Here is a 144,179-nt window from a genome sequence, read left to right as displayed (position 1 = left end):
CAATCCCTTTTCTCTGATTTAACTAGCCACTTCTTATAAACAAATATAAAACTTTTTTTGTTGTTTGGAAATGTCTGGATAATATTTGCATTCAGTCTTGTGTACCTTTGCACTTTTGGGTTGATGCATGTACCCAGAATCAGATGCACCATGAAATTGCAAAAGCAACTGGTCTCATGTTATTTCCACTCAGGGACTGAAGCAAAAAGTGCCATTCATCTTATCAGGGATACCATTCTCATGACATTTCCAACCTCATTTTTCCACCTCATGGGGTTTGGATAAATCTGACAAGCCTAACTATGAACCTTTTGAGGTTGACTTACCACTGTACAAAAAATGAATTTGAATTTTTATTTCACAAGTAAAGCAACTAAAAGATTTTCTGAAAGGAAAATGCCCTCCCAAAGGTTAATAGCTTTAGTCGAACAACAGAATATTTAAACAGTTCAGTTCTATGATCTTCTCTTTTAAGCGCTGTCAGATTAGGACGCAGAGCACATGTTTCTCTTATGCCGAATGTAGTATTTGCTCTTTCCTGATGATTAATTGTGGGAAAATATAAAATGAAATGAGGCACATATTAATTTCTAAATTCAAATCAACCTGGGAGGAAATCTTGGCCTTGGCAAATCTCATTTTAATGTAGGTTTGTTAAAACAGCACACTCTGAGAGCTGTACTCTAGTTCCTTTATTTTTGGCATTAGGACTGAAATGTTTATAGTGTAACATATCACGCTGCTTATCAAACTCAGCTGCTCTAATATATTCCTAACTCTGGAGATTTCTGTTCTTTAGTTAGCTGGGTTTCGAAAAGTGGATGATAAGGGCTGAATTCTTAAGGCCTAGCGCCTTGGGATTTTATGTGTTTAATTTGCATCTTTTAGGAGGATCTTGAATTTTGGAAAGTTTAACACTTTGAACTTCACTTTAAAAAGAGAGTGCAGTAACAAAAGCAGATTCCAACCCACTATTGAGCGCCTTATTTTTGGCAGGATTTCCACCAGGTACTTTTTACCTACATGTCCACTCACTTTCGCAGCCTGTCACTTACGCGTGGTTATCACCTGCCAATACTGGTGTTGTTGATAAAAAAAAGTCTTCCTCACAATTGGAGGCCAGGTAGTGATGGCTAATAATCTGTCTGTAAATGTCTCTCACATCAGATTACTGAACCTAGTACTGTACCTGAAAGTCATTTATGTTCTCTTCAGTGGGGCGTGGTACCTGCCCCTTGTGGATGGATACTGTGAACCAACACATCTGATTCATTACCTCAGGATTTGTTCACTCTACAAGGAAAAGGCATCAGCTACAGCTATGCAAATAACTTGATTCTTTGCATTGCTGATCACACCAGAAAGTAAAACCAAACACCCCTGTCCCCACCATTTTGTGTTCAACAAAATATTTTGTTTGCTCTGAAATAGAAGGTTTTGTTTTGACTGAGGTTTTGTAGTGCTTAAAAAAAGGAAAATGATGTAAAAGTAGAAGCAAAGTAATTTCAAATAAAAAAGTTTCATTTAAGAACATTTCTAATGAAATGCCTTTTTTAAACGGAAATGATTTGGTGAATTGTATTTGAATTTGCTTGAATCTGCATTTTGATATGAAAAATTGTTTTGACCACAAAATTTAAGTCAGTGGTAGCATCATTTGTGATCATAATTTAAAAATAAGTATTGAGGGAGTTTTAACTTTGCTATTGAGAGTTGCTTCTTTTCCCAGAGCCTACATAAGTTACCACCAGAGCAAGTTCCCAGCGGTTAACTGGATCTATCTATTTTACCAGCATAGTACATTTTTTGTAGGGTAGGGTATATAGTAGGTGGATCTATGCTTTCTTTATAAAATACTTATTGCTTGTGCCTACCTTTGTATGTATATTTTCCTTATGCACTAACCTTAACAGTTCCCTGCAGATGGCTGTGCTACTTATGAGCTTTCACTGAAGAATATCTCAATTTCTAACATCACAACACAGTCCAAGGATGTAGTAATTATCGGTGCGTAAACATAGGAGCAGATAACAGACTATGTGACCTGTCTATCTACAAACAACCAGGCCACACTGAAGGAGCCATCCAAACCTTCAACATCTGGGGGGAAAACGTGGTTATGTGGCCACTGTGATATGTCTTAAAAACGCCCCCCATAAAATATGTTAAATTGCTTGACTCTTTGTTTCCACTCAGAATATGAAATATAAAAGGCATGATGAGCAAGTCAAAAATGGAGAAAAAATATGAAGCTGACCTTGTCAGCTGCAATTACATTTTCCAGAACTAGTAGCTGAAAGATAATATAATTCAATGTCTCTGTTAGCATTCAGCATTGTTAATTCATGGGCAGGTAATTTAGATGAATTCTCGATGAGAAATTGAATTTAAGGTGACTCAGCAGGAAAATCTGTGCAATCTCTTTTTGAATGGAAAATAGTTATGAGTTATCACAGGCATTGTGTTTGATGTAGCAAGCATTTGTATTGTGTGTACTGAGGAAGGACTTGCCAGTTTGACAAATATTACGTTTATTTCAGATAATGATGCACAGTAAATGCAGAGCAATTAAACAGTGAAAGAAATTTCATGACTCAAGCCCAGTGGAAAATCTCTCATTTGGACAGGGGATGGCACAAGTAACATTCTGGGGCAGGGGATCCTGCATCAGTAACCAGCACGGCTTGAAGTGGTGGAAGAAATATTTTGAAATATTTCCCCCCATTTCCTCCTCATGAGAACAGTCTTCATTAACTGAAATATCTTCTGCTGAATGAGCTGGTCTCCATTATGAGACCAACTGTGGCATTTCACCTGTTTCTAACACACAGGGTGACTGATCAGTGCAGAGGGTGACCTTTAAGGATGATGCAGTCTGCACCCCCTGAAGTAGCTGGCTAGGTCTTTGTATGGTGGTGGTAGGGATATGGCCCAGGTCCTCCCTGCCCCCTTTGAGGCATTATGCATTCCTGGAGGCATACTGAGGAAACAGTTTCTGTGCCGTTCTGTAAGGACTACTCCTATGAGTAAGGTTTTGCAGGTTCATACCATATATTTCCCAGCCTACTTAGAGTCTGGGGACAGAATAGACTGGAAACTCTTGCAAAAAAACTAATAGAAAGGCTTCTGATGAGGTGATTTATTCAGACATTTTGGTGAGCCAATGAGGAGCAAGGACTGCTCAGGTCCCTCAGCGGGAGTGGACAGCCTAGCCTGAATCACAGACAAAGGGACTAGTTTTAATTTCAGTTTTGGCTGTTCGAGTTTGGGAGCAGCTGAGAGAGAAGCAGAACAACTCAGGGGAATCTCTGATCAACTCCCACCCCACAAAGGGAGACTTTGAACTGCTGTGGAAAATGGGTGCATGGGTCAGGCAGTTCCATGCTGTGGAAAATGGGTGCATGGGTCAGGCAGCGGCCAGCATCCAGGGAGGCAGAGAACCAACCTGGCACCAGCGTTTATTAGTTTACCGTAATGCTTTTCCTTCCCTACACCCTTTGTTTCCTGTGCCCAGTAAAGTCCCTCTTTGTTATATTGTTGTTTTGGGATGTGGCATTCAATTTGTTAGCATTTTTATTATTGTTTTTCTGGTGTGTTGCATTATATTCATCGTTCGGAGTAGTAGCGTTGCTCATTTTCCAAAGGGACAGCGCCCCTTGTGTTGTGGGCTCAGTGAGGAGTCACCTTAGGTGGAGGCGCCATGCATTGCAACAAAGAACCCAGGACCTAGCCCATGCACCGAGGGGACAGGGAGAAGCCACTCCAGTTAACAAGCACCAGGGAGGAGGCTTGAGGCACACCTCAGGGGAGGTGCTACATGTTAATAAGGACACTGTATTCTTGCAGGACAGCTGGGATTTTAAGAGACCAATACTCATGACATTCTGGAAATCACCCAGATCAGTAAGGGGTTCTGCCACTGTCTGCCCTGTAACTAAGGGTGCCTTTGTGTTTGTGGGCTAGCTACTGATGCCAGGGCTTTAAGCCATAGCAGCACAACATTAAGGCCACATCCTGGCTTCCAGCCGCCTAGTTACACCTTGCAGGCTCCCACGTCACAGGGTCCTAGAGCCCTGGGCTCCAGACTGAGCTGAAACGTCTATATCAGAGTTAAACAGCCCTTTAGCCCGGCCCATGCCAGCCATGGCTGTCTAATTGCAGTGGAGAGATACCCTAAATTCAGTTTGTCCACATTGCTGCAAAGAATAATCTCTGAGATTCATTAAGCCCTAATCAAAATCCTGTTCTCACTGCATTTGGACCCCATTATTTTTCTGGTCAAATACATGCTGCACAAAGCTCTTCTTCCCCCATCCTTCTTCTCCAGTCGAACTGAAATTTGAGAATTAAACTTGGTAATACTTTTTTTTTTATCATAGTGGATAGGAAAAAAAGAAAGATAAAACCAGAAATAAAGTGGCCCCTTTTAGAATACTGAGCTGGCTACTTTAAGGGTCTTCCCCTCTCCCCTAACTTAGAGAGATAAAGTATTCTGCTTTAAGCAACTTAAAATGATGATTTTACTTTCCTGAGCAACATTTTTTAATCCTATTGCCATTTTGCTGACCTGAGCTAAAAAAGGATAGTCATAACTTTAAACTTATTCAGTTTTGCTTTTAACTCTCATTACATTCCTGTAACACAGCCAGGACAGTCAGGTAGGTTTTTTTTTTTAAACAGCTTTTATCCTCTGGGATATTAAATTGAATAGCCAAAGCAGAAGAGAGGGTCTCTCTGATCCCAGCCTCTTGCAGAATTCCCACAGTGCCCCCTACACTTAAGCCCTTTAAATGTCTTACTCCTTCCGAAAGGCTTGTGTTGCTGACAGCAGTGCTTTTGTAGTGTCTACAACTTACTGTGTCTTGGTCTAAGAACCTACAATGTTCCTAGAATGCTTTTAAAGAACTTCTGGGAGACATTTTTGCTCTGTCCATACCCTGTCCTATGAATACTTTTCTCGGACTGCTTATTTGAACAAAGGCTACCTCTTAAGTTCCTATTTCAATACAGTGCCTTGGTAGAATACCCTCTTGTACACATACAGGGAATATTTGTGGAGTAGGCAACATACTCTGATCAGAGAAGCCTGCGTTCTCTCTCTCTCTCTCTCTCTTTCTTTCTTTCTTGGCTTGAATCTTTTTGCCATCACAGGCCATGCAGTTCAGGCAAGGAACAGACATACTTGTCCCAGGTATCTATATGTAGTAGGACCCTAAGGTTTGTAGAAGAATACGTTAAGACAATGTGCCTTCCCTCTGGTGGCATTCCCTGCAGCTTTTAATAAGAGAGTTTAGAGTACATGATGCCACCATCAAAAGGAGAATGAGACAGACAGAAGGGATTTGGAATGAAACTTTTTTGATGCTCACAGGTGGCTCGCTACAATCCAGCGAGCCACTTTTTGAACTTCACAGCTGTGTAAACACCTTTGAATTTCCTATTTGGAAATGAAGTCTAAATAAGACAGCGAAAGGGGCAGTTTGGTACATGGCTGCTATCAGCAATAACAGAATGCACCACTACTGTGAACTGCTTAGGTAAGTAGCTGTTTGCTAGTAGTCATTAAGCCTTGAATCCTGAGAGCTGCCATATCTGCTACTACTGCTCTGAACGGCATTGGTAAGCAGCAGTTTGCCTTGCAGCCCCTGAAGCCTTTATACATAATGCCTGAGCTACTCTGATCTGCATTGCTTTCCCCAGCTGGAAAGTACATTCTGAATGGCAGTGCTTCACTACCAGACATATGCAGAGCAAAGGCAATGTACTACTTGCATTTTCAATAAATGGGACACACGTTGATTCTCTGAGTGATGGAGGGTATTCATAAGCCAACTGCATATTCAAAAGATGAAACCAAATATGTAAGGATTAAATACTTCACTGAAACAGAAATTACAATTATGACACTTTTGTTTTTAATAGGAGTGAACAGGTGGTGCTTTAAATCTAACCAAGATTAACCCATATTCAATAACTTAAGCACTCAGATTGACTCTAACAAACACTAGTTAATTATGCATTCTTGGGAGGATGTACTTTACATTGGGTTTTCAAATTAGAATTTGGATCCAGCTAAAGTTATCTTCCCACTGCAGTTTTAGTATATAATAAAGTAGAGGATCCAGGGTATAAAGAGTATTCAGAGTAACTTCACTTTGAATCCAGCTGTAGTTGTCTACACAGTGTAATTGTCGCATTTTCCAAGAGTGGCAATTAAAATCTATCTACAGTTTCTTTAAAGTGCTTTTCGTGTCAAGACAGAGCATCCTCACTCTGAAGAAATAACAGTAAAGCACTTCATTAAATCTGCAGCTTGTCTCAGGAAAACCAGAAATGCTGGAGCTGCTGCATGTTGTTTTAAATGTAAAGAAACAGGATACATATACTGGTCAATAACCTTAAAGCCTACCTGCTATCTCACTCTGAAGTAAAAAGAAAAAATGGAATTGTCTAAAAGATAGATTGAATGATTAGTTACCATAGCTGTCTGAGCGGTTGTAGTATATACACCTATACTGACTTATGTTTATATTTTTTCTGTTTGCACATGCATTTATGTAAATTGTCATCAGATTTCAATGATGACATACTTTTTAAACACAACTCTGAGTTTTCTTTACTGCATATAACACAATTCAATTATTTAATGCCTGTATTTTTTACATGGTAGTTTCAATTTGTATTTTGGGTAGATTTTTGTTATGGTTTAGCTATAAATATTTTCTTGCACATTTTCCTAATGAAATGCTTCTTGATTTAGCTCATACTCCGTTCTTATTAGTAATTCTGGTAGAATTCAGTGCAAGCAGGTTCTGAAGTGAATAGAAACAGAATTTGACATTTTCCCCCCAGCTGTATTTGTTTTGTTTTAAAAACAACCCCTCTGCTAAATCATCTTGTGATAGCAGAAAATTTTTTATATAGGCTTGTTCCTGAGAAGGTGCCACAGTATAATCGAAGTCCATGCTACCTTCCCTATTGATTTTTACATTTGGAGAAACTTTCACATGCAGCCTTTAATCAAAGGTTGTATTTCTAACTAAGGCCCAGATCATCCCCTCCAGCATGTGAGGAGGGACGAAGGGACGAAATCTGTTCATATATCTCCTAGTAGAGATCCGACAGACTTTAATGCCACAAGGGATCATCTTGACCATCTAGTCTGACTTAGGTTTGCCAACTTTCTAATCGTTGAAAACCGAGCACCCTTGCCCCGCCCTCTGCCTCACCTCTCCTCCTAAGGCCCCACCTCTTCCTCGAGGCCCTGCCCTCACCCACTCTCTCTCCACCCCCCGATCCCAGGACTCACCTGCTGCCTACAGAGCCAGGCTGGGAGGAGCTGAGGCGGAGCCTGCCCACCTGCCCAATTGGGGCACAGCAGGGCCATGGGGGAGGGTCGGTTCCCGTAGTGAGGGGTCAGGGCTCGGGCAATTGGGGCACAGCAGGGCAGAAGGGGGGGGCACACAGGATCCCCTTGGAGCCTGGTCCGGAAGCCAGCCACTGCTCTGTCAGGTATCAGCAACTGAGCACAGAGCAGCTCCCCAGTGCAGCCAACTGGACTTTTACAGACTGGGCGCTGCCAGGTTCCCTTTTCGACTGGACTCTGACCTCCTGCACATCACAGGCCACAGAACCTCACCCACTCACTCCTATAATAGACCCATAATCTCTGGCTGAGTTACTGAAGTCCTCACATCATGATTTAAAAACTTCAAGATACAGAGAATCCACCATTTGCTCTAGTTTAAATCAGCAACAGACCCATGGCCTATGCTTCAGGTTGCCAACTTTCTAATCGCACAGAACCGAACACCCCTTTCCCGCCTCTTCTCCGATGCTCCACCTCCCCGCTCGTTCCATCCCCCCTCTCTCAGTCGCTCACTCTCCCCAACCTTCACTCACTTTCATCAGGCTGGGGCAGGAGGTTGTGGTGCCGGAGGGGGATGAGGGCTCCATCTGGGGATTGGGGTGTGGGGGGGTATGGGCTCTGGGCTGAGGGTGTGTGCTCCTGATGGAGCCAGAAATGAGGGGTTCAGGGTGAGGGAGATGGCTCTGGGCTGGGGAAGAGGGTTGGGGTATGGAGGGGTGCAGGCTTTGGCTGGGGTGTGAGCTCCGGGGTGAGGCTGGAGATGAGAGGCTTGGGGTTCAGGAGGAGGCTCCCAGCTGAGACAGGGGGTTAGGGTGTGGAGTCCCAGGGGCGCTTATCGTGGCTCCCAGGAAGCAGCTGCCAGGTCCCTGCAGCCCATAGGTGCATAGGCGACCAGAGAGGCTCCGCGCACTGCCCTCATGCCCTGCCTCTGTAGCTCCCATTGGTTGTAGTTCCTGGCCAATGGGAGCTCTGGAGGTAGGCCTAGGGGCAGGGGCAGCACGTGGAGCCTCCCTGGTGGCCTACGCACCTAGGGGCTGCAGGGACCTCACGGCTGCTTCTGGGAGCCGCGCAGAGCCAGGGCAGGCTCGGAGCCTACGTTAGCCCCAAACCCCTGCTGCGCTGCTTACTGGACTTTTAATGGCCCATTGGTGGTGCTGACTGGAGCCAACAGGGTCTCTTTTCAAGTGTGTGTTCTGGTCAAAAACCGGACGCCTGGCAACCCTACCTATGCTACAGAGGTAGGTGAAAAACTCCCAGGGTCTCTGCCAATCTGATCCTTCCTATATATAAACTTCTGTTCAATGCAAAAATCTTTTGGAGGTATAGACCAGTTATGCAGCATATATTTATTATAACTCCACTGCCTGGATTGCTAAAGGCATTAGCAACATTGCCGTTCTTCCACTCTTTTTACTATTAGAGGTTGATGGGTCAAAGTATATTTTATCATATCCAGGCAATACCACTGCATAGATGTAGGATGAGAGCATATTTGACCTTCTGAAATTTTAATTCTTAATTTAAAAAGTCTTCCACCTTTGAAGAATTGTGGCCTACCATCATCATGGGAAATCCCAAAGTGAAACGGGCTTCTTGCAAATTGAACACTACCCAGATCAATATTGTCCAGGGTGTTTAAGTTGGCCTGATTGTATATTCAATCTACATTTCTCACTGGTAATCTTGTACCATTGAAGCTTTTGGTGCCCATGTGATAGCTGGCCATGTAGCAGCATTTCTTCGTACACACACTTCAGAACTGGGTGGTTTTCCATTCCATCCAGTTGTGGCCTATGGACCCCATGTGAAAATGGACTGTGTAATCTAAACAAAATGCTTCCACCACCAGCCATGACAACTCTGGTCTATTCTCCTTAGAATAACAATGCTAACAAATTTGGGGAAAGTGAGGTAAAGTATCTTCCACATTACATTAATAGAAAGATACTGCAGTAATGCAGTAGCATTAGGCCCAATCTTGCAAACATTAGAACATGCGCACACCTTTGTGCGCTGGAGACTTCAAGGGGACGACGCATGTGAATAAATTTGGGCATCTGCTTAAGTGTTTACAGGATTGGGTTAAAATGCACAGATTAAGAGTCCCAGTTCTGCAATTAGATCCACTGGGGTGGGCTTCTGTAAGAAATATTTGTTAATATGAATTTATACATAAATTGAATTACCAGCGATGTCACTATGGTGTTTTAAAGCAGAATTGGGTAATAAGGATATCATTGATTGTTTTCATTAGCATCATGGAATAGGCTTGCTTTCATTGCAGAAGAAAGGAAAGGAAAGGAAAAATACAGGATGATCCAAACTGAACTGAGACAAAAATGCTATGGTAGTTGCTACTGATGTAGTCTTATGTTGCTTGAGGCTATTTCTTAGTGGCTGTGATAAAAGTAAAGCAAAGCTTACGCTTTAATTCTCCTTAGGCTTTTTCATTCAGTAGACTACTCTGAGCCTGCACGGTGTGAAATTTACAATTTTTGTTCCAGAAGAGTATTTTGGCATTTTGGGGTTCCCCCCACCCCACACACAATTTCACACTTCACTGATGTTATTTTATTAATATATTTGACTAAGTATATTGCTTTAAAAACAGGCAATAAAAATATTTTCACAGTTTCAATGAGGAAATCATTCTCAGTTGGAGAATGGCTGATTTCACTGGAAGGTGGCCTTTTCTTACTCTAAATATTCACATACCTTCGCAAAATGTTTTGAGAAAACAGGCGCCTGTTCTTAGTGTTGGAGTTATTTATATTTCTAAGTATAGGGAAAGTATCAAGTGCTGTGCCAGGAAGTTGGCCATTGTTAAAATCACTATATTTTAGGTGGCTAAAATTTAACATAAAGGGGTGGACGAGACAGACTTTGCTTGATAATGCAGCATCCTGAGCAATGCATGGATCCAATGGAGATGTGAGAAAGTGGGACGCAGATCCAAGCCTATACCCCGTCCAGTTGCAAACACTCCTGAACTCTAAGACATTCAACATTTTGCTCCAGATTCAGATGTTGTGACTTAATTAAGGGTTTCTGTTAACCAGAAGGATCCCCAGAAACTCATCTGAGAGTTTTATGGAGCATCATAAAAGACAGATATTGTCAATTCAAAAAAAATATTGCCTTATTTGTTCGAAGGAGACAAAATGGTTGCATGGGAAATAGAGGTAAGAGGTTGTGCATTATTTTCATTATGAAGCTCCACAAGGGAGAAAAATTAGAGCAGGAAGTGGGAGGGGGGGGGGGGAGGGATCAACCAGTATAGTAGTGAGATTTCATGAAAGTGAGAGAGAGAACACATGGATGAGCCTGCTTCTCTTCCTGTTATCTTTATCACAGAAGATAATTATTAAGAAATAGAGACATGTCATAAGGTCACAGTGGTAAAGAGGAGTCTAACACCTGATGGAAGTGTAATTATTGTTCCCAGTGCAGTCCAGCTGGGAAAAGAATTGACAGAACACAAGGAGAAGACCAGCAGCTATAACTACCCTTTAAAGCATTATACAACTAATTAGTATGATCAATAGAACCTAGCCAGGAGCTAGAATTGCATTCTGGGTCTTGATATAGGTATTAAAAAAATGGCAGTTGTTTCTAAATATAAAAGTAGAAGAAAGATCCTTCTGGCAGGGCAAGGCTGAGACAATGAAAATGTAAATTGCGCCCTGCAAAACCAGTGACTACTGCCATTCCTAATAGCGAAAGGAAAGAGTAAAGCTGAAATATGACAGGAATTGGAAATTGAAGGGTTAGGGTTACCCTACCGAGCTTTGCAGTTTTCTTCTTCTGAAAATGTTACTGGGAAACTAAACTATATCCCATGCATTACAACTACCTACAAAATGTAGCTCTATTAGTCCCTCTATTAGGGCTTCTTATTGGGCCTGATTCTCTGCTGCCTAGTAACTCCATTGTATGTGCCAGGGTCTGCTATGGGATCTCAGGGGAGGCCTAAGGCCTGCCCTCAGACCAGTGAATAGCACTAGGCCATCTGATAGACACAGAGCTGACAGAAGAGGGCAGAGACATTCACAGAAAGGCAGCAGAGCCATGAGCGGAGTGCTGATGGGCCACAGGACAATGGGAAGTGGGGAGGAGGGAGATGGCCATGTGCAGCAGTGATTTGGGGCCACTGCAGAATGGGCACGAGTTGGGAATGCCCTCAGGAAAGCCTGGATGGCAGGGCACAAGCCACCTATCCTTTGTTCCTGTACTGCACTCTCTCCAGTAGAGGGCAGGATTTGTCCCCATTATTTTTCAAACAGGAGAAATCTGACACTGGCCTTCATTTCATGTTAGGGTTGCCAACTTTCTTATCGCACAAAACTGAACACCCTAGTCCTGCCCCTTCCTTGAGGCCCTGCCCCTCGTTCACTACATTCCTTCTCCTCTGGTGGCTTTCCTCCGGCAGCTCCCACTCAGCAGCACATCAGGGGGGTTAAGGTAGGTTTTCTGCCTGTCCTGACTCCACACTGAACCCTGGAAGTGGCCAGCAGGTCCATCTCCTAGGCAGGGAGGGACCAGGAGGCTCCACGCACTGCTCTTGCCCACAGGCACTGCCCCCTCAGCTACCCTTGGCCGGGAATCACTGCCAAAGGGAGGGCGGAGCCAGTGCTCGAGGTGGGGAGCCATGGGCCTAGGAGCCAGACCTGCTGGCCACTTCTGAGGTGCGGTGCGGTACCAGGACAGGTAGGCACTAGCCTGCGTTAGACCCCCAGCACCGCCAACAGGACTTTTAACGGCCCGGTCGGTGGTGCTGACTAGAGCTGCCAGGGTCGCTTTTCGACTGGGTGTTCTGGTCAAAAACTGTACACCTGGCAACCCTATTACATTTTCCAGCTGTTCTAATATTCCTACATTCTGTGCTAAATCTTGACATTCTTCAATTGTTTGGTCTCTTGGTTACTTACATCTACTACAGCCCTTAAATAACATACATTATAATGGAGAGTTTAGGAATAAGGGGAAATTAACCTTATTTGTATCATCATGAGGAGTGTGATTAGCATGAGTAATCTAGTTGTGTCATTGCCCCTGGACAGGATCATCACAGTTGCATTCCAGGATAGTCTGTTTGAAATCCAATAGGGATGAAGCCTGTCACGGGGGCTTCAGATTTAGACTAGTTACAAGCTGATTCAGAGACAAAATGGGCGAGAGCTGTGAGGGCTTAGAATGAAAACGTATTGTTTGGTTGAGAACGCATAGACAAATGTGCTGAAAGACGAGGTCTGAGATAAAGGCAGTTTCTCGTGCAGTTACAAAGATGTCACCAGTAACTACAGGACGCTTACACTACATAAAACATCTGCTTTTATCAGCGGACAGTCAGCACCCCACCCTCCAAGATTCCTTCCTATTCTAACCATAATGAAACACTGCAGTATCTCAGACACCTGGCCTTGGAGGCTGTGAGCACATGCTGACTTTTTCCCTTAGTGACAAGTGACTGCATGTGCTGTAGCTCACATCTCCCAGTATATCTCAAAAAGCAATTCTAGAACCAGTGCACAAATAATGGGCCAAACCTGGAGGTTCTTACACATGGAAGATTCCCATTCAGATCAAATGAGTTGCAATAAATACAAGATACCTGAATAGATCTGTGTGAAAAATGGATTTTTTTTGATTAACTGGCAATTCCCCCCAAAAGTGCATTTTGAGTTGAATTAAAATGTTTTGTTCAAGCTGGAGCAAGACATTGTTTGCGTATCTAACTTTTCTTTTTAAGGAAAAAAATAGGGGAAATTTGCAAACAAAAAGTCAAAATACTTCATTTAAAATATTTCAGTGTTTTATCTTTTATTGGACCAACTTGTTGGTAAAAAAAAACAAGCTTGCACGCTACACAGAGGTCTTCTTCAGGTCTCGGAAAGAGCGTCAGGGCAAAATGAGGCAGAAAAAGATTGTTTAGCATAAATAGTTAACATATTCTAAGGCACCATTCAAGATGAAGTGGCCCATTAACACTTCTGCAGTCCTAGGTCAAAAAAAATAGGGTTAGTGGGTTACAGATTGTTGTAATAAGCCATGAATCCAGGATCTGTACTAAGATCATGATTTTAGTATATCAAGCAAACTTCTGAATTTAGGCTCCCAGGTTTGTCTTTTGAAAGTGTTGTACATGTGTCCTTTGAGCACAAGAACAGAGGTCAAATATGGTGTAATCATTTTGCGAAAAGTGTTCTCCCAGAAGTGATTTGGTGTTTTTGTCTATCACTTTTTCCTGTGTGAGTTGCTTTGAGAGCATAGTGATTGTCTGGTTTCACGCATATAGTTATTAGGGCATTTAGTGCACTGGATAAGGTACACCACAGGTCACAGATCTTGAAAGGTGTTGTGGGGGATATCAATCACTGTTGCAGTGAAGATGTGCCTGCAGGTTTTGCATCTCTTATGGCAGGGTCTGGTGCCCCTTTGAGTTAGTAGGCCCTGGTTTCTGAGGCGGGTCACTTGACACCTGATTGGGTGTTGATCATTCCTTTGTTGCTACTGAAGAGTTCATCTGTGGGCGTTTCCCAGAGTCACAACATGTTTCTATAACAAATATATAGCTAAATTTTATGCATTCATGTACACTGATGATACACACATTTAAACAGAATGAGATTCATCAAATTAAGACTTTTCAAATGATACCTCCCAAGGCATACTCTGTACGAAACATATCAATCATATTACAGTGGTGAATGTGGGTACAGTGGTGAATATATAGGGTACAGTATATCACAATGGTGATATGTAGGTTTCTTGTATATAGTGGCCTGAATGGTTCCATTGTTGAAGCTGATCTTGGTGTCCAGGAAGCTAATGATAATGCAGGAATGTTCTAGAGAGAATCTGATGTCTGGGTGACGGTTGAAGTTGTGGTGGAAATCTATGCAGGATTACAAATCGATAATTACCTGAGATACAAATCAATGATATTCTCATCCTCTGGACAGACAACCTAAACTCCCTCATGGTAGGTGACTACATGGTTGTCAGTCTCCTTAACTTTATTTATTTTTAGAAAAGTAGGCTATTTTTGGTTTCAGAATCTATCCATCTATTAAAAATACATCTCTGGAAGCACTATAGTAAATCAGCATTTTAACTATCACAGGAAAACCTGTGAAATTAAAATGAAAAAACCCACACTTAAAACTACCACATTAGGTCCATGTTTCAGTTTCTAGTATAAAAGGATACATTAGAGAGCAAATCCTTATTATGCATTAGAGTGAATAGTTCAATAGAAGTACAGTCCTGTACTCAATTTAAGCATGCAAAATAAAATTCAAATAAAATAATAATAATAATTAATAATAATAGCAATAATAGCAGCTTGCATACAGGACCAATTATATCAAACAAAAAAAACTGCTTGAGATTCAGCTGCCAGTTGGCATTTATTAAGTTTTCTTCCTGTAGTAACTGGAGAGAGAGAGAGAGAGAGAGAGAGAGAGAGCAGGAGCGTGCACCAAGAAGAAGAGAGAAAAAAAATTAGAGAAACCTTTTGAGACATATTAATGACCAAAGTTTTTTTTCTCCAGTCTACTCAAAACATCTTGTCTATGGTAAGTACAGTTCATATTAAGTTCATTTTGTAGAGCTCTCAGAACTCTTTCAGTGTATGCTGTTAATTATCAGCCAGAATGAATCACTAAAGTCATAACCTGACTCTTTAATGAGTTTCCCATAAATCTCTTCTTTCATTAGAGGTCAAACTGATAACCACCATGAATGAATATCAACTCTCTATATGGTTGTGTAAAGAATATAATAACTCAAAAAAGTCTCCCCCCCCAAATATTTTAAGTCAATAATTCTAAAAAAATAAACCAACTCCTCTTAAAAAAAGACACAGATTGGGAAGTATTATCCCTACGCAATTTGAGAGTAGTTTGATTAATACAGAATATTAGTGCAGTTTATCTTCAAAGCTATTAGTGATACCAGCAGAGTAAACTAGCATTGTCAGTGAATTCTTAATTTACTGAGCTAGTCTCAAAGTAGTGAACTATAAGTTTGTCTTTCAGTCTATTATTCTGTCAAAAAAAACCCCAGCAAAATAATTACGAAAATGAGATTTTCACCATCTACTATAATTTCTATGGAGTGGAGACCTAATGCTCTAAGCCAAGTTATTAAAAGCTTAAAGATTTATGGCCAAGTGTTTCTATAAGTCCATTATTGGAGACAGTAGTATGGAAAAATTCCATGTGGTGTAGGCAACAATAGAGTGAATCAATATAAACATCCAGGCATTATATGAGGAACTATTCAGTCAAATATCCTTCAGAACTCAAACAGAAAGAAATCCAGCTTTTTTTTTCCTTCCAATCTTCAACAGTTCAATAATTAGAGATAATAGTTTCTCCTCCTCTTTCCCTCCTCCCTTTTTTTGCACACTGCTGGGTAGCTGGAAAAAAATAGACAGAAAAATTGAGAACAATAAAAGTTTAGAAGAGATCCCACCTACATGATCTCATCAGTTGGTATAGATTTATTCTTGAAAAGATAAGACACTATCTGTAGCTATGAGTTATAACCATGTTTCACTACAGTCATAAAAGACTAAAGTTTGGCCTTTCTTATCTTAGTTTGTCTAATTTAGAATGCACTAACTTCTGTACACACAGTTAGGTCACAGCGAAATGGGGTAGGGTGGGAAGCTGGAAAAAAGTCAAGTTTTAAGCTATAAATGCAAATCATACAGTATATAAACAAATTCACAGCATAATTTGGACAAGTTCTGACTTTCAAGGAGAAGTAGAACTTTACAGGTGCAGTTTTAATTTATAACCAGCTGTGATTCAAAAAAATTAACATGAGCATGCAAACTATCTTTGGAAGAACATTGAATGAGTCACAGTTAGAGCTCCATGATTTCCTTCCTTTCAATATCATAGAACTGGAAGGGACCTTGAGAGGTCATCTAGTCCAGTCCTCTGCACTTGTGGCAGGACTAATTATCTAGACAATTCCTGTTTGTCTAACCTACTCTTAAAAATCTCCAATGATGGAGATTCTACAACCTCCCTAGGCAATTTATTCCAGTGCTTAACCATCCTGACAGTTCGGAAGTTTTTCCTAATGTCCAGCCTAAACCTCCCTTCCTGCAATTTTAGCCCATTGCTTCTTGTCCTAGCCCCAGAGTTTAAGAAAAACTATTTTTCTTCCTCCTCCTTGTAACAACCTTTTGCATACTTGAAAACTGTTATGCCCCCTCTCAGTATTCTCTTCTCCAGACTAAGCAAACCCAATTTTTTCCAATCTTCCCTCATAGGTCATGTTTCCTAGACCTTTAATCATTTTTGTTGCACTTCTCTGGACTCTCTCCAATTTGTCCACATCCTTCCTGAAATGTGGCACCCAAAACTGGACACAATCCAGTTGAGGCCAAAACAGAGCAGAAAAATTGCTTTTCGTGTCTTGCTTATGACACTCCTGCTACTACATCCCAGAATGATATTTGCTTTTTTTGCAACAGCATTACACTGTTGACTCATATTTAGCTTGTGGTTCACTATGAAACCCAGATCCCTTTATGCAGTACTTCTTCCTAGCCAGTCAGTTCCCATTTAGTTTGTGTGCGTGCAACTGATTGTTCCTTCCTAAATGGAGTACTTTGCATTTGTCCTTATTGAATTTCATCCTATTTACTTCAGACCATTTCTCCAGATCATTTTGAATTTTAATCCTATCCTCCAAAGCACTTGCAACCCCTCCTAGCTTGGTATCGTTCGCAAACTTTATAAGTGTACTATGAATGCCATTATCTAAATCACTGTTGAAGATATTGAACAGAACCAGACCCAGAACTGATCCCTGCAGGACCCTTCTCGTTATGCCCTTCCAGCATGACTCTGAACCACTGATAACTACTCTCTGGGAATGGTTTTCCAACCAGTTTTGCACCCACCTTATAGTAGCTCCATCTAGGTTGCATTTCCTTTGACCACTAGTTCTCCATCTTTTCTAATGGTGGGAAGCCTATTTCATATGGGCTTGACAGTGTTAATTAAGCCACAATGATAGGATCAGGCCCAGAATCAGATTTCTGTTTTTAAAACATTTTAGAATAGAATCTATGTTGCATTTCCCTAGTTTGTTTATAAGAGGGTCATGCGGGACAGTATCAAAAGCTTTACTAAAAATCAAGATATACCATGTCTACCACTTCCCCCCTATACACAAGGCTTGTTATCCTGTCAAAGAAAGCTATCAGGTTGGTTTGACGTGATTTATTTTTGACAAATCCATGCTGACTGTTATATATCATCTTATCTTCTAGATGTTTGCAAATTGATTGCTTAATTATTTGCTCCATTAGCTTTCTGGGTACAGAAGTTAAGCTGACTGGTCTTTAATTCTCTGGGTTGCCCTTACTTCCCTTTTTATAGATGGGCACTATATTTGCCCTGTTCCAGTCTTCTGGAATCTCTATCTTCCATGACTTCTCAAAGATAATCGCTAATGGCTCAGATATCTCCTCAGTCAGCTCCTTGAGTATTCTAGGATGCATTTAATCAGGCCTTGGAGACTTGAAGGCACCTAATTTGCCTAAGTAATTTTTAACTTCTTCTTTCCCTATTTTAGCCTCTTCTGATCCTACCTCATTTTCACTGGTATTCACTATGGTAGACATCCAATAACCACCAACCTTCTTGGTGAAAACTGAAACAAATGTCATTAAGCACCACTGCCATTTCCACATTGTTATTTTTTTTCCTCCCTCGTTGAGTAACAGGCCTACCCTGTCCTTGGTCTTCCTCTTGCTTCTAATGTATTTGTAGAATGTTTTCTTATTACTTTTTATGTCGCTAGCTAGTTTGATCTCATTTTGTGCCTTAGCCTTTCTAATTTTGTCCCTATACACTTGTGTTATTTGTTTATATTCATCCTTTGTAATTTGACCTAGTTTCCACTTTTTCAGTGCCTGCATAAACGTACTAATTCTCATTTGCAGTATCCTGGTTTCATACATCTTTTAGTCTCTAGTACAGTACATTCCTTAACAGAACACAAAAGTGCTACATGCGAAATGTCAAGGCTAGTGGTTATGCATATACACACTGTTCTATTCTTTACATTTATTTTTTCCTGTTTAAATCTTTACTGAACAGTTTTGCAGAGATAGGAACTTTGAAGATGTTACCTTTGTAGGTTCACCAAAAAACAAAATCCAAACCCAAATCTGAGTTGACAATTTTTATTTTTATTTTTAAATGAGAAGAATGTTTTCTAGTACATAATCCTCACGTGATGTAAAGCTCTGTAGCTCAACTGAAGTCAAACATCCTGATAAAGACAGGATTAAATCACTTAACGATAGCTGTGCCAGTTTACTCTAATTAGGGATCTGGCCTACAATGCTTTGCAAATTCCCAATTGACTTATGGGTAGGCAGAATTTTGTATGGAGAAGTTTGGGGGATGGATTCCTATGTTAGAGATCACTTCGCTCATGCCTAGTTTGCCACGTGCTGTGCCTACACTAAGAAAAAATGGTCATATTTAATATAAGGATCAGAGGTGCTGGCACAATTTGTATAGTGGGGGTGCTGAGAGCCACTGAACCAAACTGTAAACTCTCTATAGAATGGGAATCACTTCAAGCCAAGGGGTTCGGCAGCACCTATGTTAAGGATCCATTTATAAAATAGTTTAATCTCATCCCACAGCCTCAGAGATGGAGGCCTTGTCTGAACTAACAAAAGGAAAGAAAAAACTCTTGGGCCAGTTTAAGAATTTCCCCTCCCTTTTCCTCCCTTCCTTGTGGCACTCAGCTGTTTCATGGACTTGAGGGGGGCTTCTTGGTTTATTGAAGGGTGAAGCTCCTTGGCTTCTGCACACCTGGGAGAAGCGCCGAGGCTCCATTCTGTGCCCAAGAGCAACAGTTTACAACCCCATGGGATTAGCTAAGGACTGTGTTTTGGAGGCTGGCTGGGAGCATCATGCTAGTGCCTTTTGGGGATTCTGAAGGAATTCATCCCTCAATGCCAGACTGGCATGGGCGGGGAGGTTTTTTTTAAACTCCTCCCTCAGCAGCTCAGGGACCCAGTGGGCAGGTTATGTCATAATGTGTTCATGTTGTTGCAGCTTGGTTGTGTCCAGTGGAGATACACATTTAGTGGCGGCAGGGGGTGGGGTGCACGGGTCTGGTGCCCTAATGAACCAGGAGGGTAAGCTGAATGAGCGGGGGAGTCCACTGCATATGCCCCCCACTCTGCCTAGGAGCTAGACCCGCTGGCTGCTTCCAGGGTACAGCACGGTACAGGTAAGGACTAGCCTGCCTTAGCCCCACTGACTGGACTTTTAATGGCCCAGTCAGCAGTGCTGACTGGAACTGCCAGGGTCCCTTTTCAACTGGGCGTTATGGTCGAAAACCAGACACCTGGCAATCCTACTCATAATGTCTGGCACAGTGAGGCCATTCCTTTTCTCCACACTCAGTCTTCAAAAGAAGGGAAGAATGGTGGATCACAGGAACAATGCTAGGGCCAGATTAAATGTGTGGAGTGGGGTGGGAGGGGACCATGCTGAGAGCTGCCTTCCCCCCAGGTGCAGTGGATTCAGAGGGGAAAGTAAGCCCGTAAGGTCTGGTATGGCATACCGACAAGAGTTATTATGCCGTGCCAGACTGGACCAGCTTCTCCGCCGATGATTTAAAGGGCCAAGGGTGTTTGGATCATGCACATGAATGTCTGCATTTGCTTTTCATCTTCTCAGCCTGCTGACCAACATCAAGTCTTTTAAGACCAAAGTAACCTTGGACTGAAGGTTTGTTTGGAGTGTTCTTCATATCTTTAGTAGACATTTCTATTGAAGATCAGTGTAGCTTCAAAGCTTGTTTCTCTCACAACACAAGTTGGTCCAGATATTACCTCACCCACCTTGTCTCTAATTTCAATTGAAAACATTTACATTACATTTTTAAACCTTCCAATGCCAGAGTTTAAGGAAAGAAGGGCTATCTTACAAGAGCAGGCACTACTCACAGTATTTTCTACTGACTTAAAAATATCATGGGAATAGGTAGGTGTTAACCTGAGTACTTCCATTTCTGTTTCCATTGAAGAACTGCTAGCAGCACATAAAAATGTGAAGGAGTAGAGGGAAGACACCCAGCTGATTTAGCTTCAAAATCAGTTAGGTTTGCATCCTGGATAAAGGCTCTAATCAAGCTGTATATATTCCTAGTTAGTGTACCCATCCTTAATTATCTTGAGATAACAGTGCTATTCAATAATACAGGGCTCTCTTGTATTGTGACTAGTACCTCACATTTTTCCAATCAGCCACTAAAATGCTTACTGCTATTGTTGTCCTTCACCGTTTATCCCATATAGTAAATTATGCCAAGTTTAATAAAATTAGCTCAAGGAAATTTAAGTGGCCAGCCCTCTCTTCAGCTTAAGTTCATGGCCCTCAAGCTAATGTCAAAATGTGAGAACAAACATGTTTTGCATCCCTATCTTGTCACTTCTACCTTCAGACTATTAAGCACAGCAATAACACACCTTTCTGATTCTCCTCTTTTCCAAAGACCACATTCCTGGGTGGTGTGCAGCAATGCCGGAGCAGGCATAGCATTTTGAAGGGTCCTGTTGTAGCAGTAAAATCCTGGTCATGCTCTTGGATCCTCTTTCATTGAGAAAGAAGCACCTTAAGGAAGCTGGGAATTCTGTTTGAATACAGGGAATATTCAATTGGAAAACTAGGGTTTTGTGAGACAGTGTAGCTTTGTGGATAGAGCACTAGATTGGACTCTGGAGCCCTTGGTTCTATTTCTGTCTCTGCCACTGACCTGCTGGGTGACCTTGGGTAAATCACTTCACCTCTTTGGGTGTCAATTTCCCCATCTGCAAAGTGGGGATAATGCCACTGACCACCTTTGTAAAGCGCTTTGAGTTCTACTGATGAAGAGTGATGTATATACATGCTAGGTATTATATCTATCTTTGTATGAAGAAAAGTTCTAAGTGGCAACCAGCAGCTAGTATGAGAATTCATACTTCCTACCAACCTTGTGGGAACTGCAGATGTCAAACTTAAAATCCTGGCATGCTTTAAAAAAGCCTACTTTATTGTGATCAGTGATGTACAAACAGAGAAAGACAAAGGACTAGGACCTAGAGTTATTGGCCATTATTAGTTGGAGCCATCAGCATCAGGCCATAATACTTTGCTGAAATTCCTTTGCATTGGTGCAAGTCAGCGTTTCCCAAACTTGGGACACCGCTTGTGTAGGGAAAGCCTTTGGTGGGCCTGGCCAGTTTGTTTACCTGCCACATGTGCTGGTTCAGCCGATCGCAGCTCCCACTGGCTGCGGTTCACAACTACAGGCCAAAAGGGACCTGTTGGAAGTGGCGGCCAGCATGTCCCTCGTCCCGGGCCGCTTCCAGCGGCTCTCATTGGCCTGGAGCAGAGAACTGTGGCCAGTGGGAGCTGCGATTGTTTACCTGCCGTGTGCACAGGTTCGGCCAAACTGGCTAGTCCTGCCAGGGGCTTTCCCTATAAAAGCAGCGAGACAATTTGGGAAACACTGCTGTAAGTGAAAGCAGAAACTGCCACATAGTCTAATATTTTCACGTAAAGTTGCAACCTCAAGTCTGTCTGATTGCCCTCTGCTGTACCTTCCACATATTACAGGCAGACCACAATCCTACACACAATTTGCAAGCATGTCCTCATTAATCCCTGCCTTAGAGTTCTCTCTGCAGATATTCCACATATGTCCTTTCCTTATGCATTTCTGGACTTAGGTTGCTTTTACTTAGTGTTGTTCAATATTGGTTTTAGAATTGCACAGGCCAAGACTTCTAGGAATCTCTTCCAGTTCATTGGTTTATACTCTGAGCATTGAGAATATTTCCTATTCTGGTTTTATGTCCCTTGCTGCATTATTTTACATTTTGTTGCACTAAGATAAAACCTCATTAATCCACCTGTTCCTCTCCATTCACATAGTTTTGATATTTATTACTCTGTATTAACCATCACCCACAGTTATTTTAATCAACAAAATGTCATCAATTTACTGCAGAGTAAAATAAGAACCTGCACATCTTCTCAGTCAGTCAATTAGTTAAAAAAACCCACCAAAAACAAAAAACACAATTTAGGGAAATGTGGAAGTGCTTCCAGAATAGGAAATCCCTAATCTTCCCCCGTGATAGAGGGCTAATTTACAGATGCATGGTTTTCTTTAGATCCCTCATTTAGATCTATTCATATTTTTCAAGGTGAGACAGATGTATCAGGAGAACAACAAACTCAGGCAGTCAGTGCAGAGCTAGTGCTTGAGACACACATGCACACTTCTTCGCACCACTGTACTGCGTTGGCTTCAGCATGGAGATGGGTTTGTCCTGGTCCAACAGCTCTGTTCCCTAACCCGAGCATCCCATACTATTTAGCTTGTCAGAGAAACAGTAAGAATCATCTCTGACTTGTCTCGAGGCCCTACTCAGGGTTGTAAAAGCCCAGTTGAAGACTCCTAAACCCCATAATAGCAATAGCCTTTCACCCTCAGGAAAGTGCTTCTGTATTTTGTTTTATGTGTTTTCAGCTATCAGTTCTGCGACCTCTACAAGAAATGCTCCAAGGTAATCCTTCACCTCTCTCGCTCTCTCCTTCCTCTCACCAGCTGCTCCAAAGCAGCCAACATATTTTGAAGTCCTGGCCCACAGTTGCCAACATGTAAGTGATCTAATGAATGTCATGCCTGTTCACTAACTGTCCAGAAGTGGTTTGCAATAATTTCCAAGTGCCTCAATACAACCAATCCTTTGTTTCCTAGTATGTTTGTGAGCTGCTTGCTGAGAACAGTTGATAAGATGGATCACTCTTAAGTCACCTGGTGCATCTTTCTTTCCAGATTGATTAGACAATTCCTAGAACTAGAGTTCCAATGGTAAGTGCTCATGGAAAAGGAGTTCACAATTCATTGTGTGAATATTTTCCAATAGTTCCATAAACCGCCCTGCAAACATACAGTCACTGGAGTGTTTGTGGAAAATGAACACAAAAGTGGCACAAACATAGCTAAAGTGAATTTGTTTAAAATTCTGACAGCTATCAATATTTTTGCAGTCTTCATTCTGCTCTACCTGCCTAGCAGCTCCTACTCTACTGGAGAAACCAAATATTTCCAAAAGTAGACAGAAAAACATTTAGAATGATGGAAGAGGTTAGAATTTTGTAAGATTGTGTGTATTTCCACTTACACGTTGCCAACTCATGATTTTATTGAAAGGCTTGCTATAATTGGTGTTTTCTTAATGCTGTCGCTTCAGAGGTTCTGCAATTATGTGAAAAACTCAGCTTTCCTTCCTTTTATTTTAAGTAAGTTTCTAGCCCTCATGATTTTAGAGAAAAGCATGAAAAAAGTGTACCTTTTAGTAAAGTTCGAGTTCCTATGAGTTTCAGCCACTCAGGATTTTTAGAGCCCAGACTCAATTTGATCGTATGGGTTGGCAATAATATATGCTTGTACCTGTGCAAAATGCACACAGTGACTTGTAACCTTAGGAAGTGCAGTTGCTACTTTCCAAAGAGGATGTCATCAGCTAGGAATTTGCTTCTTTTCAGAGGATCTTGCTGTGAGAGGTGGGATAGCATGCTGGGTATTCAAAAGGGTTAGCGGGGATTGCAAGCCTAGAAGGAGTAATCCTTGCCATCATTTGCTCCAAACCTGGCTAAAACAAAACATCTGTTTTGTAGTGGTCACTCATCAGCTTCAGGGCTTGTCTACACCAGTTTAGGGCATGCACGCCTGTGAGCATCTCTACGGCATACCAGCTTACCGCACTCTAAGTGCCCATGTGGGCCCTGGTACCATACACTGAAAACCGTAGTGTGCTTTGATATATTACCGATTGAAACAGCAGTACGCCAAAGAGCACTATGGAACTTTTGTCCAAATGGGACATTACTGCAGGGCAAGATGGTGCATTGTAGATTTACACACCAGCTTGCTGCATATTAAGTCTCTATGAAGACAAGCCTTAAGTCAGACAATTTATTTTAAACACTGTCTACCTCCTCTATCAGTAAATTATTCTAGTAGGCTTTCAGAAGCCTTATTGTCTCCTTCACTAACATCTTGTTCTTTATGTACTTAGATAAAAACGAGTAATTTTTTCAAGCCTCAAATGCATTCTTTTCACTTTTTACCTTTGCATTTCTTATCAGTTATTCTCTGAAGGTCAGTTTAGGATTTATCTGCTCCTCAATGGAGCCAGATTTTTTCCATCTTCAATTATTTCTATTCTTCCGATACACTTATCATTGCCCCTTCATGTTTGTTCTTAGCAAACATAACCCAGAGAGCATCTATGACCCTTGGGAATACCTTGTATAGAAGCGTTTTCTTGGGAAGGACATGATAAAAAAATACTCCAGCATGATAAACATCTAAATAGCACTGTTCTCACATAGCATCTTGCAACAAAGAGACTAAAAAACAGAAGAGTCAAAACATTAGCCAAAACCTAGATAAAAAGATAGACTATTGAGCTCATCTTAAGCCAGAAATATAGATTGCAAAATTCAACAATTAAAGGCATCCAATTCAGCAAAGCACTTACACCCAGAGGGTCAATGGGATTTAAGCACGCACTTCTGTGCTTTAATTAACTAGCCATAATGAGTAAGCAGGAGCATTTTCAAGATCTTCTTTGGGTGCTTTGCAAAAGATTTGAGTGTCTAGTGGGGGACTCCAAAAAGCAATGGAATTTGCAAAGCAGAGAAGAGTGGTATTGTTCTTTGACAATTTGCTCAGTTCTAGAAGCCCAAGCTGTCAAGGTCTCAGCCAGGTTTGTCAGCCACAAAAATTTTCCAAAGCCTCATTACTATATGACACCATGCTCTCCAGGCACTGCTCGCTCTGCAGTCCAAGGTTACTCAAGACACTTCAGCAATTCTCTCATTGTTTCCTGTGGCCCAGTGGAAGAAAGCAATGATCTCACAAGCACCTTACTGAAAGAAGAGTCTAAAAAATTAGATGAGGGTGCACCTAGTTGATCATTGCATTATATAAGCATAGTAAAAGCCAGTTTTCCCATTCTGTACTTGAGGGAGTTGCAGTTGTGGAATGGGAAGCAGATTAGGGCAGCTATTTCACACTACAGATCAAATTTGCAAAAGTTTTTGGTAAGCACAACTAACCATTTGGACTCCAATCTAAGGGCTGAAGTGGGAACTGGGCACACAGGTCATTTTCACTCAAGTCACCTGAGTATCTAGTGCTCTGTGGAATTTTCAAAGGCAGCCTTGGGAATTTCTTATATGCTATGGGCTAAGTTTCATGAGGAGTTTCAGATATGTTTGATCATGCGGAAGAAAAATTAAAGGAAATTATGCAAGATGGTTCTTACTTTTCTTTGGCACGAGAAAACAGTGCAGCTGTAAGACAGTTACTGATATACATATGGATAGATGACAGAAATTTTAACATGAATGAAGAACTTATGAAATCAGCCTCATAACATGGAGGAAAGAGTCCAGATATTTTTGGTGGGTTTTGGGAGCCTGTTGCAGATATGGGAGGTTTTGAAAGTTGTCAGCTGTGATTAATGATGGAGCACCTGCTATGCATGGATCAAAGGTGGGGTTTGCAGATTTACAGAAGCACACTAGGGTGGCCTAACACTGCACTGCATTATTCAACAAGAGTTGCTGTGAGGAAAAACTGCTGGACTTTGATCATTTCACGAATGTGATCATGAAAGTTCAACATGATCTGATGTGGCAACAGAGCACTGAGTCATCACAGGTATGTGGCTTTTCTCTAAAGCGGATGAGAGTAGAGAGATTTGGAGCAATATACTGAAGTGTGATGGATGAATCATGGTAAATGCCTGGAGAGATTCTTTGCACTTTGAAAGGAGATGGTTGTCTTTCTGAAAGACACTGATTCCTGACACTAGGGAGTTTCAGAAAAAAAACTGAAAGATTCAGTTGCTTTACAAGAAGGCATTTTTGACTGATACTATTCAACTTCTAAAATGTTTGACTCTGCAATGGCACGGCAGGGAGCAGGCTGCCTTGGACCTTGCTGCTTACCCAGATTCTTAAAAAGTCTGAGCTTGATTTGGAAACACTCACCTGTTGCTTTTGGATTTTGCCCACATGGGTGCTGCAGTTCTGACACAAGTACAAGAAGGCAAGTCAGAATTTCGCAGGTACACCACCAATTTTGAGCATTCTTAAAATAGGTTTATTGAAATTAAACAGCCGCATTTCAAAATTTGACTGCAACTGATCCTTTTTAAATTGAGCTACTTGCAGCTGTTGTCAGTGGCTAGGCTTCTCAACTGCAACTAGAAGTGCGCAAACTGCAGACTGATCCCTTCTTTGTTCCAAAGAAGAATAAAAGGGGCATTCAGTTTTAGAAACTGCTTCCTCAGTCCTGTTCCCCAAATCTGAGAAGGTGGTCTGTGAAATTGTGTGCTGCGTTTGGGAGCATGTACATCTGGGAAAGTAACTTCTCTACAAGGAATCATTCAATGTCAAAAGGAAGGAATCGACTGACAGATGAAAACTCTTCCATCTTATGAAAGTTGGATGCATTAAAGTGGATATAGATGTGCCCATCTTAGTGCACAGGCAGGCTCACCCTTGAGTTTCACACTAACTGTGAAGCAGCGGTGAAAAAAGCATTGAGAGGTTTTGTTTTGTTATTTTCATTTCTTAATCTCCTGCTCTTCTGTGCACTGAAAAAAGGGTCAGTGAAAGATTGATGTTTAAGTTTAAAAAAAAAAAAAAGGTGGTGCTATAAAGGACTTCTATATTTAAGACCACTTTGGATTTACACTGTTACATGATTAATTGTATGTCACAATGTAACAAACATTTCAGCATTATGCAATATGTAGCCTCTTAAAAAAAAGAAGCATGACCTGACAGGTTTTTAGTCGATTTCAAAAGTTGCTCATCCTTGCTGTAGATTATAACCTTTTAGTTAACCCTCTAGGCACACTGAGGCAGTTGACCTGCTAATGCATTGCTTTGTGGTGAGTTTCATATGGCATAGGTTTGTCACATATAGGATGTGTGACCAGCATAGAACAAACAACGTGCATTACGTGGAGAAGCTAAAAGGAATAATCTCTTTTCCAAGTGAGAAAATAGTGGGTGAGGAAAAAATAAATAAATCTGAAGAGTGACCTAGCTCTGATCTACAAAGCAGATTGAAAGCATTCTTCTCTACCAACAGGTCCTCAAGAATTTGTGGGGAGAGGCAGGAAGAGAGGGAAATCTGTATGTGTAAGACTAATAGCTGTTTATTTGCAAAGAGGCTATTAAGTTATTTTCTAACAGCAAAAGCAACATCTAAACACCAGGGGAGTAATTGTTTAATAATTAGGAAATACCTTGAACGTAGATAGCTAAACTCATTTTAATAATGTGTGCATTGAGTCGCATGTGTGTTTTAAACAGAGGCAATTCAAATCAGTTCTTTACTAGTAGAAAAAACTGAACTTAATTTATATGTTCATTAATTGTACAATTAAACAGAATACCAATTTGACTGTAGAATGATAGCTATATGGAACACTGCACCAGAGTAATTAGTTCTACTTCTGTTTCTCATTATGAACATAATTTTTGGTAGTCTCACCCTACCCAATTAGTTTTTGTTTGGTTTTATTGATACATAAATCATTCCAGCATGAAGATTTACTCTTGCAAAATATGGCAGTATCATTTTGCTCTTGCTGAAGATGGGTTATCAGTTGAAGGATATCCAATTACAGGAATTGAATAGCTGAAGATTTTGTAGTTATGCAATTTTCAATAATATTATACCAAATAAGTAGCTAGTGTCAGTTGAGACACCAGAGTCACCACTTATTCCAGTGTCACCAGGAACGGCCAGTCATTCCCCTGGGCTGGATCCATCTTACAGACAGAAAAGACCTCAGGCAGAAAAACATGTGACAGCTGTATGTTTGTGTAGGTGACTGCAGACTCATAAGGAAAGGGAAGGGGCCATACTGGTTTGTTTATGACAGCACAGTCAGCTCTCCAATTTATAGCTTAATAAGAATAAAACATGAAGATACACACAAAGGTGTTTTAGCTTAGGTTACATTGCCTTATAAGTCTGAAGGTACCATGTTATTTTTCAGGTGAATTTGGTGTAAGTGAAAGATGAGCCACCACTGAAGATGGCTAGAACAATTATCTTATTAGTTACTAAAGATTACATTAGCAGGTTGGTAGGCAAGTTTTGTAAGTGATGTTCCATACACCTCAATGAAACTGCAAACCACTAGTTTTAATTGTTCAGCAAACTACATTTTCTTATTTTTCCAAGTCCTTTTGAATATTAAAGTCACATACTGGTATAACATAGCCCTAAATGGTATATTGTAATTGTCATACAACCAGGGGTGGGAAATGAAAGCATTTAGTCTTTTGAAAATTGTGTTCACATTAAAATATATAGAATAGACAAGGCTGGAAGGGATCACTGATCATATGCTCTGATTGCCTATATAACACAGGCAATTTATCCACAGGTGGTGTAATTCAACATAGATCTATTGAAGTCAATTGGAGTCGGACCTGATCCATAGGATTTGCCACAGCAGATAGGACCCTTAGGCCCTCAGTCTAAATCTTCTCACTCTGGATGTGAGCTATTCCAGATGTGTCAAAGAAGGCACCACATTACACCTTAAATTATACAGTTCTGCAGATAAGGAAGGAGGAAACTGGATACGTACTATGATCAGTTCACATGTTAAAGTATTAGACTTTGTTACCCCCTTCTTTGCATTAATATATAATTACAAGTGTTATTGCTAGTTAAAGTTATCCAGAATCTTTTCCCAAAGTTAACACTATAGTTTTGTAAGAGACAATACAGCCTGTGTTCAGACCTAGAGTCATCTGAGGGGTACAAATGGGGAGAAATGTGTCATACTATAAACATTTCAACTATCTGAACAGCAGCTCTGGATCTGAGGAGGTTTGTATGCAAGATTTCAGTGTATAAACAAGGAAAATGCTACAGTCGATCTGAATAAAATAGCCCCTTTATTATAAACTGTTCCCCTGTTCTTAGATGAGTAGGACAAATAAAGTCCCACCCTCCTTTCAGAAAATGTCCATGAAAACAAGGAGTTTGACAAAATTTTGATAGGGGGAAAAAAAAGGTTGATTTCTGGAAAAAAAATCAGACAATCAAATTCAAAATATTTTGATGTGCAAATGCAGCTGTAATGCCCCATGGAGTTTAAAAAAAAAGAAAGATTTTCCAGAAAGTTGTCGTCAGTCCTAAATGGGAGCTCAATTTTCAGAGCTAGAGGCACAAATTTAATACACAAATATGACGCAAGGAATGGCTTGTGAAAAGAGGATAAGCCTGACACAGAACTGCAGGGTGTTCTCTTCCCCCAGGCTTTAGGAAAGTTTTGATCGGGTTCCAGACCTCAGTTTCGATCTGTGGGCCAAGTTAAGAAGTTAGTGTAACTCTTGCTCCATTGCACTCAGTTGGACTTCTAGACTCGTATTCCTTTATGCATGGTTACAGTGTGTGTAAGTTGGTGCAACTTACACATCAAGGAGCCAGAAGGTATCATTTAGAGCGAAGTAGGGCACATACACACCTAATGCAACTTCAGAAGTAAAAGTAACAGAGTAAGCTTAATCTCTAACTCTTCAACAGCCTCTCAACTTCTGCAATGAGAGAAATTTACTCCCTACCTTGTTCCATAATAGCCCAAGTTTAACAATTAGAGCATTCTGCAAGACCCATTAGGTTTGGCAGGTGTTTGGAGAAGGCAGAGATTTGGGGGAGGGGGACAGTTATGGGGTGTGGAGTATTCTTTGGATAAATCAGAATTTTGTGGAAGCTGAGGTGGGGAAGTTCAGGTTTCACAGACTGGTCTGTGTTGAACTGAGAATCAGCATTTCTTTGCTATTGCTTGCTCTAGGATTGTATTTTAAATCACACATCAAGGATGCTTCTTTTGTGTAGTGGTGGATATTGGGTAGGAGGTTTTACTGAAGATATCATGTAAAGTCAGAAGCATATAAAATATTTGATGGTGTCCTTTAATGATTAATCAAGTCTCATTTTTTCCTGCATGACAGTCTTGGTAATGAGTGAAAGAACTACAAGTTATAAAGTGCTAAACACACATTTTCAAGACAGTCCTCTGGGGTCTGATCCGATGTGGTGCCGAGGGCCCTGAACTTCTTTTGCACTGAATGGGAATTGAGGAAGAGGGGTGCAACAGTGGATGGCATCCTTTAAGAATAGGATGGACAGCCTAACTTTTCTGGACTTTGATCCATCTCAAAAGCCTGTATCATCACCAGAATATTTTACATGATATTCCTGTTTGTTCATATATCTGTCTTCAAGAGTGCACAATGGTGGAGGGAACAGTTTATCTAGTCATGTATTCTAATCTTTTATGATGATTGAGGATAACTACCTGGCAGCTCTTGGGAAATACACATTTCATGTTACCTTATTGAGTTCCTGCATCACCCATGATATTCAATGTTCATTTCATCCATATCTTGCACCAGATATCGTTAGCCATTCAGCACTGAAATTCCTGTCACAGCTAACTGATCTTATAACTGGATTGTTGAGGGCCAAAAAAGAGGATTGAAGACTAGAAAGGCTTCTTTGTAAGTACCTTAAAGGTTAAGGCACCTTTAGAGGAAAGTGGAAGTTACCCAGAATGTCATCATGCACAAGTAGGCTTATGCTAAAGAGCTCCTGATGTGACTGACAACAACTAGATCATTTTTATAATTACCACTGTATTTATAGCACGCTAGGCATGATACTTAAGAACATAATTATGGAGCAGACAGTGCATTTTGCTAGAGCCAAACAAATATTATATTAAAGACAGCCCAAAAATGTGGGCAAAAAATAATTTCTCCAGCAGAAAAAACTGCCTAGAGATTCAAACACAGGAGTTTACCTAGAAGTGGAGTTTCAACAACTGTTTAAGATCAATACAAGTGTTTGTATGCTATGGGACAAATTTTAGGTTTACTGGCTACTGCTCCACTAGGGGCTTCAGAAGAGGGTCACTGCACGCGTGGAAGTTCAGAGGAAGGGTGAGGATGAAGGCAGGCACAACACTTGCTGAGTGCACAAAGGAATGGCAACTGCTACACCCTTTAATGTGTGCAGTGTGCACTCCCCTCTAGGCCCCCACCCCAGCCACACGTTAGTGCAGAAAAGTAGAATATTCCGGGCTATATGCAAGCCCTGCCTACCCATTTCCCCTTTGGTAGCACCATGACACACCCATGTCAGAGAGTAAGTATCTGTTTGCTCCCTTCACAGATGTATAGAGCTTAGGAGCAGATATATGCCTAATTGTGATGATTGACTTGGGGGGGGGGGGATGTATTCACTTGAACAACAGACCCCCCCCAAACATATTAACCAGTTAGCCTTACTGTATTTTTTAAATACTTTGTTCCTTTGGGAAAAGAACATATGACAAGGGCTCAAAACTTACAAGTGCATGCAGCATTTAGAGACCCATTTAAAGATGCTCAAGGGAATTAATGGAGAAGTACAGGAGAATGATATTGCTATCACTAGATTTTCACATCATTTATTAAAAAACTATTTCACAAGAACAAAAGGGAAAAGTAGGCTTCTTAAATATGCTAAGATACATACATTGCATTAAAATACAAAATTGCATTAATTGAAATAAAACTGGATTTTGTAGTAACAAATATGGTGTGCACCAAGTTTTCCTTTCTTCACAATTTGGGGGAGACAAGGGGTGGGGGGGATTTTATCAATCAAAAGTGTTTTCCCTCATGTTTCCTAAGCTGTTTTTGCTTGGAAAAACTGGCCAGTTTAGCTCAAATAGCGCACTTAAAATGAGTACTTTTTTTTGAAAACATACCTGGTTTTGTTAAAACAGGTGTACCATTAAAACAAATCCTCTTTTGATTTTATAACCAAATGTAAACGTTGTTTTACAGCGCAGTACTGAGAGGCTAGAAAAAGCTTCCTTTGCAGGTTTGTACAAAAACCTCTCTCCCAGCTAAGACATTACCAACAAACTAGAATATTTTCTCTTTGTTAAAGGCTTCTTCTGAACGTGCGGCTGGAGGAAGGTGCGTAAAAGGACTCTGGCTACTGCATATTACACCACACTGAGCAGAGATGGGCTGACCTAGAATGGGAGAACATTATGGTGAAGGGGAGCAGGCCGTGTTTCCACACTGATCCACCAGAACCAAGACACGCACAAAATTGAGTTTTCTCCAAGCACTCCCTTCCTATTTTTAAGTAAAGAATCGGAGACCTAGAGTAGAACAACTCTTACAAAGTGAAAGAGCCAGCCTTTGTGCCTCACAGCAACTCCTTCCTCATCAAGACAGAGCCAAAGCTTTTCGAGCTATACCCAATTTTAACACTCCTGGGAATAGCATATCAGTAATAGTTAAGAAGTCTCCCTTCATGAGTGCTCTACAACAAGGAGTTCTATTTCATACATAGACAGTTTACTGTCATGGTTCTACCAAGGCAATATGAGGCTATCACACAATTAAAAATAAGTCAAATTATTACTATTTTAAATAAGTTTTAGTGTTATTGCCTAAAGAGGTTTTATTTCACTATAGGGCCACAAGCAACCTAAGTGATTGTACCTTCTCCTGACCAAACTAAAGCTACTGCAAACCACAACATCAGCAATACCTCCTCATTCCTATTTTGTTCATATGTTTGTGTTCTAACCTTGGTACAATCTTATTTCTGCAACCCACCATCACAGGCTAGGTGTTTCTGACTCAGCTCAGATGGCAGAATGGCAAGGGTCAGAGAAAAGGAAATGTAAGAGACCAAGCTAGTAGGGTGACCAGATAGCAAATGTGAAAAATCAGGATAGGGCATGAGGGGGTAATAGGAGCCAATATAAGAAAAGACCCAAAAATCAGGACTGTCCCTATAAAATCAGGACATCTGATCACCCTAAAAGCTAGCCATAGCTACTCTATAGGCTCTACTACTCTAACATGCTCTTCTATCTAGCTTCTTGTATTTCCAAACAACCAACAAAACCCGCCAAAAAAACCCAATACACAAACCTCAGACATTATGGATACGCTCACATTACAGAGAGTAGATAAATAGAATCAAAGTGAATTATGTTTAGCACTCAAAGTTGTTGCTTCATGATTTATTTTCAAAATAGCATATCTGCAAAAAAAATTAAGAGCCACAAGGATCCAATTAGCTCAATGGAAGACTAATTTATGTGGCATGAAGTAGTCACAGAAAGGAAGCTGAAGGTATGTTTAGGAAGGCTAAATTGGTGAAGTCTTGCTGAGTCACAGCTTGAAATCCATCTGAATGACATAGATGTCATTAAACATCATCAACTTAAAACCGCTCAGATGATGAGTAACACCAATATGAACTTCACGGTGCAATAGACGTTCTTAGCCATCTATTCTAAATAGAGCTCAGAGGGGACAGTCTCTACTCCGTATAATGCAAGTTTCCGGCATAGTGAGCACTGTGGTAAATAAGGTATTGCATAGCAGAGAGGTTTTACCCAATGCCCCTAAACATATCCCCAGTGGAACAGCTGATAAAGTGAAAGCCATTGCATTAGCTCACTATAGCTACACCTACACAGCGTAGTCAGAGTCTTAGCTGCACACTTGCATTGATTTTTAAGAGGGAGAGATCAATAACTGTCTGCCACTGAAAACTTCAGATATTTGTTGAAGAATTGGATAGTCATGTTTGTGTTGGCGGAGACATTGCCCAGAGCTCAAAATTACCTGATTAAATAACATCTGCTTTAGTGGTTATTGATAGCTGACAGGTCAGCTCAGGAGCTTGTGTTTACCATGATTAATCTAAACAAGACTAACCCATATTGACCCATCCTTTTGGCACACATTTAAGTGGAGAGAATTTGCCGTTTACAATTTTAAGAGCATTTCCTTAGCTCTAATGAGCTCTGCAGGCTGGCTGAACTTCTAGATGTTTTAAGCAATGCATCTCCCCTACAAAAAGAATCAGGTTTATCGTATGTTAGGAACATTGCAAGGTGAGAATGTCATTTCTAAATTCTGCTCTGCCACAACACTTTCAGAAGGAAAGGCAAATAATACAAAGCTGGGAAACACCAAAACACTTGCGCTGGCAGAACACCCAGTTTTTAAAGTTGGGAATTCAACTACATGTGTAAACTGAAAAAGCAAAGCTCCTACAAAATGCAGCAATCCTGTAATGAGCTCAGCACATTGGTGCTTGATCAACTGCAATGGCTGCTCATTGATTTTTGGGTGGAATTTAAGTTTGTGCTTTTGATCTAAAAATCCTACCTGTGGGCTTGCCTCTTCCATTGCGATGCAGTTGCAGTCAAGGGAGCCACTCGACCTGGAACCCACTCCTTTTAAATGGAAGATACCTGCTGGCTAGGCATTCTCTATGAAAGCCCCTTGACTTTGGAGTTCATTCACTCTACCCTGGCCCAAAATAAGACAGTGTGTTGGCTTTCATTGATTTTTGGGCAGAGGGAAGATGCATGACCATTCATTTTTGGGAAATGGAGTATTTCAGATTTTCAACCTCATTTCTAGCTGGTTACAGTGTGCAGTATCGCCAACCTCAAGCATTCAAAAGTTATGAGTCAGGCTCCTGAAAGTCATTAGATTTTCATGAATAATAAATAATGGGCCCCTTTTACTTGCCTTCTGAGCCTTTGGAGTGCTGTATACTGCCTTCACATATTTAAGACTTTCTTTCCAACCGTGAGGGCTTAAAAAACCACTTCTAAATAATGAAATCAGCGCTTCTCATGTAATTTAATGAGTCCCCTAACTGGAACCCCCACACACAAAAGAAAAACCTCACAAATATTGTGATCAGACTAATGAAAAAGATTAATAAATTAGAAGTACTGCATGAGCCTAAACTGGTTGTACTACCTTTCGCATATCTTGTGTTTTAAAGTTTGTCAAAAAACACCCACAACTTGGAGCAGGCACTTGTATTTACATGAATGTATATGTAAATACAAGTTAGAGCAATTGTACATTTAAGACATCATATTTAGCCATTTGCATATACAATTACTGGATTTGAATGCATGTGTTAGGATAGTAACTATGTAAACAGCTGAGATGAACATTTTCATGAACATTTTGCACATGCAGTTGCATGCCAAGTAGTTTTAAACTGCAGGCTCCATTTCTCAGAATGCTCTACAGAGAGTCAGTTGCTCACTAGAGAGAAAAGTTTTAAGGCAAGATTTAAAGAATGCATGTGGCTGAGTGGCTCAGAGGGAAGCGAGAGGAAAGAGTTCCAATTAGAAGAGGCAGCAGGGATGGTATCAACATTGAAGGAATGATGCGAATAGTAGGAACATGTGAGGCCAAAGAGTGACTAGGACAAACCCATGGAGAGTTTTTCTAAACCAGGAGGACAATTAGAATTGGATTTGGAGATACAAAGTCAGTGAAAAGTCAGAGGATGGGGGGATATGGGCAAGTAATCTAACATCATATGTCTTTAACTCCCTGATATCTAGGGAGCAGGGATTTAGAAAGACCATAAAGAAGACTGAATTGCAGTTGTTGAAGCAAGAAGTGATTAAAGCATGAATAAAGAATGTAGCAAGCCAGGATCAGAGTCAAGACAAATTCTGGCAGGGTTTCCAGTGATGGTGACAGGCAAGTTTACAGATAAGCAAAGTGTGAGAAAAAGAGACAGATTGCATGACTAATTGTTCAACACAAAACATATTTGTCTTATCCTGTTACTCCATATATTTTACATAACGTCTGCTCTATTGATTTCATGGAATTGTATGCTTCCACATATAGAACCAAATCATTAGCTGGATTCAACCTAGAATCCAATTCATGCACAAAAAGGGTGTGTGTTTTCATACCATCTGCCATAAATGCCTATGCAATGATGGCACTGGGGGGGGGCCTGAATCAGCGTTCACGTCGCATTTTCCCCATCAGTACCCGGCCCGAGGCGGGGAAGCTAGTGATCCACTCAGGGGACCAAATTCGGTTGTGGATCCTTGTCATGTGCCACTTGAGGCATGTTGTGCATATGCTACGAAGGATGGCATTTGTGCATGCAAGCAAATATTTGCACATACAGACAGACAAAGCAATTGCATGTGCACAATGACACCACTTCTTGTAAATTTGGTTATTAGGCAGAACATTTTTTACCCCAAGTAGTTGTTACTGACTTTAATCTTTCCATTTAGACTCTTGAGTTGTTTTAACTGTTGGACTATTTGATTCCAACTAGGTATGGGCAAGGCCAGTGGCAGTTTTGTTTTTCTGAAACCTATGGTCATGCTTTTGCTACATAAATTAAAGTTAGGTGTGGTCCAGAGACAGGTATCATTTTTGCCAAGTCCCTGAAGTAGAGGAGACATATGAATAAGTTATTGGGATCAACTTCCAATTCAAACCCTAATAAAAAAACTGACTTCTTTTTTAATGAGTTATCATTTACTATTTGGCAGACCCAGCAGTGCTTCAGGAATCACATCCTGAAAGAAGGATTTCATATTTTCTTATCCACGATGTACTCAGTATACTGAAATAAAACTGGTCAGGGCATTTGACAACATTTCATTTCATCAAAGCCAAAAAAAATACTTCATAGAATTGTATCAGTTTTGACTAAACTTTCAGTAGGAAAGTTTTTTGGGGGGGTCCAGGTCTCTCCTGGGAAGTGTGTGGGGGAGGGGCTTGGACATGGGAGAACAAGTTTCAAGTCCCTGTTCTACATGATTCAAAGCAGAGTCTTCCATCCCAACTTACTCTGAATCAGACAGAACAGACTTGAGAGAACAGAGAGAGCCAGGTCTTCCATAGCCCAGGCTAGTCCCCTAACCACAAGACTGTGATGAGAAGCAGTCTCATGCCTTCAAGCCCCAGGTCCCCAAAAAACTTCCTTGAATCAAAATTTGTTACTAAGAATACATGTACCATTTGTGTCTATTTTTCATTAGTCTCACACGCTCTGTATAATGAGAACTTCACTGTAAGCCAGTGTTCAGATTCAGTAGTCAGGGAAGGAAGAATAGGAGTCCAGAATGTTAGGAGCTCCATTGAAGGATCTGTACAGAAGAAGCCACTTGCAGGATACAAACAAATTGTAATGATCCTGTAGAACCCAGGGATTATGTTCCATATTTTTGAGCATCTACTTGTAATTTATTAGCTATTTACATGTATGCAGATACTATATAGCACTTCTCCAACACCTATTGCTAGTCACATCACATCCCCTTCTTTACTGCCAAAAAAGAAGATGCAAAACTGGAGCAAGTCACCTCAAACTACTGGGTAACTGCCACCCAACAGCTTTTCAGCTTCAGCAAGCCAGGAGAACAGAGGACACAGCCTTCTCCTAGAGCAATTTCCTTTTCTTCAACTTCCACATTCCCTTTATAACTCTCCCCAGGTCAGCCATGTGATAAACAGGAATCTGATAATCCTTTAAATGCCAGACTCATTTTACATGTGTCACAAACACTAATAAAAGACATCTAAGGAATTGGCTTTATTGATATCTATTAATGAAGGATAGGCCATATTTTAAATATAATAAGCATACTTCAAAGTATAGTACCATACTTTTCTAACTTTCTCAGTGATATTCAGCTACAGAAGGCACCTATGATCCTTTGAAATGAATTAATTTAATAACTAGATATTTATATTAAAACATTTGAAATGGGCTGTATCTGTAAAATCTGATTCAACAGTATGCATTTGTAAGACCACCACTTGGCTTTTTTGCCTCTATGCAGCATCTTCTAGGCACAGACAGTAATTCTGGATTGCAGACGTTCTGTTGTGGATTCACCTTGTGCCAATATTGAACTAGCTCTATTTTAGAACCTATAGGGACAAAGGCATTTGCTGATTATTCAAGCGGTTTTGAATATTTCAGCACATTTCTACAGTTGATGTATTTTGGTACAATTTCAAAAGGTTTTAATCACAGAAAGATTAAGGATCTAATGACCTACACTATTGCTGGTCACATTTTCACTTTGGAGTTCCATTGGATTATTTGTTTCACATGCCACTCCTCAGGTCATTGACAAAGGACACGTATCAATAATTTAGGACTCCACTTTTACATCATATGAAAGTCTGCTTGTTCTTGTCTATGCTGGTGCTAAAAACACCAGATGGCCCCAGATCATAGTATTCAGATCACAGCAGAGCTGTACCAAACGCTTCACCTTTCTCACATGTGACATAAGAGAAAAAGAAATAGGAAACCACAGCCAGGAGACAAGTATGTATAGCATAGAGTGAATGCTGCTTTCTGATTAGCATTTAAGAAGGGTATGATTTATTTTTAGAGGGCCCATATCAAATTTCATGGCTAAAACATTTTAATTTGCAATTGGTCAAGACACTCCCTAGCTTTTTAGGCAGGAGTCCTGACTGAGATCAGTGGGGAGCTCTGCCTAAACAGAAGAAACATAATCTGGCCCATGGTAACAATTTTGATCACTGGTTTAGTGCTAGGATGTTTACATAGCAGTTACATCATTATCAAGGGCTTTTACCTAGTCAGCAATTGTTTGTGTTGGAGGTGTCGGGCCAGACCCAGAGCTGATATATGCCAGCCAAGCTCCATTGACTTCCAAGAGAACTGCATTGGTTTATACCAGCTGAGGATCTGGCCCACAGTCTCCTTCCAGAATGACTACCACATACAAAACACCTAAAGAGTCAATCTTCAAGGCTTAAGCCAAACTTTTATCATCATGGTTAGGAGAAAGCTCTCTCAGGGGAAGGTTCCATCTACTGCAGTGCGTTTTGGACTTTCTCCTCAAGCATCTGTTACTAGTTGTCTGATTCAGTCCACTATCCTGTCAGACCAGTAGTCAGTCTAGTATGGCAATCCCTATGAAATCCAAAGGCATATTCTATTGCTTTGTGACAAGAAAGTTAATCCTTTACTATGTGAAGGATAAGGAAGGCCATTTCACCTCTTCTCATGATGCCAAGTCCTTTATTTCTACCAAAGTGCGCTACATTACCCCAAAAAACAAAAACAAAACAAAAAACCCATGCTCATAAAGGTATTTGCATATTAACTGAGAGCAATAATGGTTATGCAATCTGAGCTTATTCATATGTACCTAATGCTGTGCAAGAGCAAAATTTGAGGAGGTAGGATTCAGTAAACCAAAGTGACTGAGAGGCACAATACACAGGTCAAGGCTTCATCAGCCCTGTCTTTGTGCACACATTTATCTGTACACGCTAAGCTCACTTTTGTGCATGCATGTCACGTAAGAGTCCACTTGCCTGTGCAATTTGCATTCACAACCTGCCCCCTTCATGGGGTAAATTTTCCTAGAGTCCAGATTGCTTCTATGCAGGAACAATTTACACCTGGGATTTTGGGTACACAGAGTTAATTACAAGTTTTATTTACATTCTTGTGCTTCTAAATAGTCAGTTCACACTTCAAATCAAATGGAGGCAAAATTAGTCAAACTTTTGTGCACACAATTCAATTGAAAGTGTAAAAATTCAGGCACAAAATGGCTTGGAGTAGGGTCTGCCTCTGCAGCATCCCCTTGTGGTCCCCCATAACACTACTCACCTGGCCTCAGTTTTTCTCTGGATCTTCCGTGGTCAGCAGCTGCCTCCAACATGTTGCTGTGGTAACAGCCTTCTGGCTAAGTCACACCAAAGGGCCACTGTAGGCGGGTGCGGTTGGGGTTGCCCCCTCTCTGGGTGGCTGGGAGCAAGGCCGCCTCACTACACAAGCCCGGTGAGGTGAGGAATTAGCCTGGTGGGGCAGGAAACAGCCAAGGGCTCAGGCCCTCAGGCAGGGGCTGAGCGTAGAGTTCAGTGACTGGCCCGGCGCTGGATAAGGGCAGGCAGCAAGTGCCCGGTCAGGAGCTCCGGCTCTCAAACAGGGGCTGAGCAAATAGTTCCAGAACAAACCCAGGCCCTGGGTCAGGGCAGGGCAGCAACAAACAGTTCAGGGCTCAGTCCCTCAGGCAGGGGCTGAGCACAGGGTTCAATAGCAAGCCCAGGCCCTCAGTCAGGGCGGGGCAGCAAACAAACAGATCAAGAACAAAACCCAGGCTCCTGGTTCTGAGCATTGGGGCAAAGGGGAGACGGCCACCCATGAGTAGGGTGGCAGGGGGGGACGCAGGCCAGCCCACTCCACTGTGTCCCAGCAGGCAACCTGCTGCTGTGTCAGTGGGGATCCTGGCCGGAACACACTGACATCGACTCTGGGTGTGCCACAGCCAGACTCAGGTCGTCTGCCCCCGGGCTACTTCCGACCTCCCGCTCTAGCAGTACCTGCGTCTCGTCGGCATCTTCCACGGCATCAAGCACCATGGGCTTCTCGGGGTACTCAGCAAGCGGTAAGCTGGGCAGCTCCTCTGGGTCCCTTCGCACCGGTAGGCTTACGGACTGCTCTGGCATCTGGTCCACGTCCAGCCTCAACGGGTATGGCCAGTCCTCAGGGTGGTCATAGGTGGCAGGAGTCTCCCCACCAGGCACTAGGACACCAGCATCTGACCTTTCCAGTGGCCAGCCAGCTTCTGAGCCCTGGGATTGGGCTTTTATACTTTCTCTCCTACACCTTGACCTCTGGGGGGCGGGCACAGGCTCCAGTGGCTCCGCCCACTATGGCATCCGGAGGGGCCAGGCCGCCTCACTACAGCCAGCCATTCTAGGGTATCCAAATTCCAAAAAGTGACTATAACAAAGTCAAAAGTCTCTGTTCTTGGCAAGTCTCCCAGGGATTATCAGTCATCATTGAATCAGGGCTTCCTGCCATTGCTTGCCTGTGCCTGGTGGCTCCTTACTGCTGCTGGCTACAGTTGAGACCCCAGACGGGTCTAGTCCCAGCAGAGGAGGGTCTGCTACAGCCCTTGGCTTGCCACAGCCCTTCTAGTTAAGCTCTGTCTTTTAGAGTTCAGAAACTTAAACAACAGTCCAAAGGAAACAAAATAGAACTGTCTTCTGCCTCTCCTAGGCTAATCCTGCATCCCACACTCTGGCAAACTACTGACCCACTGGGCTTTTGGGCTGGGAGCCCAGCTCTTACCCACACCTCTGACACTCAGGGCTTTCTTTCTGGAGTCCTCCCCACAGTCTCCACAGAAGAGATCCTTAGCCCCACTCTATATCCAGAGCATTTATCTACAAGTTGCCTTCTTCCAGGCTTGCCACAGCCTCCTTCTCTGCTATCACCCTCTCTAGAGCTACTTCCCTCTTGCAGCCCTCTAACTAAACTCTCCCTTCCCTTTAGGGAAATCCCCAGCACTGCTTCCAGCTGGGTTTGGTAACTGGCCTAGGCCATCAGATGATTCATTTTTAAAAAGCTGAGCCCAACTCCCCTGAAAGGCCCAGCCAGCTTGTGACAGAGCCTGGCCTTTTGACAAATTGGGTCAATGTAGTGGGGCAATTGACCCCCTCCAGCAGAACAAGGGGTTCAAAGCAGCCCTGGAGAGGCCTGTGGCTGGGATGAAAGGAGTGAGAGCAGCTGGCAGAGTAGCTGACCACAGGTGTGGGCAGCTCAATCAGGACCCAGCTGGTCCTGATAAGAGGGCTGGGGGGCCAGGAGCTGCAGATGTTCTTCTCTAGTCCTGAAGTGGGAAGGACTAGCCACTTGAGAGCAAGGTACTTGGAATGGAGTAGTGCTATGGAAAGGCAAAGGGAGCTGGGGTGCTCCAGCCTGGTAAACCCCTAGGCTACAGGCCTTGGTGAAGGCCTACAAAAGGTACTGGGGCTGCAGAGGGGGAGCCTGGGGATAGGTAAAGGCAGTAGTTCCTGCCCTCTTGCTAATGATGAGTGGTTATTATAGATTGCAGTCTGCCCCAGGGAAAGGGGGCTAGATAATGACTGGCAGTAGCCACTGAGGCAAGGTGGGCTTAGAGGGTTGGGGCTTCCCCTGGAGGGGAGGCCCAGAGTGTGGGGTACTGTGGTGGGGTAGCACCCTGAGGTAAAGAGCCCTGGAGTCTGGGAGGGACACAGGAGGCCAGCAGAAGAAGGGACAGTGGCCAGCAGGGGGTGCTCTGGGGTGGGAAAAGAGTTAATTTCCAGACTGACCAGCAGGTGGTGCTATGGTAGTGAGTTTGTGATCAGCTACAGTCAAATATAGATTTTCATAGGCAAACACAAAGATTAGGGGCACAGTGAAAATTCAGGCCAATAAACTCAGAGGCAAGAGTAATGATACATCACAAGAAGTAGTGTGATCTATAAAAGCAGCAAAGAGTCTTGTGGCACCTTATAGACTAAGAGACGTTTTGGAGCATGAGCTTTCGTGGGTGAATACCCACTTCATCGGATGCATGTCTGCATGCCTCCCCTCCAGTGTGATCTAGTGGCTAGAGCAGTGGACTGGGACACAGGGTATCTGGGTTCTTTTCTTGGCTCTGCCACTGGCCTGCTAGGTAACATTCGGCAAGTCATAACCCCGCTCTGTGCCCCCGTTTCCCCATCTGTAAAATGAGGATAAGAATACTTGCCTCCTTAGTAAAGTGTTTTGAGACCTATAAGCAAAAAGTGCTATATAAGAAGTAGGTATCATCATTACTACTATATCCTAATTCTCAGTCTGATTCGTGCATAGTATTGAGCATGCTCAATTCCCATTGAAGTCAATGGCACTCAGCACTCAAGAAAGGATCAGCACTTACGGTGTTATGACATACATAGAAGTGGGGCCAAGTGAAAAAACCTCAGACTTCAAGGCCAGAAGGGACCATTATGAGCATCTAATCTGACCTCCTGTATAACACAGGCCATAGAACAACCCCTTCCCCCAATTTTTTTCTAGAGAATATATTTTTGGAAAAAACTGTCCAATCTTGATTTAAAAATTCCCAGTGGTGGATTCTCCATCAAGACCCTTGGCAAGTTGTTCCAATAGTTAATTACTCTCACTGTTAAGACATCATCTTCCTCTCCAGGTGCAAACAGATAGCCATCATACCAAACAATCTCGCTGTTAAAAATTTACTCCTTATTTTCAGTCTATATTTGGCTAGCTTCAGCTTCCAGCCATGTTGATTTAATTACCATTTACAAACTCATTTTGATTGTGTTTACCAAGACTTTTTTCCAAGTTGTTTAAAACCTACTCCAGTCCACTCCATTTTACATCAGTTTAATTATAAACCTTTCTGGGGCTGTCGGAGAGTTCTGTTACTAATTCAAAGGCAGAGAGTCCATACTTTTAAAAAGACTATTTTGAAAGGCAGTTAGCCCAAATTCTAATCACTCTTTCTTGGCACAAGTGGTTTCAAATGGTTGTGTCTGAAATTTTACCTTTACCAAAAATCCTCGATATAGGAAATTTCTGTCCATTTTTATGACTGATCATGATCACAGAGTATGTAATGACTCTTTCAGCTGATTGATTCAGGCTTGATTTTTCTTTTTAGTTTTCTCTGTACTGCCACTAGCTTTAGAAACATTTGATCATGATGATGTGTCATTACCTGTCTCAAACAGCTGAGGGTTTGCTGGAATCCTAGCTTCCCATCCTTGCTATCTCAAGACTGCCACTTTAGCAAAATGCCTGTCTGACCTTGTTTCTATTAATTCATTTATTATTCTGTGCCTGGAGCACTAGAAAGAACACTTTTACAACAATGAATAAAAATAATTGTTTAGGGTCCTTGAGATTAATTGTATTTCATCCCAAATATAGGCATCACTCATTGCGGTAAGAGAATTGTACTTCCATGAAGAATCCATGTTGGGACATTTCCACCAGTGTCCCAGACTAATAGTGCAGATATGCACCCTCTAGCAAAAGCTTCCATTAAAGCAATGGGGCATCATTAAGGAGGCTAGCAGCTACTGCAAAGCTATTTTAAAGGTACTTTTACCCTTACACTTTCAATTAATGAGACAACTTTTGAAGCAGAGTTTTATTCAACGTGAGGAAGGGCTGCAGAATTTTGCCCTTCAAGGGCACATGTGCAACTAAAGTGAGTTATAATCTCCCAGATAAAATTTTAACCTAGAGATGTTACTGCTCTCTCATGTGTCCTAATACATTATTTATTCTTTTATCGTTTGAGAAATGGAGTCCCCAAGTTGCCAATCTATTCAAAGAGTGGTGATTTTTTTAAATTCCTATAAATGACTAGAAATCTGTAAATGACTATCGTTCAGGAGCGCTGACTGGGTGCTGATGAACTGGGGTGGGGAAGTTAAGAACACGTGGGGACTTTCCCCAAATCTTTAATTGTACTTTTTTCTAGCTGGTTGCACCTGCAGGAAAAGTTTTAAAGAAAAGCCCACTCTCTGAAATGCTGGATTACAGCAAGGAAAGCAAGTGGAAATACCACAAGCTGGGAAAAGAACCCAGGTCTCCTGATTGGTAGACTTCTGCCCAACCCTCTAGATCATGTGGGAGAACAAAGGAGCCTCCCTGAGCCCTCTGTGCTCTCAACATCAGGGCTAGGAGCAACTGGGGATGCTGCACTAAGGGAAACACAAGAACTGTTCACTCCATATACTTCCATAGTGCAAACCACCTGAGAAGGGACAGGAAGGAGATGGGGCCAAAGCCCCTTTTCTGCCCTTGCCCACAGAGCTGGCAGACATGAAAAGGGGGCAGGTTTTGCCATCCAAAGGCAAAATGATGACGTGTGCCCATTCTCCCAGCTTGCCAGGGATTTTCCATCAGCCTTCCCTCTATTCCTCCTGGAGAAATGCAGCTCCAGACTTCCATCTCTGGACATTATTTTAATAGTACAATCTGCCTGCAAGGCTAATAATGTAAAATTAGGAAAGGAAAAGTGAATCTAATGCTATTCACATCTCTGAACCTTTCCATCGCTTTAAATTAGGACTCTGGTCTTTATTAAATTGACTGTGAAAATATTTGGAAATTTAGCTGCCTGATACTGTCTGTCAGTGTCTGACAGAGGTGAAGGTAAGCCGGTAGGGTCCAGTATGGCGTTTCGGCAAGAGACAGTAGGCTGTGCTGGACCGGACCAACTTCCCCAGGCTGGCGATTTAAATGGCCCGGGGCTCCCCGCAGTGGCCGGAGCCCCTGGCCCTTTAAATCACCTCCCCAGCCCCGCTGCCAGAGCCCTGGGGTAGCAATGACTGGGCTCCGGCGATGATTTAAAGGGTCTGGGGCTCCGGCTGCTGCAGGGAGCTCCCGGCCCTTTAAAGTGCCACCAGAGGCCTGCTGCCGGAGCCCTGGGGTAGCGGCAGCAAGGCTCCATCAGTGATTTAAAAAGCCTGGAGCTCTGCTGAGGTAGTGGTGGCTGGAGCCCCAGGTGCTTTAAATTGCCCCTGAGGCTCACAGCCGCCTCTGCAGCTGGTAGTTCTGGGGGTGATTTATAGGCCCTGGGTATTTAGAGGCCACGCCTCTTCTGGTTGAGGTCATGCCTCTTCTGGTTGAGGCCACACCCCCTGCTCAGGACTCCAGCATACCAGTAAATCCTTTAAATTACTTTCACCCCTGGTGTCTGATCACTATTTTCCAATGTATCATTGCTCTTTTTCTTCAGGATTTCATGCTGTACCAAATTTTAACTTTTACTGGAACTTTTACATTCAAAATGTAAGAAGAGGCACTTCATTTACAGGTTTCTGGGGAATTTTATTTGTAAAACTTATTTTTTCCTCAGGGCTAATCTTACACTTTTTATTGACAAAGAAGGACCAGGAGGTGGTTTTTTGATAGGGGATTCTCGAAACGCAAGAGTGCACTGTATTTTTCATCCCCATAAAGAGAACCCATCTGTGCTTTGCTCAAGTGGACCAATAGGATACTTTGCTATACACTCCAAAGGCTTATCCATTAGTGGCATAGGGACCAATTTTAAGCTTGTTGTCTTATTTTTGCACTCAATGGACTGCAGCCTGTTTATGAACCTGACGGGCCAAAAGAAATAGTGCAAATCCCAGAACAACATCTTCTGGCACTCCAAATGATTAGTTAAAGGAAGATGTTGTGAGACAGATGCAGAAGCTTCATCCCAGATGGCATAGGCATCACTAGCTGTTTGACAGTTTCCCCGTGGAACATAATGAGTACTAGATATCTATTTTTAATATGAAATGGGTCTTAGTGATTCAACATACATGCATCACAACTTTCTTAGCAACAGGTACATTTTAGCATCAGCTCCCCAAATCCCTGTGTTTTTGGTGTGCCAAGCAAAGTTTGGACCACAGCAATTCATATGAGTAATCACCGCCCCCAACATCCACCTGCAGCGAAGCCACTCTTTCGGTTTACCAACCATACCCCCCATTGATAAGCACCTATTTTTGAAAGTCCTGACCCCAGTGCTTCAGCCCATTTGGGAAAAGCTGTGAAGGAGAAGTAATAATTTCCAATAAAGTTAACATGTATGTACAAACTCATCTGCAGACTGCAGGACCCATCTTTACTGTAGAATGAATGTAAGGGTGTCTCAATCCATGTATAAAGAGTGTGGTAGTTTTCATTCCATTCTAAGTTAAATAGGCAAGTACATAGATTTCTTTGGTTAATAAGCCATGACAGTGACATTTGATTTTTTTGTTCTTGTACTCAAGATAAATTCTCTAAATGGAAGAATTGATCTGGATCTCAATTTCCTCTTTGTGCTGTTTCTGCCTTACTTGGGTCCTGTTTGTTACTGCAGAAGCTTTGATGAGCCCAGCAGTGTGGCAAATTAAGTCTCCCAATGCAAGTAAATCAGAAATTCTGGAAGAATCAGATTTTCTACCAATTCCCATCATTAAGTTTGTTTTCCCATTCCAAAGGCAATGCCAGCTGTAGGATATCAGAGGGATCCCTGGCAACAAAAATTACAAAATAAAGAATGAAAAAAACCCATGATATAGGCTAACTACCACCATTAATCTTCCTTTATTAGAAAGAGAAATGAATAGAAGGCAAGACCTAAATTTTATGACTATTACATGGGGCTTTTTATTAGTGAATCTGAAGCACTTTGCGAAAGACATTAATACTCATCCCCCTTTTTACAGATCCTGTTTACAGATAGGTGATGGAATGCTCTTTCCCCAAGAAGCAGACACTTGATTCACAGAAGACCAGTCTTGTCAGACCAAAAAACACAACCCTGAGAAAATATTCTTCTAATGTAGCATCCAAGCAAATAAGTAAGTAGTGTGTTGAAAGATGCTGTGAAGCAACAGAGAAAATATTCATCTATCTCCAGGAGTAAACTAAATGGATATGTTTCAGAGTTAGGGCAATACAATCAAGAAAAAGTCAAGGTGCACCTAGGATATTGTTCCAATGACAGAGCTATTGGTCTAAAGGACAATAACTAGTAGTTCAACCTACATATTTGACCCAAGGAGGAGTCTTTATGCTTTTATAATCTGTTGAACTCCATGTCCTTGGGAGCCTAAATGACTTTAATAAATAATTCTCCACTCACTAAGAATTAGAGAGAAAATACCATTTAATGTTAAAGTTTCTTATAATTTTGCTTGGAGAAATCAGTGAAATCCTTTTACTGGAACTTTGATGACTTAATTAATGACTTCACTGATGTTTTTGATCTTTTACTGATTTATTTGCCTACTTACTGTGTTCCAAAGGACACACAAGAGGGGCCAATGATAAGAGTGTGCTATGGGGTGGGAAGGAATGTTTTTACCAAGCTTCTAAGAGGACTAGAATTAGGGAGTCCTTCTGGGTGCCCTCACAGAACTGGAACTATGTCACTACTCTACCTGCCACCTTCCTTAAAATGCAAAAACGAGTTTGAACCACAAAAGCAAGGCAAGAAATCAGCTTCTGTATAAAAAGGGTCAAAAATGTATATCCCCAGTTCATAAAAAAAATGCAGAACAAGCCATCAGCTCATTTTCTCTTCCCAGACTTTCTTCTGGACAATTTAGGATCTCACACGCCATACCTATTTGTTTTTATGCAACATTGAAATCTATCTGGGGGCCCAACTTCCCTAATGTTGGGGCTGGAGTGTTCCTATTCAGTATTAGACAATCAGGGGGTTCTACTGATGTAAGACTCTGTTCTTTCTCTTGTAAGGAGAGACTGATATGCCTCAGACTGTTAACTTCAAAGACAATCCTTCTATTTCCATCCAGCCTCTGAATTAAGCTCCCCTCCACCCTGCTTCTAGAGCGTCTCTCATAATCAAGAAAAGTGAAGATGTTAAAGCCTTTCTAGACAGACTATACTCCATTGTAGGGGTACATTCTAAACTTTCTACCTGTCCTTTCTTAACATTCTCACCTTTTGTTCATAAATACCCAAGTTTCCAAAATCCAAAACCCAAACTCTACCACGGTGACACGCCCTTCTTTTGCAGGGTCCGCCTACCCCTTTTTGGAAGTTCTAAATAGTATTTTAAGGGAATTTAGTGCTGGTGAAAAAGAACCAGCCCCTCTGACAGCTGGGATTTGTGGGTGAAGACCACCCAAGTGACAAAAGAGCTGCTCCCTGAAGTTAGGGTGGGGGCCTCAGAACCTAGTAATCAACAGATCATGGAGGCACAAAAAATGGAAAACTAGGAATGGGGTGTGTGGTCACAGGGTCAAAATGAGCACTCCAGAGGGGGACTCTTAGTAGAGAACTCCAGACAATGCCCACTGTTCAGAGAAGTCCGAATGGTCAGTGGACACCCACCAGAGGCGCTGATAGCTCTGTAGATTGGTATTCTTCATCTGTTCACTGGGTAGCAGCTGTGAAACATTCCCTGGTAATACACTGCAACAACGGGGACCAAGGTGCTTGCCAAGTTGTGCATATTCCCTATGGCTATTGGGTCCCTACTGAGAGTGTGAACAAAGATGCCCATTACAGCCCGGAGTGTTTGGTTTTTTTTTTCTTTTCAATGCAAATACTAGTCTTTCGGGACCTGGTCTGTGAGGATGGATGACTAGATAGATAGCCATACAGGTTTAGAGCTGTGTTCAGGAATTCTAGTATCTGGAAAATAAATGTCTGTTATTCCACCCTCTGCCTCCCAAATCACAAACATCAGCCCATCCTGGCAGCTGTTCATCGTCCCAGTGCTAGCTGTTCCTCTTGCCAGGAGAAGGGAAGGGAAGGGAAGCCAATGCCTTGTCTGCTGAGTGCCTCAGCCCCAGCTTGGGATAGAGATGTTGCAAGTGTCAAATATTTACTGTAGTTGGCACACCTGAGAATTTCTCAGCTTGCTTTGCCCAACCCCGCTGAGTAGACACTGCCAACTCGCTTCACAAAGGCCAAACTGCCATCAGCCACTAACCACATTAACTCACTCTTAGGAAACTACCACAGAAAGTCTCAATACTCCATTGCCTGTTTCTCCAGCCATCCCACCTACCATCACCCATGCAAATTAACTTGTTGTTAATGACATTTTTCTATGGGGCTGAGTCCTTCAGCCTTAAGTCAAGTTTAAACTTCACTTTACATTCAGGATTGAATATTAAACTAAAGAATAAAGAGGGCCACCTCTAATCATTTCCTTAACCCCCAATTTAGTAAATGTGGCCTTTTCATGTCCTTTCATTCTACTTATTTCTATTAAACAAATGTATCTATTCTCACCTAGACTTGCCAGTGAAACTTCCACCTTTGGCTAAGACAATGTTCCCAGAGCTCAGGAGAACAGTGTTAATAGGTGGCAGAGTGAAAATGATATTTTAATTCCCTTACTCAATTACATTAAATTATGCATGATCGCTATCTACCGCGCACGCTCTCTCTATGCATCCTTTAGATTAGGTAGTTTAAACAGAGAAGGAGTCTGTCTTTCATTTCTAATTTCCTGATAATTAGGAAAACTCCTCATCTCTTCTATAAACCTTTAGAAAGTCAATGCTCTTTTCTGAGATTCTGACTGCAGGCCCCATTTCTGAGCTTGTAGCAATGCTCAGCAGTACATCCAGCCCTGCATCAGTTGTTGTAGTTATTGTTTTGTGTGTTGTTTGTAAAGTGCTGGTTTAGTGCTCCCAGCCTTTCTCCTCAGTAGACAGAGTAGCAACAGTACTTGACAGGAGAAGTAGAAGTATCCTACCTGGGAGCCCCTAAGGTGAAACTACATCCCCTTGCTGGGCCTGCAGTTTGAGGAAGAGCCCATTTTTCCCATTAAAATAGGAGTTTCAAGGGAAAATCTTTGACCATCCCTATTTAAAACCAAGTCAGCTGGTCAAACACTATAATCAAAAGTGGGTCTGTTTTGAAATTATTTTAATAGTAAATAGAAAATGTAAACCCTTTTCGTAGTCAGATTTCTCTCAGCCATAGCTGACCTTCTTTCTCATCATCATCTGCAATATGGGAGCCCCTATAGGCTGCAAGCAGGGGGCAGGATTACCTTTCCACGATGTGTGGGTACAGTGAAATGAGGCCCCATTCTAAAGAGTTTACAGACAATTGCCGGATATAAACAACCAGATGAGGTGAGTATAGGTAACAACGAGAAGAATACAATAAGTATATCAAGCAGTGAGCACAGCTTCTCTGCTATGCATATGGCATATTTTGTCATTATAATTATTATTGTCACATCCAAAACTTCCATGGCACGCTCGCCCCTGCCAGAAGTTGTCACCCTGCTTCTAGCGCACACACAGATTTTTCACTTACTACTTATAGACCAAATTTAGAGATGTGATTTGAGGCAGGCTCAGACCTGATTTTCTCAGCTCAGTATCCAAGGAGGTGATTTAAATCGAGTCCCTACCTTTGGCTTCACCCCAATTGTCTCTGCTCTTCCTGTCTCCTCAGTCCCTAGTGCAGGTATAAGAGGTTAAGAACATCTGAGGGGCTCAGAATCGACTTGTTTTTTCCTCTGCACCTGGGTTTTATTAAACCAAAATTGATCTGATCTCTAAGACACTTTAATGTTCAGAATATTTCATGCAATAGAATAAAAGAATCATGTAAACATCCTTAACACCATTAAATGAGGCCAAAAAAGTGACAAACGTCCATCCACGTAGTATGATTAAAGTCTATCACTTCTGCAGTGCCCTCAGCCAGACATTTTTCTTCTACACTTATTGCTACAACCCTCCATTTGAGAGAAATAAAATAATCTACACCTACACCCACCCTGGGAACATAATCAAATTACACATGTTCTTTCTACTTCAAATTTAATAGAGGACATCATCTGTCTGCCAGAGATGGGACCCAGGCTGGTCAGGAGTATTGGGTTACCTCTATGCACTGGAGTTTTCTGAGGCTGATGGGAAGAATGATTATTTTTCAACTTCCTGCCCATCTTGAATGAGTTACAGAATCAACAACACCAAAAGCCTCCAAGGCAGGAGTGACAAAAGACATGACAATTCCTTCCAGTTCTTCCTCTCGGATACTTCAATAGCCAGGGACAAGAGGGTCAAATGCCTAAAGCCATCCAGGAAAAAATAAAACAAGGTTTGAATACAGGATTAGCCAGATGAGGACCATGTAGATGGGCAGTTACATTTAATCCTTAACTCACTGAAAAGAGTTAAAGAAGAGAGAGAGAAAGTTCTCTGGAGCCTAAACTACAACTCCTTCCTTGGGACAGGGCTGGGGGAGAGGGGAAAAGGCGAAATGTGTTTGCCCAGAAAACAAAGGGAAAGATATAGCAATACTTGTTCATTTCTATCAAGAATGCAGGCAAATATTACACTTGGACAACATGACATTCCATCTGTGTTGTCCTAACCAGCTGCCTGAATTAAAAAAAAAAAAAAAAAGTATGGGATGCACAATATTGAACATGTGCTTCTTACTCTGGCTAGTGGTCCTAGAGAATGAGGATAGTGTTTTATGCTGATCAGCTCACAGAATCACTGAGGACAAGCAGTTATAAAGAGGCTCACGCACACAATATTGGAGCATCCCTAATCCCAAAGAGGCCTTTGTAGAGGTCTTTGTGTTTAGCTGTTCTTACTACTATCCAACGTAAGTCAAAGCAGAAGTTCAGCATCATGCATAACCAAAAGCTTCTGCTCAATCTTAGGTCTGGGAATAGCATTTTTCATGCAGCAGCAAAACTTGGGAGCAGATTGTCTTGAGGGCATTAGCAAGAACTTAATAAGAACAATACTTTGCACTTATATTACACCTGCCATCTGAGTACCACAGAGCACTTTATTAGTTGATTAAGCCTTACTTAGACACTTAGATTTCTTCCTTTGGCTGAGCTCATTTGTCTGTGTATGAATTAGACTAAGCCCCTTGCGGAAGGAAACATCACCCTATTTGTTCATATGTGCAGGGGTTTGGCTCTTCAAGATGCACCGCTGTGTCTCACTTTACCTCCACTGGATATAGTCTTCCTCCTGCTGGAGGGAGGACTTCGTGCTTTGACTCTCCAGCCAAAACAAACATGGCAGTCGCCTTACCAGGGTGAAGAGACATCCCAAACAACAACAAAACAGAAACATCCTTTAACCTCCCCAGGCTACCAAACTTCACCCTCAGTGCTGGGGATCAATAGTCCTTTGCTCTCCACCAACTGCAGACTTCCCTTCTCAATGCAACTTGTGTCCTTGCAAAGCTAATCCATTTTTCATGGTTGCATGGTGCATGGCCTGAGTGATCTCTCACTATTCTGTCCAGTGGCTTCCACACCACCTTCCCCAGGTAGCACTATAGCAGGGCCCAGGCCCTACTTGTGCAAGCAGCTCCTGCCCAGGGGATAAACCACTCAGCTTCATTGTTTCCCAAGCCACATCCTGCAGTAGCGGATCTTTTTAGACCACCTTGGTACAGCCCTGGTAGTTTATTTCCAGGCTTTCTTCTGCACTCTCCTCCTGGATGCCTCTATCAGTTCTCTTTCTGTGGAGAACTACCATTTGTCTCCTTTAGACCCCTGTCATTAAGCACTTCCTATACCAGCTACTTTCACACACACCGCCACGCCCCAGCAGAAAGGACCCTTATATAAGCTTCACCCAGAGTCCCTCCTGTAATCACTTGATCTGAAAGCAAAGCCAGGCATAGGTGGGAGCTACAGCTTGAGCTCTGATTAAATCCTGACTCATGAGAGCACGATACAGATCATGCTAATGACATTTACAATAGTAACATTATGTATAGGGATTAAGACACCTACTAAAATGTTGTACATTATTTAAGATATAAGACCATTGTGATATAGTGCACAGAGTTTAGTAAATAACATATGGAGATATACCTATTTCATAGAACTGGAAGGTCATTGATTCCAGTCCCCTGCCTTCACTAGCAGAACCAAATACTGATTTTGCCCCAGACCCCTAAATGGCCCTTTCAGGGATTGAACTCACAACCCTGAGTTTAGCAGGCCAATGCTCAAACCACTGAGCTATCCCTCCTGGTATAGCATGTCTTCCTGCTGTGTCTGGTCTACAAAGAGGCTAGGTCTCTTGCAGCCCTGCTTAAACAGTGGTTCTTTAACTCTAGCTGTAACCACTCATGCTTTATGGCTTGGAGAGCCATAGTTCAATTCCCGGTGTGTTGGCTAATAGGCCTTTCCCCACAAACACCTCCTTTCCCCTCCTCTCCTTTCCCCATCCCTACTGTAGGCTAGTCTTCTTATAGGAACTTCTTCCCAGCATGCATTTGTGGGCAGGAGATGGACCTTGAAATTTGGAAAAGACATACCACTGCAGCTTTAAAGAGGCCATTTGCAGCTAGTCGTTCCTTGTGTTAGTTCTCACGCTCACAGCCGGTATGAGCTCTTAACTTCTGTTGTGTTTTCTGTTTCTTATTCCTGGGGCAGTGGCATGTTCTTACAAATATCATACCCAAGATAAATCGCAAGGGGGAGTTTCAGTGGGAAGAATGTAATTATCCAAGCTATCACTGAGGCATGGCATGGCAGCTAGTGTCCTTTCCTTTGGAAAAAAAAAAAAAGGTGCTGTGGGAACTTTGCTCACAAGTTATCAGTGTTTTAAGAATAATTCCAAAAATGGGCCCTCCAGCAGTATAGGCCTGCTAATATCATGGCAGGCCATTGGTTCAAAACTGATTTAGAACCTAACAAATTAAAAATATATATTGGAATGACTAACTGACCAAGACAGCACAAAGGCTCAAAACCTGTTCCTTTCCCTGTGCTTCAAAACGTCACAGAAAACTGGAAAAAAAACTTTTGTTTCTCCATAAATGCACATGGACTATGGGCACAGGAGTTTACAGTTTAAAGCTCAGATTTTCACTCCCTGCCAGTCTGAACACCCTTTGAATTTTTCTCAGTTTATTTGCTATCAGAAACACTCCAGAAGCTCAGTGGTTTGGGGTTTCCCCCTTTCCCCCACCTTCTTTCTCTAAGTGTTCAACTTTGAAGATTTTAGCTTCTATTCTTCTACTACACTCCTGGGTATTGGTAATAAGGGTCAGAACCTTCACAGGCGCACTCTTCCCCTGTCAAATACCATGAGAAAGCACTTTCTTTCTTTCTTTCTAGTAGAAGCTCTGTAGTCTAGAAGCCACAAGAGCAAAACACAAGGGGGATCAGGCAGAAGACAGATCAAAACACATGAGGAGATATCTGTGTCAGGATGTGTTTTGAGATGAAGACCAGAATCTTTTTTGTTCTTCTTTCAATCAGATAGATATTTATAGTAGAAGGTGTTCAAGCCTCAAACCAAGCATTGAGCCAACATTCTGAAAATGATGTTTATTGATAAAATTCGTATGGTTTTCAGTGGGGATAAGATTAAGCCCCAACTCCAGACAGGTGAAATTAACATACCCCTGATCAAACTCATCTATCCAGTCTGGCCATTTTGTTTACATCTGCCAGACATTTCAGTTCAGAAGTGCAGCATCCATCTGACCATGTAGACTCCCCAGCCATGGTAAAGAAATGAATCTTCAGCCAAGTTGCCAGTACTTCATCCTTAATCCTACAAAGACCTACACATGTGGTTTCCTAATTGTTACAGCTGATGCTCTGTTAGTCATTAGGGTGCCCATTAACATTAATGGAAATTGGGTGTTCAATGCCCTTGGGTGGCTTTGAAAATCTCAGTCTAATGTTTTTTATGTGTGAGATTGTCATGTGGTTGTGTCAATATAAGTAATGGAATATACAATTAAATCAAAAACGCGACCTTCTAACTACTATCATCTCATGATGCTAATAAAGACTGAGCAGGTACACTCATTTCTTTGTCAACCATATTGTTGGCTGTATTAGAAACCTGCTATTGATGAGATCTATTGTATCTATCACCCGGTAACATTATGCTGAGGCCCTTACTACATGGTGTAATAGAAGTACCCATGAGTCACTTTTGTGTATGTGTACGCGTCTGGAGATCTTTGTTTATCTTGTCCCTTCCTTTCGCCCCCAATCCCGCTTCCCACAGTGAACAGGTTAATCAGTCAAAGAGCTCACAAAACATACAATGAATCAATACTGTGCTTTGTTCTCAGGCTTTCTGGTCTCTGATGTCCTTAGAGGCAGTGTTCCTATACTTCAGGTCACAAATCTCTACCCGCACCTCTCTTTCCTTATCCTTTGTCACTGCTGTCTATCTGATCTTTGCTGCACTTCCTGCCTGAAATTCTTTCAATGCCTTTTACCAGATCCTTTTGCTCTTCTAAAAAAGGGGGAGAGGGGGAGAGCTTGTTCTCTTCTCAGTTCTTATGACTGACAGATTTTTCTAGTTTTCATACTGCCTTCACTCTGCAATATCTTGTTCAGTTTGAAAACTCAGAGTTAAACCAACCAGTCAGAACTTTCCAACATCAGTAAAACTCCAAGACAGAAATAGTATATGAGCATTTTTTTTGTTCTGTAGTTGATGGTCATTTAAACACAAAGCATTTATTTTACAATTACAAAGAAATAAAATGCTATTTTTTTCTTCTAAAATCAAATACTAATTATAGAACATGAAGATACACTAAGTGAGGGCAACATCATGCAAACCCTTACTCCTTTGGGTAGTTCTTACTCACATGAATATTGCCACTGAAGATTTCAAAATCTCATTCAGTTAACATAGACTGGGGGCTTGTCGACATGGGGACACACAGGAAAGTTAACCTCAATTAACTAAAGGTGCGAATTTTAAGTGGATTAGTTAAATCACATTAAATCCCTGTGTGAACAGCCTCATTCAGAATTAAAGTGGCCATAATTCAGTTTGTTAATTCACTTCCAAGTACTTTTTCACAAAACATGCAACTAATCTGTGGAACTCATTGCCATGGGATATTATGGTGGCCAAAAACATAACTGTCACAAAAAAGAACTAGATAAGTTCATGGAGGATAGGCCCATCAATGATTATTAACCAAGATGGTCATGATGCAACCCCATGCTCAGGGTGACTCTAAACCTCTGACTGCCAGAAGCTGAATTTGGAAGACAGGGATCGATCACTCCATAATTGCCCTGTTCTGTACAGTCCGCCTGAAGCTCTGGAATGGGCATGGCCATGGCTATCACTACAGGGCTGCGGGGCCTGGGTCATAAGCGCCGAGTTTTTAATCATCTGGGGGGTGCTCCCCCTGGCTCCGCCTAGGCCCTGCTTCCACGTCACCCCTTCCCTCAAGGCTCCATCCCGCCTCCTTCTGCCCCTGCCCTACTTCTTTCCTGCCCAGTTTTACCCCCTCCCCCAAGCACACTGCACCCTCACTCCTCTCCCCTTTCCCCACAGGGCCTCCTGATGTCACAAAACATCTGATCCATGGCAGGTGGTAGGCACTGAGAGGGAGGAAGAGGCACTGATCAATGGGGCCCACCGGCAGGGAGGAGGCACTGGGGGGAGGGGGAGGCTCTTGCAGGGAGGCTTCTCCTCACCCCCCAGCCCGTCCACCTGCCTGCCGCTCACCTTCCCATTCACTTCCTCATCCCGCTCGCCTGCCTGCCTCCTGTCTCGCCTCCCCACCCGCCTCCTCACGATTTTATCGAAGCCCTGGGCCCCACAAAGCGCGGAGCCTGAGGCAGTCGCCCTAATTCGCAGTACCCAAGGGCCGGCTCTGGGTTTGGGCCACTGTTGGAGACAGGATACTGGTCTGACCCAGTATGGCAGCTCTTACGTTCGTATGTAATCAGAAACACCCCATTATGCAACTAGACAGCAGAAGTAGCCAGCAGAACAAACACGCACCCATGTGCACACCCCCGCTTCAAAATCAAATGCTCATTTTGAATTTGCATTTTTCTTAAATTTCCTTTGGATAATATACTCTGCATTCAGCATGGCATGTGCCAAAATTTTCACAAAGAATGTCAGCCAGGAATTAAAGTCCCAGTCTCCTAGGAATTAAAACTTTGCCATGGCTTTCACACATAATTGTCAGATGGCTGACAGGTTAGAGGAAGAAATCTATCTAGCTATCTATATCACAATGTAATATCTGCTCTGCATGGGTCAAATGTGTAGTGGGAATATATTTTTTTTTCACAAAAAAACAGAAACAAATCTGGCTATCTAAAGCTAGTAGGTGGAGGTCAGAAAAACATCTGCCTTATCCACAGGGTACAGTCTTGTACAGCTTGTTGTTGTTCCAAGAATCAATTGAGCATGTAATAAGATGAGCTCCAATATAGACAAAATGCATGGAACATATTGATTAGAACGTAAGTAAATCTGAACATGGGAGTGAATATGGGGGTTGCTGTACACCGGGCAATTTAGTACCTGTGGCACATACGCCACCAGAATAAACCACAAAGTTTAGTTACAAAACTCCCAACTCAGAATTTGGACTCCCATTTAAAGGACACGATGAATGCAGTCATAGGTGCTGACTTTTCATTTTGCCGGTGGGTGCCCCACACCAGCTCAGCCCCTTCTCCCAAGGCCCTGGCCCCACTCCACGTCTTCCTGTCCCCACTCCGCCCCCTCCCCCTGAGCACCTCCCCACCCCCGCAGCTTGCTCCTTTCTGCCCCCTCCTGCTTTAAGAGCAGTGGGAGGGGGAAGAGTGGAGCCAGTGTCAGTGCAGCCCCACTGAACAAATGATCAGTGGGGCAGCCACTGAAGAGCTGCTGGGAGCGTGAGGCCAGCCGCTGAATATCTGATTGGCAGCTAGTCCCAGGGCCACCAGAGCTGAAAAATAAATCCCATTTTCTATTATTTAAAAAAATATGTTTCCCTTGCTTTGACTGGAAAATGTTTTAAGAAAAAGAAAGACAAAGAGAGACAAAGATTGGGGCTTTTGCTGCAATTTTAAGACCAAAAAAATAAATAAAGGAAACCTTTGAAAAAATGTGGGTTTTTTAAAAACAAAAATGACTTTTTTCCATGAAAAATTTCATTGTTGTAAAAATCCAGTTTTTTTGGAAATTGTAGTTGAAAAAAATTAATCAGTCAGCTATAATGTGAATATTATTCCTGGAGTTTTTCAAAGAAGTCTTAGACATTTTGGGAGTTAGAAGTTCAATTTCTAAGAAATTCTTTAGGAGCTGAGGGCCAGATTTTTAGAGTAATGATGTACAGACATATGGTTAGCCTCTTTTGAAAACTCCACTGAGCGCCTATCTGCATCTTTAGGTACCTAAACACTGTACACAATTTTTGGAGTGCCTAATTTACTTAGGATGTGACTTTCAAAAGAGTCCATGTTTGGTTCTATTCCCTCCAATTGTCCACTGTCCTCTGGATAATACTAACCAACCTTCTTTAATGTCCTAAGAAGAATTTTTAAAACGTTGAATAATTTTTTGTCTTATGAAAAATTCAGTTTAAGCCACTGCTTGTTTTGCTCTTGTTAATGGAGGAGAGGAGATGAAGAGAAATGAGGACAAGTAACTGCGCCTATGGATGTTTGATTTATGTATATGATTACATGGACAGTTAACTTTTTCAGTGCAATTATTTCACTTTCAAAATTATTTACCTCTCAATACAAGAACTAGGGGTCACCAAATGAAATTAATAGGCAGCAGGTTTAAAACAAATAAAAGGAAGTTCTTCTTCACGCAGCGCACAGTCAACTTGTGGAACTCCTTACCCGAGGAGGTTGTGAAGGCTAGGACTATAACAATGCTATTAGCCAGGATGGGTAAGGAATGGTGTCCCTAGCCTCTGTTCGTCAGAGGATGGAGATGGATGGCAGGAGAGAGATCACTTGATCATTGCCTGTTAGGTTCACTCCCTCAGGGGCACCTGGCATTGGCCACTGTCGGTAGACAGATACTGGGCTAGATGGACCTTTGGTCTGACCCGGTACGGCCTTTCTTATGTTCTTAATGTCTTCACGAACTGGTTTTAGCTGAGACTCCTGTTAACCTCGAAAAGGGCGTTATAAGGAAGAACCCATGCCGGCTCATACAATAAATTATTCAGAAGTTACCAGTACAGCATTTTGTCTGACGCAAGAGTTCTGGCAAACAGAGTATGACAGTCTTCACAAGGGTTGTTTAGAAAGTATTTTTTCGAAGAACGATTTACAGAAAAAGATCTGCTTAGTGCCAAATTATTGCAGTAACGCAATGTAATTTTGCTGCAGCGGTGTCACTGGCAAGAACTTTAAAAGAGATATCCTGGAACCATTTTATAATGTTGAGATTAAAGATATGAAAAAATCAAATTATTAATGAATGTGAATCAACAACCTCACCTTTGGCAGGAAATCCTCTAGGTGGCTCTTTTCACAGATAATTCCGATTTATATGATTTATTATTAGTATTGTTATGATAACTGCATTGAAAGTCAATGAGACTTAGGCTTCAAAGTCACTTAGGTTATTTTGAAAACTTTGCCCTACATCCCTCTGTTCTCCTCTGAAACCCACTGCTCTCCAGGGGTGAAATCCTGGCGCCACTGAAGTCAATAGTTGTTCTGCCATTGGCTTCAATAGGCCTGTGTATATCTACCATCACCCACAGGAGGGTAGCATTAACTTTGAGGACTCCTTTGGGGCTTTGCCAAAAGAGACTGAAATGGGCTATGCTGGATTGTGTGCTTTGGGGGCTGAGCTGGTTCCCCACAGGTGTCTTGTGCCACTGCAGCCCACTCCAGCAGATACCCCCTCGGGAGCCTTACACCTTTTCTCTGACAGAAAACCAGCCTACTTTCTCACCGGGGGGAGAGGGGGCAGTTTTAACACCATAGATTAGCAAAAGGTAATGCGACCCTAGAGAAACAATGATTGTTCTTTCTAGGCTGTAGGCCTTGAGTCTGATACCTTTGTCATAATTTAACCTACAGCCATGTCACTGAGATGTTTATAATAACAGGATTGTTCATGTTAATTATTATTAAGGGGTAAGAGAGAGAAGAGGAGAAGTATATTCCAAGCAGAACCTCCTCTAATAGGAAGGGAGAAGAGCAGAAGACTCCTAAAGTCTACTAGCAATTTAGCTGGTGAGGCCTTTGGTATTGTAAACCTTAGCCTGTAAATCCAGAAGAGAACATTATGATTATCAAGTCTGACCTCCTGCGTAACACATGTCATAAACATGTATCCATAAATTCCTGCATTAAGGCCACAACTTCTCTTTATCTTTTACAAAGATATCCAGTCTTTATTTTTAAAAAAAGAGATGGTGAGTCCATTGCACTCCTAGGTAACCTGTTCCAATGGTTACTGATAAAAATGTGTGCCTTATATCTAGTTTGATGGAGTAATTGTGTTGGCTGGTTGAGTATGTGTTTCTTTGCATGCTAACACAAAGAGCTCCCGAAGTATGTTACTCAACCTGTGTTACATGGACCCGAGCTCAGGAATCAGTAAGGGGAACAAGTTCAGGAGTGTGCCTTCTTAATTTTTCCCTTCTCTCTCTGAGCGAGTGAGCCTGAATGTAACACCAACACGAACAGCCAAGGGTGAGCTATCTGTGCCCTTCCTTCCAGCAATAAAAGAACTGGCTTCCTGGTTAAATGAACTTGTGCTTGCTGTTATTTTTCTGGGGATTATACCTGTCCGACCTATCCCCCCACAAAGTCACACAACCATACTAGAGGATAGGCACTATAGCAAACTCTAAAATAGAATGATGGAAATTATATAGGCTTATTGTAATCCGTAACTACTTTTTCCTCAATTGTGCTGTGTTCCTGTATCACGTATATTTGATAAATTCTGTATTGCTGCTTGTGTAAGGCAACAGCAATCTGTTTTACCTCTTAAGAAGACAATGCATTATTTTGCCATCCATGCTCTGTCTCTAGCTGTGTTCAGATGCCCCAAGTTCAGAAAGCAACCATCCAGCAAAAATGTGAATTGCCGAGATTAAAAACTAGTTTTCCTCCAAATGCAGGAGAAGTCCCAGGAAAATGTAGCCAGTCAAAGCAGCCTACGCAGTTGCAGACACCTCCAGCTGTGTGTAGGCAGTCTGCTGTCAGCTCTGTTGTGGGTCAAGCTGGGAGTAGGCATGCTTAACCCAGGTTTGCTGTTAGTCAGTCATTGGAAGATGACTTGCCATCAAATGTGTCATTACCTAGAGTTATGCAAGCTATTAAGGCTCCAGGAGACCATATCAATGCTAAGCGAGTGCCACTTATTTACAAACTGGATGGAAAAATACAAAGTTTCTGTTGCAGAAAAGATTTTTCAGGCAGTGAACGGAACATACCAGGATTTACATGAGAAACTGAGCGCCTAGCAGCTTTCCACTGCCCAGAGGAGAAAGAATGTATTAGATGAATTTTTGGGAAATTACTTAAAAAGTAATAGCAGTCGGCAACTGGGGCCTGATCCAAAGCCTGCTGAAGTCATTGGGAGCCTGTCTCAGGGAGAGTCTGGTCTTTTGGGCCAGAATGTGACTGACCCTTGAGCAGGTGGCCCTACAGGAGAATGGCTCAAGAGTCGCCCAGCTGTCGTCTCTGCTCTCTCTGTGTGCCTCCTAAGGTACCAATGTTTAAGGATGGGGATGAGGTGGTGCTTGGTCCTTCCAGTCTGGGGCAATGTGGCTCTGTACAGTCTCTACACTGGCACAACCTCGCCCTTCTCTTACTACTGACATAGATCCTTCTTTTTATCCTTCCCTCAGCAAATAGCATTGTATCCCTCAGCCCTTTTAGAGCTCTGGTATGAAGGAAAATGAGCCTTGTAAAGAGTATAGAAAGTTCTTTGAAGTTTGTGGTCTTGATCCTCCACAAATGGAAGATTTAACTGGGCATCATGTTGCATGAAAGCATTTTATTAACTCAGGTAGGACATATCTAGGACAAGAGAAAGAGTGTAAGAGAAGGAAGGGAGCAATGAGGAGGACGTTAGAGGAGAGAGAGGGAGCTGGCACTCATTGGCACCAGTCTTGCATTCCATAGGCAAAACACCCACTGAGTTCAACCTAGGGACTGGGATGGTGGCTGCTACACCTCTGTGTCCTGGCACTTCCCAGACCAGGGCAGATCTGGTGCAGATCTAGTGACTCTTCCCTAGTCCTGTGCTCACAGGCTTCTCCCAACATCCCTCTACATGCTGGCTTGGAACTGACTTGCACAGCGTGCAAGGAGTTCAGAGAGAGCCTGGAATATTCAGTGCTCACACACAGAGAGCTGCATTACAGGGTTAGTGGCATGCAAGGTGTGGTGTTTAGATGCTGCTGTAATTCTTAGAACTCGGAGCACTGCCTATTGGGAGTCTGAAAGGACAGGAAACAGGAAGGAGAGGGGAGGAGTTGAGGAGGCAGAGTGAGAGTTACAGAGGGTGCAGCAGCAGCTTGATAAAGAGGTTTCCACTGTAAAAATAAGGTCCCGTTGAAGTTTGTTAGTACCTTGCCTGGTTGATACAACACAAGGACCCACATGAACCCTTGGTAAACGGAGTAGATCCCTCTGCTAGTTACCTGCCTGCCTATTGCATGTGTGCCTGCCTTGCTAATGATCTTTCTGATGATGCCTTGTCATGCCCTTGTTAATGTGTTGATTCTATATCTGCTGAAGCATACGTGATAGCTCAGAACTAGAGGAGAATCATTGCTGGTGTTGAGTTGGTAATACAGGATGTTCTTTAAGTTGGAAAGAGTAGGATTTCACCTTGAGAAGAGTATAGTTTTGTGTTCTTGTGAGTAGTAGATATTTAAATATCTCGCACGTTGCACTAAAGTGTTTGTCATTGCATCTTTTGCCATCTCTTCTCAGGCTATTGAGAAGAGACCAGGCTAAAAATGGGAGTGGTTATATCTCGATGGGCAGTCCGATTTATATTATTTTGAGTAACTATTGATTTCCTATAGGACAGGTCTCCAGTCCCTATTTCAGCAAAGCATTTTAGCACATACTTAAGTCCATTCCTGTTCAGCATGTTAAACCCATGTTTAGGTCCCATTGAAGTATATGGTACTTTTAAGCGTCTTGTTGGGGCTCCATGATGGCTCACAGTGGTGATATTTTATAAACTTGAAAAACTAATAATTAAAAATAATAAATGTGCAAACTAGAAATAAGAGGAACAAGCAGAGAGTATGGTATAAGTAGGTGTGACACATATTTCTCAGGTGCCTGGGAGCTATATGTCAGCAGAAAAGAAAATCCATGAAAAAATGCAAATAATTCAGTATATAATTAAAGGGAACATTCAGACAACTTATTTCACCTCTTTAGATTTGACGCAAATGAGCTTTTAAAATCTATTTAAATTTGTCAACGCCATTAATGGAAAAGTTAACGCCTTGTTAGCAGTCGCCTAATGGTAGTGGATGTTTTCATTTCTTACTCAACCTTGGTACCAAATTCAAGAAATTATGATTTATGGACTGAGACAGGAATCACACAGTAAGCTTTTCTGATCAGAGAATTCCCTGAGCTTACCTCTTAACTCTGCTATGCTGCACAACCAAGGATATTGATGAATAGTTTTATGACTCATTTGGTAAGATCTATGAAGGCAATTACTTCATAAGGTGGCATTTTATCACATTTGCTTTCGACCTGCTGCAGTTGACTCATTGATTGGAGTTAGTCAGGGAAAGCAAATGTTACAGACATAGCACATGAAACTGCTGATATTTATATCTTGATTTTAGACTCAGTTTCTGACAATGTGCTGGTGATTACTTCATGTGTGCTTAATTATTCTGTCATTAGATAAGGTTTTGTAATTCAGTGTGGAGTGGCAGAGTCTCAGTTTAATATTAGCAGATGCTATTTTGCCTTGTTTTTTTACCATGCCTAGTCTGACATTCTGAAATTTTGATTGAAGAAATTGAACTTTTAATCTATGCACATTCATGCACCATTTATTCAGTTTCAAGAATTCAATTCAATTAAAACACGGTGGTGAGGGTGGAAAAAAAAATCTACATTAGCACTTTCCCCACTTTAAAAACAATAGAATTCATTTTTAAATGTATTTTTTAGATTGACTTCAGAGTGATTAGAAAGATGAGCAATTTATACAAAGCAATTTATTCACTTTGAAAATCATGCCTCATTAAGAATGAAATCCAAATAAAATAATACATTGCACATTAAAGAACTTTTTTGATCACGGTAGCTTTGCATTCTTTAAAACAGTAATGTGTAATTGATACAGTGATGCAATGTACTTAAAATACCAGACTTCCAACTCTGCACTGCTCCCCAAATACATCAAGGTCTTCGTAGGTTGGAAGGCTGATCATTACATTTTGAAATAAACTTTAAATATATTGCTTATTATAATTCAGTGATGTCTGGGGGTTTCCAGGCTTCATGTGTCAATTGTGTTTTGCCAACATGCCCAATATACAGTACAGTGATAATGCAGACTGGTTCATCAAAGTGACAGCTATGGTTTCCTCGGGGACAACCTCAATAGGATCATAATTTGAGTTTTTAGTTTATTTGTATCCCACTAAATACTACAGTGATGAGTGCAGGATAGAAATCTATATAGAGTAGAATTTAACCAGCCTGTTCTAAAAATATAATGGATGTGCTTTCCTACTAGACAACGAAATAGGTGGGTTATTTCCTTCCCCGTGCTCTCCATGTGATGGTCCCTATCCTTGGTTGTGTTCCATGTCACACAACTTGTGAGTTGCTTTAGTTTCCTCTGCTTTCCCCAGGGCCATTTTAAAGTGCTGCCATAATTTGTTATTCCTTAATATTCTCCATTGACTTTGACTAAATGGGGTTTTTGTTTTCTGAAGAGAGCAGCTCACCTTTTATCAAGTTCTTCCTTTTCAGCTCATGACCTGGAGTAGCAGAAGCTTGATTTTGACTGTAAGTTTAAACCACTTGAAAAACACTGTGAATCTGACCCTGAATTATTTTCATTCTGGGTCTGATCCAGAACCCACTGAAGTCAATGGGAATCTTTCCACTGATGTCAATGGGCTTCGGATCAGAGCCTCTCTTGGGGTATGTCTACTCTGCATAGTAAATCTGTGTCTATTGGACCTGCGCCTGCAGACCCGGTCATTTCAAACTCGTGCTTGAATGTCCACGCTGCATTGCTACTCAAGCCTCTTTCCCATGCCCACGAGTCCATAGGGTGCTACTAGAAGCAGTTAGAAGATTCCTTACTGCAGCCCATCCCTTCACACCGGACATGTAATCCTAACGTGATTTCATGCATTTGCAAGAAGAGAATGGCTGGTAGGGGCACATTGGAGATGGTATTAGATAATATAGCTTCATAACAAGAGCTAAGTGTGGTACCTAAAGTAAAGACATATGGATAGCAAAAAAGTAGGTACTTATTACTGTTTTACTGTTTTTCATGTTCTCTGTGTATATATATCTTCCTACTGTATTTTCCGCTGCATGCATCCAATGAAGTGGGTTTTAGCCCACGAAAGCTTATGCCCAAATAAATTTGTTAGTCTCTAAGTTGCCACAAGTACTCTTCGTTCTTATTACTGTTATGTTTGGCCTGAGAGCCTCACAAAATGAACTATTTAGGCTTTGAAAGATGAGCTTCCTCCTTTTATTTAATAAATGAATGGATTGCCCAGGGGCATCTTATTTTCTGATACTTGATTTAATGTCCTGTCTCATTTTGCATAAAAATGATACACATTCCTCTGCACCAAGTCCTTATCACAGAAGAAGTCTGTCCCACTGCTCTTAAGGCTTTAATTTATCAGCCTAGATAGGCTCTGATCCTGTGAAGATGTCCATGTGAGCATACCCTTATGGAGTCCCATTGACTTTAAGAGGGCTCAGGGAGAGCAGAAAGGTCTGTCCATGTGGATAGCGTGCTATGTTCAGGGCCTTAGACAGGCAATCTTCATTTAGAAATGGAACCATTCATATTCCCATTGCTTATGCATATTTGATTTGTTCTAATTAAGATGCTGAGTTGTGTATTTCCCCACTTTGTCATAAACATCATCATGTAGCACACGCATGCACAAACACACCCACAAAAGCCAGGGACATCCCAGTTCATTGTAAGTTGGTATTTGATAAAAGAACCAATTTGTCCTTTTCCCCACTAGGTTTAGATCTGAGTTAACAAAAAGCCACAACAGAAGTAGTTGGTCATACATCAAAGACTTTAGATCTAATAGGCCTTTGAACAGGTAGTGTAAACATGTGAGAATGGAGGTTGAAAGCAGTGCTGCTTTTATGAAAAAAGGCTGTCTTTTATTATTCTGGACAGTGTTTAAATTTTAAACTGTTAATAATTGAATACTTTCAATGTGAAGGGCAGGGCGCCCTGAAATGGATTCGCCCCGAGAGAGGGGCCCAAATCTTGGAAAGCATCGGAGTTCCGGTGACGTCCGGTAAGCTCTTGCTGGTCCCTCTGTATCCTATCCCTACCCTCCAGCATATCTATCACTCCTCCCAGTTTAGTGTCATCTGAAAACTTGCTGAGGGTGCAGTCCACACCATCCTCCAGATCATTAATGAAGCTATTGAACAAAAATGGCCCCAGGACCAACCCTTGGGGCACTCCACTTGATACTGGCTGCCAGCTAGACATGGAGCCATTGATCGCTACCCATTGAGCACGATGATCTAGCCAGCTTTCTATCCACCTTATAGTCCATTCATCCAGCCCATACTTCTTTAACTTGTTCCCCACTCCCAGCACAAACCTCATCCCTATTCAGCAACACTTCTCACAAGCAGCTTCACCTGCAGGAGGTGCAAGTCCTATTATGCGTGGAGGCAATAGAGGAAGTTCTTCAAAACTCGAGAGGGAAAGGGTTTTACTCTTGATATTTTCTAATCCTGAAGGCCAAAAGGGGCCTGTAGCCCATCCTGGGCTGCATCACCTCAACAAATATCTCAGATGAAATTCAGTGTTGATAAATGCAAAGTAATGCACATTGGAAAACATAATCCCAACTATACATATAAAATGATGGAGTCTAAATTAGCTGTTACCACTCAAGAAAAAGATCTTGGAGTCATTGTGGAGAGATCTCTGAAAACATCCACTTAATGTGCAGCGGCAGTCAAAAAAACGTTCAGAATGTTGGGAATCAAAGATGGAGATAACTATCACTGTCAGCAGGCAGGATAGTGGGCTAGATAGACCTTTGGTCTGACCCAGTATGGCCATTCTTATGTTTTCTGTATTCATTTGTCCTTACTTAAGCAGCAGATATGCCCAGTGATCTCATATTGTATTATTATTGGTTATATTATATATACTGTCATAGGGCTGAACAATCTCACATGGATAAAATAAAACTCCCTCCCCCCCATGTCCTACTGACCCTTTTGATAAAAATTTAAGGGTCTAAGCCCTTACTTTTCCACTATCAGGAGAAATGTAGTCTAGTAGCTAGAGCAGCAGCCTAGTAGTCAGGATTAGCAGGGGAGTTTCTCTGAGTTTCTCCACTTACTGGGGGCCAGATTCTAATATTCTTACTCAGAATAACCAGTACCTCACTCCACAGATAGACCCATTGGTTTCAGTGAGACTATGCAAGGAGTAAGGTTACTACTTACTTGAGCAAGGGTATCAGAATCTAGCTCTTTGTGACTTTGGACAAGTCACTAAACTTATCTGTGTCTCATTTTCATCATCTTGAAAATGTATAGACAGGAGATGTAAGAGTAAATTCTCTAGATCCAAGCTCTCCTGATGGTCTCACTGTTGGAACTCCACTGACTTACTAGAGTTACTCTAGGTTTACATTGTTGCAACTGAGAGAAAATTTGGCCCTTAATGTTTGATCCTACTCCCAATGAGAGCAACAGTAAAATCCCATTTTGTACCATGGGAGCAGGACTGAACTCTTAATGTTGGTAAGGTGATGTTATTTATTTATTTCTGTTATAACCACACTCAAAATGTGCTAGGCATTGCACGAACATACAGGAAGAAACCGTCCCTATATTTTTTTCCCTTGTGCAACTCTCCACTTCTGGTTTCCAACCATCATGGAAATGCCACGAGAAAGTCTTTTTAGGTGCGGTTTCCAAATGAATTTTGTAGAAAACTAAAGTTTGCATTAATCTGGATAAGAAAACGAACAACTGGGTGTTATCCCACCAGACCTCAACCTTTATGTTTTCCTTTCTCTTTTACTAATGCTACCATCTATTGTCTATTGCATTCTGCAGGGCTCATTTCCATACCACATTACTCTCCAGATTTCATACTGTGGTTTACAGATGATTAGTCACTGAAAAAAGAGTGTTTGAATGGGAGGTGTGAACTAGTTGAGAAAAGCGGTGGGAAGGGGTGGGGAACATAATATTTTAAGTAATTGGAATTATAGACTGGAAATGGGCTCTGTACTTGAAGTTAATTATGCCCTTTGCTCAAAAAAATCTAAATACGTTGTCTGAAATGACAGGGACAATTTGAAAGTTTCATAATATCAGCATCAAATTCTTCTACATTACAATATGCCAAAGTTCCAGGTATTGCTTATTAGAGATACAGGAGAGACTTTTCCAGTGTTCGGTTGGAAGCACAGCTTTACCAAAAATATTTTTAATTAAGACACAGATTTAAGATATTAGATTTAAAATATACAAATGGAGTTTTACCAAACTGTCCCAAAATAGTAATCTCTGGGGAAAATAAACTTTACCAATAGGAAATTAGTGTTGCCATAACAACACTTCAGTTACTACCCACTGTCATATAATCAATTTCAGGGGGAATTGGGCACCTAACAGTTTTCAGATCCTTTGAAATATGAGTCTTTCAACCACGGTCTGGGCACTGGTGCCCCTCCCCGCACTTCTAGGGAGCTTCTGGCATTCCCACCCAGCCTCCCCAAATGCAAGAGTCACATGCCACCTATGGCTGTGGTTCCTGGTACTGATCACCCCTTATTTTTTCTGGTGGGGGCTTGGGCCCTGGAGCATCCCTGGAGTCAGAGCCTATGCTCCAGGCTGAACGGTTCCCTGCATCCACTGTGTTATTTCCAGCAAAGATAGACTGCCAAAGCCTGTTTGCTTTCTCTTCAGAGACAGTTAACAATGTGACTGTCCACAGCTATAGATACCACACAGCTCTTTTGATGTAAACCCATTGTATTCTTCAGGTTAAAACACTACAGAGAAAACATTTAAAACAATTTTTAAAAAGCTACATGAATACGAAGAAACTTCCCAGAGATCACCCCAACTGTAACATGAGTTCTGGCAGGACCAGTCCTTCCACACCCCACCCAAGGGGATTACCTGTGGTTTCAAGTTCATCACAGCTTCAGCTCAGAACAAACACACTCATTGCAGGTCTAGTCCACCCTTTATACAGTCCAAGGCTCTTTCAACCTGGAGGTTTCAGGAGCAGGTAATTAGACAATGGGTTTTCCTCTCCACGGCTTAGCTTCAAAAGGGTGGTTTCAAAGTTGGTCATTTATTACTGTTACCCCCGGGTATTTCTTAGGAAATCCACTTCACAAAGCCTTGGAAGTTCCTAATACCCGCGATTGCATTAGTCAATTCCTAGAGGAGTTGTATACAGTTTCACAATAACATATACACCAAGGGGTTTACTTGTGGTTTCAAGTTCATTCAGTGTTAGTGTTAGTCACAGGGATATGAGACACAGAGAGGCCAAGTGACTTGCCCAGGGTCAGACAGGAAGTCTGTAGCAGAGCAGAGAATTGAACTGTGGTTTCCTAAGTCATAGGCTAGTTCCTGATCCACTGGACCATCCTTCCATAGAAAAACCATATGGTTACAGTAGAACTATTAAACATCAGTTTTTAAAGAGAAGGCAGAATCTGATTTATACACAAATCTAAAGATGTCACATTGGATCAATGGAAGACTATTTTACGGGGGAAAAGAACACAAATGTATTGGTTCCTGGAGTTTTCTCTAGTATACATGGAACTATGATTAAGTGATCACTTCTCCCAATGTCCAAGCAGGGGTTTCTTTCTGTTTAAAATTATTCAATAAACTGATTTGACCAAGAGTTTTACTATATAGTCCAATCAGGACCAATAGTCCTTAATTAGAACAGGTGCCGCTACCATTTTCATTCAGTCTCAGTAACAAACTGCCCAGGCTTCTCTCATGAGATCTGCCTAAAATCAAGAATGGAGATCGCCTTGTTGCCATAGTGAAGTGCTGGGGCTACAATGTTAAATTAACAAAGGGGTTTGCGCACAGAGCCCTGCAGGTTAGCTCACAGAGACAGGGAACTTCCTCCCACACACACACAATATACCTGCACTTTGGAGGACAGAGTCCAGTTTCTTTAGAAGAATGGTGGGAGAGCTGGTTCTGAGGTTGCAGGGAGGAATGCAAGAGGATGGATGCTGGGAAGGGACCTGACTGACTTCCTGATTGCAACATGGGCTGAGGCTTACAAATGCATCAAATCGTGAACGCAAGGCTCAGCCAAGTGTATTTGAGGTTGGGAGTATGTAATTTGGAGAATTCAGCTTTGCATTCCCTGGAGTCTATAGTCTGATGGTGTCTAAAACCAGCTTGGTTTTGTAGAAAAGAACATTGTTTTTAATGTAACCTTCTGCCACCAGATACTGCTGCTGAAAACCTTTCCTCATTGTAATCAATGACAATAACAAAATAACCTTACTAAAAATGCTCATATCCACTCTGCTTCACTTTGGGTATGAAACTCAATTGCCTGGCATAATTTTTTCTTAGCTTAGTTCAACTTTGATTTAAAAACAAACAGCCAGCAGCATTGACTTAGGTTCAGGTAAAAAATGAGGTGAAATCATAACTCACTCTACCCACACTCAACGTTTTCCTCATATTTAGAAGTGTTTACAGCCTCCAGCAGTTAGTGTATTAAGACCTGAAACAAGCTAAATTTGCCTGGTTGCAGGTGGATTTTATGTTCCAGTGTGACCACACTGGGCAAAGTCCTGCTCTTAGTATATTTAGGGGTGCTGGTGGAACGTAGTAGGGAAGGAATAGAGCTGGCTGCCAGCACAGGGCAGAATGGCTCAAGGGGCCTGGAAGGCACACACTGAAGAGGTCTGATTGCTGCTCCAGAGAAGATTAGATTGCACCTCCCTTTAGCACACAATATAATCTCAACAGATGAGAAGTGGTAGGTTTGGTCATGTCCCCAAGCCAATAGACCACATCTTCTCAGGGTCATGTTTGACCAGATTAAGTGGTAGCTGCTCCCTTGTCTAACATGGTGAGTGTTATCATCCCCATTTTACAGATGGGAAACTGAGGCTCAGATCCACATAATTTAAAAAGGAATTGGATCAGGGGGCTGAAGACTTGGTCTGCTGGGCAGGTGCCCTAACCAGCAGGGTACTGAGTCATTCTTGCTCTCTTTCTCTGCCCAGGGGACTTTTCAAGTATTTATATACAGTGGAGTAGCTCTATCAGGAGAGACTGAGGAAGCCACATCAGACTACAGCATAGCTCACCAGTTAGTGCACTCTCCTGAGAGATGGGGTTCCCCATCTCCCCATAACGGAGAGGGTCAATTGAACCTGTGTCTCTCACATCATAGGGGGTGCTCTAGTGCCACTTAGCTAAAAGCTATCACCTAGGCACCATTTCCCCACCCCCACCTTTGTGAAGTAAGGCAGATGCCTAGCTCATTCTTGCAAGAAGCAGCTTAAGCATCTAAGCCACTTGACTCCAGGCCAGGGGTTCTTGTCTGTGGATCACAAGCAAGAGACAGGTACAGCCTGGATTTAGGCAGCTAACTCTGTAAGAGGAGGGGCTCGGGACACACCTCTCTTGTCAGCGTCTCCCATTGGTTACCTTAAGCAGCTCTCTGCCTAACGTGCTGGCTTTTGTGGATCCCATTCTAAGGTGCCTATCTCTCCCCATTTATTGTATATGGGCCCTCGGCACCTAACTCAGGCTCTGTGGATCCCATTGTTGTTCCCGTGATTTTCTGGGTGCGTAAAGGTTAGGCGTTGCGACAGGCAGCATTGCGACACTGGAGTCCCTTTGGGAATCGAGGGCCAAGTCACGCAAGTCTGCGATGGAGCAGGAAATTGGATCCAGGTCTCCCACATCCTGATAGAACACCCTTGTAAAGAAGGGCTCCATTTTATTCCCTGAGTGAACAGCCTCGCTACAATACCTGGCCACATGGCCAGCACATCCTGATACGGTGCTTTGCACTGCGTTTTCATGGATAATTTTATTCCTGTCTTCGGCAATGTGAGTTACTGCATATTCTTTGTTAGGAAGATGGGAACAGGCTGCTTTGTATATCCTTTTTAAAAATGCAGTTTTTCAAACATTTGGTCCCCTTGGTTGAATATATTATGCTCTGTGATTATGGAATTGTAAACATAGGGTCCCCTACATGTAGAGTGGAGTTTAATTGATTAATTACAGATTAGCTTAATTGCCAGCAGCTGGGGACTATAAGAGGCGGTGAAGGGGATTGGGAAAGGGGAGTCATTCATCGCTGAGACAGGATAAGACAAATTAACTTGGTGATGGGGCAGAGAATTGCAAGAAGGAAATGGTAGAGACACCTGGTTGTTGCTGGATTGTATCCAATTACCAGTTCTTCCTTTCCTGCCTTGAGTCTTTTGTTACATGAAAAAGTTTCAATCCTGTTGTGTCTCTTTTGTCTGCGTGGGACTGGCACACAGTTCGGTCCTATTTTATTTGTGTGCTGATAGGATGCAGAGAAGACAGACACTCATTGAAACCTTGGCAAATTGAGTCTTGGAATCTTGCATGGATAGAGGCTTGCTGAAAATGGGTAGGATTGAAAGATGGAGATAACTATCCAAAGGCTTGGCTGTTTCTCTAAACTATATTTCTGGCAAGTGGTCTGCAAATCTTCTGAGAGACAAGTTTCTTTTTGGAGCATAAGCTTTCGTGGGTGAATACCCACTTTGTCAGATGCATGTGGTGGAAATTTCCCACCACATGCATCTGACGAGTGGATATTCACCCACAAAAGCTTATGCTCCAATATGTCTTTTAGTCTGTAAGGTGCCACAGGACTCTTTGTTGCTTTTTACAGAGCCAGACTAACACAGCTACCCCTCTGATACTTTAAGTTTCTTTTTAAATCTCCAGTGTTGGTTCTGGCTGGTTCAGAAATAGTCTTTTTTGTTAGGGTCCTACATGCAGAAAAATGCAGAAATGGAGAAAATAAAATCATTACTAAATTTGTTAGAACCTCCCTCCCTGTCCCGCTGCCAAGAAAAAAAATCTGATTTGGCCCAAGGCTTGTGTGATGCCTCAGTTGACTTAATTTGATCTATCTAGGCTTCTGTATTGATGCCCCCATCTCCTGGGAAGTGGAGTGGAATGGTGTTATGGAGCCCTAGGGCCAGAGGAATCTCAGGGTCTCCTCCACATAGAGGATCCAGCTTCTTTGTTGACAAATTGATCAAAGTATTCTGCAACGTTGGTATTTTTCGTAGGATACTTTTACCTCCTTTGTAGAGCCACAGTTCTTTCTAAAATCGTCCTACCCTACCTTCCACTTCCTCCATCCTCGAGGCCCCAAATAGTGCCTAATTTCCTGCCAATCAAGGAAGAACAATATTTTTTTTTCCCAAAGTTGATCACTACCACTGCTTTATTGACCACACTCTTTACCATCTCAGCATGGTATAACTAAATTGCAACACATATACAAAAAATAATTAAAAAATCTTGTTGTAAAACTAACGATTGGTTTAGCCTGGCACAATAATAGGGTGTTAATAATACTATCCAATTATCATAGAGACAGAAGATGCATGTCTAATTTCAGTTAGAGAACTTATTAATGTGGCACTCTTGGGTCTGACGGCTGTTCTTTATTGGTTGAAATGATAAGAGCCTGAGCTGATGGAAATTGGTGGACCTCCACTGAAGTCAATGGAATATACAAGAGACCTTGTTTCTTCACTATAGAGCTTATTACACATATGGGGCCAAATCCTGAAACGAGTGGAACTATGTTGATTTACACCAGCTGGGTATCTGACCCTGTATGTAGAGCCAATGCACTGACAAGATTTGAACTAAGGAAACCAGGATATTTCAGCAGAGAACACATAATTGGTTATTATAAAGGCACAATGGGGTGTTTCCTCATGACAACAGATCTTTTTCTCTGTTTCCCAACCCATCTGTTTTACATCTACTTTCATCTGAGTGTGCAGCTGATTGTAATTTTTTTTAATAAATACATCCCTAGCCAAAATAAAATTAAGCATGATAGTGTTTAAAATTAAGTATGCATAACCAATTTTTGAAAATAGATTTTAATGAACTCAATCAGTCCATCAGCCAATCCTTTATAAATATGGCATCTTCTGAATTGCCCAGGCTGGGCACCTTTTATATTAAAAACATACTGGAAATTTTAAAATGGCAGAAAACAGATGAACCAGAAAGTAAAAGGGGGCTACATGCCTCATTTTGCTAACCCATCTGCATGGCATAACAATCCTGAAGAATGATGAGAGCTTCTTGCCATAGGATTACAAATGCACCACCTGGGTAATTGTAACCTCAGAGGGCAGTGAGAAGGGGTCAATTCATTAGACTCTCATAGTTTGAAATCCATTTTCAAAATCATTTCATTTGTGACTTGACAGTGATTTGATTGTTTTAATTTAGGTCCCACTGACTTCAATAGGGGAAAGGATAGGAATCCTTTACTTCCTGGAGAATTTTGTCCACATCACAAAACCAGCTCTTCACTTGCAATCATTTCTCAAGAAATGCCTGGAGTGAAAGGAGAATTCCTGACCAGGTGTAAAATGTGGACGCTTGCACTCGCTTGCTTTAGTCAATCTGCCTTGAGCACCACACTCAGCCAAAGTTTTGAAGGGCGGAGAAAAAAGTCTTCAAATATTTTCATAAGAGCAAGAAAGGCGAGAGGTTATTTCATTGGTTGCCAGATAAAGTAACCGAAGATTTGCTCTCACAGCTGTTCTTACATTGGAGCTGGAAACGTTTTAAACCCAATGCTCAGGTGAAAGATGAAAGAAATAACAAAGTGACAAGGGCCAGATTATGCCCTTGTCCCGCCAGTGGTAAAAGAGCATGCTTCATTCTCAGGAATTCTTGCTCTCGGCACCAGCTAGACTGTTACTATTATTTGTATTGTCGTAAAACACACAAAGACCTCCATTGTGTGAGGTGCTGTACAAAACACATGTATAAAGCACAGAGGGAAACACCTCTCACCAAATCCTTGCTCTCTTTTTCTTTCCTCCTGCCCTTTGCCCTTGTGCTGAGAGGTGGGAAGATGCAAAACCAGAGCATAAGGCAACATCTTCTTGTCCTTAGTGGTCACTTGATGTGTCAGTGATGATTATTTATTGGAGCTCCAGAAAAGGAAGGAAAGCAATCCAATACCCAGAGAGAAGAAAGTGAGCCAGTCCCCAGCCAAAAGAAAAGCCATGTAAGTGTGCTTGGTTGCCGACAACTCTTGCAATTGTTCCTGGCAAAATGTGTTTCCAATGCACAATATAAGTTTGTCTGCTGACAAAACCAGCAGCAGATGTAATTTTGCCTTATGTTTGGTTTTTAATAGTGGAAGGCTTGGAATTTACAAAGCTATCCAGTACACTCTTCAAATGGTATCTTTGATTAATTGCTGTCAGCCTGAAGAGGAAAAGGTGGCATTGCATTTCTTTTTTATTTAAACATGAATGTTTATTTTTATTTATTATTTAAACATGAAAATTGGAAATAATAGACCCTGAGCATAGAATTGTCTAAGGATGAGAGGAAAAGAAACTGCTATGTAACTGTAAGTCCTCTGGTCTGATACTTCAGTGGGAAGAAGAGCTCTCTGCTCCTTTGATTTGTGAAAAGGGAAAAGTGCTGCCTCAGAGCTACATTTGCACAGACTACCTACCCACAATTCCTCTAGTGACATTTGTGGACCATAACTGGAAATGAACTTGGATTTTTGGGGGGAACAGTTTCCAGAGTAGGGAAAGTGCTTATTTCTAAGCAGTCTGCAGCAGGATCCTAATTGCTTTTAGTACCTATTTTGGGAGGTTACTGTAGTGAGAAATAATACAGAGAACAGCAGCAGAGATAAGTGGATTCAGCTGAGGTTCCACTTACCAATCTCATTAATAAAGCTAGATCTCTAAACTAAGTTAGGTAATGGTTTTTCCCGGTGAGACTAGGTAAGCAGCTCCCTGGAGACTGGCGACAGACCTCCAGAGAGACACTTGAACAACAGCTATTCATTGATCCAAACTGTGAGTGGGGTTGGTGAATGAGTGAGGTGCTGCATTTAAGGGACTATTATCTATGGGACATTCTCATGGGCAAGTGGGAACAGTTGGATGGGGTGGGTGGGTGTGTAAAGATTTTACTCTTTATTTCTATGTACATTCTGTTGCTGTATTTTTCCAAGTTTGGTGGTGGTCTCTTTGCCCCAGTAAAGATTTCTGTGTTTGTACATAGGCTCAGATTGCTTTTGAGAGGGGAAGTTGTGACTGTTAAGGTCATGCAGGATGGGTGTGTCTAGTGGTCCCAGGTTTATGGGTCAGGGCTTGAGCCAGTTTAGTTATTTGTCAAGGGGGACCCAAGATATATTGAACCCAGCTCTGACTACTGGCATTAACCACATGGTAGAAAGGTTACATAACTAATCCTAATATTAAAACTATGCTGTGGTCAGGTCCATTTCTCTTATCAACGTGTATTTGAAGATATGGCTGGACATGAATGGGGAATGTCTCTTAAGACTAAACTATCATAGATGGCAGAAAGGTTTAGATTCACCTACAGTGTATGTTTTAGAGGGAATTTAGTTAATGGCTCATTGCCTCCATGCGCTTGTTATAGGCCTGGGGCCTTAAAATTCCCCCTGCCCAGCAGATTAGTTTCACTGATTAACATACAAAGACACCACTTTACTACAGTTCAGGAGGAAATTTAAAGCTCCAAGGTTGCAGCTTTACTAACTATTTGTACAAAAAGTCATTCTGCAGGTAAATTAAATGTGGTGCTGAATGCAAAGTATCCTGCCATTTAGTTCTCATATCCCCAGCTCAAGGACAGCAACGGGAAAGTAGATACCATCAGACATCAGTGCATATAACTTGGAGTATCCAAGGACTGTCAGATGAATTACTAATGTATATAATTAATGCACTATGCATCTGCCCACTACGACCACTTGGTATCATTTCTAGAGATAATTATTTGAAGCACTGAAAGGTTTCCTTGTCGCAAAGTGCAATTTCTGGGCAAAAATACATATTTGACTGTTTACAATTGGGAATAAGGCAGTCTAATGGCCTTAATGACTGGCTGGTTATTCCTGTGTCCAGACATTCACTCCACAGGCAATACTTGCTTCACAAACACAGAGCCTCCCACACGCTCTTGTGATTAATCCAATGTATTTGCCTTATTAACCAAGTAAGTGAGACCAAGCACTATTTAATTTTAGAGATCAAAGCAACAGCATGCAGGAGGGTGGGCTTCTCAAATGTAGCTTCACCAACTTTCTCCTCTCTTGCTCTTTCTGTCCCATATTTCTCTATTCTGCTTTCCTTTCACTCTTTTCACACTTCCTTTCTTCTCTTTACTCCACTTCTCTTTCCTTCAGTTCCTATGTGCCCCCCACCCCCCGCCCCACCCAATTCATATTCGCAGTTCTCTCTTCCACCTTCCTTTTTATTTTTCCTCACCTCTCACTGACATTTCCATTGCAACCTTGGACGCCCCTTTGCAGCAAGGCACTTACACACATGTTTATAGTTAAGGATGTTCGTAAGTGCTGTCTGGAATTGGGCCAACATTTTGTTGTATCACTGAAGCCTGGATTCTCTTCTCTCACCTTTCATTTTCAGTTAGGGTCTTTGGATTCATTTTCAATCCCTTACAGATGTCAGATGCTTTCTGGATTCTGTTTAAATGCCATCTTCTCTGCCACTATGCCTGTCACAGAAAGGACTATTTGTGATACAGAAAGTTAGTGCTGGAAGGGGAGTGTCAGCTGGGAAGGTGCAGAGAGCATTTATTCTCTCCAAACAGTGTTTAACAGGAATTTAAATCAGCAGCTGGGAAGGTGCAGAGAGGATGGGAAATTTCTCACCAACCAAAATTGCTTTAGACTGGTCCCCAAGTTAATTCTGGCATGATTTCTGATTTATTTACCAACAGGCTGAGATTACCCATGACTGCCATTCCTGCAGGTGCCAGCTCCAGCCCTGCTGGTTAGACATCTATTCATTTACCTATTTAAAGGTTCAGTTGCTTTAATCTGTCTCTTTTTAGGATATGTTACTCATTGCTAAAGCGGTTACCGCTAATTACACAGAGCACCCGGGACCTGATTTAAAGCCAGTTGAAGTCCATGGAAAGACTTGTACTGATTTCAACAGCCTTTGAATCAGGCCCATAGAACTATTAGCACCACTATTTTCTGCTGCACTTCCTAGACTGAATGAAAGGGTCACAATAATCATCTCATTTTCTTTATTTAAAAATGAGAGAACATCACACACACACACACACAACTTTTTTATCAACTTTGTTCAAACTTTTAACACTCCAGCATGCCACAAACTGACCACGTTTGAAATGAAGACCTCTGTAATTTGTAAACTGTCGGGTTTAATACCAGATCACAGTGTTAATAGGATTTCATTGACTTCTAGCATCAGTGGAAGAAAAGGTGATAGAGTGCCATGAATGAAATGAAGATACAATACTTATTTTACTTCTCCAGAGTCATATAAATTTGATTATTGAATCTCTCCTATTCCAACTCATTGGCCAGTGCGCTTTTTTTGGGGGGGGGGGAAGGGATGGAGAAGGGGAGGAGGATTTCTGGAACTGCTAATAAATTTGCAGAGCTATGAAATCAGCAGATTCTGCAGAGTAGTGAAAACAGATTATACATTTGGGCCCAATTACTGGGAGAATATACTGTACCTTCCCCCACTTTCCAAACCAGTTCCACTCCAGTTTCTGCGTGCTCTTCACTATTTTCTCCCATTTGCAGCTCCATTTGTACAACTATTTTTTGGAATGCTATTAATATATTTAACACAGTAGAATGAGCCAACACAGAGCTCATGCACTTTAAGGAAGAGGCAGTATGTGGGCTGTGCTACACTTGCAAATTAGTTCTTCCACCTCCCCTAAAGAAACAAATTCAAATATGCTTAGGTTTTTAAAGTTATTTGCATAATTGGAATTAAGAACAAGCTCCCACTCTGCTGCATATTAGGAAGCAAGATCAGCGATCTAGGCTCCACATGCCACCTGTCAATTGTCTCTTTGATTTTTAAAGGACAGGTTGTGAATTCAAAAACACTGTCAATTTTTTCTCTCTTGTAAATGGGGAATGGGGGGGAAGAGGATAAAGAAAAATGCCAAGAACACTACCCCTTCCTCCTGAATTAGTTATACGTTTTAGTGCCTGTAGCAAAGCCATAGCTGCATACACACAAACATCACATCAGCCAACTAAACAGCGCACATGGGGAACAACAGAGCACAAAACCGTCCTGCCAAGGTAATAATTCTAAGACACTGGAAATCTGAGAGCTCTCCAGTGGAAAGGAAATGGATAATATCACTTACCAAAGCAGACTTTATGAGAAGGCAGTTTATAGGCTTCAGGGCAAGGAAGACAATTTGACAATGACTGGAATCCCGTTCCAGTTACAATAGCTATCTGCTGAAGTGTTTCCCTTTGCTGCTTCTCTCCTTTTCCCTGCTTTCTCCATTTTGTCCTTTTTCTGTGCCCCTCTTGGCCTGTGTTTGGTAAAACACTTAAATGTAAGGCCAAATTCAGCTCACTCTGCACATGTGAGTAGTGCTACTGGTGTCAGTGAGCCTACTCCTGAGAGTAAACTGAGCAGGATTTGACCTTTCATTGCTCCTAGTAAAAGAGCTTGCTTCTTTAAGACACAATCAATAAATGACATATTGATGTTTGTTAGCTTTCCTTCAGATTATTTAATCTAGGAGTACTTAAATCTTTGACAGTTAATATAAAAAAGTTATTAAAAACTAAGGTATTTGTCACCAAAAATGCAGCCTTCTAACACCTGAGCTAAAGAAAACCATCATTGACTTCATTAAGACTGAAGATAAAGAAAATGCTTAATTAACTGTACTAAGGCTTTCTACTCTGTTATCTTGCTGCTAGTAAGGCCACGTTTACACTTACCTGCTGGGTCGACGCGGCGAGTTCGACTGCTCGTAGTTCGAACTATCGCGTCTGATCTAGACGCGATAGTTCGAACCCCGGAAGCGCTAGTTCGAACTCCGGTACTCCACCGCGGCAGGAGGAGTTGCCGGAGTCGACCTTGGAGCCGCGGAGTTCGCTTCCGCGGCGTCTGGACGGGTAAGTAAGTCGAACTAGGGTAGTTCGAATTCAGCTACGTTATTCACGTAGCTGAATTCGCGTACCCTAGTTCGACCCCCGACCTTAGTGTAGACCAGGGCTAAACAACTTAATAGTTGAGCAGGTCTGAGAAGTCTAGAAAGACTGACTTTATTATGAAGTCTGATAATAGCCAATCAGAGAAAAGATTATGATGATTCACTCTAGTCTGTACTGGTGAGGATTCAAATAGTCATTTTTTTCCCCATCTACCTGTAGGCAGCTCGTGTAGTTTTCAGAAGCTAGGGAACACTAAATAACAGAACTTTTTTTTTTTTTTTTTTTTTTTAACTTAAGGGCAGTTTAATAACTGACAGCACCATGTATAACGATCAGTTTAAAGCACTGGCTACAAAACAGGGAACTGGCAAGTTTGTTTGGCTACTGGCTTAGGAAGAGAGAGGCTTGTGTGGTGTAAGTTCCTCGCGTGGGATCAGACTGTCCGCTGCTGTTTGGCTTTGGTTTCTCTTGCCAACATGTGTTGTGCCAGCCGCTTCTCTCCGCCCAGTGAAGGGAGCAGTCCCATGGGTTCGTTCATTTCACCAATGGGTAGGAGCTGGGCGTGAGTGCTGCTGTTTTTGCCCATAGCCTTTCTCTTTGCAAGAATGATGTCCCACTCAGTTAGCAGCTGTCAATGCAGTGACTAAGGATGCTTGAAATATTCCCAATGAGAGTTGAAAACTCTGAAATCTTGGAGGCCTTCATGTATTCTCTGGATTTTGTAAAATGTTTCCATTTTCATTAGAAGAATATCAACGTTTTACAATATTCCACCCTCAAAATGACATCAGTTGAAAAATTATCAACTTTCACTCAGAAATAAGATCCTGTTCATATTTGTGAGTAGAGCTGGTAAGAAAATGGGCCTTTTTAACCCTACAGAATATTTTAGGTTTTCAGCAAAAAATCAGAAACTGAAATATTTTGGTCAAAACTGAAATATTTTGATTTTTGAAATGCTGCTGCGGTGCTTCGTGGGAGCTAAAGTTCAAGTGCCTCATGGTCTCATTCTGCTCTATAGATTGGGCTTCATGCTCGGACTACATTTCCCATGATGCACTGTCTTCCCCCTTAGTGAGGGGAGGCACTGCATCATGGCAGTTATTTGGCTTCAGTAAATTATGGGAGATAAAGTCTGTCTGGTGAGCTCAGCTCACAGCGGAGAATGGGAGCATGAGACACCCAACCTACAAATACCATGACACATTGTGATGACATTTCAGATTAGAAATATTCTGGTGTTCAGTTAAAATATTTGTTTTCAGGTATTAGCTTTGTCAATGAAAAACTGAGATTTTTCCATAGAAAGCAGACACTTTTTGTGAAAAATCAATACCAAGTTTTGTTGGAAAAGTTTCAGCCAGCTGCACTTGAGTCTACACAAGAAGTAGTGTTAGAAGAGGACATACTTTTGTGGAGATAATTCATGAAGTGGTATAATTGGAACTGGCAGCATATATCCTGAAAATAAATGACTTATTAGCTGATCTCCAGGCACTGCTTTGGTGTTGCTAACTCTTGCAATTTCACCATGAGTTTTGCAAGATGTGCTGTTTTCTTAAAGCCCTAGCTCCTGGAGTCAAGTGATCATGAGAAGCTCAGCTTTCTTTGTAAACAAAGCAAGCTTCCAACCCCAATGATTGTGGAGGAAAGCTTGAAAATGTAAACTCTAAAGGTTCTTAGGCCCTGTTTTTGCAAATAAGTGAATGGATTTTCCATGCAGACACTGGCACCTGACTCCATGAACAGCTTTCAGGATGGAGCTTTTAACATTTGTCTGGCTGTATACTTTCCTTCCCCACATCTACACACCTCACAGCTCATCCTACTATACAGCTGTTTGATCTGCAAAACTTGCTACCTGATCCTTGAGAATAAATTGATTTGTAAGGATGGGATGTGCTATTAGAAAGGTGTCTGCATGTGTATATATAGCTCTGTAGCTCTATTAGAAAAAGCTGAGGACTAATCTGTTAGAAAATACACAACGTGATCCAGAAATGTGTAGTGGATTTTCTTCACTGTCTTGTACTTTATTGACTAAGTTATTTCACCAGCTTTGTGAACATGAGGAACTTAAAAAAAGAAAGAGCCATCAATTTGTCAAGAGGATTTTTCCCAAGTTCTAATAATAATTTCCCATATTTATGAAACTTCCACAAGTGATCTCCAATTCCAGTGAAAGAAAACGTATGTTCCATAATTCATTAAACCCCAAAGGCTTTTTACATACATTACCATTCAAAAACTGTGTTAACACTCAGGGCAAATGACTTTTAGTATAATTAAGGAAATGAATTGTGGCAGCATAACTGCAAGACCTGAATAACCAAATCACTTTCCAATGTTCTGTTTTATTGTTTAGGTGGTTTTAAAACTTGAAGTTTGGAGTGAGGTGTACAAGGCAGTAAAATGAGCATTTCCAGAGTGTTAATCATCTTGTAGTCTGCATCATGTGTTCTTCATGTCAAAGTACTTAGAAATATTCTTATTTTCCACTTGAAATTAAGCTGTTAAGTAACATTGCGGTAGATGCATACAGATATAAGGAAACAGATTAGAGATGGTATATATGAATCTCTCAACCCATGTCTCACTCGGCTTTTCTGCTTGTAAAGTAAAAGAAGGTATAAAGACCATCTACTAGGTAACAAACTTCTGTTTATGAAAATGCATGTATATATTTCATCATGTTAAAATTCCCTAACTCATTGGCTAAGAGAAAAATCTGGAAAACCCTCTGCAGATGTTTTGAAACCACAAGTGATAAAATGGCTGTAGTCAATAGTGAAATTCCGTTATTGCCAATTTATAGCACTATAGCTTAACTGTCCTGTGGGATTGTGATGCTTATGATGCTTAACACTGCTGCCATTGGAAGTAGAACTTTAGTTCAAAGTCTCTAGGAATATTGAAAAACCTTGCGTAGGGAGCCAATATATTCTCTCTCTTCAATGGGCAGTTGGTACTGCAAAGTACCATGTTTCCAAGCATGTACACCTGAGGTATGTCTGCAAAATCTGCACGTACAGAATCTGTATTTAAGCATGTAAATATTTCTATTGCAGTAGCACCCAAAATAGACCAGGTCAAACTGTATTGTAGCCTGCTACTATAATGACAGTAGATAGTACCACCAGGAAGTGCCAATGGCTTCAGATGGGTGAGTGCCTGAGGAGAGGAGTAGAACCCTTGATTGAAGAAATGCCATTGAAAGGTGGAAGAGAGTAATAACAGTGTAACCAATGGCAGCTACAAACTGAAGTGATGGCAACAGAAAACTGCCCTCTGTATTGTTTCCCATGAAACTATTATTGCAGAACATATGCAATGCAATGCAATTCGATCTGTGTGTGATGCTGGATGACAAGACCTCCAGGTCCGATGGGAGGGAAGGCTCTGGCCATTAAGAGAACCAGTTGTGGTTTTGATGATGCTGTACCGAAACCTTAGGAGGTATAGCGCCTGATGTTTGCATCAAGGAAGAGAATGACCTGAACCTTTGTAAACAAATCATCAGACTAGGACCATAGAATGTGAGGAATATGTATGAAGAGAAGTCGTTTTGACCAAAGAATTGGGAAGTGTTAAGATAGATATATGTGGAATCTCAGAGCTGGGATGGAACGGTAAGGGTCACTTCATGATGATGGATGGGTGTGTGGTATATTACTCAGCATCTGAGAAAGTGTGAGAAAATGGGGTTGAATTATCTTATCCAAGAAAACGTCAAAGCGTGTGCTTGGATGTAACCCAATCTGCAACAGGATTATTACAATTCACCTTTGAACGAAGCCAGTTATTGTGTTTATCATACAGGCTTATACTCCTATGACAGTAGCCGATGATCACACAAGTGATGAGTTCTACAAATGGTTTTATTAAATCACCAAGCAAAGACATCACCCTTGTAACTGGTGATATGAATGTGAAAGTTGAAGATGCAAGCTCTCATAAATACTGGGGGGGGAAAATGAGTTTACAAAATGAGAAACAAAGGTGTTTAGTTAAATTCTAATGCTCTAATCACCTAGTCATTATGAAACCATCTTCACACAACGTTGTAAACATTCATATACATGTATATTTGACAGCATAACAAAGAACCAGTTCAACTATGCAATGATATAAGGACACTGGAGATTGACCATCCAGTGTACAAAGACTTTCTGGAGTGCAGACTGAGGGTCAGACTGTCCACTGTTCATTTCAATCATAAAATTAAAATTTACAAAAATAAGACCTTCAGCACCTGGACTTCTCCAAAAGTCCAGCATCTGGACTGCTCACCAAAAATTACATGACTTCTGTCCAGAATGGGTGTGAGGAATGATCATTGGTGAAAGAGGAGGCCAACCCAAATGAACTTTGGAATAAAATGATTATTATCATGCCTGAAGGCAGCCAAAGCTCACATTCCAAAAGGTCAGCATTGGACCACACCACCGTTAATGGAGAATGTGTTTGATCTATCAAAAAAAAATGTAGAATGAAAAAGTGGTTTGGAGACTTAAGAATGTAGGAGAGAAGACAAAGAATTGAGCAGACCGATTCAAAGGCAGACTAGATGAGACAGGAATGAATACATCAGGGCAAAATGCAACGAACTTGAGAATTATCGAGAGTAATAATACAAAAGCCAGATTTCTTACTAAAATTTTTTTTCCCATAACTGAGTATAATAAAAAAATCATTGATGGCAGAGTTCTTACTGAAGGTGATGATATCAAAAGCAGGTTGAGAGATTATTGTGCCAATCTGTATGCCTCATGAGAACCGCTTACAATACTGGACAACATAAAAAGAGAGTATGGAGCTAGAGCCATCAATCTTGCAAGAGGAAGTGGTACATGTTATGAAAATGAAGATTGGGAAAACATCAGGGATACATAATATACATAATATATCCGCAGTATTGCTAAAAGTGATCTGTGTCCACAGTATTGATATCATGAGGACAGTTTGCAATGATGTCTGAATGTTTAGAAATTGGCCAGATGACTGGACAAACAGACTATTTCTGCCCTTACTAGAGAAAGGGGGTATAACAATGTGAAGTAAGTATAGTCCCATCTCCCTGATATTGCACACGAGTAAAGTACTGCTCTACGTAATTCAGGATTGCATGAAACTAATGAGCAGAACTACCACTGCAACAAGCTGGTTTCAGAAAGGCACATGTGATCAAATCACGAATAGCCCATAATATCATTGAAAAATGCAGGGAGTATATTTACTCATTGATTACTCCGGAGCATTTGATCTTGTCTCACATGACTGTCTTTGGAAGATACTAGAGAGACGAGGTGGGTGAGGTAATATATTTTATTGGACCAATTTCTGTTGGTGGGAGAGACAATCTTTCAAACTTACACAGAGCTTTTCTTCCAGAGGATACTGGGAGACATGGGATGAGTTCAGTGAGATACTTTGGAATTGTCAAGTCTATTGTCAACAGACCACGGTGTGAACAGTGTGAACAGCGACTGGTTTTCCCCTGTGCAGGGTGTGATACAAGGGTGGATTCTATCCCCAAGTGTTTTCAAAATGAGCACAGAATTTATTGAGACAAATCCTGGAAGGTTTGGACAAGGTGGAAGAGGCAGGGTATTCCTTTGGTGGACACCTCTTAACCAACCTCAGATATGCTGATGATATAACGCTCATTGCTGCAATCACTGATGCAATGCAACAAATGTTGAGTCTGTAGAAACAGTTAGTGACGACTATGGATTATCCCTTGAATGTGGCAAAAATGAAATGCACGTACATTGACATGATCAATAATAAGATACATTTAACAGTGAAGCTGTAGACACAGTAGACTAATTTAATTAACTGGGATCATACATATCTAATCAAGGAGGCGGTTCTAAAAAAATCTGAAGAAGATTAGGAATGGCTCATTTAACCATGGCCGCCTCCACAGAAGTGTGGAAAAATCGTGACATCTTTAAACATATGAAGGTTCGACTAATGGAGAGTTTAATTTTTTCCATTAAAACTTATGGAGGTGAATCCTGGGAAACTAATGCTGCAGATACGAGGAAAATGTAAGCCTTTGCCATGTGGCACTGGTGAAGACTCTTGCTTATCTGCTGGACAGAAAAGAAGACAGACACATATGTTAGAAATAGTATTAGAAAGACCAAATTCTGCTCAGTAATCAACAGTGCAAATGTATGTACTTTGGTCACAGCAGGTGTAGAGATGGTGGTAATCTTGAGAAGGTTATCATGGAAGGAATGGAGGCAGGTAATTGTAGCAGAGGGATAACCAGCGCAGAGATGGATAGATGGTTTGCACAGATCATTGGGACGTCAACTGCTGTGTGTGCAAAGTTAGCAATTGACCAAGAAGGCTTCTGAAAATTCTGCTATAATGTCACCAGTGTTCAGACATGAATAAATGAACTTGACTTAGCACCCAAAATCTTCTAGACACTTTCCGAACACCAAGGAACATGCACAAATAGCCATTTTATATGTACAATAATATCTTCAGGTGCATATATGGGCATTGCACAGAATTATGAAATACCCCACTAGAGAAAATAGCCCAATTTCTTTTTCTTATTTCATGATGTTCAGCCTCAAATACTTATGGCTGTTATTACAGCTGCTTTCTCTCCTTGAGCCTTGAATGACCACAAAGTAGTAGCTGCTATTTTAGCACACTAGAGGGAGTGCCAGAAATTAACAACCATGCTCAGTAACTGTTTTGAAGCTATCTGGAAGGCTTTATTAAGGGCAGACATTTGTGCATGTAGACATGTGCCCCCCTTAATTAGAAGCTCCTGGTCAATCAACAGTGAGTTCTGTCAGGGGTACAAAACTGGCAACCAGTTTGAGCATCAGACAGATCCAGTCCAGCCTGCAGGGAGAAGATAGAGCTGCCACAGGTAACCCAGGGGTGACTGTGGGTTTGATCTCAAGGCAGTTTCCTGTAATTTTACAGAAGTCAGTGAGATTGAGACTGGGGAAACACCATAAAGAAGCAATCACAGACTGGGCGCCAAATGTCTTCAGGAGGTGTCCTACATCACTGAACCAGAAACAGTGTGTGATCTTAACAGCTACAGTCATTGTCAAGCTTCTTTTTTTTTTTCTTATTTGAAGTTCTGTACATGCTCAGCAGTGTGGCTGCTGAAACAACTGATTATGTACTACCACTGAATGTTGTATTTCATTGTTAATACCCAGGGTGAGCCTACGTGGAAGCAGAAGACCTAGACTATCAGAAGTCCCAATCCCTGTATTGATTTCATAAGGTGTATGTGTGTATACAATGCACACACTGGGTGGGTGTGGCGGGGAGGGGTAGGCCCTATATTATAGTCTTAATTTTAAAGGAAAATAGCAAAATTCTAATTAGTGAGGTTAGTCTAGTTAAAATGGATTGTAACTGCTGTGGTGTAACAGATATATTTTTGAGTGTTTATTTATAAAAAGAAATTTGAAATTAACTGTGTGTGTGTTAACTGTCTTATGGTAAAGATTGTTCCTGGATTCCTAAGGAGAGAAAGAAAGTGAATCCTATTATAGTTTCTAATTTTAATATTTAGAGGATTCCTGTTCAAAATCCAGCTGTAGTTTCTTGCAAGGATAGGAATTCATGGTCTGTGCAAATACTTTGAGGAATTCTGTAGCACAGAATTGGTATGTAAATTGACTTACCTCCCTTCTACATAGATTACACACATATGAATGGTCACAGGTGACTGGCAGAAAAGGGTCATGTGAGAACAGAAACCTCTACATGCACAATCTTATCTGCTTGTCATTGTGGTTATGCTACAAGACAGATGTGTGCTGAAACTAAATTCTTCCATTTTTTAGCTACTACGGTTGTTTTGAAAACCAAATATGAGCTCAGCTTTCTGAAGAACAAAAGCTGTCTTGTATCTGAACCTGTAGTTAGCATCCATTGTATAAGTCTACAATGTATTTGTTAAAGAACTGAACGTTAACATGTATAACAAGTTTGTTTAACCCACTCACTGGTCAGTGTGTCATGTGGAGAACTGGGTGGGAAATGGATTTCCCAGCCTGTGAGAATTTACAAAATTAAAAACAAGTTTCCTGTTCTTCCTTCTCCCCACCCCATTATAGACTTGAGACAATGAAAATTTTATCAGAACAGAAGCTTTCCTGTGAAAAATTTTAATTCTGACAAATTGGTATTTTATGACCTCCATCCACCTCCCAGTTTCACTGAAAAATTCCCTACCAGCTCCAGTTATTTTTCTTTCACAGAGGATGAACCTGCGACAGTTCCCAGCTTGAGATCCTGCCTCTTTAGCTCACGTTGCAGAGCCTCCTTCCTTAAACTCTGCCAGGCATTCATTCAGTCCCTGCTGTGTCAGCCAAGATGGCAGCCACCACTCTTGCAGGGTTTGGGACAATAGGAAATCCTTGTTAAAAAAACCCATCTTCCCTCCTCTTTATTTAACTGAGCACAGCATTGTGCTATTATTCTCTGTTTGATGGCAGAGCTGCACCCTAAACAACAATAACCATTAAAACAATCTTGGTTCACATAGCCTGAAACACCAGCAGAAACATGACCATGTTTTGTTCTGGTTTTTATTTGACATAGGATTGCCTGCAGGTACTGTCACATCCCTCAAAATAAATCCAGGGTTGTGAATCATGTTTATAAATATCCAAACACTGTCTTGGGTTTATCTAACAGGTGTGCCCCACCATATGAGGATGCCTGGTTTGCTGAAGGGGTGGTAAGCTTCAACATGATGCATTTTTGAATTTACAGAATGCTTTGTTAAGCAGGTTGAGGCCTTTAAAAGGTCACAACTTTGATTTAAATGCAAATTGTACATGAATAGCATATGGATTACAAAAGCCAGTGCATTCACCTCTTCTCTAGACCATGGTAACATTCAAATGAGCACCAGATTGTTAATACTGGACTCAAAATATGGACAGAACATTAGCCAGTCACCCATCTATTGAAAGGTCAGCTGGATTTTTTTGGTCAGGTTCCATTTAAGTCATGCAGTTCACACGCAGTAAGTATGTTACTGCTTAGAACTGGGAGAATTATTCGTACTGTAACAATGCAGGGGAAGATAGGCTGCATTTAAGCACCCATCTTTTTAGAATTGGTCACTTTTCCATTAAAAAGGGCATGCTATACAGATAAAAGGAATGCTTTGTCACATTTGCACTATAGCAAATGCTATCATGTTAGAGTATACGACATTACTCACTCAGCTTGTAAACAGAGGGCTGGACTAGATGACTTCTTGAGGTCCCTTCCAGCCCTACATTTCTATGATTCTATGAGCTATAACAGGAGTCAGCAAACTCTGGCACACGGCTTGCCAGGGTAAACACCCTGGTGGGCCAGGCCAATTTGTTTACCTGCCACGTTGACAGGTTCGGCCGACCGCAGCTTCCACTGGCCGCGGTTCGCCGTCCCAGGCCAATGGGGGCTGCGGGAAACGGTGTGGGCCGAGGGATGTGCTGGCCATGGCGTGTGATAATAATATATAGTCTACCCATTTTTTCCATTATTTGATTCAATTTTTAACACACATCCAAAATCTATAAGCAATGTTAGATTGAGGCTGAGAAGCTGCATGCTCATCAAGAAAGGATCAATGAGGTAGATTAAAAACATCTCCTTTCTTGGTCAAAGGATGGTCCTCTTAATTAAAATGATAAAACTAAATAACATCACTAACACTAAAAAAAGAAGAAAAAATTGTAGCCACACAATGGTGAGTGAGTGTGCCACATGACCTGCTATTGCGAATCAACTCTTTCAAAAGGGTGGACTGGCCTAGTCAATGTATTCCCCCATGACTGGAGCACAGCACAAGGAATCCAAAGAGCTGAATTCCTTTCTTGGCTCTGTCACAAGCCTGTAGGAAATTATACAGATTCTGTTTCTAAAAACAACCCATCAGAGAACTATTTCCTCCCGAAATGGAGATTACTCTCTCCTCCCAATGTTCTTTTCACTGAATGGATCCCAAGACAGGCTGTGTGCAGTCTTGCATCAGTAGCAGATTTAAAGTCTGATGTCCTGTGACTCCTGAGAGCTAGAAATGGGATTTTTAGACCTCTAGAAAGGGGAGGTTCCCATCTTTCTAATGAGAGACATAACTCTTGTTTGTAGCCACGTAAAATGCCAAGACATCAGGCTTTAAAACTGTGACTCTTTTATGCATTGAAAAGTTGCTGAAGTAATTGTACAACTTTCCAAGATAATGTTTGGTTTATCAGTTTCTTCTCCTGTGAGACCTGTACAGCTGGATACATAGGGCTGGAATCTCTGCACGGATCCCTTCAAAGCTAAACTGTACTTAAGTTGCTCTATTTGTAACCAGAGGTTACCTATGCAGAATGGATGGTGGGACACACTCCCAAATCATGCAGATCTCAGGGGTGGCCTGTGAGAAAGTTCTGGTCTCTCAATAGCTCAGTCCCTTGATAGCTATCTTCTTCCCAGGCACAATGAGGCTTTTTTGGACCCTCTGTATCAAAGAGACCCATAGCCAGGGTTGCTCTGGGAAGCCCTCTCTGCTATGGAGGGTGGTTCTTGGGAAAGGCAATGTAGCCCCAGGCTGAATTATTGCTTCTGAGTAAATTCTTCAGGGATTAAGGTGGAACATTGTGTATCCTCTTCCCCCAGCACCCATGCTCTCCTCTGCACAGATCCCTGAACCACCAGAGAGCCCTCTACAGTGTAAAATGGAAGAGAGGAATGATACCACGGAGGCAGCCAAGCATCCATCCATGTGGGTGTGTGAACAAGGATCCCACCTCCCCCATAGTAACTAAGGCAACTTGAAGATTCATAACAGGGAGCTAAAAATGACTGAGTATATGGTGATGGGTGGTGGTATAAAAGTTACCTTGCTACTCGTGACCTGAATAAGACATTTGTAGCGTCACCACTCATAAGTAAAGCAGCCATTCCAAATTCACAGTGACAAAACCTTTGTTCCGCTTTACACCATCATGGACTGTCTATAAATTGCAATATCTTCCAAGGAAAATGTTTTCCTTGCTATTACTTTCAGCGGCTGGCTCAGCAGCTTCAAGTTTTCTCTCTCTCTCTCAGGAAACTGAGAGCTGTAGCACAAAAAGAGTTATTCTACCTTTTAAAAAGTCTGCAGCTCATTAAAAGGCCTTAATCTACAAAGCTGAGGGCACTGATGTACTTTCACTTACCTCACGTACCTCAGGTTTTCATCCAATGCGAATGTGATGCCCTGGCTCCCTCCTTCAAACAGAGTAAACTCAGCTCTCTCCTTTATAGCATATCTCTTCCAAATTACCAAAGGGGGTCTGAGGAAGTAGGAAGGGGGGTCTGAGGAAGTGGCACAAAAGAGTAAAGTTACACGCATTCCCATGCCTGAATTTTTTTTTGACATGTCAGGAAATGCAGGTGCATCTGTTAATGCAACCATCCCTTAGCTGGCATTAAGTTTCCTTGCCAGTGCTTATTCAGCAGATCACGCTGGGTCTCGCTGACTTTGGCCGCATCACGGGGTCATATTTTCACATGGATGAACTTCTATTCTCAAAACACTTCTCCGTTGCATTAGTCACAAACTGAATTTTTCCACAGCAAACCTTTGCACCCCTCTCCCTTTCCACCTATTTCCCCTCCCTCCCCACAATAAACATGTTGTTGCCATGGCAAGGAAAATCTCATTCTCTGTTTGTCTGAATCCCCCTGTGGAACAATTACAGTACGTCAGGATATTGCCATGCTGGATGATCTGTTCCATTCTCCTGTCTATTATATGAGAAGGGTCCTTTTCAAACCCCCAGGGCCATAAAGCAATTGTTAGGGTTTGTGCATTTCCCATTCACCGGCTCCTTCTTGGGAAGGGCTGAAGTTGTTCAGTCTGCTCTTGGCATATGGAAACCCAGAATTTAACGCACGTGCCCCATCCTTCAAGCATGCATGTGATGTTTATGAGCACAATGAAGTACTTATTAAAGCGTGATCCTGAGAGCTGCTGAGCACCCGCAGCTCCCGTTGACGTCAGTGAAAGTCTGCACCTCTCAGAATCTGGCCCATTCCATGTGGAATGAGTACTGTCATTGACTCGGTTGAGTAGTGTTGTCAAGGTAAACTCGCTAGCAGTCCTAGGGAAAGCAGTGTAATGCACTGGAAAGACAGAAGCTCTAGTGAGTATCGTTGGCTTAAGTTCTGTTTGAATTGCTTTAGGTCTTTCTCTGTTATGTGCATGGAATGGGTACTTCTTGTTCTAATGTTACTTATGCACACTGAGCAGCTCTAATATGATTCGTTATCATGCCACATTATTATTATTATTATTTATTTATAATGCTGTGGCACCCAGGGGCCCCAATCACAGATCGGAGCCTCATTGTGCAAGATGCTGCGCAAACACATAAGAAATAGATGATCCTTGCCCCCGAAGAATTTGCCATGTAAGCGTAAATTAAAGTCACATCTTAGGCCACGTCTATACTTACCCGCCGGGTCGACGCGGCGAGTTCGACTTCTCGGAGTTCGAACTATCGCGTCTGATCTAGACGCGATAGTTCGAACTCCGGAAGCGCCGCGGTCGACTCCGGTACTCCACCGCGGCAGGAGGAGTTGCCGGAGTCGACCTTGGAGCCGCGGAGTTCGCTTCCGCGGCGTCTGGACGGTAAGTCATTCGAACTAGGGTAGTTCGAATTCAGCTATGTTATTCACGTAGCTGAATTCGCATACCCTAGTTCGAACCAGGGGCTGTGTGTAGACCAGGGCTTAGACTGTAAGATTTTCTAACTAGCTAGTAGGAGGGGAAGGCTGCACTGTGAACATCCAGGAAGCAATGACCTAGGTCAGTGGGGATTAATCTTATTATTTGAGCTAGTTTGGTGAATTCCCCTGCACTAGACATTTGCCTCAACATAAAGAAGATTCAAGAAACCATGCTGTGAGGTTTTTGTGTCAGACCCTAAGTCAAGAAAGCAACTGTGCCCAGTAGCTCCTATGTACGTCACTTGTATACGGAGAGGAGAAGGGACAATATTGTTAGCTATATTTTCTTTTGGTAGTCCAACTTTTTGTTACTCTGATGGAGAAGCAGGACTATTTTAAAGCACAGATGTACTGACCTCTCTTTTCAGGTGTTATCCCATATTGGAACAATGCGTTGCTCCAAAAATTAATAAACGGAATAAATGAATGCTGTTTTAAGGAGCACACAACTTGAATCTGAAATGAACTGTGGATAGCTCTTGTGGTATTGGGAACAGTCCCTTTAAGTGGTTTAGCTTCCAATGCACAGGAAATCTGTGGGAGGTGCATGACAGCAGCCGGTGTTCTGTTAAGCAGGGGCACACAGAATTGTGTCACTGAATAAAGGGCCTGGAGTGATTACTAAACACCAGAACTGTGGGGTTGTTGGTTTGTTGGGGTTTTTTTGTTTTTTTTTGTTTTTTTTTAATGAATATCTTCTGCTCAGTATATGCTGCCCCCATCTCAAACTGTGTGTATGTGTGGTCATTGTGCTCACAGGGAAAAGGATTTTGAAAATGCCATTATATGGTCTATGAATATCCCTCCCTCTTTCGTCTGGTCTCTTCTACTGATACAGTGCCCAGCCTCATAGTCTCGCAGACAAAAAAAAATATATTCAGAATATGCTTATAATGCAGCGATATTCCCAACTAAACATGACTTGCTGCCTTAGCTGAGTCCATCAGAGCAGTTTGAATGTAGTGCTGGCTCAGAAACTTGATTTTGCATTCTGATTACTTGTATCTTTTCTTCTCTCCTTTATGGGGGGAGGGAGGTTGGTGGAGAGAAAGCTCATTCTGCCTAATGGTGGTGGTCAGAATCTCATTGAAGAGGGCCTATTATCAGCATATAGGCAACCTTGAAAGCATTGACATGCTTTTTCACCAGAAATAGTTGTTCTGTCATGCACTATTCACTGCTACACAAAGAACACTTATTTGTTGTTTGACTGCACTGCTCTTTGCTTGCGAACTTCAAAAGGTTGATAAGTAAAGTCTGAATAAGAATTGAAAGGTTTGAATGCTATGAAAAGCCAATTCACACATCTAAATATCTTTGCTGTAGATATGGAGCAGGCAACATTTCAAGATCAGAGTTTTTTGGGGTGAGATTTCAAGTAATTTCTGTGTTTATTTTTAACTATAATTTGATAATTACACTTCAACCCAAGTGAGTTAATGACCATACTTGCAAATTTTTAAAAAGAATTTATTAACTTACCTTTTTCAAATCTCAAGGACTTGTGCTTCTTACTGCTAATTAATGATGATAGCAACTTTGTGGGTATGTAAGTATAGCATATATTTTATCTACACCTGTGTGCATTGTACCTAGAACCAGTTGAATTATTAATCACAAACAATATTCACTGCATATTCAGCCCTTCTGTGCAAATCCTTTACCTAATGATCTTGATTTCTGCTAATGGACTTGTTTGTGTTTGCCAAATAATTTGGAAGAACTATGGTCAGCCTGTGGCTTGCTTAAAAACTCGACACACTTGGCTTATTTGTGCTTTATGATGTGGTCTTAGTCAACTAAAGCTCTACATTTTGAGCTGGAGGTATAATTACCAGCTCAAGCACATGTACCCACACTAGCTCTGATTGAGCTAACAGACCAAAAATAGAGCGTAGCCGCTGTGGTGTGAGCATCAGGAGGGGTTAGCCATTTGATATGCTAGGCATGTACGGGGGGCAGCTGGTCACCTGCACTGCCATAGCTCTGCTCTGTTTTTAGTGTGCTAGCTGGATCAGAGCTAACATGCTTATTCCTCCTCAGGCTGGGAATTACAATCCCAGTTTGAAGCGTCGACACACCCTATGTCAGGTGATTTTTGTCTCTGCCGCCCGAATGGATGAGTTTGAAATTCTTTAAAACTGGAGAATAACCAATGACAAATAATGAATGGCATGCAGCAAACGGGCACTTTCCAGCTGTAATTTTAGAAGAATATTGATTTGTGCTAAAATTTGTGAAGGTTTGGGGATTTTCAGTTAATTTCATGGATATCTCATGCCTGCCCAAATAGTCATGCATAATAAACAACATGATCCATGAACAATATTGAATCAAACTCCGTACTTTTATTCATGAACATAGTCACAAATGTTCTAATATTTGACCAGCTGTAATTGTCCAGGTCTTTTTTTCAGGTCATGCAGCCTGACAGACTTGTGTGAAGATACTCTGGATAAGCATAGGCACCGTCTTGTTTTCACTCAGGCGTCTGAGTTCGGTGACAATAAAATCAGGCAATTCAAGAGGCTTTTCCATAGGACTCAAGGAACAAGCTTTCTGAGCTTAATGGAACAAATTATGCTGTCTGTTTTGGATATCACTTTCTGCTCCATTGGGGCTAGATACAAGATAAATGGTGCTCATAAATAGAGAAACAACCCTTGAGGCAAAAGAGAGAAGTCAGCTCTGCGATCAACTAATCCATATGTAACTGCTTTCCTAGCACTCCATCTCTGCAACAGCTACTCACCAAAGGTTAGAGTTTACAGACAACCGGGGCAGCCTTCCCTCTCTCCTTTACACTACTTGATGCATATTTGAGAAATTCCTGTCATTAACATGATTGAGGATAGTTTCCTAGTTCTTTTAGTGGTATACAGCTCTAGGCATTTTCCAGCCCTTAGTGAACTTCATTGCATGCACCAGCCCCAATCCATTCTATCCCATCCCATTATTTAAGGTTTTTATTGGATTATTTATTGTAACATTGTGGCATTCAGCTGTCTATCAAATAATGATGTGACATGCAAAATAACTTCCTCAATTTCCCCTGTGTGTTCTCTTCCCCTTTCCGGTCTTTCTCTACTAGACCCCAGGAGAGAGGGGTCTGACTAGGATGAGTAGAAGCAAAATAGGAAGTAGTCCGGGCTGAGAGCAGTAAAGTTAGGGAATCTGCAGACCTTGACTGCTTGGTAAAGGGCCCTGGACTGGAACCCAGAGAAGAGGGCAGGCCTTGATTCCTCTACCAACCACTGCAGAGTAGCATCACTAAGGACAATAAATAAGAAGAATGCTAAGATCACTGCAGGAGTGACATAGTCTGGGCAGCGGGTGTGAGGACTGCCTGACACTGCTTGTGGAGAGAGACTTTGAAAGGCTACCCCAGAAGGGGAAACCGCTTATTGACCAGGCTGGATGACTGAGTCACGAAGAGGAAGCTGCTTCTCCTGGAGCGAGAGGGGGACTGCAGACAGAGAGTGACTCAGTGCAACCGCAGGAAAGGGCATCGGCCTGGCTGAGCTAATCCCCAGAACAGCCAGGAGGAGGTGCCACTCAGTGGTGAGTAGAGCACCCCGTCACAGTGCATAGGTAACATTTTCAGCGCTGAGCTCTGATTTTACAAATGCAACCTTATCCTCAAAGAATTTCTCCAGAAGCCAGAGCTGCAGAGTCGGTTTCTTATGTAAATTGCTCCACACCCACATATAAAACTACAAACCCTGACAAAAAGTGATATGATTTTCAATGGTGGCTTAAACTCTACCATATCTACTTTTTTATTTTCCTTCAAAAAGGGGGGTGGGGGATAAGAAAAAAGAAACAGAATGGCTCATGCATAGCGTCAGTAAAAACCCATATGCTCTTCTCCAAGAGTAAATTAATTTACTACAGATAGGACTTATTCAATCATATATTGCTCTCGTTAAATAAAATAAATAAAGAAAACCATTCTGTTGACTGTGGAGATCATTACTGTTTGTCCTCGAGCTATTTAAACACCAAAATTAATATTGTTGTTCTGGTTTCTTTTTGGGATGCCTCTCCAATTTAATTCCTCCCATGTACAAGAAATAGATGAATAGGAACCCAAGATGGTTTAATTTATTTTGACAGCAAACACTTATCTCTAATTTTCTGCAGCATCCTGATAGTCCTCTCACCTTGCAGATCTCATGCGTTTTCCTCTTCCTCCTTAGATTACAGAAGCTAGAAGGCCAATGTTAAGAAAGCCGGCTGCCGATACACGTGCATTCTGAATCAGTATTTTCCTGCCCGAAAACACAGCAAAATGTTAGACCACACATTTTGCTGCATTCCAGTTTTTCTGTGTAACAAGAGTAGCTCACCTACATTTCCAGGAATCACAGGCCAACTGTATGAAAAATAAAGGATACACTTTATTTTTAAGGGACAGCACCCTCACTACTTTAAACAGGGCAGAAAAATATATACTCATGTAAGAGTGTAGGATTGTATAGACCTTTATTTGAAAACATAGGGTGAAATCTTTTCCCACTGAAGTCCACGGGAGTTTTGCCTCTGTCTTCAGTCAGATCAGGACTTTTTATCTGAGCGGATGCTACTTATTGGATATAGGGTGCAGGACATAAGGGACAAATTAAGGGTCCCTAAATGTGGGGCACAACTATAGATAGACCAAAGCTGGAATAATTCTATCCATAGCTGTGGGCCTCAAAACATGTATTCCTACCAATCCTCTCCAAAAATCTCTATTTCTGGCTTGAGCTGTCTGTCATAGGCACCAATCAGGTAGCTTGACACTTAAGAACACGCATTTGTGACCACCATTAATTTTGTGGGTCTCAAAAGACCGTCACAAATTTTGAGTGGTGCATAGTGCCAACAAGAAAGGGAGTCTGGGAGTCAGTCCTTTTGAAAGTGTAGCTTTCAATATTTCTGTCTTAGTTTTTTCATCATAAAATAGAGATGATAATGCTTGTGTAGGCCCCAAGCCTGTTTTTAAAAAAAAATAAAAAATAAAAATCAATGCATATTCTGTACATTTTGGTTTCAATGGAGCTGCTCATGTAAGTAAAGTTTAGGACATATACAAGTGTTTCACAGGACTGGAGCCATACCTACCTAATAGGTATATTGTGAGAATTAAGGATTCTGGCCCGAGTTATAGTGTATCAACCCCATCTGACCAAAGACAGTGAGTACAATTTTCAAAAACACCTAATTAACATAGGCCTCTAAGTTCCACTGACTTTCAACGGGATGTAGGCTCCTAAGTTATGCAAGTCCATGTGAAAATCAGTGGAACTTAGAAGCCTATGTTAATTAGGTGCTTCTGAAAATTGTTCTCAATTCAATTTTTTTTTTCTTTTTGAATTTTTCTTCCAGCTGCCTACAATCACAGCAGTATGGTAGATTGTGAGCCTTGAATGTGTCGGCCATGATTTTTTCCTGTAGTTCAAAATGGCCAACTTTTGAGAAATAAAACAGCTTTTATGGACATAGGAATTTAATGAGAAATCAGTTATGCTCACAGGAAAACTGTGAGCCTTAACATGTCTCTGCATCTTTCATTGCTAGATTATATATTTTTACAGACATGGGTCTGAGGGCTAGAAGTAGCTTGAACATTGAACTATTCATCTAGGAAGACCAAGCTGATTTCTTTTGACTTTTCACTAAGGTGTCACTGAAATATGATTTACTAAGCTGTCACTTTTGTTATTTCTGGCAGGCATTTCAAAACATCCTATAAGGGTCTGAATTAATTTGATAATAATGAGGTCACATCAAACTACATATCCGAACATTTAGATAATGCTACCCAAACACTTTTGGTCATGCAGTCAATTTTTCACTGGATATAATCAGATATTAGCGAGATCACAATGTCAATACATTTTCATGGAAATGGAGATTCACTCTGTAGATCTGCTAGCTTAGAATAATTTTCTTCTCAATGGGATATTGGAGCATGACTTTGATTCCAAAACAAGTAGGAAAATTGAAAGCTATTTTGCTGCTGCTTATTTTTTTTTCTCTTCCTTGTGGAAAAACTGATTAAATTTCTTTCTAACCATTTCTCTCCAGAGGTCTCATTTACTACTAAAAAAATTTAATGTTGGCTTTGAACTGCAGGAAATAGCAACACAAGCAAGATTTTAATGATTACCTGGTTATATTTAACATCCATAAAAAGTCTTGTTTTGGAAGCTCAAAATAATTGAAAATATATTGTTTTTAAATTATGCATGCTGTGTAGAATTGGAGCACAATCAGAATAAATGCTTTCGGTAAAACCAGCTTTCTCTGAAATGGAACTCTTGTATTTCATAGTTATTGAGCACAAATCTTTAAAAATTCATCTCCTTTATACACACACACACACACACACACACACACACCCCTACCTACCTACCTACCTGATTTCTGTATACCCCAAATCCAGATGCTTCAGAAGCCAGCATGATTCATATGAATCCTCTCTGTGGAAAAAACATTTATTTGTCTTGTCTTCTGACAGGATAATAACAAAGAACAAGTTAACTCCATTAATACTATTAAGTGCCCAATTGCTTGGAGGGTTCTTCCTATCCCTGTCCCTGCTATGGGTAAACTGTTTTGTATACACCTCTGGTCTGCACTGCATAGCTACTATGCATCACCTGATTGGGAATGACTTGAAAACAATGCATCAGAGCTTCATTTTATTTAATTTTTGCCTGCCTTGGTTAACTTAAAAGTTAAGTTTTATATCTGTAATTGTGCACGTATACATTGGTGCATGATATTAAACTTCATCACCGGAATATGAGATAGTCCATAATCACGATCTATCCCTTAAAAGATGTTGCATGTAAGGTTTGACTTCATGACACAATGTGGTGAGAATCAAAGCACCCAGAGATGTTCTGACTGCTGGACCACTGAAATGGTTGAATAGCAGTCTGTCCTCTCTCTGTCCTCGTTTATACTAGCCATATTTCAGTAACTGTCTGCAGTGATGATTGATATAAGCAACGAAGACAAGACATGGGCATTTTTACCACTTTTGCTTGAAAAGCTGCAGCTGCTGATCTTTCTTAGGTACGTGAACTCTTTTAAAAAAAATCTTTGGAACATCCAATTGTCACTACTGTGGATTTACTTATATAAAGGCTAAAAATCCAGCCCAGATCTCTGATTTCTATGTCCACTTTTGGATTGCATTCATACAAGTGGGATACCTACCCCAGTAGTTATACATGTTAATACACAGAGTTAAATTCAGTGCAAATCTTGGTCTGATGAGGCAGTGTCAGGACTTTCCATAAATATAGTAGTGTCCAGAGCTTTTGGGTGCCCCTTATAAGTCCCTCTCTATTTCCTGAAGCCAAATTCCTTTATCAATCCTGATACGCCTTGCTAAAGGGTAAGAATGTTCTATTTAAATTTTTTATAAGGGCAAACATAAAAAATTTAAACCAAAATAACAAAATGTGAGTGCGCCTAATGCCATTCCAGCATCAGCTGCTGCTTCTCACCATAAAAATCACTCGGCAAATCCACCTCAGAACAGCTTCTTCCTGCTGACTGGAGAATGGGTTTGTCCAGGCCATTGTACTGGATGATGTCCGAATGAGTGACAGATGTCCCTATTGACTGGGGGCTAAGACTGCTCATGTTTTGTTTATAGGGAGGTCACTCCTAATAGATTCAGTTTGAATTATTTATGTTTGTCTTTATAAAAAAAATTAAATATTTATGCATAAGGTTGACTAGGTTTTAAGAAACTCAAGATTTTTAAACCGACTTTAATTGTCTTATCAAACCCTGCGACAAGTCAACATTCCTTTCACAGAGGGCTGGATCTTGAGTTCACTGAAGTCAATGACAAAGCTCCCATTGACTTCAGTGGTGTGAGATCAGGACCATAGTGTTTTGACTGCATAGATATGTTATATGGACCCTAACCCCTAAAAACTATTCCTGGCAATGCACAGAAAAACAGTGGGAGCCTTAATCCAGATTTGTTATGCAGGCAAAATTCCAACTAAGTAAATAGGAATTTTACCTGTGATGAGAATACAAAGACTAGGCCTTAGATAATGGAATATCAGATCTAAAATCCATTTGTAAGTAGTGTGTACACTGTTTTATTTTTCTATAGACCCACTCTTTTAAAGACCTGGTGCATTAGCTGTTGAAGTGAATGGGAAGTTTCCTATTGACATCACTCAGCATTAGATTGGGCCCTAAATGAATTATTTTAAATTTTACATTTTTACTACTTCAACTCATTAGAAAATTTGACTCTCACTCTGCTCTAGTATATTTTTGAATTCGAAATTATTCCTTTTAGTGTTTCACTAAATCAGATGATATAAATGTATCTGCATGCTACGTTCTATTTCTATCACAGCTATTTGTAATGAAGATAACTGAATCTTCAATTTCCTCTTGGTGGCTAAAAGCACTGGATGCATAACCCACTGGATGCATAACTTCAGAAATGCTCAAGTTGGTTTAATATTTCCTTATTAAACCACACCAATCCCACTTGCTTTCACAAAAAGTTAATGGTTTGGCAAGTCCACAGAGAATACTGAAAATCTAGATGTAAGACTTAACTCAATTCATTCCCACTTTGTTATGCTCAAGAATGTGCAAAATCTGGGGCCATACTCATCCCTAGCATGACTACGTTGTCCTTGATTCTCTTCTCACTTCCTGCAAGTTTACAGCAGTGTAATTCCAGTGACCCCAATCCTCCAGCTCCAGCAATCCAGACCCCTAAAACAGGCAGATCTGGCTCCAGGAGGATCTCTACTAGGGTCACCAGATGTCCCGATTTTATAGGGACAGTCCTGATTTTGGGGTCTTTTTCTTATATAGGCTCCTATTACCCACCCATCCCCGTCCCAGTTTTTCACACTTGCTGTCTGGTCACCCTAATCTCTACAGCATATGAGGAACTATGCATCGCCATAGCAGCTCCTTTCCCACGTCATTCATCCCTACTCACTGGCATAGGGGTCATGGAGCAGGAACAGGGGATGCAGTGGGTTGTCTCTGCAGGACCAGTGGCAAAATTGCCACATGACAGATTGCATCTGAATAGTTATTCTAGCTTTAGATCAGTGTCAGAGGATAATCAAGCCTATTAATGGTGATCTTACATTAGGGATAATCTGGTCTATATTATTCAATGCCGAATAATATTTTTGCAAGCTTTATCTTTATTTATTTTTACAATCGCTTCCATTTTCTTTGCCCACTGGAATAATTCTGGACATCTCAAGTCTGCAATTGTCCAATATTTTGAGGAAATCCCTGGGCACTGGTTTAAAAAATAGATTCAGAATACAGACTAACAAAATATTTTCTTAACTTTGATATTTTTTTCTTGTTGAGGGAGGTGGTTAAGGAAAGAAATACCAGCTTGATCTACAAATCTGCATCTTGAACTCTCAGTGCTTTGTTGGCAATTTTTCAACTCATCTGCTAAACTAGGGGGAAAGAACACAACATAATCGTCTGAGATACAATATGGGAGACACAGCTGGCTAACTCTGTAGTTTGTTCAAAAACTGAATTTTTTATGTAATGTCTTGTGATTATTTTGTCCTTCAGATTGCATAGTTGCTTAGTGGTTTAGTGGGATTGGGAATGAATAGAACTGTACTCTTGGATTGTTCTTAGACTATCCTAAATACTTGGTTTAAGTCAGGAATTTCTATGAAAGGACCAGTTGCCTGCGTATATACATAACTAAAAGTGGCAACACATTTCTTTTTTATTTTTAGTGATTTTAGAAAAGAAAAATAATCTTTTCTGGCCATTAGAGAAGTGTGTTTGTACATTCCACAAGAAGTCACTTTGGAGATCATACAGCAAAACATGCAATTCACCTCACTGCAAGGCATCCAATGTACCATTTAAGCCCCATACGGAGGGCTTAATAGATGTGTATGGCCTTGTACAGATTCTGAACACTGGGGTGAATTTCAACCCATATGATGGAAACAGGATGGGAATTGTTTCATAGCTAGCTGAGGTTTTGCAAACCATTGAACTTTGCCATTGATTTGCTCATCTCCATCAGTGATGTGAAGCAAGTAGACAAAGATGCCACCTCCCTTATATCTGTTTTGATTACTTGTAACAGTGTGTGGTAGTTACATTGGTGCCTTGTTCACTTTCTTTCTTCTATGTTCTGCGTGCCTTTCTTCTTGCATAACTGAAATGAACATCCATTGATTTCTCTAGAATGAATTTATATGATCTTCGGGTGTTTCTTTGTCATTTTGAGATACTTTTATTCATTTACTTCCCGACTTTTCAGTTCTTCCTTGACTGGAATAGATTTGTGAGCATGGCAAGCTATCCCCCATGCTCTCCTATCTTGTAGCAAATACCCTAGGAAAATCACAGTAGGAAAGCTTCCCCCCTCCACTTTGGCAACTGAATTGGGCACCATTATTATGATGATGATTTAAATAGAAGTTTCTCTGTTCTGATATCAAGGAACCTTCCAGAACTCTTCAGGCACAGCTTAACTCAGCACAGATAAAGTCAGGACAAACTGACAAAGACAGTCTATTCCTGAGGAAAGGTAAGTAACTGGCTAACTAATTTATGTGATACCTAAGGGGAAGCTGCAGAAAAGAGAGGAGTAATATGAGCTACTGGGTTTGCCTGCTCTATCATTGATAGAAACGGACAGTGACTTATATACTGTCTGATACAATATATAGTTTTAGCACTGCACTGTTCTGATGCAAATGTAATTTTTTTCCTTATATATGTTTTGTTTTTCCTTGTGCTTTGGGACAACAATCACCTATTAGAACTTTGTATTTGAATGACATCTTCAAAATATTACATGTTCCTCTATGAAAAGAATTGGTAGCAGAGCCCATAGGCATGGGTTTAAAGAGCTGGACATAATTAGTTCACATTTTGGGGCCATATTCTTCTCAATCCAAGTTCCCATTGAATCAGGTCTCTAGAATTCACTAGTTATATTATGTAAGTAAAGGATGTGCTTAGTACCTAACTGAAGTACTGAGGTGGTGGTGTTTATTTGTCCCAAGTGGACAAAGATGCCACTTCTCTTATATCTGTTTCGATTACTGGTAACAGTATGCGATGGTTATATATCGTCGCAACTTCTGGCCAGTTTCCAGTGTGGCTAAGAGAATAAAATGAATGGTTCCCAGAGATAAAAGACCTGGGATTTTGGAGATGGGTCTTGGGCTCATGTGATAGAGTGAGACCTTGTGGCATTCGCAGCCCAATGTTAGCCATTGTGGTCTTCTTGTGCCAAGGTCCCCAGTGTGCTGCACACTCTCTCCCGCTTGGGTGTGTGTGTGTGTGTGTGTGTGTGTGTGTGTGTGTGTGTGTGTGTGTGTGTGTGTGTGCGCGCGTGCATGCGCACACACTAGCACACAGAGAAAGCTCAGTACTGGGGCAGGGGGGGAGGCTGAGGAGAGCCACCCTGCGTTATGGGTTATATGGTAAGGACCCTGTAACCCTGGAGCCAGTTAATGGGTTATATAGTAGTGAGCCCTGTACACCCCACAGTAGAACCAGTTAAATTCCTGGTGTGGGAGAGTCTGGGTGATGGGCAGGTAGCATCCCTCCCCTGTGTTAAAGTATAATAAAAGTGATAGCCTGCCATTTAATTCCATGTGTGTGTCTGTCCTTGCCCCTGTGTCCACATCGTTCTGCATTCTGTTCTGACCCCCCCTACTTATGCAGAGCTACATCTCATAGGTATTTAATTCTGGGTGAAAGGAAACCTTTTTTCCAAAGCTTTTTGCCATCAAAAATATTCAAGTCACTCCATTTGCTAGCTTCTTACTCCTTTCACATTTGCTCATACAAATACTGTCGCTAAAGCAAACACACAGATCAGATTTGCACCTCTCTTTCTTTTTTCTTCATGTTCTCTTAAATTAAATGTGAACTGATGACAAGGGGCAAGCATCTCCTACTCCAGGGTCTTTGAACTAGGGTCATTTCCATTAGACCTAAATGAGACCCTAAAGGAAAATTGAATTCATATCCCAAAACACTACAGTGTTCTGAGTCCTCGCTGAAGCTGGCAGTCTGAGCAGGAAGCAATAAGAGAAATGGTTTAAAAATAATCTACCTTTTTAAAGTTTTCTTTCTCTCCCCTTTTAGATGCAACGTGAGTCTTAACCTGTGGGTTTATTGGAAAAAAATGGTTTGGGATGTGTGTGTGGGGGGGTTGGTTTCATTTTATGTTTGTCAAATCCAACCGAGGGGAAAAAGAAACCTATTAATTGTGTAGGTGTTTCAGAAAATCATTTAAATAAAATGTCCTCTTATGAGCGCTGTGAGCTGGAAGATGAGAGAGCACATGGGGCAGGAGCTCTTCGGCTCAGAAGACTATCTGTCATCTACATGAATAGTTAACTAAAGGCTGCTATAGAATGTTTTTAATGGAATTCTATAAGGGGAACTTGGCTAAAATGCTGTTTGCTAAACTTATTTTGTTACCAAATGTCGACATTTCCCACTTTGGTGCCTCAGTTGGAAAAAAAGGGGGCAGGGGAAAGCATATACAATTATTTGGAAAACTGCGTAGTAATTTGCATGAATATATCAGCATCTTTTGTCTGTACAAATACTTTTCCCGCAGGGCATATGCTGTTTGTCCATGAATTGTTGTTGAAATGTATAGGAAACATTGGATACAATGGGAGGCATTTTACCCTTTCATTGTTCGGAAAAACAAAAGTCTTGTTTAATTAAAAAAAAGGGAGAGAGAGAAAATAGAGCAGGCCAAAAAACAACAACAATCCAATAACATATTCTTACCCTAAACTGGTAACAGGGGCAGAATAAGCAATTGGTTGCTTTGGGATATGCAGAGCAATTCAGAATTAGACCTGGCAAAATAGGAAGGTCAAAGCATAAGCAGACTTGCAAGCTGTATTCCCAATGCATACGTTCTATACATTGCCAATGAATTTTTACTTATATTTACTGAGGGCCTAATCTCCAAAAGCTGTGAGATTTCTAAATTAGTGCTAGAGAAAGGGCCTGGGTTGATAGCACTTTGCTATTTACCCACAAAACAAATGAGGCAAAGGCCATGGCCAGCGTGACGTCCACAGGTTTGGTGGGAATCACTATGCAGGATGCAGGGAGATGCAGACTTTAGTTCTGGACACTGCGCCTCTGCTCAGCAGGGGGCATTATAGCACCCTATGGGAAGATAGAGTACACCTCTGCCTCGATATAACGCTGTCCTCGGGAGCCAAAAAATCTTACTGCGCTATAGGTGAAACCGCGTTATATCAAACTTTATTTGACCCACCAGAGTGTGCAGCCCTGCCCCCCCCGCCCCCAAATGCTGCTTTGCCGCGTTATATCCGAATCCGAGTTATATCGGGTGGCGTTATATCGGGGTAGAGGTGTATTTTCAAGTGTTACCAACTGTCCTAATTGTATCATGGATTGGGTGATAGCGGGTGGCTTACTTAACACCCCAGTTCCTGCAGTCAGATTTTTATGGGGGCCATGCAGTTTTAATTTAAAAAATACTATGGTTACCTCTATACAGCAAAAAAAAACAAAAAAACCCCAAACGCTACAACAGTGAGTCTGAGCCCAGGTCAGTTGAATCAGGCTTGGGCTGCAGGGCAAAAATAGCAGTGTAGATGTTTTGTGCTCTGAGACCTCCTCAAAGGGGTTTCAGAGCCTGGGCACCCGCCTGAGTCTGAACACCTACGCTTCTATTTTTAGCCCCGGAGCCTGAGCCTCACAAGTCCGAGTCAGCTGATCCAGGCTCTGAGACTCACTGCCGTGGGTCTTTTTTGCAGTGTCAACACCCCCTCAGTTTCTAGCCTTCATGGTAACAGAGAAAAGTTGGAAACATGAGCCACTAAACACCCAGAAAACAAATAAAAAGAGAAATAAAATGTGTTATTTTAAAAAAATAATAATCCTATTTTAAGCCAATCTCATGGTTGTTGGGGCCTGGCTAATGGTTTCAGAATGCTCCAGGTTGCTGTTTTACCATTGCTGCTCTCAGATTTTGTGTCAGAGGATGGCAACTTTACATTGCAGGTGGGCCAGTGGAGGCTGCAGCTAGGATCTGCCGAATCAGAATCATGCTTGTTTAATCCATGTGCCTCAGGTTTCAGTGTCCATGGCGAAATGCTCTATTTTATCTTTGCAGTCTTGAGGGTCAGATCCTGGAAATACATATGCTTCCTAGCAGGTCAAATGTGTTGCATTTCTTATCACCTCTATTTTCCTATTTAATGCAAATATCTGTAACTGGGTGTGCTACATTATAACAATGGACACATCTGAACATAGCATCTGTCACACTAGGGCCAACATTTGCAAATCCAACCTAATTCGGGGGAAGGCGGGACAATCCCTCAAGGGAGAGAGAAATCTCTCCACCCATAGAGGAATTAAAGCTGTTTCTGAGAGATCAATGAGCTAGTCCTCTGGTGGCCTCAGATACTTGTCTAATCCTCCCTGGTCTGAAAACTAGACTGGAAGTCTTATGAAAATTAAGTCTTGACTAATTCTGCAGGATTCAGTTTATTCTGTTTTCAGGGGCTGGTAATAGACCTGTCCCAACATGTTTGCTTGGTTGCTGGGAAAGATTCTTGCTTCTGTTCAAAGCTTTCAATGCAGTGGGCTTTCTGCAAAACACCTATGGGTGAAATTCTGGCCCCACTGAATGGGGCCTACTGCTTCTGCATTTCAGGTGGACCAGAAATACTTTCAGAAGTGACTGCCTTTGTCGCAGTGTTTCTACACTTCTGCTTCTATCTATGTGAGATCAAAAAAGTGCAGAAACACACAAATAAATGAGAAGTTTGCTGAACTTTTTTGAATCTCCAAAGAGATAAAATTTGGCTCATATCAGGTTTTGACAGGCAGATTCACACATCCCTACAGAGTGCTAAACAGCAGGATGGCTGGGTTATAGTAAAAATACAGCTGAAAATTGTCTTACTAATGCTACTATAAAGTATAAAATATTCAATTAAAAGAAAAAATAATGAAGACTTTATTAAATAAAAGAGTACTACCACTGCATATTACTAACCCCCAAGGACAAGCGTGACTCTTGTACCAACAATAATGCAGGTTTTGTGCATATATTATGGTTTATATTCTCTTTTCAATTCACATGCATTAGCATTATTAGGCATGGAAAAGAGGATAGATTCATTTACAGTGTTACTCAATATAAGCAACAAGGTTATTTTATATGCATTCACTCTGACACTTTTGAGTCCTTCTGGAATAAAACGATATATTCATGATGCAAGGACTTCAGGGGGAAAATTCTTATAGAATGTCCACAAAAGATCTAAATTATTTCATTTGGAATTTGTATTTACTCAACAAAATTGGGGGATTGTTTTATTTTAATCTTGTTGATAAGTGAACGGTTTGCTGCAATACTTGATATTTAGATGTAGGAACGCAGATACTACAGTGATGAGCGTGGCATAAGAACCTATATAGAATAGAATTCAAATGCTGTGTAGTAACAATTGGTCACATAATATTGTTTTCTTTCTCTGATTGGACAAGCAGATTGGTTACAATCAGAAATAGGGCTTATGGCTTATTGAGCTGCCAGGGTTCTGGCAAGGGGCATTGGGAACCCTTTCCCTATTGTACATCCTGTAGTATCTCATCTTGTATAAAATATACCGAATACCATTTAGAGGTTTGTAACTTCCTGTCATTGCCACAGTCACTGACATAAATTAATGTCATGTGCTCAGTCCTAGTTGTGAGAGACATAGTCCTCTTTGTCGGGGGTGTAGTTAAATACTTATCTTGATCGTTTAATTGCCTATGTGCCCAAAGATCTGGCAAGGGAATTCTAGGAGTCTTATCCCCTTGCTGTGTCAAGCAGTAGTACTTCCCATGTAAAATATGCCACTTCTGCATATGTGCAAGCAAGCTTAAAATTCACTTCCAGCAAAGCTTTGTGTGAGTAGAAATCGATTACTTGTGTTAAGAGCTGGACTCAAGACGCAATTTGCTGTGCATAATCACAACTGTGTAGAACCTAATTTATGAACAATGCTTCATATTCTTAAATCCCAGCATATGTATACAGATATCTCTCTTTTGTGCAGCACTCTCATAACAGCCTAAATGCTACAAGAAGTGAATAGAAGAGGAGGGAAGAACAGTCATAATTCATTTTAAAATGCGTGCCTTTTTTCATTGAAAATGGTGAGGTTTGGCCCACTCTGTATGGATGTGAAGAGAGAATTTAGTCTGTAATAATATAATGATGATGTTAAAAATATCAGGAAATATTTGTAGAGATTATAGAGATCCAAAGCACCATGGATGGAGTGAACACAAAACTGTCTCCATTTCCTGTTTCTATTTCCTGAATATGCATACATGTTCTATGCCCCCTATTGGCCACTCTGAATAGTGGTTCTAAACGTTCACTACTAACACCACAATATCATTTTAAAAATCACCTTTTGTGCTTTATCGCTTTGTCTGGGCATGTAACTGCTGTCAAGTCAATGGGAATTTTGCTTGTGTAATTGCAGGAAGCTCAAATCCAAATTGTTTTTCCATGATAGAAGATTCCTCAAACTGAAATTCTTCCTAATTATTATTAGAAGATAGAAGTGAGATTATTCATAGTTATCTACTTGAAGCAGTGTTAGAGCAGCTAGAGGTTAAGAGGCAGAACAGAATACTCTAATTATGAAGTAAAATTTCTACTTGACTGAAGAGTGAGTAACCAGAGAATTAATTAAAAGTGCTAATAATAATAATTATACACGATAACATTATTTCAAATGTAAAAGATAATGAATTTAAAATACGGAGTGTTGTGAAAATACCAAGCTATCACCATTGCTATTAATTTTGGGTCCCCTGGCATCCTTTTCTGTATATACCTCAGCTGCAGTGTTCCAGCCCCTTCCCTCAGTCCTCCTAGCTCCCACACACAGAGAAGAGGGCAGGCAGTGAGTGGGCTGGTATAGAACGTGCAAAGGGGAGATGAGGCTGGGCCTGCAGAACTGAGGGTAGAAAAGTAACATGGCTGAAGGCATCTCTACTGTCCTCCTTCCTGTGGGGATTCTCCAGTAAGGGAGAGTTCTAGGGGAAGCTGCAGCCGAGGGAGTCCCTGTGAGTTTGGATCTATTGGTGCTTCCTTGCCTAGGGTTGCTGTGAAGTTTGGTGGATCCCAGGAGATAGCTGCAGATCCTGCCCATCTATGACTTTTTTTCAGCAGGGCCCATGTCCTGCTCTGGGAGAGAGGAAAATCCATCCCCTCAGCAATTGAAGAATTGTATAGGAATCCCCCTTCCCTGACAATGAGATGATTATGGAGAAATATCTTCAGAGAGAACCTGGATGAGATTTGTTCTTCTTTACCCACAGTTTTTTCCATGGGCAGGTCTTCACATAGCCTTAAGAAGTGCACCACACTGCATCCCATCCAGTCAGCCATATATTCTAACCACATCGCTGCAGCCATCCCCTGGCACCCAGACCAGTCCCTGCAATATAAGCTTCAGCAATCATCCTCAGCTCATCTGACCCATATGTCCGATAAACTCAATGTCTTGATGATATGAGATATCTCTCTGGTTATGCTGTGACTTCTGCTGTTACCCTGGCAAAAAAATCTGCCATAGCTCCACCAGCGTAACCAAGAGCAGTATCTGACCCTAAAACTTTGGGATAATTGGGGGTTTTCCTCCACCCCATTGTTTTTCACATTTCTAACCCTTATGTTCCTGCTTCTATCTGGTCACCACATACGGTTAAGTTATTGAGAGAAATAGGACAGGGATAAACATCCAGGCCCATTGGCCATACACAAAAGACATGTGGATTTGTTTCAGGATAACCTCTCATCTCTCTATGGTATAAGTGTAAGAATTTAAGGTTTGAGCCTACCCTCCCTTTACGCATACCGAGTTGCATTGACTCATATGAATTCCAAACGCAGAATAGTCCTTACATAAATATTCCCATTGAACCCAATGAGAGTGCTTCTGTGAGGGCTATTCAATGTGAATAAAAGTAGCAGAACTGAGACCTCCAGGATTTTGTTCAATAATACTAAGCAATATTCTCTGCTATATTGTTACACCTCCTAATCCTTGAGAGTGGAGGTCTGTCACTCTCAGCTGTATGTGAAAACAGGTGGCTATATTATGAGGTGCTTTATTAAAGCGGCATTTTCTTTTCACCATTATAAATCCGTCTTTGCAGAACCTCAGTATCTCTGTGCCTGCTCTCTGCGGGAGGCACTATTTATTTTTAACTTTGCAAACAAACAATTATGTTTTAAAAAAGCCCTTAAAAATGTTATCCTAGATATAAATGGGTTGCACTTTGCCTCTTGGCTGATCAGAGTGTCACCTAATTAATCAGCTTTGTGTTACTGCCATAGGCTTGGAAAGAAATGAAATAAACAAATAACCAAACAATCTTATTTCCATAAACTGTTTGACTTTGGTGCATTAATGTTTCAGCCATTTCAAGAAAGAAGTTATCATTCTCTCTGTATCTCTGTAGAAGCTGAGGTAATGTTGAATGTGTGGAACTCTTAATTCTGCAGCAGTAGCAAAGTGCTTCCCTAGCACCGTGCGAGGGAGTGCTGCGTTTCTGGACAGTGGCTAAGATGTAAAGCTGACATCCTGACCATTCGCTTATGGCGTTTTTCAGAACCGACTGACGGGTCACACAGGCATCCAGCTCATACGTCAGCTCAAGTAATGATGTTTTGCTGAACCTCAGTTCCCACTGCTGCAGATCTATATGGCTCCTCTCTTTGCTTATCTACCATACAGATCAGTTCTGGGGCTTAATTAGTTCATGAGCCTCCCAGGGTAGAAAGCCCATCTGGAGAATGATTATTATGGTTTAAGTTGTCCACAACATCCTCTTTACCAGGGGACCCCACAATCAAGTGGAGCAAGCCCCAAAGTGATGTGCTAGCAAGAGAGAAAAAATGCATTTAGCACAGCACCTTCCCTCAACTTGTGGGTATCCCATGGAGTCCTTGGCAGAGATTAAAGTGTCCCTCCCAATAGAAACCCACAGGGAGTGTAGGTGGCAGCATCATGACCTGCCCTTGTGTGCAGCAAGTTAGGCTGGCAAGAAACCTCCTTACCCCAGCAAGAGTGGATACTTACGAAGTGCTCTGGGTTACTCAGAAGAAAGGATCTAATGGAGTTCAAGTTATTATTTTGTTTATTAATCCTCTGATGTCTGACAGGGACGGATCTGCAGCCAGTGCTAAGCAGCACCATTCCATCGACGTACATCGATTTACACCAGCTGGCGATCTGGACCACAGATTTTTACACCAGAGTTCATGTAATTACACACCATCAGCAAAGCACAGCATTCATAACTCAGATCGCTAAAACAATGGTGAGTGTCAGACTTTCAGATATGCATATTTTCCTTTTACCTTCAGGTCTGTGTACACTATGCATGTGCGTCTTAAAGATTCATAAAATCAGTTATGTTCAGTTTATGGAATTTCTTTTTTATCTTTGTTCTGAAGAAGAGTGAAAATGCAGCAAAATGATCAAATTCTATGGCTCTCTTATTCAATAAATCTTCTTCATATGTGTGAAAATATCTCTCTTTTCCTCTCTCCTTCTTTTACAATGCCCTGGAGAAACTTGCAAGTTTAAAGGAACCTGTGCCAAAAGAGACATCTAGGGTATTTTTTAAAAAGGTAAATCCTGTCCTAAAAAAATGTAACAAACAAACAAAAATATACAGAGTCTGTTGCATATATTTTACATAACTAATTACCATAGTTAATCAGTTAAATAACATAACATGGCAAATCTGCATTACAAGGAGGGATGAAATATTTGTAGTGTTGTTTGCATGGGGATAATTTTCATTTTCTTCCTGTGATATGATTACTTGAAAATGTTCCCTTGTCACATAGCATATAGTAAATCTGGCCCTAAATTTAGAAATGTTGGTAACTATATTTTGATGTCAGTATTGTTTGGCAACTCTGCATTTGAATCTTACTCAAAAGGAGAGCTGATTGTGCTGGATGATCAGGGAGATAAAATTGTGGTAAAAGAAGATTTTTAAAATATATGCAATCTTAGGAATGCAAAAAGCATAAAGGAATTAAGGGAATCGTATCCTCTCCATTTTTCAGCCAGACACCATTGTCTAATTCCTAAGGGATTTTAATATTTTTCATTTATTCATGGTCCAACATCAGGTAAGGGATTTCCTCTTCCAAATAATTGCATGCTTCCAGGAATTGCAGGAAATTCAACACACACCATGTGTGCGTTCTATCAATTATAGTGAACTGTCAGGAAAGTAGGTAAGAGGACATGTAAAATCTTTGATGGATCTGATACTGTCAATGGAATGCAATGGAATTACACTGGTGTGGTGTCAGAATCAGGCCCAGGTCATCTGTATTTTCACAATTGCATTTGGCACCTTGAAAACCTGTAATGTGTACATTCCCTCCCCTTTCCTCTCCTCACAGATGGCTGTGTTCTCCATTCCCCTATGCCATGTGACACCAGGGACAACACAATGTACAGAGCAATGGAGAATGTGGCCCAGAGATTTTGGGAATGGATGCATTGAGGACCTGCTTGAAAGCCCGCTGAAGTCAATGCAAGTCTTTCTATTGATTTCAGTTGGTTTTGGATCAGGTCCTTAATAAATGCAAGTAAAAGAAACTTTTTAATAATGCCACATTTATATTTTACATTATAATTTCTTCCAAGAAAAGTCCTTGTGATTGAAATGCCATAGCTAGAGATGAGAAAAATATTTGCAGGCAAAATGGAAAATAATCACAATTGTAGGGGTTTGCATTTCAGTCTGGACACCTTGTGGACAACCTAACACAGGTACTTCACATGAGTGAGACTGGATAGGAAAGAGAAAATGTGAGAGAAAAATAACAATGCTGGGGTTACTCACAGATCTCTTCTATAACTCCCTAGGGATTGCTTCCTAGCTAACCTCCCTCCAGTAGTAGACCCAAGGAAATGTTCTTAACCATAGATAATACATAAAATAAGTATTTCCAAAAGCAGTAAATGCAAAATTTTAAATATTTTATCAAATTTAAATATTTTGTCAAGAGTGTTTTGTCAGTGAAGAGTTTATTTTTGAAATAAGAACCTGCTGCCTTAGGCCTGCATTAAGTGCTAACAAATTATGCACAATTCATACATCATACTTATTGAATACTTTTGTCCATTCAATAAAAAATTCCATTGTTACTGTGATAACCTTGAAATCACATGATACGTAGAGCTTTTCAGACAGAGGTCAAATTCAGGCCTGGACCAGAGTCTCCACTTGGGTGAAGCTACTTTGCCTCACCAGGAATGCAAATAGAGCGGTGCCCTACTGTATGCAGTACCAGCAAAAGATTTTTAGTGGGTACAGGGTATGGAAAAACTTGGGGCTAGCACCACCCCCCTCTGGGGGTGGGGCTGCACACTGCTCCTTAAAGGAGAAGAATGTGGCTAGGGAGGGCATTCATTCTTTATATGGCTTTAACACAGTGGTTCTCAAACTGGGGCCACCGCTTGTGTAGGGAAAACCTCTGGTGGGCTGGGCTGGTTTGTGTACCTGCCGCGTCTGCAGATCCAGCCGATCGCGGCTCCCACTGACCGCTGTTCGCTGTTCCAGGCCAATGGAGGCTTCAGGAAGTGCCGCCCAGGAAATCCCTTGTCCCGTGCCGCTTCCAGCAGCTCCCATTGGCCTGGAGCAGCGAACTGCGGCCAGTGGAGCCGCTATCGGCCGGACCTGCGGACGCAGCAGGTACACAAACCAGCCCGGCCCGCCAGGGGCTTTCGCTACACAAGCGGCAGCCTCAGTTTAAGAACCACTGCTTTAACAGCACAATACATTTAAGGCTTTGTTTAAGTGTGTTCACACATGTATTGTGCTGTTAAGTTGGTCAGGAGTCCTCAAGAGGAGAGAGGTGAGGGAGGGACGGAAGGTGTTTAAACAATGTTTTTGATTCTGTTTCTCCCCCTTGGTCTGAATTATCCACGACATCCATACTGCATCACATCCAGTCCAAATAATTAAAGGAATGCCTCTGCTTGCACTGACCAGAGGATGTTTGGATTCTGATGTCAGCCCACTTCTGCAGCCTGACAGGAATCAGGGGGTGTGCCCATGTACACAGAATTCTTCTTTGCAGCCAAACTAGTCTGACATGCCTTTTGCTAACTGGAACTGGAGCAGCAAAACAAAGAAAACAAATGCCTCATTTTCCAGCTTTGTGAGTGAGAGAACTATAAGTGAAGATTATAATGCTGGACACCGACAGCCTTAAACCAGCTGCCTCAGGAATCTGCCAAGACCTTTGCTGAAAATATGTTGCTCATCTTATCAACGGAGCTAAGACTTATCACACATCTGCCCACCTTTATTCGAATGGAGCTCCTTCTGATCTGACAGCTCAGGCATTGTCAGTTTCATCCAGAACAATTTAGAAACTTGGAACCTAATCCTGTAAACCCTTAATCATTTGATCAATTTCATTGAAGACAATGGGACTATTTGTATAACTATGGACCACTTTTGTGGTAAGAGTTTCAGGAGTCTGTTCTGTTCCTATAAAGGAAGTTGAATCTCCCATTGAAATGCAATGTTTGGGGACAATTCCATAATGCAGTTTAGGACACAGTCCTACTTAAATGTTGTCTTTTAATAAGTCATACATATGCTGAAATGGCTCCTCACCCAACTCCCATATTCCATATAAACAGACTGAAATACTGCATATTTGGGGGTAAAATGAGAAGTTAAGCATGTTGATGTTTGTATATACAAACACCCATTTCATCACTGTACTGGAAAATTTAGCTGAACTTAAACTTTCTTCAAATTCCATAGAAAATTAACAGCCCTGATTGTTTTCTGCGTTAATCAGCGGGTACCTGAAAAAAGTACATGCCTTTTAAGAGAGAAGAATCCGTCCACACTTACTGAAAAAAAAAATTCCTTCCAACTGGTGTTCAGAAGAGTGCTACAAGACACATACATAACCTCATGAGCAGAGGACAGAGAGGAGACCTTCCCACATTATGAACAGCAAATAAAAAAAAATAATAATAAAATCTCATAGAGGCAGGGATTCACACATTTGCAAACCTAAAAACCTGTGTTACGCTTAAACCACCTCAGCACATACCAGGTTTATGAACGTTAAAAAGTTAACTGCAAAGGAACACTGAAGCCCATTAATCTGAATGTGTGCCAGCCGGTATGTCCTTACTGACTCAGGTCACGTCTACACTACGGGACTATTCCGAATTTGCATAAACCGGTTTTGTAAAACAGATTTTATAAAATCGAGTGCGCGCGGCCACACTAAACACATTAAATCGGTGGTGTGCGTCCATGGTCCGAGGCTAGCGTCGATTTCTGGAGCGTTGCACTGTGGGTAGCTATCCCGTAGCTATCCCATAGTTCCCGCAGCCTCCCCCGCCCCTTGGCATTTCCGGGTTGAGATCCCAGTGCCTGATGGGGCAAAAATCATTGTCGCGGGTGGTTCTGGGTACAGCCTCACCCCTCCCTCCCTGAGCAGCAGACAACCGTTTCGCGCCTTTTTTGCTTGGTGAACTGTGCAGACGCCATAGCACAGCAAGCATGGACCCTGCTCAGCTCAATACCGCAATCGTGAATGTTTTAAACACCTCGCGCACTCCCGTGCAGTCCATGCTGGGGCTCTTTTACGATTCTCAGGAGACTGCATTGTTAACTGTGCTGATGAGCTGTGCGTGGTCACCTGTGCTGATGAGATCTCCACGCTGGGGAAGCAGGAAATGAATTTCAAAACTTCGTGGGGCTTTTCCTGTCTACCTGGGCAGTGCATCCGAGTTCAGAATGCTGTCCAGAGCGGTCACTGGTGCACTGTGGGATACCGCCCGGAGGCCAATACCGTCGATCAGCGGCCACACTAACCCTAATCCGATATGGTAATACCGATACTAGCGTTACTCCTCTCATTAGGGAGGAGTACAGAAACCGGTTTAAAGAGCCATTAAAATCGATATAAGGTGCCTCCTAGTGTGGACGGTTGTGGCGTTAAATCGGTTTTACGCTCCTAAAACCGATTTAAACGCCTAGTGTAGACCAGGCTTAAGGCTCAAGTCACACCTGAACAGCTAAACATTAACCTTGCCCTTTTACACTAAACAGAGTCATGTCACTGGCTCCATCTCTGTTGTTACGTAACAGAGAACAAAACTCCAGTGGGGCATGGTGCTGGCACATAGGTCTCAAATACATGATGTGATTTTTCAGAATCTCTTTTGGGAATAATCATGTACGTGAAATAGCTGATACTTATGATTATGCTATTTCTATGCATGTGTTTTCTTGGGGTACGTCTTCCCTACCCGCCGGATCGGCGGGTAGCAATCGATTTCTCGGAGTTCGATATATCGCGTCTCATCTAGACGCGATATATCGAACCCCGAAAGCGCTCCCATCGACTCCGGAACTCCACCGGAGCGAGTGGCGGTAGCGGAGTCGACGGGGGAGCCGCGGACATCGATCCCGCGCCGTGAGGATGGGTAAGTAATTCGAGCTAAGGTACTTCGACTTCAGCTACGCTATTCACGTAGCTGAAGTTGCGTACCTTAGATCGACCCCCCCCTAGTGTAGACCAGGCCTTAGTATCTGAAGTTATGAATATTAGCTATATTTACTATGTTTCCTCCTGTAACGCCCACAAGGTGAAGGTTCTAACTAGAATATAGGTGGGGGTGATGGACATGTAACTTGCCCATGTGACTCCAAACACCATCTTTTACAGTGAGAACAGATTTCCCTTTACTTGGCAGAAAGCGGGGCCCCGGGTTGGGGGCAGGATGGGGAGGAGTCACATGGAGGGTCACATGGGGAGGTCATGTGCTTCCCCCCCCCCCCATTGTGTCCACCCCATGAGTCCAGTACCAGCAAGAAATGATTTCTACTTGTACCACTGTGCCTCACCCTATCATAGTGGGATGTTTGGATTTGGATTATAGCCAGGGGAAAGTCACACAGCCTAGCTCTGTGCTTTGGTGCCCACTGCCTATTATATCAGCCAATGGTTCCCTGGGGGAACTGGCACAAGTTAGAACAGCCTTTAGGCTGTAAAGCGCTCTGCATCTTCAGAGCTCTGTGCATGTCAGAGCAGTCTGTTACTAATCCACGCATCAAGCACTGTACATAAGAATTAGTTTTATTTTGTGGGTGGGGAAACTGAGACATAGACTAGTTAGGTGACTTGTCCAAACCCACGTGATGCAGTAGCAGGCCTAGGACGTGGGTATAGGCCTAAAAAGTTTGTGGCATCTAGTCCCATGCTTAACAAGATAATTTCACCCCCCCTTGAGAGAATTACAGGTTTATAGTCGTTGTGGACCCATCTATTATCCTCTGCTGCATCTAAGTAAGTCTGCTAGCTTCTCCTGCATCTGCAATCCGAGAAAAAGAACCTGGAGCAAGGAAGGGTGCTCACCGTGCACCTCCCTATTATTGGAGACATTAAATGATTCACATTCCCAATTTATTTTTCGGAAAGGGAGCACTAAAATCAGTTACTAAGAAATTAAGAAGGCTATACTTCCCTAAAGATGTGTTTTATTAAGCAAACAAAACATAAAACCTTCACACTGTCTGTGATTGATTAATGACCTTTTTCAAAGACCCTAATAACAAGAACAATTGAAGAATATTGGAACAATTAAGGAGTTTCTGCACAGGCAGTTCACTTATCAAAATGACTTGGACAGGCATTCAGCTGGATCATTGCACCTTATACCTTAACTACTGTCAAATCAAGTATAACAGCCCACCCATGAAGACTATTTTAAGCACATCAGCAAAATGCCACACTGAACTTTTAGCAGCAATTATAGGTATAAAAGATATTGGCCTTGAGTGATTTAAGATGAACTCTACAACAGCATCTGTCCAGACACTAATCTCTTACCATTTACTATTTTACCTTGTCTTACAGGTATTAGCAGTTAAGTTATATTAGCATTTTCCAGATAAAACCCAGACTTTTGAAAGAGTAAAAGCTAAACTAATCAGAGTGCCACAGAGCTTTTCTGTGGAAAGTCGCACTTTGAAATACCAATTACTAATGTAGGTAATTTGAGGGAGTGGAAAAGCAATTTAGGCCAGATGGCTGCAAAATGAAGTATTCGACTGGCTACTAATCTGCGCTGTCCTAAAAATATATTTTTAACATCATAAAAGTAATGAGGATTTGTTATTTGTTATTATTTGATCAAAATAGCTTTACCACCTCTCTGTTTTTTCGTCACTTTTGTGCACTGGAGAAAGTAGCATTTTAAACACATCCTGCTGCTGGTTGACTTCAAGTTCCACTCTTGCTGAATTCATTCACCAGTTACAGACTCCTCATGAGGACAATAGATTTTGCTGCTACTCTTTTTTTTTTTGTCATTGTAAAGAGGTCAGCAAGACCTTTTATGGTCCATTTCTTTTCTCTCCCTTTGGATACAGCTATGTTTTAAACAGGTTAAAACATGGAAGGGCATATTTCCAGCTGACATCTGATTTCAATAAGCCCAATTTTCCAGGGAAAGCAGCTGCATGGAATCTTTCATGCCTGGAACAAGTTGTGCATGCAAAGTGGGTTTGCAAATATAAAGGCTATAATATGGCCCGATCTTCAGCTGGTGTAAATGGGCATGACACCATTGAAGTTAATGGGGTACCCTGAGGATCTGGCCCTAGGGCTGAAATTCTGGCCTTGAATTTTTTTAGATATGCTTATTTTACAACTTTTTCTTAATCAACAGAACAAGAAGGAAGTGCGTGTATCCACAAAAATCAAAGTCATCCTGATCCCTTGAACTAGACATGTATAAATACAGGATGAATAGGAGAGTTAGTCACGTTAGCCTGGCTTTATTAACCAGACCACATTTCCTTAAACTCTTGGTACCCCTGTTTAACAGATGTAAATCACTCAGAAGCCCGATTAAGAATCACCAATGTTAATTTTGTTTGCTGATTTCCTATTTTTATTCAATAATTTAAATTTTTTTTTTTAAATTTCTGATGTTGACAGTGAAAATATTGAAGTTTAATGAAAGAGAAAATCAAGATGAGAACATGTCTACAAGCTATGAAGTTTCCAGCTTCAAAGGCATAAGACCTTGTTTGAGAAGGATTCTGTTAATGCTGCTCACAGTATGAGTATACTACAAGAAACTAAATATTGCATGTCTGGGGGTATTTTAAAGTTGCCTTTTGTAGAGCTGCTCATAAAACATTGTCACTTTTTTCTGTGAAATATCTATATATCTATATCATCTATATCTATATATATATGACTAAGTGAAAATGTTCATGAAAAACTTTCTCTTTTCATCTAATTTTGATGGGATTTGTGTCAAAAAATGAAACTCCCAAAATAACAAAAAATGTTTTTCAAAAACCAAATACTGAAAAATGTGCTTTCAAGTGTGAAGTTTGTTGACAAAAATCTGAAAAAATCTGCTCCCCCCCTTAACACTTTTGTTTTCTTTGAAAATTTTACTGGAAAGTTAAATATATATTGTTCAAATTTATATTTTCTCATACTTAGCTTTACATTTTAAAGATCTAATTCTATATTCCTTCCATGCTCAACACTCCTGTTGATTTCAGCAGAATCTGTGAGTGCACAAGGAAGATGAGAATGGATGCTGGATTAACAGAACCGGTAAAAATACAATGGGTGTAAAGGTGTTGGAACTAGAGGTGCCGCGGGTACAGCAGCACCCTCTGGCTCAAAGTAGTTTCCATCATATACAAGGTTTACAGTTTGGTTTAATGGCTCTCAGCACCCCAACTATACAAAATGTTCCAGCACCCCTGGGTGAAACCCTGGCTCTACTGAAGTCAATCAGAATTTTGCCATTGAATTCAATGGGGCTAAATCCCTTAAAATGTGATCATTATTCATCAGACAGGTTAGCAAGATCCATCCCTGTAACTGTGATGCATAGAAGATGAAATTCAGTGGGATCAGGACTATCACTTAGAATATATTTGTTACTTGTCCTAGCACCATGAGCCCTAATCTGTTAGTGGCCTTTCCATGCTACTGCACTATAACCATTAAGCAATAGCCGGTATAATATCAAATGTTATCTGTGAATAAGGGTTAAGAATTTCTGAGGAGGATGTTAGCAAAACATCTTCTAGATTCTAAATCCTCTTTCTGCCCCTATACATAGTCTAAGACCATATTCTTTAAACAGGGATTAATTTGAAGGAAATAGTGTTTCCAACTAATGGGAAGTCTGTGCTATGTAAAAGGGAGTTAGGATCCTTCCAGAGGCTATGCAATAGTGTATTTTTTCTCTTGCTCCACTCCTCTGTGCTCTCCTTTCTTTTTACATTATTTTAATGTTTTCTCTGATGAACTTAAATAGTGATTCACAGTATCTGAGTGATTTTTTTTTTAAAGCAGCAAAATGATCAATCCATTTTCCATCCAGAGGACATTCTTATGATGAATTTCAATCTCTGTCAGTCCTTAAATCCACTTTTTCTCAGTGAAAACTCCCACTGGAGTAGATGGAAGAATAGTCTCTGAGCGAGGACTGCAGGACTGAGACCCAGGTTGATGAGAAACAGGCAAGAAAGTACATAAACTCCTGACTGGTCAGGTAATGTAAAAATATCTTAGCTAGCAACAATATTACCAGATTAAGGAGCTAATTATGGCCCACTTTGACCCTTGAAACAATATACAAGGTGCAGTTAGGCAGAGGATCATCTCTCTGAAAGAATGACCCACTATGGGCTTAATCCATTGCCCACTGAAGTCAATAGAAAGAAGATAGGCAAGCAGCAAATAGTACTTGCCGTTGGCTATGTAGTGACTCTTGAGGAGCTACTGTTATTTCTTCACTTTCTTTAATTTATGATACCACCAGCTAGTGTTAACAGGATTATCTCTACTCCATATGCTGTCAACCAGCTTGCACGCACGTTATTGCAAGATGCGTGTTTTATTTATTGCCAACTTATTCTTTGTGTGATTCCCTGTTCTTTCTGCAAAGGGCTACAGCTACAATTTTAATTTGGTTGATGTTGACCTTGTAGTCAACTCTCTAGATAGGTTGAAGGTAAAAACATCTTGCTCTATCCACTAAATTAGGGGAGCTTTTTGTCCACAAGGGACACTGGGTTGCTTTGCTGTGTACATGCAATATAAATCAAAGGAGGAGGCATTATTAATAAATAAGGCATTGGGTAGACTTTGTCTGGAAATCTTGTTTAAAGCACTGATAACTATCCAATAGTTTTTAAATATAGATATATAATTGCCTTTGGGGATTGCAACGCACCATAACTAAAGCACAAGTCTCCGAAAGTGGAAACACGAGTAGAACTGGGGTGAACTTTTTGCAACAAGCAATTCATTCATAGAACATGGGTCCTTTTTTTCTCTTCTTGATTTGTTAGTGAACATTCCATGTTTTCAATGAATTGTTTCATCATACATAGTTATTTAGTGCTTTTTTTCTGTGAATATATTTCAGCCTATGGGTTGTCCATGAGCTGTTGGCTCTCAGGATTGCTTTGACACAGGCCATATGAAAGTCAAGGTTCCACATATCAGTGTTTCTGTTCCTTCACTGGATGAGCAAAACTCATATATTCACTGATATGAATAGCTGGGGAAACAAGGAAGGCGGTGGACTAGGTTGTCAGATGGTATAAACTGTATAGCTGTGTTGATGGAGCTGTGGCTTGAGCTTCATTGGAACTATGCTAATTTATGCTATTTGACAACCTGGCTTTGTATTCTTTCCATGAACATCCTGTAACGTGTGTTGTTTGGATGAACATTCCTGCCAGTTATCTCACTGGGCCAGAGCTTCAGCTTCAGCAAAATGACGTGGCTGCCTTGAAGTCAGTGGAGCTGTATGGATTTCCACTTGCTGAGGATCTGGCCCTTTCACTAGAATATTCATGGACTCTGAACACACAGTAGGGGCAGAAATGCAACTGAATCAAAGATATTTAAAAAATGGAACAAGTGATCATCAGTAATTGTTTGCATTCTTTGTCCTATTGCAATCCAGAATTTGGACACGGTGAGTTATCTATAAAATGTCTTTCAGGGTTTCTACACGGTCTCCTATTTCTAGATCTGCACAACCCAAGGATATGAAAAGGTATCCTCTAAATGACCAAAAATTGGAATTTTAGGGGATCCCGAGCACAGTTATTTCATGTGACAGAACAACAAATTACTTTGGGATAATTTACCAATCTGAACAGTTGAGTCAAGGAGCACCAGTGCATTCAGAGAAGTGGATGAGTTTTTGAACAAAGAATGGCGAGAGAAAATGGAAATGTGGGAAATAGAATGGGTAAGCATGATCAGATTTTCCAAGTGTGTTTCTGTGTTTGCTATTTATAATGAGGGGAAAGCATGGAGGAGAAAAGTGTGTTTTTAAACTCTCTTGTATCAAATCATAATGGCATTTTGGGTTATGTCATTGCAAAGACAGCAAATACTGGATCCTCGTTTAGATGCAGATAAAAAGCAAAGAAATATCCATTCTGCCCGTTGACCAGAAAACAATCCTTGCTTACTGCTGTCCTGATGAGTGACTGATCAGTATATCCATTAAATAGAACTGTCAAATCTCTTGGAAAGCAATGATTAGGGAATTGTTTGTTGTTGTTGTTTGTTTTGTTTTTTAAACAGTGATTTGTTTTGCAGTATTTTCATCATTTTCTGAGTGCACGTATCAGTCATTGAGGAGGTTCTTATTCTCAAAGAAGGAGGAGTGCGAATCACCATTCCTGAACTCAAGTGCAACATCAACCTGCTTTCAAGACACTCATTAAAACTGACCATCTAGAATTGACGCTATTAAGCCTGGCATGCAAAATATGGTCATGCTGGCATGCGTGAGGAGTAGAAAAGAGGATTTGACTTGCTGTATGTCTAACATAAGGTGAGATGGTCTGGGTAGTAGCATAGAGGGATGGAGGTGGCAGGATCTTGTGTGTGGTCAAACCCCCATTTTATGCATGTATCCTTCCCCTTCCTGTAGGAGGAGGAAACCTGCCATTTTCAACCTTCCGAGCATCTTCTCCCGCTGTCCCTGGATCCTGCAAAACCCCTGCTGGATTGAGGATCTATAGCTGTAGAGGGCGCAGGCTAGTGGCAAGAGAGGGAGGACCAAGAAGGTGGCTTTTTGCATTCTCTCTCCCAAATTTACAGGTACAACATCTGTGTATTCCTCTGTGCTGGGAAAATACTCCTCAGTAGGGGCTATGAGGAAGCCCTGGCACTACAGCTCCAGTGGAACCCGGCTGTCTGGGAACCAAAGTGGGGACAAAGGGGTTCCAGAGAAGGCATGGAAGAAATCTGCAAATTCCAGAAATCTACCGCCCATATCTATGCAAGGGGATGGATAATTCAGCCCATGACCCCTATATGAATTAATCTACCACATCATTACAAATTACGCTGGGAATTTTAGCATCCAGCTAGCAATATATATTTGTCATTCCTTTATAGTACGCTCACCAGCTGGGTAACAGAGAATAGGGTGGTAAAGAAAGGCAAACTGCTAACTATGGTTTTTGGGTGGGGGAATATTGTGCAGTTTTAGAATGATATTGCACTCTGTTATATCATTAACCTAAGAATTACCATTACATTAAGGTCCCTGGTTTTAACAAAAGGCTCTAATTAAGGACATCATAGGCATCACAATCTACTGTTTTAGTGGCCTATAGACTAACTATTTTAATATGCTGGCCCTCTGGCAAATTCTCCAACTACAAATCTTTCAGCAGGGTGCACTTGTGTTCTGAATCTCATCTTATCTTAGAAGCATGAACGTTGCAATTAGAAATTCAGAACTCTTTACATCTTAGTAACCATGCATAAAAATTAATTCAAGCAAAATGTAATTTAGAATAATAATAACATGCTTTCCTAATGTTTCCTACATTAATCATGGTTAAGACAGTTACTATAGCAGCACACTGCTGGATTTTATTGAAAATAAAGTAATTCAGTGTGGTACAAGTTCTCTTCAGAAAGCACTGCTGTTTATTTAAGAGAGAGGAGAAGCAGTATGGGGCGGGGGAGACAGACAGAACCGTCTGTTTTTCTTTCAATGAATGTAATGCTTAATAACATATTGATACAAAAGCAGTAGAGCACTATTTATTTTCAGGGAAAGGTTCTGATCTTTGCTATTTGTCATTGGATATTTTTTAAATTTACAGACAGAAACAAAAAATAAAAAAGAAAGAAAAGTGTGCAGACTAAGTTTTCCACCACAATAAACATTAGACCCATGACAAACAGTTCACCCAGGTTATTACCTGTGGGAAAATAAGCCCATAAAATTTTTCAAGCTTACTGATGTTTACTCAAGTCTTTTCTTTTTGTCCTGAGGTGAATGTGCCTACCAGACTCCCAGTTAAGACCCCCTGAGGAACCCGTTAGAGGAGTCAACTTTAATAATAGGCATAGGAGTCAGTGGCCAGGTTCTCTAGTGAATGGTGTAAAGGACTCATGACCTAGCCACAAATGCACAGCAGTTGGGTTCCGGTGTAGGGGGACCCTCTGCTTGGTGCAAATAGGCTGCTTTGTTCTTCTGCATCCTGCCCAGCAGAAAGGGCAGGGTGGGGATGGGGTGGAGTTGCTGTATGACAATCCTCCTCTGGTGGAGAGCCCACAAAGGACCCTTCAGCACTGTCTGGCAGCTCAGCTGACCTTTGGAGTCAGGGAGCTAGCCCTCAGAACCAGGGAGCCATTACTGTCTGCCTAATACCTGACGTGCACTGTCTCAAACAGAGCTCTGGTGGAGGAGGGAATCTTACATAGTAAATTGCTTGACACTAGGGGAACATTCAAAATGTCTTCATTGTGCCCTAGGTTCCTATAAGCTGTAATGCAGTAACAGACTAATTCAGTAGTTCTTGGTTCTTGCACCCTCATGGTAGCTTCTCTCTGCCAGCTTTTCCCGCCTTAAAAGTGTAAATTACACCCGACTTGTTCTCCCTCTGAATGCCAATTCTGTGCACCTGTTTTCCTACTCTTCTCGTCATTTAATTTATACTATTATTTCTATTATTGCTTAATTAAGTTCCTTGAGACTTTTGTGGGAACTGACCCTACTTACACCAGGCTTGTATTTGGTCCTAAAACGTAATATTTGAACTTTTCCTATAGAGAAAATGAGGCAAGAAGTGACTTGCAAGTTTGTGTCATACTTAGTCACAGGAGGTTATACAGGAGAGAAATGTGGCTCTTGGAATGTAATTGAAATTTGTACAGTACTGTGGCCTGGCAAACACTGGATCTTGTGTCGAACCAAAGAAATGGAGGGCCATATCCTTAGCTCTGTTCTGGCCCTTTATGTTGGAAAGGTGATGTTATTGGCCAGCTGGTGAGTCACCCAATGTGGGGGAATCTCTAAATGACGTAGGGCCAATTCCAGGCATATGGGGTTTTGGGGGGGAAATGTCCTAGTGCTGCTGTGCTCCAGCAATCACTAGCTTGTATAATGGCCTTTGGGGGCTCCTAGCAGCCAGTGCAAGTCAGGAGTACTCTAATTTTGCACTGGAGGCCAAATCGTTCTCAGCATAAATCTGTGCTCTTCCCCCACACCTTGTTATTTTCCCTCATGTCCTCACTGAGTACAGCCTGGGACCAGAGCATGAGAGCGACACCTTATATTACCATCCAAAGAAAAACGGAGATTTGGGGACAAACTTACCCATCATCACACAGATTCAGGAGTAGGGTGGCTCAAAAAATGTAATTTATTTTGCGCAAAATTTTTGAAGAAAATATTTTTTTCATTTTCTTGGAATCTTTTGGGTTATAGTTAAACTCCATTTTTTAAATGGACTTTTAATTTTAACCCAAATCATTTTAATGAAAATGGAAAGCTTCACAAGAAAAAATCTAGGTTTCAGAATAGCAGCCGTGTTAGTCTGTATCTGCAAAAAGAACAGGAGTACTGTTCCTTCTCCCCCCAGTTCCTTACATCTCCTTGTCAATTTCTGGAAATGGGCCATTTTCATTACCACTACAAACAGTTATTTTTCTCTCCTGCTGATAATAGCTCATCTTAACTGATCACTCTCCTTATAGTATGTATGGTAACACCCATTGTTTCATGTTCTCTGTGTGTGAAGATATATATATATCTTCCTACTGTATTTTCCACGGCATGCATCCGATGAAGTGGGCTGTAGCCCATGAAAGCTTATGCTCAAATAAATGTGTTAGTCTCTAAGGTGCCACAAGTCCTCCTGTTCTTTTTGAAGAAAAATTTTGTTTTGTCAACACAAAAACAATCACTTTTTGTTGTAAAAGAAGCTGTGATGAAATATTTTTACAAGCTCTACTCAAGAATAAATCGGTGGTGCTTTGGTGGTGTGGCTAAGGATTCCACAAACCTTTTCAGTGTTATAACCAGAGAAATATTGTTGCTCCACACAGCTGTCCTGTTCCACTGATCTTATAGTAACAGTGGTGCATTATTTTTTAAAACGTTTTTTCTTAGTAGTGGAACAATTCCTTGCAATTTCCTGGCTTTATGATGTTTGTGTTTTTTGAGATATCTGCTGTTTTGGGATGAAATAAAGGATATTTAAAAAAAAATCTTAATTCCAGGTCAATAAAGTCTTTTGCCTGGGATTGTGATGTAAACTGGTGAAATACTATAACAGCTCAACATTTTATACTGAGGGCTACAAAGGCCTTTGTAACAGAATGCATTTTTTCATTAGATTTAGTGCTCATTAGAGAGAGGTGGGAGAGGTGATATTCCCATTCTGCAAGCCTAAGTGGACTTTTAGCACCTAAGTTGTTCATGAGATCACTAAATTGTTATCTCAACCACAGCTGTTAATTAGTCACTAAAGAGAATGTACTTTATTTTACATTAACACATTAAATGTGAAGGAAAATAGATTTTTCTCTTTAAATAGCATGTGCATGTTTTCTACAAAAAATGTGGAACTTGGACTTCAGAACCATTTCATTTATTCCCTTTAATTAGTTTTTTTGTGGCCAATTTCTATTTTAATTTATATCCTGGTCATCCCTGCTTTGAAAGTGAGAGCAGAATTTAGCCTGTAATGTTTACTGTAACCCAACCCAATCCTTTTAAAAAAATGAAAATACATAAATTAGGACAGGTTGACTCATTTGCCTCTTCTGATTAAGGAAAGTTTAGACATCAGTTGGAGAACTCCTTAAATGAGGGAGAGATGATGCTATATAGTTAACTGCTGCAGAATACTATTCATAGAAATGTCTCACCATGGCTATGAACCAGATTTTCAAAATTGCTCAGCATCCCACATTCCTCATTTAGGCACACAAAGTCTGACGGGGAGGGGCTGCAAGCTCTTTGAAGGACAGGATTAGAATTCAAAATGACCTTGACAAACTGGAGAATTGGTCTGAAATCAACAAGATGAAATTCAGTAAAGACAAGTGCTATGTCACTTTGGAAGGAAAAATCAAATGCACAAACACAAAAAGGGAGTTATAGTGGATCAGAGATTAAATATAAGTCAACAATGTGATGCAGCTGAGAAAAAGTCTAATATAATTCAAGGATGAATTAATGGGCATGTCATATGTAAGATACGGTACGTAACTTTCACTCTACTCAGCACGGGTGAGGCCTCAGCTGGAGTACTGTGGCCAATTTTGAGAACCACACTTTAAGAAGATGTGGAGAAATTGAAAAGCATCCACAGGGAGCTACAAAAATGCTAAAAGGTTTAGAAAACCTGACCTACTGGGAAAGATTAAAAAAACTAACCTTGAGGGAAGAAGACTAAGGGGAAACCTGATAGTCTTCAAATATGTTAAGGACTGTGGGATGAGGTACACAAACATCACACTGGGCCCAAAGTGGTTAAAAGATGATGTTGGCATCAGGTCAAGGATGCTCCAGCTGGAGAAGCAGGTTCAATGGAGTTCAGAAGCCCAGGTAAAGGGTGGTGGACAGACTGCAGGAGAGAGGACTCCTTCTCCAGCAAGACAGGCAGATGGTTGAGCCTGAGAGGGGACTACAGAGCAGGTAAAGCCCACCAGCAGTGCCTTCTCCAACCACCAGCCACTTTGAGATCATCAGGGCCTTGCTCACTTGGAGCTTTTGTTGTTGTAGTTGAAAAACTATGTGGAATATAAGGGCCATGCCCCAAACTGAAGGGACATATTGGTAGGAAATAGCCCAAGGAAGCAGACTTGCAGGCCTCTGTTGTTGCTTCTTACAGAACTCTGGGCTGGGACGCAGTGGAGAGTGAAGGCCCAGGTTCCATGTTGTACCCCATGAGGGCTGAGGCCCAGGTATGAGTGGGAAGTCAAAGACTCCCAGCTTCAAGTCAGAAACAGATATTTCTACTGCCCTGACAGAGGGACAAGGATGCATTGACCACTAAGTTGCCCTCCTCTCCAAGCTGCCCAACAGAGGCTGTTATAAAGTGGTAGATGATCAATTGTTCTCCATGTCCACTGAAGGTAGGAGAAGAAGTAATAGGAGCAGCAAGGGAGACTGAGATTAAACATTACAAAAAGCTTTCTAACTGTAAGGATAGTTAAGCACTGGAATAGGCTTCCAAGGGAGGTTATGGAATACCCATCATCTGAGGTCTTTAAGAACAGGTTGGACAAACATCTATCAGGTATAGTCGAGGTACACCTGGTCCTGCTGGATTGCAGGGGGATTGACTAGATGACGTCTTAATGTCCCTTCCATCCCTATATTTCTATGACTCAAAGCCCAGGGAAGTCAATGGAAAGAATCCCCTGAAGTCAATGGGCTGTGGGTCAGGTCCCTAATTATTAGGTTAGGTCTTGTCTAGACACAAATGTTGCATTGCTTTAACTAGCTAGAGCAGACTTGTTTAGGGAAAGCCCCGGTGGGCCGGGCTGGTTTGTTTACCTGCTGTTCCTCAGCCCACACCGCTTCCAGCAGCTGCCATTGGCCTGGAGCAGCAAACTGCGGCCAGTGGGAGCCGCGATCGGCCAAACCTGCAGACGCGGCAGGTAAACAAACTGGCCCGGCCCACCAGCGGCTTTCCCTAAACAAGCAGTGTCCCAAGTTTGGGAAACACTGAGCTAGAGCACTACGTTGCTCCCAGTTATACCAGCATCACTTATTCTTGGATGGGAAGGGAAGGGAAACAAGGAATATCAATATAAGACATCCTTATACTGATATAAGTGTGTTCACACTAAGGGTTGTACAGGTGTAACGATATCAGTTTAAATAAAATCACCCCTTACTTACTTATTACTAATTGAAATAGCTATACTGGTACAAGATCTGTGTATAGATCAGGCCTAAGCATGTGTGCACAAAGCCTTATAGCCTTACAACTACACTGTCAAGGAGCCAGCTGCAACAGAGTCAGTCTCCTAGCAACACACTCAACACAGCTGACCCTGGTAGGAGTCGCCTGATTGATTGATCTTTCTGATTGGTGGAGGAATGACGCTAGCTACTACTTGACCCAGCAGTAGCCAGAGCTCACCGGCTGCTCAGTGCAATCCATGCCTGCAACTGTGCTTGGTCCTGCTGCTTCTGCCTGCTCCTGTGCCTTCTTCAGGCCCTGCATTTCTCCATCCTTGACACTCCTGGCTCTGCATCCTGGCTACATCTTCAGATCACCCATTGCCTCTAACCATTGGGCATGACCACCTGTGTCCCAGTCATATCCCTCTCTCACTCCCTGCACTCTCCTGACTACATTTTGGTAGCTATCCAGAGCTCTCAAAAGAGGTTGTGAGCGGACAGCAATGGGGCATGGCACTGTGCCCATATGTCTACCAACCAACCGGAATCGCCTTACAGGATCTGACAGTGGGTGTGTTCCATCTGGGCACCACTGGTGCACTCTAACTATAACACTGGGATCCAAGAGGCATTGTGGTCCCCTGTGCTCTTGCTACTGTAGTCTGGCACCATGCTGACAGTGCCCCTTTAAGGAGTCCCATTTTCTTCTCTAGGCATTTCATATTCTTTTGTATTCACAAAGCTTTTATTTTCCTTCTGACCACAATCAAAGCAGGAACTTTTCTTTGAAACACTTTTTGTAACACTGCAATTCACATCTGAATGAAATATCTCTTAAGGCTCATGTGACACACAAGAGGTAATAGCAGATAAAAGAGAAAATGGATAGACTGTAAAACAGCACCCAGAAGAAAAGTCGTTTTCTGCAATTCCTAAATAAATTGCTCTCTAATTCACAAATAATGCAGTACATATTTAGGTTGTCATAAAGAATGATTACTGAATGCAGAGTCTGGAATTCATAATAAAAGAAAAGCATATAAGGAATTGCTGGGAAAAGCTGAGCTATAAAAATATGGAACTTGTAATATTTAACTGCTTTCTTTCATAAATCATGTGCCGATAAATGCAAAGCAATGGAGAGTCAGCAGTAAAATAGATGCTTTAAGGAAAATAAGGATTTAACATATTTTTTTCATAAATTTTATTGCATAAAGAATGGGTATAATGTTCCTATTTTACCTGTGGTTTATTTTTTTTTTAAAACCTGTGTGTACCACTTCTCTGTTAAGGACTTTGGTTTCAACTGTTGTTAATCCAACAGGGGAGTTTATGGGTCCCTCCACATACTCTGCGGGTTCCTCAGCTAGTGCCATCTGTTGTTCCTTATTTCACCTATATCGATTAATTTAGATGAATTTACATATTTATTTTTAAAAGAAAAGCAAGGAAGGGTTTTCAGGCCTAAACCTGCTATTGTTTACATTAATAGCAAAACCCTTATTGAGTTCAACAGAAACAGGATTGAACCCTGAAATGCTAATAGCCATATTCCCCACTGAGATATGCTGGAGCGGCAGGCTCAGCACTCTTATGCTTTGTTTCTAGAGCATTGCAAGGGCATAGATCACCCACCAGTCTTGTCCACCAATACGCGTAAATAGGCCAAAATGGGTTGTGCTTGTGCTGCATGGAAAATTCCAGTTTCATGAAGAAGTAGTGGTCTGTTGCAGGCAGATCCCATGATAAAGTCCTGTTTTAACCCTGTTAAAGCAAAGGCTTGGAAAATTGGCTTGGCCTGAAAATTGCCGTATTTACTCTAAAGGTGAAGGGAAACTGTTTCTGCAAAATTTGAAGAGAACTTTTAAAAAGGGCATTAAAGTGAATTTTACGTGTCTGAGTTTGCTCCCACTGAAATCAATACAACTTTGCTGCTGACATAAATGGGAGCAGAAGCAGCCCTAAATTTGTACCCCTGCTTTCATACACATAGCGGGTAGAAAGTAAAAGGGTAAGCAAGTAAAAGCTGCGTTATCCAGCACTTTACCAACCGGAAGGTTCTAGAAACCAGTATTTCTGATATCCATTAAAAGTCCAGTTGGTGCGGGCCTGGCAGGCTCCCTGGGTGGCTCCCTGGAAATGGTGACATGTCCCTGCTGCTCCTAGGTGGAGGAATGGCCAAGGAGGCTCCATGCGTGGCTCCCACCTTGCCCCATCTCACCCCAAGCACAGGTTCCGCAGCTCCCATTGGCTGGGAACCGCGGCCAATGGGAGCTGCGGGGGTGGCACCTGCAGACGGAGGCAGCGCACAGAGCCACCTGGCCGCATCTCTGCCTAGGAGCAGCAGGGACATGTCGCCGCTTCTGGGGAGCCGCCCAAGGTGAGCACCGCCCAAGGTGAGCACCACCCAGATCCAGCACCCTGAAACCCCTCCCATCCCCCAGCCCTGAGCCCCCTCCAGCACCCAAATTACCTCCCTCCATTGGTAAATATAACTCTTAGTTAACTGGAATTTTTCACTTACCGGTACCCCCCATTTCCCCAACATGCTGGATAACAGAGCTTTTACTGTACATATTTCCAAGCTTTTAGTAAGCAATGAGCCCCCCCCCCAAAAGGGTGGGGGGTTTGTGAGGAAGAAGAAGTTGTCTAATACGTTATGTAATTATATGGTTCCACCTGGTAACATTGTGATGCTTTGAAAGTTACGTGGTTGATTATCATATTTATTAACCCCTTATTTCAATTTCTGGCAGGGCATGCTCATTGTTGTTTCAGGATCTACATGAAAATCTGCTTGTACCAGTGATACCAGGTGCCTGGATACAGCTGAGACAGAATTTCTTTGAATTGGCTCAAAGGAAAGGTAGAGAGGCTGGAAGGACCATGGGAAGTGTGAGTATTTGCCATTCTGTTTTGATAGATCAGCTCATTTAATGGCTGCTGATTCTTGACATAATCCTTCAGTCCTTTCTCTAGCTAAACTCCCATTGGTCTCAATGGCGGTGGTACTGAGCGAAGGACTGAAGAATGAAGTTCTTTGTTAGCAATCCCAGGCTGCTGTTGGCTCACTGAGCTTGCTGTGTCTTAGGCCTGGTCTACACTGGTGGAGGGGAATCGATCTAAGAATCGAGAATAGCGTAGCTGCAGTCGACGTATCTTAGATCGACTTAGTATCACTTACTTCGCATCCTCGCAGTGTGGGATCAACGGCTGCTGCTCCCCCATCGACTTTGTTTCTACCTCTCGCCGAGCTGGAGTTCAGCAGTCAATGGGAGAGTGATCAGGGATCAATTTATCATGTCTACACTACATGCGATAAATCGATCCCCGATAGATCGATCGCTACCTGCTGATCTGGCGGGTAGTGTAGACGTACCCTAATTAATCTTTCCTCATATGGAAGCTGTTCCATACTCTTAATCATTTTTGTTACCCTTTTCTATACCTTTTCCAATACCAATATATCTTTTTGAGATGGGGTAACCAGATCTGCATGCAGTATTCAAGATGTGGGCTTACCATAGATTTATATAGAGGCAATATGATATTTTCTGTCCCGTTCTTAATGATTCCCAACATTCTGTTCGCTTTTTTGACTGCCGCTGCACATTGAGTGGGTGTTTTCAGAGAACTATCCACAATGACTCCAAGATCTTTTTCTTGACTGGTAACAGCTAATTTAGATCCCATCATTTTACATGCATAGTTGGGATTATGTTTTCCAATGTGTATTATTTGCATTTATCTGCCATTTTGTTTCCCAGTCACCCTGTTTTGTGAGATCTCTTTGTAACTCTGCAGTCTGCTTTGGACATAAATATCTTGAGTAGTTTCGTATCATCTGCAAATTTTGCCACCTCACTGTTGGCCCCTTTTTCCAGATCATTTATGAATATGTTGAACAGTACTGGTCCCAGTACAGACCCCTAAGGGACACCGCTATTTACCTCTCTCCATTCTGAAAACTGACCATTTTTTCCTACCTTTTATTTCCTATCTTTTAACCAGTTACTAATCTATGCGAGTTTTAGTATTCCGGCCTTTTAGCTGGAAAACAAGTAGTTCCTCCTACAGAGTTCTACTAGTTTGCAGAGATACGCACGTGGTGGGGCTGGTCCTGTTATTATTGACTCTCCTGTTCATTAAAGTCTGGATTTTCAAATCTTTATTTTTTATGTAAGGCCCCTGGTGAGTTGTGACATCTTCCCTGCATGAGCAACATTTTTAATCAGTGGCAAAGCTGCACAATGCAAGCTGGCTGCTCCTTGCCTCCTCTAAAGCAAAAGGGTGGGTGGTGGGAGGAAGCATTACATTTAAAAACCCAGAGCCTCCCATTCCAGCTCTCAAAGTGGTGTTCAGCATGATCTACAGGAAAAAATAATGTGCTGCATCTTTCCATCAGTATCAAGTGGATGTCGCACCTTTTCTCTCTCTTCTCTGAAAAAAATCATTATCCCATCAGAATGTTCAGACTAAGTTGAGAGGCAGTGGTTATTGAATGCTTCCTGCTAACTTCATTTTGCAAGCGGGTGGCAGTTACAATAGCTTGAGCCCCATGCAGCATTTCATGAGAAATTAGAAAAGAAAACTGGGTTCAAATAAAATAAAAGGGGAGGTTTTATTATTGTGAGTCCCACACAAGCTTGTTGTCTGAATAGAGGATGGACCTTTTTATAAGGTCAACTGTCAGGTTTAGTCTCTAGAGTTTCTGTTTCTGGCAAACAGTCGACTGCAGCTGTAATTTTTTAAGCATGGATTATTCTCAAATATGCAGCTTAGTAGAGCCAAGTATATAAAATTCTGTGGTAAATAGTTCATTTATTAAAATGATTGGTAGTAAAGGGGTGATTAAGCCCCGACTAAGTTCGAGCACCCATTATGCCATGCACTGTACAAACGTATAGTACTGAGAGTTCTTGTCTATGAGAGGATGATCCGTGGGTAGGGCATTAACCTAGGACTTGGGAGACCTGCATTCAAGTCCCTGCTCTTGCACAGACTTCCTGTGTGACCTTGGGTAAGTCACTTAGGCCTGGTCTAGATGGCAAGTTAGCGTGCAGCAAGCTGGGCTGCAAGTCTACAGTGCCCTAGTGTGTCATGCACTAACTGTCCATATGGACCTTGGTACTGCACACTAAAATTTTCATAGTGTGCTTTAATCTACTCTTGATCTGAAACAGCAGTAGGTCAATGCACACTTGGGAACCTTTAGTGCACAGTAGCAAAGGGTACGTCTATACTTACCGTCCGGGTCGGCGGCTAGCGTTCGACTTCTCGGAGTTCGATATATCGCGTCTAATCTAGACGCGATATATCGAACTCCGAACGCGCTCCCGTCGACTCCGGAACTCCACCACCGCGAACGGCGGTGGCGGAGTCGATGGGGGAGCCGCGGACTTCGATCCCGCGGCGTCTGGACGGGTGAGTACTTCGAACTAAGGTAGTTCGAGTTCAGCTACGCTATTCGCGTAGCTGAACTTGCGTACCTTAGTTCGACCTCCCCCCTTAGTGTAGACCAGGCCAAAGTCCACATGAACAGGTAGTGCATGATACACAAGTGCACTTTAGATTTACACACCCAGCTTGTTGCACTACTTAGGCCTTGTCTACACTACACTACTCCATATGTAGCTAAAGTCGACGTACCTTAGGTTGACTTTCTGCGGTGTCTACACCATGCTGGGTTGATGGGAGACACTCTCCCGTTGACTTACCTTACTCCTCTCCAGTGGAGTACCTGAGTCGACCCGAGAGTGCTCTGGGGTCAATTTAGCGGGTCTTCATTTGACCCGCTAAATCAACCCCCACTGCATTGATCACAGCATTTATCACCATAAATGTAGACATAGCCTAAGTGTCCAGCTAGACAAGCCCTTAGTCTCTCTATGTCTCAGTTCCCCATCTGTTAACTTGGGATAACAGCACTTCCCTATCTCAAAGGGGTGACGTGAAGATAAATATATTAATGATTGTGAGGTGCTCAGATACTGTGGTACCTTAGCTAGAAGAGATTACAGTCTAAACAGACAAGACAAAGGAAAGGTGGGAGAAAGGAAGTATAACTATCCCCATTTTGCAGAAACACAGAGAGATGTACAGCCAGGATTTCCAAGGAGTTCAGCACACTGGTGCCCTGAGCAGACCAGGCTCAGTTGTGGGTGCTGTTGAAGACCTGGCCCTTTTAAATGACTTGCTCAAAGTCATATAGGATGTCCAAGGCAGAGGAGGAATTGAACCAAGATTTCCTAACTCCCAGTCCAGGGCTTTAACCATAAGAGCCTATTCCAGCTTTATAATAGTCAGGGCTGGCTCCAGGCCCCAGCACGCCAAGCTTGTGCTTGGGGCGGCATGCCGCGGGGGGCGCTCTGCCGGTCGCCGGGAGGGCGGCAGGCAGCTTCGGTGGACCTCCCGCAGGCGTGCCTGCGGATGCTCCACCAGAGCCGCGGGACCAGCGGACCCTCCGCAGGCACGTCTGCAGGAGGTCCACCGGAGCCACAGGACCGGCGACCGCCAACCGCCAGAACGCCCCCCGCAGCGAGCCGCCATGCTTGGGGCAGCAAAATTGCTAGAGCTGCCCCTGATAATCGTGGCTGCTTTATATCCTTTTGTAACTAAAGACATTGAAAATATCCAGCTTGGATATTCATGGGCACAGTGAAAGAAAATATTTTGTTTTTGTTAGTGTTTAATCCTCTTTCACTCCAAATACCTGCCTTCTGGATATATGATGAAGAATATGAGATACTATACAACATTAGGATGATATGCAGCTATTTTAAAAATATTATCCACTAAATCCTTTTCTTATTGACACAAGTGTCACCATCCCTCAAAACAGATAAGAAGGGGACATTTTTAGATGATTAAATCAACTGCAAACCTCTCATTCTCTACTATATATAGGGAAAAAAATGAAAAGACCCTTCTTAGATACAGATGTCTAAATCAGCAAGTGCCTTTCACTTCATACTTTTAGCTCAGGGGATAATATTTTTATGTCAGAAGTTTTGAACGTAAGCTCTCAACCTTACTTTCAAGTTCACAGTAATATCGTGTAACCCCATATGCGTGAGTATTGGCAAGAAATGTGTCTGTTTAAAAACCTCTAAGAGACTAGAGTGTGCTTTTGACCAAAACTTAATTGAACCTGGTAATGAAAGTAATGCTAACCACATTATTAAATTTGTAGAAAATTGTATCAAGGAGAAGCACATGGCTGGGGGGTAGGTGATGCTTCCTTTGGATATTGGTAACTGTTGGCCCAATCCGCCTAGGTAATAGGATATAGACTTAAGAATGTCTATTATTATGGTATATAATCCCATGATGTGCCAAGTGCTCTCAACTCCTACTGACTTGAAGACACTCAGCATTGCTCAGGCATTGTTAGGCACCTCCCAGCACAAGCAAGGACTGTATGAGCGAGAAAGAAGCTCATAAGTTTTTGTGTTGCCATTAGAGCACCAAGATGATTTTGTAGCCTTATATCTTTTTTTTTTCATGTTACAGTTTTTGCATATTTAATGGTTACAATTTTTAAACATGTTGTAAATTTTGACATTACATAAATATGACAGCTTGAAATATCCACCACAGGAAGCATTACTAATATCATTTTGCGAAGAAATGCAATATGATTTTCAAGTTCAGAAGGCACTTAGAAAAAGCTTCCAAAATGGTAGCCATCTTGGCATTCCTTCTCAAAAGAAGAAAGTCCCCACAGATATCTTTGAACATTTTAAAACTTGGGTTGAGGATGGATTTTTTCGCCATTAAAATATCAAGTTGGTAAAGCTTTGAAAACATCGGTGGTAACTTCTGCTTCTGCCCAAGGAAAGTAACCAGAATGAGCAATGCAGTTGAAATTTTCTTAAGATGTTAAGGCTTGTTTTCAGTAGGAAAAGCCTATTTGAGCATAAACAGTTTACAGTATGTAATGAAATGAATAATGTAATCCCTGTGGAAGATGGACTTTTTAGCTGCATCTTCCACAGAAGGTAAAGAGAATCATTAAAAATACATTTGCCACTGATAGGTTGAATTCATTTTAGCTGGCATAAATAGGACAGATGAGCTATTCAAATGTCTGATGAGTACCATATAATGAAATATTTATCCCCTTCTCATGGTCACTGCATGAGAGGCCAATAATTTGTTTTCTCTCAGCAATAGTATTTGTGGCACTTATAATAAATTATACATTGCAAGCTCACAGACTTCACCCCTTTTCTATTTACCTGTCTAGTCTGAGATCTCATTCATCAAAACTTAGCTGGTTCTGGGACAAAAGTGAAGCTTTAAATTCATGTATTTTAAAGAATCATGGATTTTATTATGCATGACTATACTAGAGCACCATGGACTAAGAGTAATGCACATGTGCCCTTCAGAGCTGTACAATGGAGAAAGGAGGAATATGTGTTTGATAGAGATACAAATGTGTGTGTGACAGAGATCAGCCTGAGTCATGAAGTCAGTATCAAACACTTATTTAGAATCAAATCTCTGTAGAGTTCCAAGTCTGTTCAGGTTTTGCCTCTGATAGACACAAATGCCATGAAATTTGGGTGTGATTATGACCCTTAAGTGCCCCAAATTTCTATTGTAGATAGAGTTCAGATTCTGGTTCAGAAATGTAAATCCTATTTATGCACAGTACATTACTTTGCAATAGTGCCAAGGGCTATAGCAAGAAACTTTAGGATGAAATAAAGAAAAGTATTCTGGAGAAAATTGGAAAAACATTCAGCTGATGGGGTGTGTGTGTGTGTGTGTGTGTGTGTAGATATATCTATAGTACGGATAATCCTGCCCTCACCAGGCAGGTGACTTACTAGATGACCTGATAGATCTTTTTTTATTTCTGAGATTGTATAATCTTTTTTTTTTTTGCTATATCTCTTCATGAATGTATAAGGGAGTAACTCATAGGTGAAAGTGAGAGTAGTCAGAATTCACCCGACTCACTTGAAACTAATAGGAGTTCTGAGCACCTCACAGGTAAGGACTTGGATATTTATCTCCTTTCTATTCAGAGTGGAATGTACTAGTCCTTGCAGCAGTTAAATATCCCCAGATGAGAGTCCTTGAAGTACTTAGACGTAAACATAGGTACTGGATTGCAGTACTAAAGAGAGGAGGGTATGTTTCAAAGACTATAGCAAGCTAGGTTCTGGGGATGGCTAGAAAATGGATGAAACCATCATTACTTTACATCTCCAATGTATACTTCTTTTTTCATTCTAGGATCTGGATCAATGAGGGGAAAATATTTTCTTTCAGTTGCCAAGAGCAGGGTCAACCAATGTCTCACTAATTCTGGAGACTGTTAGTGAAACTCCCACATGAATATCCATCCCCTTTGAACTAAACTTCTGTGCAGACAGCATATCCACACGCATAAGTAAATGGAAAGTAACAGGACCTCAAAGTCCTTTACTGTTGTGAATTGGATGTTCCATGTTTAAATGATGAAATTCAAAGTTGTTTGTCTTACTTTCTGCAGAAGTTCTTGGTGCTCAGTGATGAGATAAGACCACCACTTGCCTCAGTTACTCAGGAAACTTTAAATCGTTCAGTGTGTTCAGGAAGCTGACAAAGTTAATTATTTTCTGCCCAAAAAGTCTTTAGGGATCTATCATCTCTGCCTGTAAATTAATTTTTCATGACAAAATCATTCAAGATGGACAGCTTGAAGGATTTTAAAATGACTTTCTGCTTGGGAGATACAAAGAAAATAAACCTAATGCCTTTCCCAACCACCCCAATATGAAATATCATCTATCTTTCAACCCTATGATCAAACAGGAAGGTTGGATTTGTGGGTTTTCTCGTGCCCCGAAGAGGTGTAATTTATGATTAGCAGTATATCTGTTGAGAAGCTCCACTGTCAGGGTTCTATTACATGTGGAACATAGTGTTTCAATCATTGGTCAGTTTTCTATATCATTTGAGTTGCATACATTTTGGGAATGCCATATTTCAGTCTCTCTCACAAAACCCAAAATAGGGAAATCCATCATTTTTTTTTTGTTTGATGCCCTCTTGGGGCCTTATCCCAAAGAATTTTTATGCATTATTAAAAAGGTAATTTTGAGGGTTATATTTCTCAAAGCATCCTCTAAATTTGCACCAACAAATCAGGTAGTAAAATTGTGTTAGTAATGAATACTTACAAAGAAAGAAGAATATGGCCTCCATGAATGACAGTGGATTGAGTTGGCCAAATATATTCATCAACGTATTTTTGAATCACTTTTTGTATTATGTAAACAGATCTAGGTTTCAATTTGTACTTCTCAAAGAATATGAATTAACATTTCAATAAATATTTTAAAATGTCAATAAACATTAAAAAGTATCAGACATACCATAGAAAAACAATTAGCTTTTCTCAAACTGTAATCTTCTACCACATTCTACAAAGACAATACAATGAAACACATTTTTGATATTACAAATAGGTATTTCTTTTTCTCTTCGTCTAGATAACAAAAACATCATTGTTACATAAAAGTAGGTATTCAACCTCCTGCCATAGTCACGACATCAAAAGATTTTATAAACTTTTTGACGCACAAAATGAGAACTAAAACCCTCTTAACTGATTTTAAAACTTGACAGAGGTAACAGAGCATAAAGAATGTATTATTAGAACTGAACAAACAGAGTCAGCTGTTTATATGTTGAAAGATACCTACGTATAAAAAAAGCTGCTTCTTCGCACAGAGATTATTCAAGAACTGAACCCAAAAAGAATCTAGATCATTTGCTATATGAATTGCATGTTAAAAACCCAGGAGAATGCACAAATAATTTTCATGTTGAAGGCAGCACACTTACACCTGTCTTAGCTTTCCGCAATAAAGTGGACTCCAGAATTCAGCTATCCACTCAGCTGTGCCACTGTTGCCTTGTATTGTGGTCCTTTATATATAAAGGACCACAATACAAGTATATATATATATATATACGTTTCCTACAAAACTAGCTATGTAAAATATAACACCGATTCTCTCCTTTACATAAATTTGTCTTAATAATTATATTCCTCCCTCTAGTTTTAGGAAGAAATTCCCCTATGACCAGTTTATTTGGCAATTGTCCATTAACACCTTCCTCCAAAGCATCTGGTAGTGCAAATGGTGGCGTCTCTGTCTCTTGAAGTCTTTAAATCAAGACTGAATACCTCTCTGGAAGATATGCTTTAGTCAGACACAAGTTACTGGGCTCAATACAAGGATAACGGGGTGAAATTCTATGGCCTGTGTTATGCAGGAGGTCAGACTAGATAATCTAATGGCTTTAACCTGTGTCTCTACTGAGCAGTAACAGAGGCAGAATGCTGAACTAGATGGATCCGTGGTCTGATTCAGGATGGCAATAATGTTCCCATACTCTCACTCCTCTCCAAATGGATTAAAAACGGGTTGCTATTCTGTGCAAAAGAATTATTGTATGATCTAAGCACTACATAGTGCTTCCTTGGCCTATGTTAAATATGTTAGAAGAGTTGAAGAGAATAGCAAAATGATTCATTTTAAGTCTAGGTTAAGCTATAAAATACAGCGACTGGAAGTAATTGCACAGTAATTGCAACGTAACTATGGTCACTTGATGATAAAGTGTAACCACTGCAGTACTGCACTTGAAGAGGATGTAATCTATGCTCTTTTCCGTGAGGGGACAGATTGACAGGGAGGTAATAAGGCTATGGCAGCAGCAATAGACTTGCTGAGTCCTTGAGTCTCTTGTGCAGTTGTGTTAGGAATCTGTGTAGGAGCATAAAGGAGATGGCTACCAGAGCTTTCTTATCCACACTGACCAAAGTCCTCACCCCTGTGAAGCTGTGTGTAGGGCCAGACAAAACCAAGTTCTTTGTCTTCTGTACAGACACACAAACTTTCAGAGGCTCGTCTCCCTATTGTGTGGTCTCCCTAATCTCAGGCACACACTGGTTCCTACGTTTTGCAGATGCAAGCACCTCTGTACAGATTTTAAATACCTGTATCCATGCTTTCCATAATTTAATATCTGCACGTGTAAGAATTTACATCTGCAAATCCTGCTGTCCTCTGTGGGTCATGTGAAGGCAGTTTCTAATACTTGTGCATGTGCAAATGTCAGATTACATGAAGTAAGCATACTATGCATTAGAAATGTTAGAACACATGGTGGTGCTTTCACCATCAAGGCTGAAATGCAAATATACACATGAGCCTATAGAAGAACATGCTATTGGAAATAGAAAGGTGGTCGGCCTTTCAAAATATAGGCCTCCCTGTCTGTACATTTTGCATGTATAATTAGGGAGATTACTCTCATGATCGGACCCTATGTGTTGCTATATGCTCAGCAATTACCCCTACTGTAAAAGTTACTGCCACAAGCCAAGCTGAAACAAATGTATTCTTGCAAAATAGAATGCAAGAAGCATATTAAAGAATCCACACTTTGAAAGGGCTAATCTCTTTCACTTTGGTAATGCAGGTGTTTAAATTCCAAGCCCCATTATTCGGAAGCTGTTGCAAAGTACTGAACAGAACCGGGCAAAAGCAAACTACCATTTATCCTCTCATAATTCAGGGTGAGGGAATTACATCTCTGTTTTGAAAATGCAGACATGAGAATATAGTAAAATGTGAGTCCACAGCTTTGATTCTGTCTATTCTCTATGCTGAAGAAGTAGAGAATGGTTTAAAATAGGAAATGCATGTACATATGTTAATTTAACATATCTTGTTTCCACACAAAGTAGTTTTAATTGAAAACTGTCTTCTTGACTTTCTGAGAAAAGTGAGTATCATTACGATACAGATAGTATTAAAATTATTCTGGTTATAAATGATTACTTCTATTCTGCAGTTTAAAAATTGCCTGAATCCATTTTCTTTTTTATCTAATTTTTTTAATGTCCTCTACTAGCAGGTATGTGCGGGAGCAATCTGTATATCTATAAATGCTAAAATATTACATTTGAATGAACCCATCTAGTAAGCCATTTTCAGGAGCAGTTATTATCATGTCGTTTGTAGTGAAAACATATTAAAACTTAAATTGTTCAAAAGCATAAACAAGCAAAGAATATTATGGCACTGTTTACCAACAGATTTATAATTACAAAATAAATTAACCATGAAATGAAACACTTTTAGTTTGCTGCAATAATGCTAT

At 41.3% G+C, this 144,179-nt stretch overlaps 1 long non-coding RNA gene across 5 annotated transcripts; it reads left to right on the top strand.

The window, feature by feature from the left end:
• Positions 1–41,938: 41,938 nt before the first annotated feature.
• On the top strand, positions 41,939–120,930 carry LOC123348676. Of its 5 annotated transcripts, none has more exons than XR_006573233.1 (5): positions 41,939–42,057; positions 44,096–44,266; positions 47,392–47,526; positions 112,922–113,079; positions 120,773–120,930. It is a non-coding gene; the product is annotated as an uncharacterized LOC123348676 (long non-coding RNA). The 5 variants fall into 5 exon arrangements; XR_006573234.1 differs by having other exon boundaries at positions 41,939–42,157; XR_006573232.1 differs by lacking the exon at positions 44,096–44,266 and having other exon boundaries at positions 41,939–42,157.
• The last annotated feature ends 23,249 nt before the right edge of the window (positions 120,931–144,179 follow it).

The sequence above is a fragment of the Mauremys mutica genome, chromosome 13 (assembly GCF_020497125.1).
Source record: "Mauremys mutica isolate MM-2020 ecotype Southern chromosome 13, ASM2049712v1, whole genome shotgun sequence".
Classification (NCBI taxonomy): domain Eukaryota; kingdom Metazoa; phylum Chordata; order Testudines; family Geoemydidae; genus Mauremys; species Mauremys mutica.
Note: the sequence above shows the minus strand (reverse complement) of the source record. Positions and strands in the feature narration are given on the sequence as shown.